Raw genomic sequence first — 144,179 nt, forward strand, 5'->3', positions numbered from 1 at the left:
GTATGACTTACAGAGTAGTGTATGTAAAGGAACAAAAATGTAGCTCACTGAAATTTTAGATTTTTAAAATTTCTGTATAGACGCATGTAATCACCACCTCAAGATATTGAGTTTTTTTTAAAAAAATAATTTATTTATGGCTGTGTTGGATCTTCGTTGTTGCATGCGGGCTTTCTCTAATTGTGGCGAGCGGGGGCTACTCTTTGTCGCAGTGCGTGGGCATCTCATTGCGGTGGCTTCTCTTGTTGTGGAGCACGGGCTCTAGGTGAGCGGGCTTCAGTAGTTGTGGCACTCAGGCTCAGTAGTTGTGGCTTGCGGGCTCTAGAGCACAGGCTCAGTAGCTGTGGCGCACAGGCTTAGTTGCTCTGCAGCATATGGGATCTTCCCGGACCAGGGCTTGAACCCGTGTCCCCTATATTGACAGGTGGATTCTTAACCACTATGCCACCAGGGAAGTCCCCTGCTCCTTTCTATTCAATCTCTGACTCCATAGGCAGCCACCAATCTATTTTCTGTCACCATAGATTGGTTTTGCTGATTCTTGAATTTCACATAAGTAGAATTATACGATGACTGGTGTCTGGCTTCTTTCACCCATCTTAAAGGGTTCTTTTGTGGATTATTTTTCTTTATTGTGGTTAAAAATATCTCCTACCAAGAAATCTACCATCTTAACCCTTTTAAAATGTACAATTCAGTAGTGTCAAATATATTTACATTGCTGGGCAACAGATAACAGAAAATTTTCATCTAGCAAAACTGAAACTATACCCACTAAACATTAACTATCCAGCCTTGTCCATGGCAACTGCCTTTCTACTTATTGTTTCTATGATTTTGACTACTTTAGATACTTAATATGAGTGGAGTCATGCAGTATTTTTCCTTTTGTGGCTGGGTAATTTTGCTTAGCATATTGTTCTCTAGCTTCAACCAAGTTGTAGCATGTGATGGGATTTCCTTCTTTTTATGGCTGAATAATATTCCATTGTATGGACATACCACATTTTATTTATCCATTTATCTGTTGATGGACATTTGGGTTGCTTATCTCTTGCTTATTGAGAATAATGCTGTGATGAACATGAACACGCAAATATCTCTTCAAGATCCCGCTTTGAATTCTTTTGGATATATACTGGAGGTGAGATCGTTGGATCATATAATAGTTCTCTTTTTAACATCTTTATTGAAGTATAATTGCTTTACAATGGTGTGTTAGTTTCTGCTTTATAGCAGTGAATCAGCTATACATATACATATATCCCCATATCTCCTCCCTCTTGTGTCTCCCTCTCATCCTCCCTATCCCACCCCTCTAGGTGGTCACAAAGCACCGAGCTGATCTCCCTGTTCTGTGCAGCTGCTTCCCACTAGCTATCTATTTTACATTTGGTAGTGTATATATGTCAATGCTACTCTTTCACTTTGTCCCAGCTTACCCTTCCCCCTCCCTGTGTCCTCAAGTCCATTCTCTACGTCTGTGTCTTTATTCCTGTCCTACCTCTATGTTCTTCAGAACCTTTTTTTTTTTTAGATTCCCTATATATGTGTTAGTATACGATATTTGTTTTTCTCTTTCTGACTTACTTCACTCTGTATGACAGACTCATGTTTAAATTTTTTGAGAAACTTCCATACTATTTTCCATTCCCACCCACAGTGACCAAGGGTTCCCATCTCTCCACATCCTTGTCAGCACTTGTTATTTTTTGTTCTTTTAATAGTCACCATCCTAATGGATGTGAGATGATATCTCATTGTGGTTTTAAAAATTTAATTGAGTTTTTAATTGAGATATAGTTGACATCTAACATTATATTAGTTTAAGGTGTACAACACAATTATTTGACATTTGTATATTGAGAACTTTTAAGATTCACTCTCAGCAACTTTCAAATATTCAGTAGAGTATTATTAACCATAGTCACCATGCTGTACATTACATCCCCATGACTTACTTATTTTATAACTGGAAGTTAGGGCATTTTGACCTCCTTCACCTATTTTGTCTCCTGCCCCCACAGGTTCTGGCAACCACCAATCTGTTCTCTGTATCTGTGAGCTTGTTTGTTTTAGATTACATATTGTGAGATCATACAATATTTGTCCTTCTCTGTCCAACTTATCTCACTCAGCATAATGTCCTTAAGATCCACCCATATTGTCACACATGGCAAGGTTTCATTCTTTCTTATGGCTGAAAGATATTCCAATGTACATATACACTGCATTTTCTTTATGCATTCATCTGTCAATGGACGCTTAAGACGTTTCCATATTTTGCCTATTGTAAATAATGCTGCAGTGAACATGGGGTGCATACATCTTTTTGAGTTAGTGTTGTCATTTTCTTCAGATAAATACCCTGAAGTGGAATTGCTGGATCATATGGCATATCTATTTTTAATTTTTTGAAGATCAATACTGATTTTCATAGAGGTTGCACCAATTTACATTCCCACCAACAGAACACAAAGATTCCCTTTTTTCCACATCCTCTTCAACATTTGTTACTTTTTGTCTTTTTTATAATAGCCATTCTAACAGGTGTGAGATGATATTTCATTGTGGATTTGACTTGAATTTCCCTGATGGCTAGTGATGTTGAGCACATTTTCATGTGCCTATTGGCTGTCTGTATGTCTTCTTTGGAAAAATGTTTATTCAGATCTTCTGCCCATTTTTAAATTGGGTTGTTTGTTTTTTTGATGTTGAGTTGTATGAATTCTTTATATATTTTGGATATTAACCCCTTATAAGATATATGATTTGCAAATATTTTCTCCCATTTAGTAGGTTGTCTTTTAATTTTGTTGATAGTTTCCTTTGCTGTGCAGAAGCTTTTTAGTTTGATATAGTCCCACTTGTTTATTTTTGCTTTTGTCGCCTTTGCTTTCTGGTGTCAGTTTCAAAAAAAAAAATCATCACCCAAACTGCTGTCAGGAAGCTTGTAGCCTGTTTTCTTCTAGGAGTTTTATGAGTTCAGGTCTTACATTAAAGTCTTTAATCCATTTTCAGTTAATTTTTGTGTATGGTGTATTATAGTGGTTAGTTTCATTCTTTTGCCTGTGACTGTCAGTTTTCCCAAAACCATTTATTGAAGAGACCATCCTTTTCTCATTGTATGTTCTTGGCCTCTTTGTTGTAAATTAATTGATCATATATTTGTGGTTTATTTCTGGGCTGTCTATTCTGTTTCATTGTTCTATGTGTATTTATGCCAATATGATGTTGTTTTGATTACTATAGCTTTGTTAATATAGTTTGAAATGAGGAGTGTGATGCTTCCAGCTTTGTTCTTCTTTCTCAAGATTGTTTAGGCTGTTCGAGGTTTTTGTGGTTCCATACAAATTTTAGGATTGCTTGTTCTATTTCTGTGAAAATTACCATTGGAATTTTGATGGGAATTGAATTGAATCTATAGATTGCTTTGGGTAGTGTGGACATCTCATAGTGGTTTTAATTTGCATTTCTGCTTAGTGATTTTAAGCATCTTTTCATATGCTTGTTGGCCATTTGTATTTCTTCATTTGGAGAATTGTTTATTCAAGTCTTTTGCCCATTTTTGATCAAGTTATTTTTGTTGTAGTTGTTGAGTTGTAGAATTTTCTAGATATTAACCCCTTAGCTGATATATGATTTGCAAATATTTTCTCCCTTTCTGTAGGTTGCCTTTTTACCTTGTTGATTGTTTTCTTTGATGCATAGAAATATTAAAGTTTGATGTAGTCCCATTTGTCAATTTTCACGTTTGCTGCCTTGGCTTTGGGGTCATATCCAAAAAATCATTGCCAAACTTAATGTCATGAAAATTTCCCCTATATTTTCCTCTAGAATTTTTACACTTTTAAGACTTAAATTTAGATCTTTAATCCATTTTTGGGGGTTAATTTTTGTATATGATTGTAAGGTAAGGGTTCAACTTCATTCTTTTGCATGTAGGTATCCAGTTTCCCCAACACCATTTACAAAATCTATTATTATTTCCCCACTGAGTGATCTTGGCATGCTTGTTGAAAATAATTTGGCTATATATGGAAAGGTTTATTTTTGGGGTCTCTATTCTATTCTACTGTTATATATCTACATCTACATCTATCTATATCTATATTTATGCCAGTACCACACTGTCTTGAATATTACTGCTTTGTTGTATGTTTTGATATCAGGAAGTGTGAGGTCTCCAATTTTATTATTCATTTTCAAGATTGTTTTGGCTACCAGGATCCTTTGAGATTCCATGTGAATTTTAGGATATTTTTCTATTTCTGCAAAAAAGGTCTTTGGAATGTTGATAGGAATTGCATTCAATCTGTAGATTGCCTTGGGTACTATGAATATTTCAACAATATTAAGTCTTTCAATCATGAGCATGGAATGTCTTTCCATTTATTTATATCTTGTTTGATTTCTTTTAGCAAAGTGTTATAGTTTTCACTGAATGGGTCTTTTACCTCCATGGTTAAGTTTATTCTTAAGCATTTTATTCTTTTTGATGCTATAGTAAATGGGATTATTTTCTTTATTTCCTTTTTGGATTGGTCATTGTTAGTTTATAGAGGCACAACTGATTATCATATGTTGATTTTGTATCCTGAGACTTTGCTGAACTCATTTATTAGCTATAAAGCTTGTGTGTGTGTAATCTTTTAAAATTAATTAATTAATTAATTAATTTTTGGCTGTGTTGGGTCTTCGTTTCTGTGCGAGGGCTTTCTCTAGTTGTGGCAAGCGGGGGCCACTCTTCATCACAGCTCACGGGCCTCTCACTATTGTGGCCTCTCTTGTTGCGGAGCACAGGCTCCAGACGCGCAGGGTCAGTAGTTGTGGCTCACGGGCCTAGTTGCTCCGCGGCATGTGGGATCTTCCCAGACCAGGGCTCAAACCCGTGTCCCCTCCATTGGCAGGCAGATTCTCAACCACTGCACCACGAGGGAGGCCCATATGTGTAATCTTTAGTGCTTTCTGCATATGATTGCATTTCATCTGAAAATAGAGATAATTTTACTTCTCTCCAACTTGGATGCCTTTTATTTCTTTTCTTGTCTAATTGATCTTCTAGTACTATGTTGAATAGTAGTGGCAAGAGTTGTTATCTTTGTTCCTGACCTTAGAGGAAAAGTTTTCAGTCTTTCACCATTGAGTATGATGTTAGCTGTCAGCTTTTCCTGTAAGGCTTTTATTATGTTGAGGTAATCTCCCTCTATTCCTAGTTTGTTGAGTGTGTTTATCATGAAAGGATGTTGAATTTTGTAAGACGCTTTTTCTGTCTCAATTAAGATAATCATGTGGTTTTTGTTCTTCATTTTGTTATTATGGTGTGTTACATTGATTGGTTTTTATATGTTGAACCATCCTTGCATTCCATTTATAAATCTCACTTGTTCATGGTATATAATCATTTTAATGTGCATTGAATTTGATTTGCTAGTATTTCTTGAAGATTTTTGCATGACCATCATCAGGGATACTGGTCTGTAGTTTTCTTTTCTTGAGTCTTTGTCTTTTTTAATATCAGAGTAATGCTGAAGTTTGAAGTATTTCTTCCTCTTCAATTTTTGGAAACCCTGGGGAGGATTGGTATTCATTCTTCTCTAAATTTTTTGTAGAATTCCCCAGTGATGCCATCTGGTTATGGGATTTTCTTTTTTGGAAGGTTTTTGATTACTGCTTCATTCTCCTTACTTATTATAGGGAAATTCAGATTTTTATTTCTTCATGATTCAGTCTTGTTATGCTGTATGTTTCTAGAAATTTATCTATTTCTTGTAGGTCATCCAATTCACTGACATATAATTGCTATATTAGTCTCTTTTTAATTTCCATGACATTTATTGTAGTGTTCCTTCTTTCATTTCTAATTATGGTTATTTAAGTATTTTATCTTTTTTCTTAGGTGGTCTAGTATTGGTATATTGATTTTGATGATCTTTAGAAAGATTAATTCTTGGTTTTATTGATTTTTTCCATTGTTTTCTATTGCATTTATCTCTGCTCTAATTTTTACTATTTCTTTCTTCTCCTAATTTTGGGTTGAGTTTGTTCTTCTTTTATAGTTCCTTAGGCATAAAGTTAGGTTGTTGATTTGAAATATTTCTTCTTTTTTAATGCAAATGTTTACAACTATAAACTTGCCTCTTAGTACTGATCCCATAAGATTTGGTATGTTGTGTTTTCATTTTCATTTGTCTCCAGATATTTTAAAATTCTTCTTTGATCCATTGCTTGCTTAAGAATGAATTATTTAATTTCCGCACATTTGTGGATTTTCCTGTTTTCTTCTGCTATTGATTTCTAGTTTATTACATTGTGATCAGAGAAGATATTTGTATGAATTAAATCTTCTTAAATTTGTTAAACTTGTTTTGTGGCCTAACTTGTGGTCTAACTTAGGGAAGGTTTCATGTGTGCTGGAGAAGATGGTGTATTCTACCATTGGGTGGAGTGCTCTGAATATGTCTGTTAGGTTCAATTGATCCTTTGTTCTTTTGTCTGATTATTCTATCCATAAATGAAAGTGGGGTTTTGAAGTCTCATATTATTACTATGTTTCTGTCTATTTCTCCCTTCAGTTCTTCAATGTTTACCTCATATATATGGGAGTTGAAATGTTAGATGCATATGGATATACAACTGTTATATCTTCTTGGTGAACTAATATCCTTTTAGCATCATATAATGTCCTTCTTTGTTGCTTGTGGCATTTTTTTGGTCATAAAGTCTATTTTGTCTGATATGAGTATGGCCATCCCTACTCTGTTTAGACTCCTATGTATGTGGAATATCTTTTCTCTTACTTTCTCTTTTAATCTGTGTAGATCTTTAGATCTAAAGTGAAGCTCTTGGGACTTCCCTCGTACTCCAGTTGTTGGGGCTCCACGCTCCCAATGCAGGGGGTCCGGATTGGATCCCTGGTCAGGGAGCTGGATCCCGCATGCTGCAACTAAAAGATCCTGCATGTTGCAACTAAAAGGATCCTGCATGCCTCAGCTAAAGATCCCACATGCTACAATGAAGGTCTTGTGCATGACAGTGAAGATCCTGCACACTGTAGCTCAGCCAAATTAAAAAAATAAAAAGTGAAGATCTTGTAGATGGAATATAGTTGGATCCTTTTTTTTTTAAACATATCTGGTCAATCTATGTCTTTTAATTAGGTGTTTAATCCATTTACATTTAGAGTTGTTACTGATATGTAGTTACTACTACTGCCATTAAAATTTCTTTCCTGTATGTCTCATAGCTTTATTGACCATCCATTCTTCCCTTGCTGCTTTATTTGTGTTTTGTTGATTTGTTTCATTATGTATTTTGATTTTCTTCTCATTTACCTTTGTGTGTATTATATATTTTTTATGGTTACCATTGTAACTATATAACATGTCTTGAAGTTGACCTATATTTTAAACCAATAACAACTTACCTTTAATTACGTATAAAAATGTTACTTCTTTACCTCTCTGTCCCCTGTTTTATGTTATTGATGGCACAAATTATCTCTTTTTGTATTGTGCATTTATTAATACAGATTTATGATTATTTTAATCCTCTTGTTTAAAAATTCCATGCCACTTTTACACACCTACATGGCAATACTACAGGATTCTGTATTTCTCTATACATTTACCTTTATCAGGGAGTTATATTGTTCTTCATTGTACTTTTGCTTCAACTTGAAGTACTTTTTTCAGCATTTTCTTGTAGAACAAGTCTACTGTTGATGAACAACATCAGCTTTTGTTTATCTTTGAAACTCTTAATTTATCCTTCTTTTTGAAGTATAATTTGGCTCAGTATAGTATTCTTTTTTAAAATTTTAATAACAAAGTTTATTTAATTCAATATATCCAAAATATTATCACCTCAACTTGTAATAAATATGATTATTAATAAGATATGTTACATTTTTTACTCCTATGATATCTTTGAAATCTGGTGTGTATTTTACACTTACATCTCAATTTATTTTATTTTATTTTTAAATTAATTTTTATTGGAGTATAGTTGATTTAAAATGTTGTGTTAGTTGCTGCTGTACAGCAAAGTGAATCTGCTATATGTATACATATATACCCTCTTTTTTTGGATTTCCTTCCCATTTAGGTCACCACAGAGCACTGAGTAGAGTTCCCTGTGTTATGCAGCAGGTTCTCATTAGTTATCTATTTCATACATAGTGTATATATGTCAATCCCATTCTCCCAATTCATCCCATCCCCCCCCCCTCTGGTATCCATACGTCTGTTCTCTACATCTGTATCTCTATTTCTGCTTTGCAAATAAGTTTATCCATATCATTTTTCTACATTCCACATATAAGCAATATTATGCAATATTTGCTTTTCTCTTTCTGACTTACTTCACTCTGTATGACAGTCTGTAGGTCTATCCATGTCTCTGCAAATTGCACAGTTTCATTCCAGTTTATGGCTGAGTAATATTCCACTGTATATATGTACCACATCTTCTTTATCCATTCTTCTGTTGATGGACATTTAAGTTGCTTCCATGTCCTGGCTATTGTAAATAGTGCTGCAGTGAACATTGGGGTGTATGTATCTTTTTGAATTATGGTTTTCTCTGGATATATGCCCAGGAGTGGGATTGTGGGGTCATATGGTATAGTATATAGTATAGTATATAGAATACATATAGTATAGTATTCTTGATTGAAAATTTTTTTCAGCTCTTTGAACATATCATTCTCCTCACTTCTAGCCTACAAAGTTTCTGCTGAGAAATTCACTGATAGTCTAACAGGAACACATTGCTTTTTCTCTTGCTGCTTTCTAGATTCTATATTTTTCTGTGATATTTGACAGTTTGATTATGGTGTGTCTCAGTGTGTGTCTCTTTGGATGTATCCTGACTAGAGTTCTCTGTGATTCTTGAATTTGTATGTCCATTTACTTCCTCAGATTTGGGAAGTTTTTGGCCATTATTTCTTGAAATAGGCTGTCTGCCCCATTCTCACATTCTTCTCCTTCTCAGACTCCCATACGTGTATGTTGTTCCACTTGATGTTGTCCCATAAGTTTTTTAGAATCTCTTCACTTTTAATTCTTTTTTCTTTTTGCTCCTCTGACTTGGTAATGTAGAAACTATTGTATTCAAGTTCACTGATTCTTTCTTCTGCCTGGCAAGTCAGCTGTTGATTGTCTAAGTGAAAGTTTCAATTCAGTTATTGTATTCTTCAGTTCCAGAATTTATTCTTTTCTTTTTCTGATTTTTTTATTGGAGTATAATTGCTTTAAAATTTTGTGCTCGTTTCTGCTGTACAATGAATTGAATCAGCTATATGTATACCTATATCATCTCCCTCTTGGACCTCTCTCCAACACCCCACCCCATCCCTCCATCTAGGTTGTCACAGAGCACTGAGCTGTGCTCCCTGTGCTATACAGCAGGTTCCCACTAGTTATCTATTTTACACATGGTAGTGTATTTGTGTCAAATCTAATCTCCCAATTCGTCCCACCTTCCCCTTCCCCACCATGTCCACATGTCCTTTCTCTATCTCTATGTTTCTATTCCTGCCCTGCAAATAGGTTCATCTGTACCATTATTCTAGATTGCACATATATACATTAATAAACGATATTTGTTTTTCTCTTTCTGGCTTACTTCACTCTGCATGACAGACTCTAGGTCCATCCACATCTCTACAAATGACCCAATTTCGTTCCTTTTTAAATGCAGCACATGGGCTTTATCTAGTCGTGGTGAGCAGGAGTTACTCTTTGTTGTGGTGTGCAGGCTTCTCATTGCGGTGACTTCTTTTGTTGCAGAGCATGGCCTCTAGGCACCCGGGCTTCAGTAGTTGTGGCACACGGGCCCAGTAGTTGCGGCTCATGGGCTCTAGAGTTCAGGCTCAGTAGTTGTGGTGCATGGGTTCAGTTGCTCCACAGCATGTGGGATCTTCCTGGACCAGGGCTTGAACCCGTGTCCCCTACATTGTCAGGCAGATTCTTAACCACTGCACCACCAGGGAAGCCCTCATTCCTTTTTACGGCTGAGTAATATTCCATTGTATATATGTACCACATCTTCTTTATCCATTTATCTATCATTGGACGTTTAGGTTGTTTCCATGTCCCGGCTATTGTAAACAGTGCTGCAATTAACATTGGGGTACATGTGTTCTTTTGAATTATGGTTTTCTCAGGGTATATACCCAGTAGTGGGATTGCTGGGTCATATGGTAGTTCTATTTTTAGCTTTCTAAGGAACCTCCATACTGTTCTCCATAGTGACTGTATCAATTTACATTGTCACCAACAGTGCAAAAGTGTTCCCTTTTCTCCACACCCTCTCCAGCATTTATTGTTTGTAGAATTTTTGATGATGGCCATTCTGACTGGTGTGAGGTGATACCTCATTGTGGTTTTGATTTGCATTTCTCTAATAATTAGTGATGTTGAGCATCTTTTCATGTGCCTCTTGGCCATCTGTATGTCTTCTTTGGTGAAATGCCTATTTAGGTCTTCCACCCATTTTTTAATAGGGCTTTTTTTTTGATATTGAGCTCCATGAGCTGTTTGTATATTTTGGAGATTAATCCTTTGTCTGTTGCCCCATTTGCAAATATTTTCTCCCATTCTGAGGCTTGTCTTCTTGTCTTATTTATGGTTTCCTTTGCTGTGCAAAGGCTTTGAAGTTTCATTAGGTCCCATTCATTTATTTTTGTCTTTATTTTCATTACTCCTGGAGGTGGATCAAAAAAGGTTTTGCTGTGATTTATGTCAAAGAGTGTTCTGCCTATGTTTTCCTCTAAGAATTTTATAGTGTCCAGACTTACATTTAGGCATTTAATACATTTGGAGTTTATTTTTTTGTGTATGGTATTAGGTAGTATTCTAATTTCATTCTTATTTGTTTATTTATTATTGGCTGCATTGGGTCTTTGTTGCTGTGCATGGGCTTCCTCTAGTTGTGGCAAGTGGGGGTTACTCTTCATTGCAGTGTGTGGGCTTCTCATTGTGGTGGCTTCTCTTGTTGTGGAGCATGGGCTCTAGATGTGCAGGCTTCAGTAGTTGTGGCACACAGGCTCAGTAGTTGTGGCACTTGGGCTTAGTTGATCCACAGCATGTGGGATCTTACTGGACCAGGGCTCGATCCCGTGTCCCCTGCATTGCATAGCGGGTTCTTAACCCCTGTGCCACCAGGGAAGCCCCTAATTTCATTCTTTTACATGTAGCTGTCCAGTTTTCCAAACACTACTTATTGAAGAGGCTGTCTTTTCTCCGTTGTATGTTCTTGCCTCCTTTTTCATAAGTTAGGTGACCATATGTGCATGGATTTATCTCTGGGCTTTCTAACCTGTTCCATTGATTTATATTTCTGTTTTTGTGCCAGTACCATACTGTCTTGATTACTGTAGCTTTGTAGTATAGTCTGAAGTCAGGGAGTCTGATTCCTCCAGCTCTGTTTTTCGTTCTCAAGATTGCTTTTTCTATTCAATGTCTTTTGTGTTTCTATACAAATTGTAAAATTTTTTGTTCTAATTCTGTGAAGAATGCCATTGGTAGTTTGATAGGGATTGCGTTGAATCTGTAGATTGCTTTGGGTAGTATAGTCATTTTCACAATATTGATTCTTCCAATCCAAGAACATGGTATATTTTTCCATCTGTTTATGTCATCTTTGATTTCTTTCATCAGTGTTTTATAGTTTTCTGAATACAAGTCTTTTGCCTCCTTAGGTAGGTTTATTCCTAGGTATTTTATTCTTTTTGTTGTGATGGTAAATGGGATTGTTGCCTTAATTTCTCTTTCTGATTTTTCATTGTCTGTGTTTAGGAATGCAAGAGATTTCTGTGCATTAATTTTGTATCCTGCAACCTTACCAGATTCATTGATTAGTTCTAGTAGTTTTCTGGTGGCATCTTTAGGATTTTCTATGTATAATATCATGTCATCTGCAAACAGTGATAGTTTTCCTTTTCTTTTCCAGTTTGGATTCCTTTTATTTTTTTCTCCTTCTCTGATTGTCATGGTTAGGACTTTCTAAACTATGTTGAATAAGAGTGGTGATAGGGGACATCCTTGTCTTGTTCTTGATTTTAATCCAAATGCTTTCAGTTTTTCACCATTGAGAGTGATGTTTGCTGTGGGTTTTTCATATATAGTCTTTATTATGTTGAGGTAAGTTCCCTCTATGCCCACTTTCTGGAGAGTTTTTATCATAAATGGGTGTTTTGGGTTTGTTTTTGTGGGCCTTTTTCTTCTGTTTCCCGCCTGGAGTAGTTCCTTTAGCACTTGTTGTAAAGTTTGTTTGGTGGTGCTGAATTCTCTTAGCTTTTGCTTGTCTGTAAAGTTTTTGATTTCTTTGTCGAATCTGAATGATATCCTTGCTGGGTAGAGTAATCTTGATTGTAGGTTTTTCTCTTTCATCACTTTAAGTATATCCTGCCACTCCCTTCTGGCCTGAAGAGTTTCTCTGAATAATCAGCTGATAACCTTATGGGGATTCCTTTTTATGTTATGTTTTGCTTTTCCCTTGCTGCTTTTAATATTTTTCTTTGAATTTAATTTTTGTTAGTTTGATTAATATGTGTCTTGGTGTGTTTCTCCTAGGGTTTATCCTGTATGGGACTCTCTGTGCTTCCTGGACTTGGGTGACTATTTCCTTCCCCATGTTAGGGAAGTTTCCCACTATAATCTCTTTGAATATTTTCTCAGACCTTTTCTTTTTCTCTTCTTCTTCTGGGACCCCTATAATTCGAATGTTGGTGTGTTTAGTGTTGTCTCAGAAGTGTCTGAGAATGTCTTCAATTCTTTTCATTCTTTTTTGTTTATTCTGCTCCTTAGCCGTTATTTCTACCATCCTGTCTTCCAGCTCACTTATTCATTCTTCTACTTTAGTTATTCTGTTATTGATTCCTTCTAGTGTATTTTTCACTTCAGTTATTGTGTTGTTCATGTCTGTTTGTTTGTTCTTTAGTTCTTCTAGATCTTTGTTAAACATTTCTTGTATTTTTTTGATCTGTGCCTCCATTCTATTTCTGGGATTCTGGATCATCTTTACAATCATTAGTCTGAATTCTTTTTCAGGTAGGTTGTCTATTTCTTCATTTATTTGGTCTTGTAGGTTTTTACCTGGCTCCTTCATCTATGACATATTTTTTTGTCATCTCATTTTTTTTTTGATAGGTGGGATTGTGTTCCTGTCTTACTGGTTGTTTGGCCTGGGGCTTCCAGCACTGGAGTTCATAGGCTGTTGGGTAGAGCTGGGTCTTGGTACCAGGATGAGGACCTCTGGGAGACCTCGTTCCGATGAATCTTCCCTGGAGTCTGAGGTTCTCTGTTAGTCCAGTGGTTCAGACTTGGAGCTCCCACTGCAGGAGCTCAGGCCCGACCCCCAGATCATGAACCAAGTTCCTGCAAGCTGCATGGGGTGGCAAAAAAAAAAAAAAAAAAAAAAAAGAGGAGAAGAACAATAACAAAGAGTGAAAAATAAAATAAGGTTAGAAAACTAACAGATACATTAGAAAAAATAAAAATATAAAAATATAGATGAAACAACAACTGGAAGGTAAAACAGAACAGCAATAGCAAAAAAGAGTTGGAATAATAAGAAAGGTGAAAAAAGCCTTGACAGTGGGGAGGCAGGGTTTAGGCAGGGGCAGAGTTTAGGTAGTTGGCGGGGCCTATGCTTAAGACACACGGGGCCAGAAAAGGCTCTGGGGTGGTGGGCGGTGGGGCTTAGGCTTAATGCAGCAGGAGGGGCCCAGGAGTGCCTGTGGCCTTGGAGGGCAGAGGACCAGGTTCAGGATCCCAGCAGGCTCCCTGGGCCCGAGTGGGCAGGGAAACACTAGGCACGTTCTGCCTGATCCTCTGATCTTGGAGGGTCCCTCCCTGTTGGCCTCTCCTCTTCTTCCGGTCCTCCCTCCTATGATCCTAGGACCCTGGTCACCGGAGGGCGCCTTGGAATGTGGAGGACCTGGCTGGGCACCCCAGCAGGCTTCCTGGGGCCTGATTGGGCAGCAGAAATGCTAGGCAAATTCCCCTGGATCCACCTAGCCTCCAAGGGTCCCTACAGGTGTAGGAACCCCTCCCATCTCCCAACCGCCCCTCAGAGGTGCTGGTCCTGTCCAGCCTCCACTTCTCTTCCCCCGTCACTCCCCCACCACGTCCTTCCTGGTCGCTCAGGGCTTCCTCCCATCTCCTTGGGTGTCGAGTTCCCCCACCAGTGTCCGGCAAACTCCGCATCCTCCCACGCTGCCATCTTGACTCCGCCTCTCTAGAATTTATTCTTTCCTTCTATATAGTTTCTATTTCTTTGTTTATAGTCTCACTTTGCTCATGCATAATTTTCCTGATTTCATTTAGTTGCCTATTTGTGCCCTCTTTTAATTCATTGAGCATCCTTATTATGATTATTTTGAATTCTTAGTTTGGTAATTCATAAATCTATGTTTCTTTAGGATTGGTGTCTGGAGATTTAATTTGTTTCCTTGAATAGGTTATGTTTCCCTCTTTCTTTTTATGTCTTGTTATCTTCTGGTGACACACTGGAATTTGAACTCAGCTACCTATCCCATCTTTGCAGTCTGCTGTCCTACATGAAGGCCCTTTTCCAATCACCCTTCAGAGCCATTCTAGGTACATCATTAAATTATACTTCTTTTTCTACCTCGTTTCCCATTCAACACAGATGAGCAGTTACCAGTGTATAGCACAGTGACACAGACTTCCTTTGTCTGGGATTTGGACATTGGAACTAATCTCTTTGTCTTCCTATCTGGATCTACCTTTCACCCCAGGTCCTCTGTAGCCAAGTCCTATGCTCCTCCTAAAGTTGGAAATCTCTCACTCTGCTTTTATACCCCAGATTGAGGTTGGGCTCAGTCTAGGTCTCCTATCAGTGAGGGAGCAAGTTCCCTACAGTGTGGTTTTATGTGATGCTGTTGATTTGTGGGGTGCTGCTTCCCAGGCATTGACTAGGCATTGTTCCACCATCCTGAGAAGCAACACTTCCCTCAGGCACCCTGAACTCCTAGATTGCAAATATGTCATTTTGTCCATTGTGGAGTTGGGTTTTCCAGACTAAATATTTTTAGGCCTGCTTTTGACATACCCATGTATATAATGGTTTTGTTTTTATTGAATGTTCAGAGGTCATCTTTTTAGCAGCAGAATCTAGGAAACACCTAAACTCTATGAGTGTGTGTATCTTTATGTGTATTTGTGTGTGTGTGTGTGAGAGAGACAGAGAGAGAGAGAGAGAGCGAGTGAGAGAGAGAGAGAGAGAGAGAGAGAGAGAGAGAGAGAGAGAGGAGAGAGAGGCTATATCTAAAATAGGATAGCAAATTTATTTTACTGTTGTCTTATGAGGATTAAATAAAATGACAAAGTGTCTGGCAATCATCAATACTGCATGCCAAGCTTTATCCAGGGTGCTGAATGAGACTCTATCACTGTGGCTGGATCATCTACACAGGATGTGCAGAACAGATGGTCCAAGACTAGTTCTATCATCAGTAGCCCAACACCTACTGAGACAGTATATAAAAGGAGGCTGCGTGAAGAACCATATGAGAGATTAGAGTAGGGATTTCTTTAGAGCATGGATTGTGGAAATGCTTAGGGGAAGGAAGAGGAGTTCACCCCACCTCAGGTTGACTGAGGGGTTTTAGGAGGACCCTTAAGCTGGACATGTGTCCCTGGAAGTTTCACTCTTTCACACCCAAACAAGTGTAGGTGAGGGGCTGGCTGGCTGCTTGAACTGCAGCTTGTAGTTCCCTGGGGGGATATCTCAGAGGGAATCACAACAGTGCTATTTGAAAAAATTATATTTGGACTTCTCCACCCACTACTGGCTGCCACTGTGTCACTGAAGGGGAAAAATGGAAAGGAAAATGGTTAGGAAGTTCTCTTCCCTGTTCCCTCTTTCTCAGTCTTGGGGGATCCAGAGACAGCAGAGAGAGGAAGAATGAATGGAAGAGAAGTTGGGAAATGGTGAAAAAGCCTACTCATCACTCAGCACCACACAGGTTTCCCACTTGGGGCTGGTCTATCTGTGGGAGTGGAAACTACTGAATGAGAGATTGCAATTTTTATAATCTGAATAATATGTAATGACTATTACCCATTGGGGGGATGATTTGTTAGATCTTATTTGAAAGGTTATTGTGAGGGAGAATGAAGTGGCTTTCTCCTTGAACCCTACTGAGTCCAGTATGTCCAATAAATTTGTTACAGTAACAGGAACAAAAAGGGAGTCTGTTTAAGAGGTTTGGGTAAAATTCACCTGGATAGAGGCGGGGAAAAGTCATTTGTGTAGACTCTCCCTGTCTACCTTTATCTTGATCTGCAATGTCAGAGACCTCTGGGTTTAGCTCCCCAACACTCCTGTTCTGTCCTGCATCCTACTCACAGGGCCATCCTGGGAGTAGGGTCCACAGTAGCGGCAACCAGGGGCAGTGATGTGGGTTGCCTGGATGTGGCCAGCCATGGTACCTGGAATCCCATGTTCTGATAACCAGAAGATTTACCCTGAGAAAGGAGCAAGGGCAGGACAGTGCCTGGGGCCAGAGACTAGACAGGAAAGGATTTCAGCCCTACCCCTCACAGGAGGTGAAGTAAAGGGCTGCTTCTTCCCAGCCTTCCCCCCCTGGAAACTAGGCGAAGGCACATGACAATATCCCACGTCAGAAAATTGCCTTTCTGGGCTTCCCTGGTGGCGCAGTAGTTGAGAGTCCGCCTGCCGATGCAGGGGACACGGGTTCGTGCCCCAGTCCGGGAAGATCCCACATGCCGTGGAGCGGCTGGGCCCGTGAGCCATGGCCGCTAAGCCTGCGCGTCCGGAGCCTGTGCTCCGCAACGGGAGAGGCCACAACAGTGAGAGGCCCGCGTACCGCAAAAAAAAAAAGAAAATTGCCTTTCTGCCACAAGAGAAATGACAGAAGTTGGTGAGCCCTAGATTTGAGTCTAGAACTATCTCATTGTCAAGCCTTCCTTACTGTCAAGTACTCATCGCTGTCTTCCCAAAAGAATGATTTTCCTAAACGTTGTGGTTTCCTAGAAACTTCTAGTCACAGATCATGGGATAAGCTGGAGGAGCTGGCAGGACCAGGGAACTTTCTCTGCAGTCCTAGACTGAGGATTCTCTCTTCTTTTCCTCCCATTCTGTCTCCTGCCTTCTTTTTACCCTTCTCTGCATTCCTTCTTTCACCTACTCAGCATGAAAGACTGTAGTGTAGTCATTCATTCATTCACTCCACAAGTATTGAGCACCCACTATGTACCAGGTTCTTGGTGCTTAGGAATTACCAGTGGACCAAACAGACAAAACTCGCTGCCTTCTTGGAGTTTACATTTTAGGGAGTAGGGGGAAAGGCAAGCCATACATAATAAATAATAAATAAAGCAGATAGGTAAATGATGGAGTGTGTTAGAAAGTGATAAGTCCTATGAAAAAAGCATAGAGAAAGGAAAAGGAGTTGAGGTGAGCCCATGGGAGTCCAGGTAAGGACTTTGTAGTTTTCTCTCAGTGAGGAGGGCAGCTATTGCAAGGTTTTGAGCAGAGGAGGGACAGGATCAGGCTTTTGTTTAAAAGTGTCCCCTGCTGGCTCTATTGAGAATGGATGAGGCAAGGACAGAAGCAGGGAGACCAGTGAGGCGCTAATTGCAACAATCTAGAAATGAGGGTTGTGGGTGAATCTAAGCAGTGGAGATGGAGAGACATGGCTGGATTCTGGATGTGTTTTAAGGTAGAATCAACAAAATTTCTGATAGGAAGTATGCGGGATGAGAGACAAGAGGAGTCAAGGATGCCTCCTAGATTTTTGGTCAAACACCTGGACGAAGGGGGTTCCCAATTACTGAAATGGGGAAGCCTATGGGTGTAGCAGCTTTTAGGGGGATGAGAAGGTCAGTTTTGAAATATTAAATTTGCTTTCTAAGTGGAGCTACTGAGTAGGTAGTTAGTTATAATATTTAAGACAGAGGTCCCAGACGGAAGAATAACTTTAGGAGTTCTTGGGTTATCAATGGTATTTAAGGTCACTGACCTAGACAAGAGGATCAAAGGAGAGTATATGGTCATTAAGAGTGAGGGAGTTTGAACTAGACTGCCTGGGTTCAAATCCCAGTCAGTCACTTACCATTTACGTGAACTAGGGCAAGTTACTGAAACTTTGTGTCCCTCAGCTGTGAAATGAAGATAGTTATTGGCCACACTGCATCTGCTCTTTGTGAAGACAAAGAATTCATACGTGTAAAGCATTCAAAACAAAATCTGGCACACAATAAGCTCCCAGTACATGTTAGCTGGTTATTGGTTTTATAACAGATATGAGTTTTTCCATTACAAAAGAATGTCACTATTTTTAAAAAATATTGGAAATAATTTCAATATTAAAGACAGCCTGCAAGTATAGTACAAAGAACTATTTTTTTCAGAAACATCTGTGAATAAATAGTTGACACTTTGCCTTATCATCCCTAAATATTTGCGTGTATTTCCTACAAATAAGGACATTCTCTTGCATTGTCACAATACCTTCCAAATCAGGAACACTGAAATATTACTATCATCTTATCTTCAGATCCCCTCCTAGTTTTGCCAATTGTCCCAAGATGTCTTTTGGGATCCAGTTTTGGCCAGACCTGCTTCTGCTGCTGTCACGGAGAGCATCTGAGGAGAACTTTGCTGACCACTGAGAAGATGATGAACTCAAGCTATTGGAGTGAGATGAGCAGCAGCAGCTGTGGGACTCAGCAGTCCCCAGAGGTGCTGCAGTGCCAGCCCCAGAATTACCACTCCTACCATCAGTCAAGCCAAGCCCAGCAGCCTCCAGAGAAAATGTTGTGTATGAGTGACTGAGGACTTACAGTGGGCCCATGAACAAGGTGGTTCAGGAGTTGGACCCCATCAGCTCATGGGAAGTGCTCTCCCCTCTCAAAACTACCTCCCCCTACAAAAGCTTGGTTTGGAGTGACCGTTCCCAGGAACTTCATTCTCCAACTCTGAAAATATCTACTTGTGCCCCAAGCACTCTATGTACAACCCCAAATACTGAACAGGAGCTCCATTCTCCAACAGTGAGAGTCACTACATATCCACAGACCATTTTTAGGTGATATAGAGTGCAAAATCCTGAACAGGAACCACTGTCTCCATTCCTAAGAAGAGGCCATTTCTTTCCAGGAGATAATGTTATTTATGAAAAAACCATAAGAAAAGTGGAAAAGCTAAATATGGATCAGGAATGCTATCCTCAGGTTCAGCCATCATCACATTGTCCAACAGCCCCAGATCATCCACTCTCCACACTGTCAACAATCACATTCTAGCCAGCAAATCCAAACCATCACAGGAAGTGATTCAATTTCTACAAACACTGGAATTGAACTGTGTCATGGTGGCTCAAACCAGGCACATGAGCAGGTGATAATTCAGGATGATGGCCGTGAAAAATTGACCCCCAAGTATTTTGGAGAGTTGCTTGCTGATCTAAGCTGTAAAAATACAGACCTTATTAGAACATATGCAGAGAACTGGAGGAAGCAAACAGGACTTTGAGTCTACAGATGAGTCAGAAGACATTGAATCAGTGATTCCAAAAGGACTGTAAGAACTTACAAAACAGCAAATTCGCTGTATGCTGCAGATGAGGGGTGTGTCTGATAAATCACTACGGCTAGTGCTGTCCACATTCAGCAACATACAGGAGGAGTGAGGACATCTTCACAATGACTTGACATCCCTGGAAAATGACAAGATAAGATTTGAGAAAGACTTGGCATTCAAAGAAACTCAAATAAAAGAGTATGAAGAACTCTTGGCATCAGTGAGAGCAAATAATCACCAGCAGCAGCAAGGACTTCAAGACTCAACCTCAAAATGCCAAGCAAAGTGCCAAGCTTTGGAAGAAAACAATCTCTCTCTTCAGCGTATGTTATCAGACATAGAATATAGACTAAAAGAACTGGAATACTGTAAGCATAATTTAGAGCAAGAGAAGAAAAATCTTAGAATGCAAGTTTCTGAGACTTGCACAGGCCCAATGCTGCAGGCTTAAATGGATGAGATTGGCAACCATAACATGGAGATGGTAAAAAACATAAGAACGGAGAAAGAAGGAGAGATCCGCAAACTAAGGACTCAATTAAATCAGTACCAAAAAGATGTTTCAAGAAGAGAAGGAAGTTTCAGTGACTTCTAATTCAAGATTCATGATCTGACAAGCTTGCAGGAAGACAAGGATTCCCTTATAAAGTGTCAGTCAGAGGAACTCTCGAAATTGAGACAAGAAATATATTCATCTCATAACCGACCCTTCAGTGGTGGAAGGACAACTATTAACACTAGAAAGTACAGAACACAATACCCAATCCTAGGCCTCCTGTATAATGACTATGAATATATACCACCAGGGAGTGACACACAGACTATTGTGATTGAGAAATGGAAGACAAATGTACTTGTCCATGAATGAATCTCCAACTCAAAGGAATTCTTTTTGTGTCTTCACTAGTACTTTAATTGTTATTTTTCCATAACTAAAGCCAATCAATATTTTGAATCATGCTACTACTTAGCAAGTCTAATGGAATTAATTAGCTATAAAAATGACTTGTTTATCCAGCCATTTACAAGGCCTGACTCCTTTCTTTCACATTCTTGTATTCAGTATAGCAACGCACCAATTATTGAAACTCAATTACAGACACTGTAGGACTTAATCCACTATTTTTCAATAGGGTGCTCCCTAGACACTGAATTAATTTGTTGGGGTAGAGATTTTACAAGTTATTCCGTTAGAAGGTTTTCTATGGTATTAGATGTGCAATTTAGCTACAAGAGTAAATACTGTTTGTTTGTTTGTTTTAACAACAACGAAAAGCAATATTATAGAATTTTAAAAACCCAGTTTATTTTTTTTATTTTTTATTTTATTTTTACATCTTTATTGGAGTATAATTGCTTTACAATGGTGTGTTAGTTTCTGCCTTACAACAAAGTGAATCAGTTATACATATACATATGTTCCCATATCTCTTCCCTCTTGCATCTCCCTCCCTCTCACCCTCCCTATCCCACCCCTCTAGGTGGTCACAAAGCACTGAGCTGATCTCCCTGTGCTATATGGCTGCTTCTTACTAACTATCTATTTTATGTTTGGTAGTGGATATATATGTCCATGCCACTTTCTCACATTGTCACAGCTTCCCCTTCCCCTTCCCCATATCCTCAAGTCCATTCTCTAATAGGTCTGTGTCTTTATTCCTGTCTTACCCCTAGGTTCTTCATGACATTTTTTTCTTAAATTCCTTATATATGTGTTAGCATACAATATTTGTCTTTCTCTTTCTGACTTACTTCACTCTGTATAACAGACTCTAGGTCCATCCACCTCATTACAAATAGCTCAATTTCGTTTCTTTTTATGGCTGAGTAATATTGCATTGTATATATGTGCCACATCTTCTTTATCCATTCATCCAATGATGGACACTTAGGTTGTTTCCATCTCCTGGCTATTGTAAATAGAGCTGCAATGAACATTTTGGTACATGACTCTTTTTGAATTATGGTTTTCTCTGGGTATATGCCCAGCAGTGGGATTGCTGGGTCATACGGTAGTTCTATTTGTAGTTTTTTAAGGAACCTCCATACTGTTCCCCATAGTAGCTGTACCAATTCACATTCCCACCAGCAGTGCAAGAGGGTTTCCTTTTCTCCACACCCTCTCCAGCATTTATTGTTTCTAGATTTTTTGATGATGGCCATCTGACTGGTGTGAGATGATATCTCATTGTAGTTTTGATTTGCATTTCTCTAATGATTAATGATGTTGAGCATTCTTTCATGTGTTTGCTGGTAGTCTGTATATCTTCTTTGTAGAAATGTCTATTTAGGTCTTCTGCCCATTTTTGGATTGGGTTGTTTGTTTTTTTGTTATTGAGCTGCATGAGCTGCTTGTAAATTTTGGAGATTAATCCTTTGTCAGTTGCTTCATCTGCAAATATTTTCTCCCATTCTGAGGGTTGTCTTTTGGTCTTGTTTATGTTTTCCTTTGCTGTGCAAAAGCTTTGAAGTTTGATTAGGTCCCATTTGTTTATTTTTGTTTTTATTTCCATTTCTCTAGGAGGTGGGTCAAAAAGGATCTTGCTGTGAATTATGTCATAGAGTGTTCTGCCTGTGTTTTCTTCTAAGAGTTTGATAGTTTCTGGCCTTACATTTAGGTCTTTAATCCATTTTGAGCTTATTTTTGTGTATGGTGCTAGGGAGTGATCTAATTTCATACTTTTACATGTACCTGTCCAGTTTTCCCAGCACCACTTACAAAATTAATGCACAGAAATCTCTGGCATTCCTATACACTAATGATGAAAAATCTGAAAGTGAAATCAAGAAAACATTTCCATTTACCACTGCAACAAAAAGAATAATATATCTAGGAATAAACCTACGTAAGGAGACAAAAGACCTGTATGCAGAAAATTATAAGACACTGATGAAAGAAATTAAAGATGATACAAATAGATGGAGAGATATGCCATGTTCTTGGATTGGAAGAATCAACATTGTGAAAATGACTCTACTACCCAAAGCAATCTACAGATTCAATGCAATCCCTATCAAACTATCAGTGGCATTCTTCACAGAACTAGAACAAAAACTTTCACAATTTGTATGGAAACACAAAAGACCCCGAATAGCCAAAGCAATCTTGAGAACGAAAAATGGAGCTGGAGGAATCAAGTTCCCTGACTTCAGACTTTACTGCAAAGCTACAGTAATCAAGACAGTATGGTACTGGCACAAAAACAGAAAGATAGATCAATGGAACAGGATAGAAAGCCCAGAGATAAACCCACACACATATGGTCACCTTGTCTTTGATAAAGGAGGTAGGAATGTACAGTGGAGAAAGGACAGTCTCTTCATTAAGTGGTGCTGGGAAAAATCCCAGTTTAGAGTGGGCTTCAAGATGGCTGAGGAGTAAGACGTGGAGATCACCTTCCTCCCCACAAATACATCAAAAATACATCTACATGTGGAACAACTCCTACAGAACACCTACTGAACATTGCAGAAGACCTCAGATTTCCCAAAAGGCAAGAAACTCCCCACATACCTGGGTAGGGCAAAAGAAAAAAGGAAAAACAGAGACAAAAGAATAGGGACGGAACCTGCACCTCTGGGAGGGAGCTGTGAAGAAGGAAAAGTTTCTACACACTAGGAAAACTGGAGGAGACGGGGGTGGGGTGGGGAGGGTGGGCGGAGCGGGATGGGGGGTGGCGCTTCGGAGCCACAGAGGAGAGCGCAGCAACAAGGGTGCAGAGGGCAAAGTGGAGAGATTCCTGCACAGAGGATCACTCTGACCAGCTCTCAGCAGCCCAAGAGGCTTGTCGGCTCACCTGCGGGGGCAGGTGGGGACTGGGAGATGAGGCTCGGACTTCGGAGGTCAAATGCCAGGGAGAGGACTGGGGTTGGCTGCACGAACACAGCCGGAAGGGGTCTAGAGCTCCACAGCTAGCCAGGATGGAGTCTGGGCAAAAGTTTGGAACAGCCTAAGAGCCAAGAGACCATTGCTTCAGGGTTGCTCGAGGAGAGGGGATTCAGAACACCGCCTAAACAAGCTCAAGAGACAGGGAAGAGCCATGGCTATGAGCGCGGACACCAGAGACGGGCATGAAATGCTAAGGCTGCTGCTGCAGCCACCAAGAAACCTGTGTGCAAGCCCAGGTCACTGTCCATACCCCCTCTCCTGGGAGCCTGTGCAGCCCGCCACTGCCAGCGTCCCGTGATCCAAGGACAATTTCCCCGGGAGAACACACAGCGTGCCTCAGGCTGTTGCAACGTCACGCCGGCCTCTGCCGGCTCGCCCTGCGTTCCGTAGCCCTCTCTCCCCGCAGCCTGAGTGAACCAGAACCCCCAATTAGCTGCTCCTTTAATCCCCTCCTGTCTGGGTGAAGATCAGACGCCAGAGGGCGACCTACATGCAAAGGCAGAGCCAAATCCAAAGCTGAACCCCAGGAGCTGTGCAAACAAAGAAGAGAAAGGGAAATTTCTCCCAGCAGCCTCAGGAGCAGCGGATTAAATCACCACAAGCAATTTGATGTACCCTCCATCTGTGGAATACCTGAATAGACAATGAATCATCCCAAAACTGAGGCGGTGGACTTTGGGAGCAACTGTAGACTTGAGGTTTTCTTTCTTCATCTAATTTGTTTTCAGTTTTATGTTTATATTACTTTAGTATCTAGAGCTTATTATCATTGGTAGATTTGTTTATTGATTTGGTTGCTTTCTCTTCCTTTATATATATATATATATATATATTTCCTTTTTCTCTTTTTGTGAGTGTGTATGCTTCTTTGTGTGATTTTGTCTGTATAGGTTTGCTTTTACCATTTCTCCTAGCATTGTCTGTTTTTTTTTTAAACATCTTTATTGGAATATAATTGCTTTACAATGGTGTGTTAATTTCTGCTTTATAACAAAGTGAATCAGTTATACATACACATATATCCCCATATCTCTTCCCTCTTGCATCTCCCTCCCTCCCATTTTCCCTACCTCACCCCTCTGGGTGGTCACAAAGCACGGAGCTGATCTCACTGTGCTATGCGGCTGCTTCCCACTATCTGTTTTACATTTGGTAGTGTATATATGTCCATGAAACTCTTTCACTTTGTCCCAGCTTACCCTTCTCCCTCCCCATATCCTCAAGTCCATTCTCTAGTAGGTCTGTGTCGTTATTCCCGTCTTGTCCCTAGGTTCTTCATGACCATTTTTTTTTTCTTAGACTCCATATGTATGTGTTAGCATACGGTATTTGTTTTTCCTTTTCTGACTTACTTCACTCTGTATGACAGACTCTAAGTCCATCCACCTCACTACAAATACCTCAATTTCGTTTCTTTTTATGGCTGAGTATTATTCCATTGTATATATGTGCCACATCTTCTTTATCCATTCATCTGTTGATTGACACTTAGGTTGCTTCCATGTCCTGGCTATTGTAAATAGAACTGCAATGAACATTGTAGTACATGACTCTTTTTGAATTATGGATTTCTTAGGGTATATGCCCAGTAGTGGGGGTGCTGGGTCATATGGTAGCTCTATTTTTAGTTTTTTAAGGAACCTCCATACTTCTCTCCATAGTGGCTGTATCAATTTACATTTCCAGGAACAGTGCAAGAGGGTTCCCTTTTCTCCACACCCTCTGCAGCATTTGTTGTTTGTAGATTTTTTGATGATGGCCATTCTGACTGGTGTGAGATGATATCTCATTGTAGTTTTGATTTCCATTTCTGTAATGATTAATGATGTTGAGCATTCTTTCATGTGTTTGTTGGCACTCTGTATATCTTCTTTGGAGAAATCTCTATTTAGGTCTTCTGCCCACTTTTGGATTGGGTTGTTTGTTGTTTTTTGAAATTGAGCAGCATGAGCTGCTTGTAAATTTTGGAGATTAATCCTTTGTCAGTTGCTTCATTTGCAAATATTTTCTCCCATTCTGAGGGTTGTCTTCTCGTCTTGTTTATGGTTTCTTTTGCTGTGCAAAAGCTTTTAAGTTTCATTAGGTCCCATTTCTTTATTTTTATTTCCATTTCTCTAGGAGGTAGGTCAAAAAGGATCTTGCTGTGATTTATGTCATGGAGTGTTCTGCCTATGTTTCCCTCTAAGAGTTTAATAGTGTCTGGCCTTACATTTAGGTCTTTAATCTATTTTGAGTTTATTTTTGTGTATGGTGTTAGGGAGTGTTCTAAGTTAATTCTTTTACATGTAGCTGTTCAGTTTTCCCAGCACCACTTACTGAAGGGGCTGTCTTTTCTCCATTGTATGTTCTTGCCTCCTTTATCATAAATTAGGTGACCATATGTGTGTGGGTTTATCTCTGGGCTTTCTATCCTGCTCTACTGATATATCTTTCTGTTTTTGTGCCAGTACCATACTGTCTTGATAACTGTAGCTTTGTAGTATAGTCTGAAGTCAGGGAGCCTGATTCCTCCATCTCTGTCTTTCTTTCTCAAGATTGCTTTGGCTATTTGGGGTCTTTTGTGTTTCCATACAAATTGTGAGATTTTTTTGTTCTAGTTCTGTGAAGAATGCCACTGATAGTTTGATAGGGATTGCATTGAATCTGTAGATTGCTTTGGGTAGTAGAGTCATTTTCACAATGTTGATTCTTCCAGTCCAAGAACATGGCATATCTCTCCATCTATTTGTATCATCTTTAATTTCTTTCATCAGTGTCTTATAATTTTCTGCATACAGGTCTTTTGTCTCTTTAGGTAGATTTATTCCTAGATATTTTATTCTTTTTGTTGCAATGGTAAATGGGAGTGTTTTCTTAATTTCACTTTCAGATTTTCATCATTAGTGTATAGGAATGCAAGAGATTTCTGTGCATTAATTTTGTATCCTGCTACTTTACCAAATTCATTGATTAGCTCTAGTAGTTTTCTGGTAACATCTTTAGGATTCTCTATGTATAGTATCATGTCATCTGCAAATAGTGACAGCTTTACTTCTTTTCCGATTTGGATTCCTTTTAATTCTTTTTCTTCTCCAATTGCTGTGGCTAAAACTTCCAAAACTCTGTTGAAAAATAGTGGTGAGAGTGGGCAACCTTGTCTTCCTCCGAATCTTAGTGGAATTGGTTTCAGTTTTTCACCACTGAGGAAAATGATGGCTGTGTGTTTGTCATATATGGCCTTTATTATGTTGAGGTAAATTCCTTCTATGTCTACTTTCTGGAGGGTTTTTATCATAAATGGGTGTTGAATTTTGTCAAAAGCTTTTTCTGCATCTATTGAGGTGATCATATGGTTTTTCTCCTTCAGTTTATTAACATGGTGTATCACATTGTTTGATTTGCATATATTGAAGAATCCTTGCATTCCTGGAATAAAGCCCACTTGATCATGGTGTATGATCCTTTTAATGTGCTGTTGCATTCTCTTTGCCAATATTTTGTTGAAGATTTTTGCATCTATGTTCATCAGTGATATTGGCCTGTTGTTTTCTTTCTTTGTGACATCTTTGGTTTTGGTATCAGGGTAAGGGTCTCCTCATAGAATGAGATTGGGAGTGTTCCTCCCTCTGCTTTATTTTGGAAGAGTTTGAGACGGATAGGTGTTAGCTCTTCTCTAAATGTTTGATAGAATTCACCGGTGAAGCCATCTGGTCCTGTGCTTTTGTTTGTTGGAAGATTTTTAATCACAGTTTCAATTTCAGTGCTTGTGGTTGGTCTGTTCATATTTTCTGTTTCTTCCTGGTTCAGTCTCAGAAGGTTGTGCATTTCTAAGTATTTGTCCTTTTCTTACAGGTTGTCCATTTTATTGGCATAGAGTTGCTTATAATAATCTCTCATGCTCCTTTGTATTTCTGCAGTGTCAGTTGTTACTTCTCCTTTTTCATTTCTAATTCTATTGATTTGGGTCTTCTCCTTTTTTTCTTGATCAGTCTGGCAAATGGTTTATCAATTTTGTTTATCTTCTCAAAGAACCAGCTTTTAATTTTATTGATCTTTGCTATAGTTTCCTTCACTGCTTTTTCATTTATTTCTGATCTGATCTTTATGATTTCTTTCCTTCTGCTAACTTTGGAGTTTTTTTGTCCTTTCTCTAATTGCTTTAGGTGTAAGGTTAGGTTGTTTATTTGAGATGTTTCTTAATGTAGGATTGTATTGCTATAAACTTCGCTCTTAGAACTGCTTTTGCTGCATCCCACATGTTTTGGGTCATCGTGTTTTCATTGTCATTTGTTTCTAGGTATTTTTTGATTTCCTCTTTGATTTCTTCAGTGATCTCTTGCTTATTTATTAACGTATTGTTTAACTTACATGTGTTTGTTTTTTTTACAGATTGTTTCCTGTAATTGATATCTAGTCTAAAAAGAAACTTGATACAACTTCAAGTTTCTTAAATTTACCAAGGCTTGCTTTGTGACCCAAGATATGATCTATCCTGGAGAATGTTCCATGAGCACTTGAGAAGAAATTGTATTTTGTTGTTTTGGGATGGAATGTCCTATAAATATCAATTAAGTCTATCTTGTTTAATGTATCATTTAAAGCTTGTGTTTCCTTATTTATTTACATTTTGGATGATCTGTCCATTGGTGAAAGTGGGGTGTTAAAGTCTCCTACTATGATTGTGTTACTGTCGATTTCCCATATTATGGCTCTTAGTATTTGCCTTATGTATTGAGTTGCTCCTATGTTGGGTGCATAAATATTTACAATTGTTATATCTTCTTCTTGGATTGATCCCTTGATCATCATGTAGTGTCCTTTGTATCTTGTAATAGTTTTTGTTTTAAAGTCTATTTTGTCTGATATGAGAATTGCTACTCCAGCTTTCTTTTGATTTCCATTTGCATGGAATATCATTTTCTATCCCCTCATGTTCTGTCTGTATGTGTCCCTAGGTCTGAAGTGGGTCTCTTGTAGACAGCATATATATACGACTTCTTTTTGTATCCATTCAGCCAGTCTATATCTTTGGTTGGAGCATTTATTCCATTTACATTTAAGGTAATTATCAATATGTATGTTCCTATTACCAGTTTCTTAGTTGTTTAGGGCTTGTTATTGTAGGTCTTTTCCTTCTCTTGTGTTTCCTGCCTAGAGAAGTTCCTTTAGCATTTGTTGTAAAGCTGGTTTGGTGGTCTGAATTCTCTTAGCTTCTGCTTGTCTGTAAAGGTTTTAATTTCTCCATCAAATCTGAATGAGATCCTTGCTGGGTAGAGTAATCTTGGTTGTAGTCTTTCCCCCTCCATCACTTTAAATGTGTCCTGCTACTCCCTTCTGGCTTGGAGAGTTTCTGCTGAAAGATCTGCTGTTAACCTTATGGGGATTCCCTTGTATGTTATTTGTTGTTTTTCCCTTGCTGCTTTTAATATTTTTTCTTTGTATTTAATATTTGATAGTTTGATTAATATGTGTCTTGACGTGTTTCTCCTTGGGTTTATCTGGTATGGGACTCTCTGTGCTTCCTGGACTTGATTAACTATCTCCTTTCCCACATTAGGGAAGTTTTCAACTACAAGCTCTTCAAACATTTTCTCAGTCCCTTTCTTTTTTTCTTCTTCTTCTGGGACCCCTATAATTCATATGTTGGTGCATTTAATGTTGTCCCAGAGGTCTCTGAGACTGTCCTTAATTCTTTCATTTCTTTTTCTTTATTCTGCTCTGCTGTAGTTTTTTCCACTATTTTATCTTCCAGCTCACTTATCCATTCTTCTGCCCCAGTTATTCTGCTATTTGTCCCTTCTAGGGAATTTGTAATTTCATTTATTGTGTTGTTCACCATTGTTTGTTTCCTTTTTAGTTCTTCTAGGTCCTTGTTAAACGTTTCTTGTATTTTCTCCATTCTATTTCCAAGATTTTGGAAATATCTTGGATCAAATATCAAATATCTTGGATAGCAAAGTAATGATCTTCACTATCATTACTCTGAATTCTTTATGAGTTAGACTGCCTATTTCCTCTTCATTTGTTAGGTCTTTTGGGTTTTTACCTTGCTCCTTCATCTGCTGTGTGTTTCTCTGTGTTTTCATTTTGCTTAACTTACTGTGTTTGGGGTCTTCTTTTCACAGGCTGCAAGTTCGTAGTTCCCATTGTTTTTGGTGTCTGCCCCCAGTGGCTAAGGTGGTTCAGTGGGTTTTGTAGGCTTCCTGGTGGAGGGGACTAGTGCCTGTGTTCTGGTGGATGAGGCTGGATCTTGTCTTTCTGGCGGGCAGGTCCACGTCTGGTGGTGTGTTTTGGGGTGCCTGTGGCCTTATTATGATTTTAGGCAGGCTCTGTGCTAATTGGTGGGGTTGTGTTCCTGTCTTGCTAGTTGTTTGGTGTAGGGTGTCCTGCACTGGAGCTTGCTGGTCATTGAGTGGAGCTGGGTGTTGGTGTTGAGATGGAGATCTCTGGGTGTTTTTCACTGTTTGATATTACGTGGAGCTGGGAGGTGTCTTGTGGAGCCATGTCCTGAAGTTGGCTCTCCCACCTCAGAGGCACAGCCCTGATGCCTGCCTGGAGCACCAAAAGCCTGCCATCCACATGGCTCAGAATAAAGGGGAGAAAAAGAAAGAATGAAAGAAAGAACGAAGAAGATAAAATAAAATAAAGTTATTAAAATAAAAAATAATTATTAAATTTTTTTTAAAGTAGTTAAAAAAAAAGAAAGAAGAGAGCAACCAAACCAAAAAACAAATCCACCAATGATAACAAGCACTAAAAACTATACTAGAAAACAGTAACAAAAAAAAAAACCAGACAGACAGAACCCTAGGACAAATGGTAAAAGCAAAGTTATACGGACAAAGTCACACACAGAAGCATACACATACACACTCACAAAAAAAGAAAAAGGGAAAAAAATATATATCATTGCTCCCAAAGTCCACCTCCTCAATTTGGGATGATTCATTGTCTATTCAGATATTCCAGAGATGCAGGGTACATCAAGTTGATTGTGGAGATTTAATCCACTGCTCCTGAGGCTGCTGGGAGAGATTTCCCTTGTTCTGCTTTGTTCGCACATCTCCTGGGGTTCAGCTTTGGATTTGGCCCGGCCTCTGCATGTAGGTCGCCTGAGGGCATCTGTTATTCGCGTAGACAAGACGGGGTTAAAGGAGCAGCTGATTGAGGGGCTCTGGCTCACTCAGGCTGTGAGGAGGGAGGGGATTGGAGTTTGGGCCAAGCCTGTGGCGGCAGAGGCCAGCGTGACATTACACCAGCCTGAGGTTCACTGTGTTTTCTCCCGGGGAAGTTGTCACTGAATCATGGGACCCTGGCAGTGGCAGGCTGCACAGCCTCCCAGGAGAGGGGGTGTGGATAGTGACCTGTGCTTGTACACAGGTTTCTTGGTGGCTGCAGCAGCAGCCTTAGCATTTCATGCCTGTCTCTGGTGTCTGCGCTGATAGCCGCAGCACGTGCCTGTCTCTGGAGCTTGTTTAGGCAGTGTTCTGAATTCCCTCTCCTCGTGCACCTTGAAGCAATGGTCTCTTGAGTCTTAGGCTGTTCCAAACTTTTGCCCAGACTCCCTCTGGCTAGCTGTGGCACACTAGCCCCCTTCTGGCTCTGTTTCTGCATCCAGCCCCAGTCCTCTCCCTGGGATCCACTGAAACTGGAGCAGCTCCTTGGCCCTGCCTGCCCTGGCGGGTGAGCAGACAAGTCTCTCGGGATGCTGAGTGCTGGTCGGCACCGATCCTCTTGGCGGAAATCTCTCTGCTTTGCCCCCCGCACCACTTTTGCTGCGCTCTCCTCTGTGGCTCTGAGGCTTCCCCCCTCAGCCACCTGCAGTCTCTGCCTGTGAAGGGGCTTCCTAGTGTGTGGAAACCTTTCCTCCTTCACAGCTCCCTCCCATTGGTGCAGGTTCCATCCCTATTCTTTTGTCTCTGTTTTTTCTTTTGCCCTACCCAGGTACGTGGGGAGTTTTTTGCCTTATGGGAGGTCTAAGGTCTTCTGCCAGCATTCAGTAGGTGTTCTGTAGGAGTTGTTCCACATGTAGATGTATTTCTGATGCATTTGTAGGGAGGAAGGTGATCTCCACGTCTTACTCTTCCACCATCTTGAAGCTCTGCTCTCCCCCATTTTTTTGTTTGTTTTTTTTTTTTTCAGTACGTGGGCCTCTCACTGTTGTGGCCTCTCCCATTGTGGAGCACAGGCTCCGGATGCGCAGGCTCAGTGGCCATGGCTCAGGAGCCCAGTTGCTCTGCGGCATGTGGGATCTTCCTGGACTGGGGCATGAACCCACATCCCCTGCATCGGCAGGCGAACTCTCAACCACTGCGCCACCAGGGAAGCCCCTCGTTTTTTTTAAAATATAGATTTTAGTGATTGTTATCATTGGTGGATTTGTTTATTGGCTTGGTTGTTCTCATCTTTTTTAAAAAATTACTTAAAAATTTTTAAAATAATATTAAAAATTTTTATTTTAATAACTTTATTTTAATTAATTAGTTAATTATTTAATCTATTTTAGTTTCTGCCTTTTCTTCTGAGCTGTGTGGCTGACAGTGTCTTGCTGCTCTGGCCAGGTGTCAGGCCTGAGCCCCTGAGGTTGGAGAGTGGAATTCAGAACATTGGTCCACCAAATACTTCTGGCCCCTTGTAATATCAATCGGTGAAAGCTCTCCCATAGATCTCCATCTCAACACTAAGACCCAGCTCCACTCAATGACCAGCAAACTCCAGTGTGGGACACCACATGCCAAACAACTAGCAAGGCAGGAACACAACCCCACCAATTAGCACAGAGGCTGCCTAAAATCATAAGCTGACAGACACCTCAAAACACACCACTGGACGTGGTCCTGCCCAATAGAAAGACAAGATCCAGGCTCACACATCAGAAAACAGGCACCAGTCCCCTCCACCAGGAAGCCTACACAACCCACTGAAACAAGCTTACCCACTGGGGGCAGACACCATGCACAATGGGAACTAACAAACCTGCAGCCTGCAAAAAGGAGACCCCAAACGCAGTCAGTTAAGCAAAATGAGAACACAGTGAAACACACAGCTGATGAAGGAGCAAGGTAAAAACCCAAAAGACCTAACAAATGAAGAGGAAATAGGCAGTCTACCTGAAAAAGAATTCAGAGTAATGATAGTAAAGATGATCCAAAATCTTGGAAATAGAATGGAGAAAATACAAGAAACATTTAACAAGGACCTAGAAGAACTAAAGAGCAAACAAACAATGATGAACAGCACAGTAAATGAAAGTAAAAATTCTCTAGAAGGAATCAATAGCAGAATTACTGAGGCAGAAGAATGGATAAGTACCTGGAAGATAAAATAGTGGAAATAATGACCACAGAGCAGAATAAAGAAAAGAGAAGGAAAATAATTGAGGACAGTCTCAGAGACTTCTGGGACAACATTAAATGCACCTGCATTCAAATTATAGGGGTCACAGAAGAAGAAGAGAAAAAGGAAGGGATAGAGAAAATAATTGAGGAGCTTATAGATGAAAACTTCCCTAATATGGGAAAGGAAACAGTCAATCAAGTCCAGGAAGTGCAGAGAGTCCCATACAGGATAAATCCAAGGAGAAACACGCCAAGTCAAACTATCAAAAATTAAATACAAAGAAAAAATATTAAAAGCAGAAAGGGAAAAGCAACAAATAACATATAAGGGAATCACCGTAAGGTTAACAGCTGATCTTTCAACAGACACTCTGCAAACCAGAAAGGTGTGGCAAGATATATTTAAAGTGATGAAAGGGAAAAACCTACAACCAACATTACTGTACACAGCAAGGATCTCATTCTGATTCGACGGAGAAATTAAAACTTTAACAGACAAGCATAAGCTAAGAGACTTCAGCACCACCTAACCAGCTTTACAACAAATGCTAAAGGAACTTCTCTAGGCAAGAAACACAAGAAAAGGGAGAGACCTCCAATAACAAACCCAAAGCAATTAAGAAAATGGTAATAGGAACATATATATCGATAACTACCTTAAGTGTAAATGGATTAACTGCTCCAACCAAAAGACGTAGACTGGCTGAATGGACATAAAAACAAGACGTGTATATATGCTGTCTGCAAGAGACCCACTTCAGACCTAGGGACACACACAGACTGAAAGTGAGGGGACGGAAAAAGATATTGCATGGAAATAAAGCTGGAGTAGCAATACTCATATCAGGCAAAATAGACTTTAAAATAAAGAATATTACAAGATAAAACAAAGGACACCACATAATGATCAAGGAATCAATCTAAGAATAAGATAAAACATTATAAATATTTATGCACCCAACATAGGAGCACCTCAATATGTAAGGCAAATGTTAACAGCCATAAAACGGGAAAGTGACAGTAACACAAAATAGTAGGGGATTTTAACACCCCACTTTCACCAGTGGACAGATCATCCAAAATGAAAATAAATAAGGAAACACAAGCTTTAAGTGATACATTAAACAAGATGGACTTAATTGATATTTATAGGACATTCCATCCAAAAACAACAGAATACACTTTCTTCTTAGGTGCTCATGGAACATTCTCCAGGATACACCATATCTTGCATCTCAAATCAAGCCTCAGTAAATTAAAAAAAATTGAAATCATATCAAGTATCTTTTCCAACCACAACGTTATGAGACTACATATCAATTACAGGAAAAAAATCTGTAAAAAATACAAACACATGGACACTAAACAGTACATTGCTAAATAACCAAGAAATCATTGAAGAAATCAAAGAGGAAATCAAAAAATACCTAGAAACAAATGACAATGAAAACACAATGACCCAAACCTGTGGGATGCAGCAAAAGCAGTTCTAAGAGGGAAGTTTATAGCAATACAATCTAACCTCAAGAAACAAGAAATATCTCAAATAAACAACCTAACCTTAAACATAAAGCAATTAGAGAAAGAAGAAAGAAAAAAAACCCCAAAGTTAGCAGAAGGAAGGAAATCATAAAGATCAGATCAGAAATAAATGAAAAAGAAATGAAAGAAATGATAGCAAAGATCAATAAAACTAAAAGCTGGTTCTTTGAGAAGATAAACAAAATTCATAAACCATTAGCCAGGTTTATCAAGAAAAAAAGGGAGAAGACTCAAATCAGTAGGATTAGAAATGGAAAAGGAGAAATAACGATTGACACTGCAGAACTACAAAGGATCATGAGAGATTACTACAAGCAACTCTATGCCAATAAAATAGACAACCTCGAAGAACTGGACAAATTCTTAGAAATCCACAAACTTCTGAGACTGAACCAGGAAGAAATAGAAAATATGAACAGACAAACCACAAGCACTGAAATTGAAACTGTGATTAAAAATCTTCCAACAAACAAAAACCCAGGACCAGATGGCTTCACAGGTGAATTCTATCAAACATTTAGAGAAGAGCTAACACCTATCCTTCTCAAACTCTTCCAAAATATAGCAGAGAGAGGACCACTCCCAAGCTCATTCTACGAGGCCAACATCACTCTGATACCAAAACCAGAAAAAGATGTCACAAAGAAAGAAAACTACAGACCAATATCACTGATGAACATAGATGCAAAGATCCTCAACAAAATACTAGCAAACAGAATCCAACAACACATTAAAAGGACCATACACTATGATCAAGTGGGGTTTATCCCAGGTATGCAAGGATTCTTCAATATATGCAAATCAATCAACGTGATACACCATATTAGCAAATTGAAGGAGAAAGACCATATGATCATCTCAACCAATGCAGAGAACGCTTTTGACATAATTCAACACCCATTTGTGATAAAAACCCTGCAGAAAGTAGGCATAGAGGAAACTTTCCTCAACATAATATAGGCCATATATGACAAACCCACAGCCAACATCGTCCTCAATGGTGAAAAACTAAAACCATTTCCACTAAGATCAGGAACAAGACAAGGTTGCCCACTCTCATCACTACTATTCAACATAGTTTTGGAAGTTTTAGCCACAGCAGTCAGAGAAGAAAAAGAAATAAAAGGAATCCAAATGAGAAAAGAAGAAATAAAGCTCTCACTGTTTGCAGATGACATGATACTATACATAGAGAATCCTGAAGATGCTACGAGAAAACTACTAGAGCTAATCAATGAATTTGATAAAGTAGCAGGATTCAAAATTAATGCACAGAAATCTCTTGCATTCCTATACACTAATGATGAAAAATCTGAAAAGGAAATTAAGAAAACACTCCCAATTACCATTGCAACAAAAAGAATAAACTATCTAGGAATAAACCTATCTAAGGAGAAAAAAGGCCTGTATGCAGAAAATTATAAGACACCGATGAAAGAAATTAAGTATGATACACATAAGTGGAGAGATATACCATGTTCTTGGATTGGAAGAATCAACATTGTGAAAATGACTCTACTACCCAAAGCAATCTACAGATTCAATGCAATCCCTATCAACCTACCACTGGCATTTTTCACAGAACTAGAACAAAAAATTTCACAATTTGTATGGAAACACAAAAGACCCCAAATAGCCAAAGCAATCTTGAGAAAGAAAAATGGAGCTGGAGGAATCAGGCTCCCTGACTTCAGACTATGCTACAAAGCTACAGTAATCAAGACAGTATGATACTGGAACAAAAACAGAAATATAGATCAATGGAATGGGATAGAAAGCCCAGAGATAAACCCATGCACATATGGTCACCTTATCTTTGATAACGGAGGCAGGAATGTACAGAGGAGAAAGGACAGCCTCTTCAATAAGTGGTGCTGGGAAAACTGGGCAGGTACATGTAAAAGTATGAGATTAGATCACTCCCTAACACCATACACAAAAATAAGCTCAAAATGGATTAATGACCTAAATGTAAGGCCAGAAACTATCAAACTCTTAGAGGAAAACATAGGCAGAACACTCTATGACATAAACCACAGCAAGATCCTTTTTGACCCACCTCCTAGAGAAATGGAAATAAAAACAAAAATAAACAAATGGGACCTAATGAAACTGCAAAGCTTTTGCACAGCAAAGGAAACCATAAACAGGACAAAAAGACAGCACCTCAGAATGGGAGATAATATTTGCAAATGAAGCAACTGACAAAGGATTAATCTCCAAAATTTACAAGCATCTCATGCAGCTCAATAACAAAAAAGCAAACAACCCAATCCAAAAATGGGCAGACGTAAATAGACATTTCTCCAAAGAAGATATACAGACTACCAACAAACACATGAAAGAATGCTCACCATCATTAATCATTAGAGAAATGCAAATCAAAACTACAATGAGATATCATCTCACACCAGTCAGAATGGCCATCATCAAAAAATCTAGAAACAATAAATGCTGGAGAGGGTGTGGAGAAAAGGGAACACTCTTGCACTGCTGGTGGGAATGTGAATTGGTACAGCCACTATGGAGAACAGTATGGAGGTTCCTTAAAAACTATAAATAGAACTACCATATGACCCAGCAATCCCACTACTGGGCATATACCCGGAGAAAACCATAATTCAAAAAGAGTCATGTACCAAAATGTTCATTGCAGCTCTATTTACAATAGTCAGGAGATGGAAACAACCTAAGTGTCCATCATTGGATGAATGGATAAAGAAGATGTGGTACATATATACAATGGACTACTAGTCAGCCATAAAAAAGAATAAAATAATGCCATTTGCATCATCATGGATGGGCCTAGAGGTTAACATACTAAGTGAAGTAAGTCAGACAGAGGAAGACAAATATCATAGGATATCACTCATATGTGGGATCTAATTTTAAAAACAATACAAATGAACTTATTTACAGAACAGAAACAGACTTACAGATATCAAAAACAAACTTATGGTTACTAAGGGGGAAACGTGGGAGGCAGGAGGGATAAATCAGGAGTTTGGGATTAACATACATGCACTACTATATGTAAGATAGAAAATCAACAGGGGCTTATTATATAACACAGGGAACTCTACTCAATATTCTATGATAACCTATATGAGAAAAGAATCTGAAAAAGAATGAATATATGTATATGTATAACTGAATCACTTTGCTGTACACCTGAAACTAACACAACATTGTAAATCAACTATATTCCAATAAAATTTTAAAAATAAAATAAAATACAAACCATAGCACTAATATAGACTGTTGAAAACACTGGAAAAAAACAAAGAAAAGTGGCTCACATGGCACGTGAGATTCACTCTCTGATGCATATGGATTTGCATCCTAGAGGGCTTGGTGGTGATCTTCAGGGGGGGAATAACTAAAGACAGAAACAGAAAGAAACATCCATTGAAATTACCCCAGCCTGCCTGCCCTCTATGTCTTCTTTTCCAAGGAACCAGCCACAAGATCTCTCATGCTCAAAAACGTTACCTTTTAAAAAAAATTAAAGAAATATTTTTTCTTTGATGCTCAATGTAAGGCAAATAGAGCTAAATGTTAAATTAATTAAATAGGTGTAGGAGTATTAGAGAACTGCTTCCTGTATCCATAATCTTTGGTATGTTGTGTTTTTGTTTTTACTTATCTCAAGGTACTATTTAACTTCCCCTGTGATTTCTTCTTTCATATATTGGTTATTTGAGAGTGTGTTGTTTAATTTCCACATATTTTTGATTTTCCTGTTCTTCAGCTATTGATTTGTAATTTCATTCAATTGTAATCGGAAAAGGTACTTTCTATAATTACAATCTTTCCAAACATCTTAAGACTTGTCTTGCTGCCTACCATGTGTTCTATCCTGGAGGATGTTCCATGTGCACTTGAGAGGGATGTATATTAGGCTCTTGTTCAGTGGAATGTTCTGTACATGTCGGTGACTTCCAATTGATCTGTAGTGTTATTAAAGTCCTCTCTGTCCTTATTAATATTCATTCTGGTTATTCATTTATTATGGAAAGTGGGGTATTAAAATCTCTTTCTCTTGTTTTATTTCTCTCTAATTCTCCCTTCCATTCAGGAAATATTTGCTTCTTATATTTAGAGTTCTGACATTTGATGTACAAATATTAGTTATATTTTCTTTTATCACTATATAATGTCCTCTTTGTCTATTGTATCAGTTTTTTACTTAAATTCTATTTTATCTACTATTAGTATAGCTACCCCTGCTACCTTTTGGTTACATTTTGCATGGACATGTTTTTCCTTTCTTTCACTTTCAGCCTTTGTATGCTCATAGATCTAAAGTGAATCTCTTATAGATAGCATGTACTTGGATCCTTGTTGTTTTTTCCCCATTTAGTCAATCTATGTCTATTTATTGAGGAGTTGAATCCATTTACATTTAAAATAATTACAAATGGGGAAGGACTTGCTATTGCTATTTTGTGAATTATTATCTGTATGTCTTGCATTTCTCCCCCCTTTCCTCTCTTAATACCTTCTTTTGACTTTCATTGGTTTTGTTTATTTCTGCTCCAATCTACTCTAATCTTTTCATTTTCTTCCTTCTGCTGGCTTTGTATTCTGAACAGAGGAACACACTCACCTCAGAGTATTTCACAATATTAATTCAGATGGTGGCAATGGGAAGGAAACACTGATTGTCCCCAGAGAATAAAAGAACAGCAGAGCTTGGAGTACAATTCTCAGAGCAGACCAGGTAAATGGCAAGTGGCAGGAGAGTTAATTAACCCCTCCTGGAGGGCTTTTCTGGAAGAAAAGATCTGGAAGTGGGTGACACTCACAACCCCTCCTTCTAGTCTCATGATTCCCCAGAGCTACTCCTGGCCATAGTAGGAGGACACACCCACTCATTGACTTCCTGTGGGTGGGACAAGGTCTCTGACTGAATTGTGGTGACCCCTCAGGTACTTGCCACCATGTTCCCATCACATTCCAGTTGGAAATAGGTGAGTGGAATTGTGCAGGCTAGAAGAGATTCTGCTTGCCTGAGGATTCCTTTGTTTTGGCTCAGTCTATATTGGGCATTTGGGGGCAAACTTCACCCAGGTTGAGATTTCATCCTGAATCCAGAAGCTAAGATATAGCTACAAGTATCTGTTTCTAATATTCAGGGTCAGAAAATAGGTCATAATAGACACAATGCATATTTCTGAGCCCAGGTTTGTCCTGAAATTTCAGAATGACTAGTCAGCCTTCCAGGTCCCAGTTTTCCAACTTTTTGGACCATGCAATGCACACACTTAGTTGCCTTTTTCCTACCCCCAATTTTTTTTACTTCAGAGTGTCCATGTCTTATGTTCAGTGTCTGGTGGTGTTGGCCATCACAGAAGGGCCCTAGCCTCTCAAACTGGCTTGATTGAATATTAGACATAGGACCCCAGAATGAATAACCAGAAGGGTCAACAGCAGGATGCCAGCTTACAGGGCTGTTTGTGAATGAAGGGGCCCAGGACCCAGTATGTGATAATGATGTAGTGCATATTGCAGAGTTTTTAAAAGTCTACTTTTAGCAGACAAGGGGATGGAGTTTATCAGATTATTTTCACCGTTCATGGACATATAGGTGCCTGGACCAGATATATGGACATGTCAGGATGCCCTTTCATTAACTTCACACAGTATAGGTGCCACCATCCCATGTGACACATCACTGATGCAGATGGAATCAATCTGTTTGGTTGGTCATTATGCTTTCCATTTAGAATACTTTGGGGAATTGTCTTCCACTGAAACCATAGATTACTTATCGTCTGGCCCAGTCCCATTGAACCACTAGACAGGCACTCTGAAGAAGACATTTTGCAGCCCCGGTTTACAGTACCTCCAGCTTTGACTGACACTGAACTCTCAGGTTGTTTTACCGGAACTCTTCACCTGAAGTTCCTGTAAGAAATGTCAAATCATTGTTCATGTTCCTTGCCTTGGCCCAAGATGTTCTGAGGTTCTGGTATAGATCAAGATGAGGTCTCATTACACATCCTTTCAGCCATGTGTACTGGCACCAAAGTATAAAAATTATAAATATGGTTGCCTTATGGGTGAGAAGGAGACTAATGCACAGAAAGGAGGATGACACCTTCCTTGGGCATCAGGATATGAGGATGGCCTGCAGAATAGCAGGCACTTAAATAAACATATTTACCATGAGGACAAATGCATTTCTATTAAATGAGAAATGTCAAATAGAATTTGTGTCAGATTTTTCTTTATGTTCTGGGATCAGAGACAAGGCCTCAAGCTAAGGACAAGGTGTTCATAACAAACATACTGTGTTCAGAGAGTGACCTGGAGAAAGAGCCATCTCCCATTTTCTGCAAGCTCTTTCATGATGCAAAAGCCCACTCATCCAAAATAAACGTTGAGACTTGCATTCTCCATGAAATTGATATTTTTCCTAATGGGTGAAAATTGGTTCTTAGAGTGTGAAAAAATCTTAACTATCACAATGTTTCATGTTAATGCTCAACCCTATCCAACAAAATCTTATTCCTCAGTATTTAATTGCTCTTGGTATGTGTTCTTGGGGATCACACAAGCAGCATTATCATTGAGTTCATGGAAGATACACAGAGTGTATGCAAGATGAATTCTACAAAACTATTGAGGACTTTCTCTTGATGGATTTCTCAAATATAATGCATTTGATTTTTATTGCTGAATAACTTATTACCAAAAACATAGTGGCTTAAAAAAAAACCAAGTCTATTGTTTCATAGTTTGTGTGAATCAGGAGTTCAGGCACAGCTTAACTTAGCTGTCATTCACAGAAAGAAGATGAGGTGGAGACACAGGGAAATGCCATCTACAATCCAAGGAATATCTGAGGTTAGCAGGGGCTGGGAGAGAGGCCTGGAAAAGACTCTCCCTGAAGTTCATAGTAGCTTTATTCATACTTGCAAAAACTTGAAAACAACCAAGATGACCTCCAGTAGGTGAACTGGTAAAGAAATTGGTAAATCCAGATAATCAAACATTATTCAGAACTAAAATTATATGCGCTCTCAAGCCCTGAAAAGCTGTGGAGGAATCTTAAATGCTTATTAATAACTGAAAGGAAAAATCTATATGCTGCATGATTCCAACTATGCGACATTCTGGGAAAGGGCTCCACCCCATGACTTAATTCATTCCCAAAGACCCACTTCCAAATACCATCACTTCAGGGGTTAGACTTGAACATATGAATTTCGGGGGGGGATACAAACATTCGGTCCATAACAGACTTCCTTAAGTTTTACATAAAGTCCTTGTCTGTGGCAAGGTCCCATGCAGAATACCACACATTTACGTGTGTCTCCTTAGGCTCCTCTCAGCTGTGACACCGTCTCTGACTGTCCTTGTTTTTGATGATTTCTACAGATTTGATGAATACTGCTCAGATTTATTGTAGGATGCCCCTCTGTTACATTTTGTCTGATGCTTTTCTCATAATTAATCTAGGGTTATGGGTTTTGGGGAAGGTCCCAGAGGAAACGTGCCATTTTCATCAAATCTACATGATTTATGCCTATTGATATTGATTTATTGTTGGTAAGCTCTTGATGACCTGGCTAACTTGTATTATTCAGGTTTCCCCACTGTAAAGTAACCCTTTTTCCTCCTTCCATTCATCCCCTTTGGAAGGGAGTCACCATGTGCAGCCCATACTTCAGGGGTAGTGAATTGGTTTTCCCCTTATTTAGAGTGAAGTGTCTTCATAATTTGAGAGTTTCCTGCAAAGAAGATTTTTTTTAATTCTCCATTTATTAATTTATTAAATTATTTATTTACATCTATATGGACTCATAGATATTTATTATATTTTGGTTTATAATCTGTCTTAGTCTATTTGGGTGCTATAACAAAATATCACAGACTGGATGGCTTACAACAGAAATTTATTGCTCACAGTTCTGGAAGCTCTAATTCCACTATCAGCTTGGCAGTTTGATTGGGTGAGGGCCCTCTTTTGGATTGCAGATTTCTCATTGTATCTTCACATGGAAGAAGGAACTAGGATGATCTTGGGGGTCTCTTTTAGAAGGGTACAAATCCCATTCATGACAGAGGAGCCCTTATGTACTAGTCATGTTCCAAATGCCCCAACTTCTAACATGGTCACATTGGGCATTAATATTCTAAAATGTGAATTTTGAGGGGACAAAAACATTCAGAATATGTATATATATATGTGTGTGTGTGTGTGTGTGTGTATATATATATACATATATATACATATCTATATGTGTGTGTGTGTATATATATATATATATATATATCTCCAATATTTCTTGCCCAAATTGTTCCAGCTTTGTCCATTGGGACCTCTTTCAGTTTGTTTCTGAGCCCCTTTGACAAACTCTAATCAATGTCAGTTTTTGCTTTTTGGTTTTGTTTTCTTTTGGTTTTTCACTTCCTTGGGTTCTGAAGAATATTGAATTTTTGATAGGATTTCTGAACACAAAGAAGAGAGATTAGCCTTTAATGAAAAAACTTTAGAACACAAGAGCCAGATGATTGAATTAGATAATTTTTATTTTGAAATCCAACATCTGGTAAAAACTAATTTATTCATTTATTAAATTAAACAATGGCCTAGTATGTGGCAGTCACTGTTCTGGCACCTGAGGATTCAGAGTCCCTTCTCATAGAACTGATGTCCTGTTTGAGGAAGAGACAACACATACATCAGTGTTCATTTTGCCTGGTGCATGAATTTCAGTTTAGTTAAATAACATCAATCCCCCAAAACAGGGTTCGGATTTCAGTCACCACAGGAACTTTACTGTGAACGATACATAACGTACAACTTTGCTGCTAAGTATACTTCATTCCACAAATCATTATGTACTAACAGATGCTCATCGTGATCAGTAACCAATCATATCAATTCTTTGAAAGTCTGTAGTGATTGGTCACTGTGACTCTCTTACACAGTTTAGGCACAGACAGCAAAATACGTAGTTGTATTTTCTCCTGTCTCCCAGTGATAAACCCACATGACATTTACAAAAGTGAATAATTATAAAAGGGAACTGGCAACAAAGATGAAAGTGCCATGGAGAGACAAAATATGATGATGCGAGAAGTTATATTCAAACAATATAAATGGATTACAGAAGAAATAGCTGACCAAGGTACCTTAATAGTGTTAAAGATTCTACATATGCAATCAGAAGAACTTAGTAAAGGCAAACTTACCACATAAATGAGGAAAGTTGTGGTGAGGAAAAGAGTGAAAATGTCCCAGAGGAAGTGACAACAGCAAATACTTTGAATTAAAGAAAGTTTGTAAAGATTTCACGACATTGAGAGTACAAGGCATAAAATGTCGGAAACGGATCCAAACTTTGCAAGGAGCATAATTCACCAAGTTGTAAAAAAGATGCTCTTATATTATAAATTATGCAAGAAGAAGAAGGCAAGCACCATTCAAACACTTTGGATAAGTTTTTATAAAGAAATAAATTGCTTTAATTCTCAGTGTTTCTAATTTGTTAAACTACATATTATTAGTAGCTGACAGTAAGAGAGTTCCTAATATTTTGAAATCAAATTTTAATGATCACAGAACAATCTTTATTTATCCCATTGATTACTGAGATCACTTTCCATGATTCAGTTTACACGGTAATTTTTATGGTCCTTCTCTACTATGCAAAGTGAGAACTGCCTATGCTTCATATGTCAGATGGTAATAAGTGTTCAGGAAACAAGTTAATCAGGTCAAGAGGTCATGGAATGCGAGGCTGAGAGAGGAACTGATACTTTATACAGGATGGTATATGGAAGATGGCTTTGATAAAGTGATATTTGAGCAGAGGTTGAAATGAAGGAAGAGAGTGAGCCAGGCAGACATGTTGGAGGAGGAAGCAGAGGAATGATAGGATTTGACTTACATTCCCAAGGAATCACTGAGGCTGAAACAGGAAAGCCAGTCAGAGACTATAGCAATGGTGCAGGAAGAGATGATGGTGGCTGGGACCAGGGATCAGTGGTGGGGGTGAGAATGTGCAGATTATGAATGCAATTAAGAAGTGTGCTGGAGGGGATTGGACTGGCTCATGAGAGCTGATATTTACATTTTCAGGAATTTTGCAAACTAGTTGTTAAACTGTTGCTAACTTGAAATTGACCACATTGGGAGTATTTATACCAAGAACTTTTCTATTTTTTTTTCCTTTTGGATAGTCAATTGTTAAAGAGTTCCATCTGATCACTGGACATAAACATTTTGAAGGCAGAATTGAATACGTGATATAAAAGAAAGAGAAATCAAGGATGACTCCAGGCTTCTGGACACAGTATATTTACCATGAGCAATAGGGTTGGGAAGGATGCAAGATTATAGAAAAACTACTCTTCCCATCATGGAGAGAGGAGGGAACACTATTTTCTGGGTTTGAGAAGTTGGATATTTAGACAATGAGGAAGGAGAATAATTTTTCTTAAAACTAAGATGGGGAGTCATTTGTACTAAAAAGGCACCTCAAAAGGTGGGGAGTCAGGTGAAGGCAGGAATCCAGAGGACAGAATAACTCCTCAGCACAGGGCATTATTGTGTAGTTCATGGCCGAGTCCAAGGTGATGGATGAGAGATAACCTGATCTGTGTTGATCTGACTTATTTCTCACGTTCCAGGGAAATGTCCTGAGTCAGCTCCCAGAGCTACTTCCCATGATCCTTGCTCAGGACCATGTATGAAGACCCAGCTCTGGTGGCTTCAGGGGCATGTGGGCAGGCAAGTCTCCACGGAGGAGAGGCATTTGGAGCAGAGTCATGGAATCTCCCAGTTGAGTCCTTCTCCTGGGCTGGGTCCCTCAGGAAGGGAAGGAGGCAGCAGACACTGAGGGTGACACCAGCAGGGAGGAAGGAAGGAGCTGTGAGAAACATGTCTTTATTTAATTATCTGCTCATCATTCAGGAAACGTTCCTTGCATGCCTCCTATGTGCCCAGGTGTTCTCCTCTCGGGATGCCTATCTTGAGAGGATGAGCAGCCCCTGGGATAGCACTCTGACCCCTCAGCCTCCTCCCCAGTTCTGATGCCCCATCCCCAGCCCTTCTGTTCTGTCACATGGAGGGTCAGAGCAGAAGCCGCTCTCAGAATAGCCAATCCAGAGTTCTCAACATAACCTGAAAATGTGGATTCTTTTTGCCCCAAGGAACCCCAGGACTCAAGTGTTTAGAAATGGTCTCTAAGGGAACCACCCACTTAGCTCCTCCTCATTCAGCATCTTCTGCCCACTTCCTCTACAGAACTGCTAAGAGACACCCTTTGAAAACCCCTGATCCAGCCCACCTCCTCCAGGACCCCACACACCTCCTGGGAGTTGGGCACCTCTTAGAGGGAAACAGGATACTCCTGAGGGTATTGAGGGAAGTGTGTCCCCTTCTCTTATCCCCACGTGGGCCTTGACCCTGTGTGACCTATGGGCTGGCTCCCCTACTGACCTTATGTCATCTAGGACAGACCTTGTCCTGCCCTCCCTCCTACCCCAACTTACAGTCAGGCCCAATGCTTCCTGTAGACAAAGATGACAGAGACACCGACCACCAACAGCACCTTGGGGCCTAGGAGGAGAACTACCAGGAGAGGAGAAGACAGCTCTGGGCCTGGAAATCATCAAGGGACAAGAGGAGTGATTAGAGGGATCACACAGGAGCCATTCCCAGGGGCCTCGACTTACTCCATCTGAGGCCACCTGGGCCCATCAGCACTCTGAGGCTTTGACCTGCATCCTGGGCTCAAGCTTGAGGCAGAAATCAGCATACAGGAGTCCCTCATTCTCCTACTCTCTTTTCTCAGGCTGCAAGGGTGTTATTACTTGAAGAGAAAATGTCAGAAGTGAAAATAACTGTGAGACAAGAGAAAATTCAGCAAATCCTCATAGTCTCTCACTAGGCTGCCATCCCATCTTCAACCAGCCACCAGGAAAATTATGGAGAAATAGACAAGGCAGCTAGAGTTATTTGGAAATACCACCACCAATATAAATTTGTCTAAACTTTGAAAATATTGGAAAAGTGTCCTAAGGAGCACAGATCATAGAAAGGGGTTTAAAAGTATGTGTGATTTAAAACGGTTGGAACAGAATCCCCAGAACCTGTGCATATGTTACCTTACATGTCAAAAGGGATTAGCAGTAGTGATTTGTTAAGGATCTTGAGATGGGCACATTTTCCTAGTGGAGGCCATGTAAGCACAAAGATTCTTATAAGTAAAAGATTGAGGCAGAACAGTTGGAGGAGATGTGATGTCAGAAGCAGAGGTCAGACTGATGTGAGGCCCTTTGCCAAGGACTGTGGACACCTCTGGGAGTTGGAAAAGGCAAGGAAATGGATTCTTCTCTAGAGCCCAGCTACCCATTGTAGACTTCTGACCTCTACAACTGTATGATAATGCATTTGTCTTGTATTAAATTATTAAATGTGGTAATTACTTACACTGACTATAGGAACCTAATTCAAGGAGAACAGATGTGAATAAATGGATATGCATGAGTTAAAGTGCATAACTTCTGGGTAGAAAAATTGGAAAGAAGGAAGACGTGCTGATGGCAATTGAGAGGTAAAGGGAAAAAGTAAAAAGCAGAGGGATGGGATTTAGGTTCCTGAAAGACAAAAGAGAACCAAAGAATTAGAGGACTCAGAACATTTCTCCCACTATCAAAACCAACCAACCGGGCTTCCCTGGTGGCGCAGTGGTTGAGAGTCCGCCTGCCAATGCAGGGGACACGGGTTCGTGACCAGGTCTGGGAGGATCCCACATGCCGCGGAGCAACTAGGCCCGTGAGCCATGGCTGCTGAGCCTGTGCGTCAAGCCTGTGCTCCGCAATGGGAGAGGCCACAACAGTGAGAGGCCTGCATACTGCAAAAAAAAAAAAAACCAAAGCAAAACAAAACAACCAATGAACCAACCAAAAACTCCGTTAACATCTTGACTTATGCTGTACTAGTGAAGAGAGGTCTATTAGGCTAGAAATATTGTAAAAAACCCCAATACCATAAAAACAAACAATAAGATGTGCATCCTCACACCAGACCCACTGGATGCAGCCTGCAGTGGTTGGAGCCCTCAGATGCCCGGGGTAGGCTTTGGATCCAGGGAGAAGGATCACATCAGCATCTTACACTTCTCTTCAGCCTGCCAACCTAGGTGCTCCAAAAGACATTTCCAGCTTTACTACACTAGCAAGCATCATGCGTCAGGCACCCTGCAGCACCCTGAAGTACCAGCCCTGGTTGAGCCTGAGCAGAAGATGGAAGATGATAAAGCATTTACAGGCCATACCAGACAAGATGGCATGGACTCTTCTCTCCTACTTTCCTCGTTCAGTACAACTTGAACCCTAGAAATAACACACGGGACAAGCATAGAAGGACTCTGAAGTGGAAGAGGAGGCAGACTGTCTAGGGACCTGAGGACTGGAGGAAGAACACAGCAGTCAGGAACCAAGCACAAGAGGAGACACAGGTGTGGCACTAGGAAAAAGAAAAAGTCTAAATCAATAATCTAAATTCCTGCCTCAAGAAATCAGAAATGAAGGAGCAAAATAAACCCAAAGCAAGCAGAAGGGAGGAAATAATAAAGAAGAAAAATCAGTGAAAGTGAAAACAGATAAACAATAGAGAAAATAACTGAAACAAAAAGTGGGCTCTGAGATAGCCTTATCCACCAGAAGGCAGACAGCAGAAGCAAGAAGAATTACAATCCTGCAGCCTGTGGAACAAAAACCACATTCACAGAAAGATAGACAAGATGAAAAGGCAGAGGGCTATGTAGCAGATGAAGGAACAAGAAAAACAACTAAATGAAGTGGAGATAGGCAACCTTCCAGAAAAAGAATTCAGAATAATGATAGTGAAGACGATCCAGGACATCGGCAAAAGAATGGAGGCAAAAATCGAGAAGATGCAAGAAATGTTTAACACAGACCTAGAAGAACTGAAGGACAAACAAACAGAGACGAACAATACAATACCTGAAATGAAAACTACACTAGAAGGAATCAATAGCAGAATAACTGAGGCAGAAGAACGGATAAGTGACCTGGAAGACAGAAATGGTGGAATTCACTGCTGTGGAACAGAATAAAGAAAAAAGAATGAAAAGAAATGAAGACAGCCTAAGAGACTTCTGGGACAACATTAAACGCAACAACATTTACATTATAGGAGTCCCGGAAGGAGAAGAGAGAGAGAAAGGACCAGAGAAAATATTTGAAGAGATTATAGTTGAAAACTTCCCTAATATGGGAAAGGAAACAGCCACCCAAATCCAGGAAGCACAGAGAGTCATATACAGCATAAACCCAAGGAGAAACATGCCGAGACACATAGTAATCAAACTGGTAAAAATTAAAGACAAAGAAAATTTATTGAAAACAGCAAGGGAAAAACGACAAATAATATACAAGGAAACTCCCATAAGGTTAACAGCTGATTTCTCAGCAGAAACTCTACAAGCCAGAAGGGAGTGGCATGATATACTTAAAGTGATGGAAGGGAGGAAACTACAACCAAGATTACTCTACCCAGCAAGGATCTCACTCAGATTTGATGGAGAAATCAAAAGCTTTACAGACAAGCAAAAGCTAAGAGAATTCAGCACCACGAAACCAGCTTTACAATAAATGCTAAAGGAACTTCTCTAAGGGGGAAACACAAGAGAAGAGAAGGACCTACAAAAACAAACCCAAAACAATTAAGAAAATCGTCATATGAATATATGTATCTATAATTACCTTAAAAGTGAATGGATTAAATGCTCCAACCAAAAGACACATGCTTGCTGAATGGGTACAAAACAAAACACATATATATGCTCTCTACAAGAGACCGACTTCAGACCTAGGGACACATACAGACTGAAAGTGAGGGCATGGAAAAAGATATTCCATGCAAATGGAAATCAAGGGGAAGCTGGAGTAGCAATACTCATATTAGATAAAATAGACTTTAAAATAAAGAATGTTACAAGAGACGAAGAAGGACACTACATAATGATCAAAGGAACAATCCAAGAAGAAGATATAACAATTATAAATATATATGCACCCAACATAGGAGCACCTCTGTACATAAGGCAACTGCTAACAGTTAAAAGAGGAGAGCGACAGTAACACAATAATAATGGGGGGACTTTAACAGCTCACTTACACCAATGGACCGATCATCCTAAATGAAAATAAATAAGGAAACAGAAGCTTTAAATGACACAATTTAAAGACCAGATAGATATAATTGATATTTATAGGACATTCCAACCAAAAACAGCAGATTATACTTTCTTCTCAAGTGTGTATGTGACATTCTCCAGGAGAGATCACATCTTGGGTCACAAATCAAGCCTCAGTAAATTTAAGAAAATTGAAATCATATCAAACTTCTTTTCTGACCACAGTGCTATGAGATTAGAAATGAATTACAGGGGAAAAAACGTAAAAAACACAAAAACATGGAGGCGAAACAATACCTCACTAAATAACCAAGAGATCACTGAAGAAATCAAAGAGGAAATCAAAAAATATCTAGAGAAAAATGACAATGAAAACACGGTGATCCAAAACCTGTGGGATGCAGCAAAAGCAGTTCTAAGAGCGAAGTTTATAGCTATACGAGCCTACCTCAAGAAACGACAAATCTCAAATAAGCAATCTAACCTTACACCTAAGGGAACTAGAGAAAGAAGAACAAACAAAGCCCAAAGTTATCAAAAGGAAAGAAATCATAAATATCAGAGCAGAAAATAAATGAAATAGAAACAAAGAAAACGATAGCAAAGATCAATAAAATTAAAAGCTGGTACTTGGAGAAGATAAACAAAATTGATAAACCATTAGCCAGACTCATCAAGAAAAAGAGGGAGAAGGCTCAAATCAATAAAATTAGAAATGAAAAAGTAGAAGTTACAACAGACACTGCAGAAATAAAAAGCATCCTAAGAGACTACTACAAGCAAGTCAATGCCAATAAAATGGACAACCTGGAAGTAAAGGACAAATTCTTAGAAAGGTATAACCTTCCAAGACTGAACCAGGATGAAATAGAAAATATGAACAGACCATCACAAGTAATGAAATTGGAACTGTGATTAAAAATCTTCCAACAAACAGAAGTCCAGGACCAGATAGCTTCACAGGTGAATAATATCAAACATTTAGAGAAGAGCTAACACCCATCCTTCTCAAACTCTTCCAAAAAATTGCAGTGGAAGGAACACTCCCAAACTCATTCTATGAGGCCGCCATCACCCTGATTCCAAAACCAGACAAAGATACTACAAAAAAGAAAATTACAAACCAATATCACTGATGAATATAGATGCAAAAATCCTCAACGAAATACTAGCAAACAGAATCCAACAACACATTAAAAGTATCATACACCATTGGGCTTCCCTGCTGGTGCAGTTGTTCAGAGTCTGCCTGCTGATGCAGGGAACATGGGTTCGTGCCCCGGTCCGGGAATATCCCACCTGCCATGGAGCGGCTGGGCCCATGAGCCATGACTGCTGAGCCTGCGTGTCTGGAGGCTGTGCTCTGCAATGGGAGGGGCCACAACAGTGAGAGGCCCGCGTACCACAAAAAAGAAAAAAAGTATCAAACACCATGATCAAGTGGGATTTATCCCCGGGATGCAAGGATTCTTCAATATATGCAAATCAGTCAATATGATACAATATATTAACAAACTTAAGAATAAAAACCATATGATCATCTCAAGAGATGCAGAGAAAGCTTTTGACAAAATTCAACACTGATTTATATAAAAACTCTCCAGAAAGTGGGCATAGAGGGAAGCTACCCCAACATAATAACAGCCATATATGACAAACGCACAGCAAACATCATTCTCAATGGTGAAAAACTGAAAGCATTTCCTCTAAGTTCAGGAACAACACAAGGATGTCCACTCTCACCACTATTATTCAACATAGTTTTGGAAGTCGTAGCCACAGCAATCAGAGAAGAAAAAGAAATAAAAGGAATATAAATTGGAAAAGAAGAAGTAAAACTGTCACTCTTTACAGATGACATGATACTATATGTAGAGAATCCTAAAGATGCTACCAGAAAACTACTAGAGCTAATCAATGAACTTGGTAAAGTTGCAGGATACAAAATTAATGCACAGAAATCTCTTGCATTCCTATACACTAATGATGAAAAATCTGAAAGAGAAATTAAGGAAACACTCCCATTTACCACTGCAACAAAAAGAATAAAATATCTAGGAATAAACCTACCTAAGGAGACAAAAGACCTGTATGCAGAAAACTATAAGACACTGATAAAAGAAATTAAAGATGATATCAACAGATGGAGAGGTATACCATGTTCTTGGATGGGAAGAATCAATATTGTGAAAATGAGTATAGTGCCCAAAGCAATCTACATATTCAATGGAAACCCTATCCAATGGCATCTTTTATGGAACTAGAACAAAAAATCTTAAATTTTGTATGGAGACAAAAAAGACCCCTAATAGCCAAAACAGTCTTGAGGGAAAAAACGGAGGTGGAGGAATCAGATTCCCTGACTTCAGACTATACTACAAAGCTACAGTAATCAAGACAATGTGGTACTGGCACCAAAACTGAAACATAGATCAATGGAACAAGATAGAAAGCCCAGAGGAAAACCCATACACCTATGGTCAACTAATCTATGACAAAGGAGGCAAGGATATACAATGGAGAAAAGACAGTCTCTTCAATAAGTGGTTCTGGGAAACCTGGACAGCTACATGTAAAAGAATGAAATTAGAACATTCCCTAACACCATACACAAAAATAAACTCAAAATGGATTAGAGACCTAAATGTAAGACCAGACACCATAAAACTCTTGGTGGAAAATATAGGAAGAACACTCTGACATAAATCACAGCAAGATCTTTTTTGATCCACCTCTTAGAGTAATGGAAATAAAAACAAAAAGAAACAAATGGGATCTAATGAAACTTAAAAGTTTTTGCACAGCAAAGGAAACCATAAACAAGATGAAAAGACAACCCTCAGAATGGGAGAAAACATTTGCCAACGAATCAATGGACAAAGGATTAATCTCCAAAATATATAAACAGCACATGCAGCTCAATATTAGAAAAACAAACAACCCAATCCAAAAACGGGCAGAAGACCTAAATAGACATTTCTCTAAAGAAGACATACAGATGGCCAAGAATCACATGAAAAGCTACTCAACATCACTAATTATTAGAGAAATGCAAATCAGAACTACAATGAGGTATCACCTCACACCAGTTAGAATGGGCTTCATCAGAAAATCTACAAACAACAAATGCTGGAGAGGGTGTGGAGGAAAGGGAACCCTCTTGCACTGTTGGTGGTAATGTAAATTGATACAGCCACTATGGAGATTCCTTAAAAAACTAAAAATAGAATTACCATACAATCCAGCAATCCCAGTACTGGGCATATACCCAGAGAAAACCATAATCAAAACAACACATGCACACCAATGTTCACTGCAGCATTATTTACAATACCCAGGTCACGGAAGCAACCTAAATGCTCATTGACAGACAAATGGATAAAGAAGATGTGGTACATATATACAATGGAATATTACTCAGCCATAAAAAGGAACAAAATTGGGTCATTTGTTGAGACGTGGATTGATCTAGAGACTGTCATACAGAGTGAAGTAAGTGAGAAAGAGAAAAACAAATATCGTATATTAACGCATATATGTGGGACCTAGGAAAATGGTACAGATGAACCGGTTTGCAGGGCAGAAATTGAGACACAGATGTAGAGAACAAACGTATGGACACCAAGGGGGGAAAGTGGAGGGGGTTTGGGGTGGTGGTGTGATGAACTGGGTGATTGGCATTGGCATGTATACACTGGTGTGTATAAAATTGATGACTAATAAGGAAAAAAAAGAGTGGGTTCTTTTAAAAGACCAATAACATTGAAAAGCTTCTAGTACAACTGCAAAGAAAAAATGAATGACACATTTTCAATATCAGGAATGAAACAGAGGACATCACTACAGACCCTTCAGACATCAAAAGGATAGTTAGGGAATGTTATGAAAAACTATACAGGCAGAAATTTGACAACTTAGAGACAATGGAACAAATACCTCAAAAAGCAGAACCTACCACAGCTCACACTATATTAAATGAATAATCTGAATAGTCTTAAATAATTCAAATTCTTTTCAAATAAAAAAATAGATTCTCAAGGCCCAGATGGAGTCATGGAAAATTTTTGCCAAGAACTTACAGATGAATTAAAATTTTGGTGCACAAAAACAACAATAAAATACATTTTGGAAAATTTGAATTTATACTCCATTTTAAATGATATTAGGGGATTAATGTTGATTATATATTAAGTGTGCACTGGTATTAGTTTTTGTAGAAAATCAAGGTCCTTAACCGTATGACCACACAATTGTGGACTCCACTGACACTGGTTGTGCACACAGGAGTAAGTTAAAGTGAACACAATTATGCAACTTTTCTATATCTCTTGTTTAAGGGAAGTTGTTTGTTCTCCCCTTCCTCTCTTTATTCTTCCAGCAGGCAGGGACATGGTCACTCAGTGACCTAGCATTGACCCCGAAGTTGAGGACAACACCACGGGCATGTTGGAAGGAAGGTGGGACTTTGAAAGGTCTTCTGGAGGAAAGACTCCTGGATGTGACTCGACCCTCTCTTGATGTTACATGACAGCCTATAAGACATATTTTATTCATAGAAAGGGGGACTGTCCTTGGGACGATGCCCAGCTGAGGGGGAACCTGTCTTTAATTAGCACATATCTGTTATAAAGCCTGGTGGTTCCTGTCCTCAGGGACTCAGATTCACCTTTATTAGTTTAGCCCAATCATCTGAACTAAAGGCAACAAATCTTCAACAGCATCCCCCGTCCCTCGTTTCTCCCTGAGTCTCCCTCTGGGTTGTTGAAGCAGGAACAGAGATCACAGCTGAACTGAGATCTGCATTTAGAAAATGTTCAGTGAGCGACTGTGATCATTACTAGTCCATTGTCACAAATCAGGGGACAAAGGAGCCCTGTGCAGTGACCACTCATGGTCACCTGGGTGCCAGGTTCAGACTCACACTTCATGTCCTCAGGGCTACCCTTCCAAAATTTCACAGAATATTAGGTGCAAGTGTCTACTGGGGTGATGTTACTGATATAGATGGAAAAGTCTAGGCTGGAGAGAGACTAAGCAGAGGTTAGAAAGGACAAGGAGGAGGGAAGTGGGTGGGTGGACAGGGAATGAGGAACATAATTACTGTTAGTTGAAGAGCATGAGAGGCAGGACTCCATGAACAGAATGATCTCCCTCCTTCCTACTTTCTTTCATGGAAATATATGTCAAGAGATCTATAAAGAATATGCCAAACTCTTACCAGTGGTCACTCTTGGGGGTGTGGGATTTAGGGGAGGGAACTTATTTTGAAATTCTATTTTACACCTATTGACTTCTAGATTGTTCTATAATAAGCATGAATTACTACCTTTAATATTAAATAAAAAAAGTAAAGAACTGGGTCAGTTGGAGTGGAGGCCTCACCAATACATTCATCTGCATCCTGGTTCTTCTGGGGAGCAGAGGACTCCACGATGTCGTTTTTGGTGACCGCCGGCTGTCCGTCATGCTCCACCTGGCAGGTGAGCAGCACAGCCTCCCTGTGGGCAGATGAGTTCACCACGAGCCAGCTCGTCCGGTTAAAGGTCCCGTCCTTGTTCTCTATGAGGGTCGAGGCCATGTCTATTCGGGACACATTTCCGTTCTCCAACCAGGTCAGCTGTAGGCGCTGGGGGTAGAACTTGTTCACCTGGCAGGTGATATTCACCTGGTTCCCCACCATGGGGTGTTGGGTAATCATCAAGGTAGGCGGAACTGAAACAGCATAGGCAGAAGCTCTGACCTTATGGAACCAACAGGTCACAGGAGAGGGGCTGGATAACAGCTTCCAGCACAGCAAGGGAGTCACCAGAGGACAGAGCCAGGCATGCAGCAGGCGCTCAGACACCGGGGGTGTCTTTGCATAGAAATGAAATCATAAGCACACTGCAGGGCGCACAGTAGGTGCTCAAGGACTGGGCTCCTAGTAGGTTAATGATGTGTGTCATCTACAAACACAGCCCGTGGCATGCAGTTGGAATATAATACCTGCAGCAAAATATACGAAATCGCCAAGCACATAGGGGCCTGGCTTATAGTAGGTGCTCAGTAGTTGGAGAAACTATTGATTAAGTAAAGGAAACTACTCAGCACAGTGCTTGGCACATGATGGGTGTCCACCTGGCAGCTGCCGTTAAAACGGTAGTTAGTGACCAGCTCATCTAGGAGCCTGGTGATGGGGCAGGACTGTCAGGAAGTAGATTCCAGGCAATTTGAGGCCTGGAGCAAAAAGCAGGGAGGAGGAAGGGGCTGGGGCCTTGAGAGCAGGTGCGGGCTTAGGCTGGCATGAGGGGCTTCTACCTCGGATGGTCTCAGACAAGTTGGCTGTCCCACGAAGAGGAGGGTCTCCCTGCAGGGTGATGTGGGTCACTTCGCAGATGACCTGGGAGCGAACATCCCCTGGGGCCAGCACCACCTTGGTTGTGCTCGAGATGCTGTAGGAAACTTTGTTTCCCTCTGGTTCCACGTCGGTCTGGGAGGCTGAGAGCTCATTGCCATTTTTGAACCATTTCAGGGAGATGTTTCTGGGGGTGAACCCGTGGGATTTGCAGGTGAAGCTCACTGTCTGCTCAGGTGTGACCCTCACTGTGGGGCCTGATACCACAGGAGGAGAGGGTTTGGCTACAAAAGGAACATTTATAAATGATGAACATGATTGTAATTATCATCACTAATGATAAAAATGTGACGCAGTTAAGAACCACCACACATATTATGTTTTAAATTCCTCAAATAGTTCTGGGAGGGCAGTGTCATCATCCTCATCTGACAGAGGAGACAGACACACAGGTTCCCAGAGGTGACTCTGAGTCGGGGGCAGGGCTGACATCGAATTCCAGGCCTGAGTTCAAAGTCCACCTTCTTACATCTGCCAGGTGATTTCCCACCAGTTTGGGCAAAGGAACCAAAGTACTGATTGGTCTCACTCTCCTATTAACTGTTCCTAGCTGGGCTCCCCCTGGAAAACTTAGGTAAGTTCGGAGAAGTGTTCACAGAAGTAAATGCAGGGGAAGCGGGGTCATAGCGGGACCACATGGAAGCTGAGCCAGGCTAACCGTCCAACGAGAGCTGTGGCCATGGCACCTCCCAGCTCCTCGTCTGTGAAAGGGGACAGCAGGCATTACCCTTCCCGGGCTTCAGTGAGGGTTAAATCAGGCAGTGGGAGCATTTTTGCTATGAGTAAAACACAAGATGATTCACAAAACCAACAAACACAGATATCTCTTTAACCTGGACTGTATTTATACCCAGAGCTGTCCCTTCAGGTGTTTATGAATTTACTGCATAGTTTTCATTCTTTCCACGAATATTTCAGTAGGACCAATGTATCAATCCCTGAATTTCAAAGGAAGGGAGCAAAGGGATGTTTTTCTGAGTCTGGGTTCTTCTCTTGGTTCAGTTTTGGGTTGAGAAGAAAGATCACTGAGTGCTGAGAAACCAGTGGTGGTTAATTTCTTAATTGTTATTAAATCTGTAGAGACACAGGCACAGGCCTATAATGCACCCAGAAACACACAAATGGGTAAATGAAACGTGAGGGTGCTTTCTCTCTTTAGAAGGTTCCTGTAGCGTGTTTCCCAATTGTTCATTGTTACTCAACACCTCCTGTAAAAGTCAGCAAACATTACAAATATTTGCATTTGTAAATACTTAACTTGCTTCTTAAAACTCATCAAACGTTTGAGGACATAGCAAGGAGTTACCTTAAAATGTCAAATTGTATAAACACCAGCATCCTGGACACCCCTAAAGGAACAAGATACAACACCCATGATTGTTATCATAAGATCTGGCCATTCTAGTTCTAAAACAAAAGCACAACAGAAACACCAAGAAGAGTCTCAAATCGTGCTCCATGTAGCTGTCATACAAAAATCCACAGGAAAAAACTAGTAGAAACACCAAATTATAAATCTGTTCCCATTTTTAAAAATAATTCCCTCAAGAAACAAGTTTGGGGAATTGGTTTTCAAACTACACAAGAGATCACAGGCATTTTCCTGCAGATCAGCTCTTTACAGAAGCTGTAAGCATTTTGAAAGGAGGAAGAACAGATTTTGTCAGTGTCACTGTGGCGTGTTGAGGCAGGAGGTCTCCAGGCTGAGCAGGGAGGATTTGCAGGCATTCCAGAGCCTGTTTACACACACACGTGTGTAAAGATGGGAAGGTTTCCCCAGTGATGAAGCTCGGGTCTGAACAGGGTGGTCTGAGTTGGGAGGACGCACCTCTCAGCCCAGGTGAGCTCTGTTGGAGGTGGGGTGTGTGCCTGCCAATCGACTCCGAATGACTTTCTTGGGCGTCCTAAAAGCTGTCACCATCACGGGCTATTCTGAAGCACTCACACCCAGGAGAGCTGTTCGTACAACCCAGGCACCACGGGTGACCCGCCTCTGTCCTGGAAAAACCACAGCTTTCCCTCTGACCTCAGAGAACACGTGACTCAGGGCTCCTCTGCCCTAGCAGGGCACCAGCATCCTCTGCAGGAGTGAGAAGACTCAGCTGCGCAGGCCCACGTCTGACCAATTAAATCAGAATTTTTAGGGTGGAACCAGGGTCTAGGGATCTTTTACCATCTCTCATTCTAATAAGTAGCCAAGGTCTAAAGGAGCCCAGCTCCACCCCAACCCCAGTTGTACTTAGTCCTGTAGAGAAAGTGACCCATCCGAGGTCCTCTGGCTCCAGCACATCAGAGCTCACGTTGGTGGAACACGTACCATATGCCAGGATCTGCTCTAAGCTCTAGACATGCGTCCCTCATTCAGTTCCTGCAGATGCTCTGTGAGGGCAGGGCTGTCACTGACGGATGAGGATATGAAGCCCCAGTGTGGGGAGGGACTCGTCAGAGGTCCCAGAGCTGGGACGGGGCAGAGCTGGGATGGAGGCCCAGGCAGGGGGGCTCGGCCCAGGCTCTCAACCACTGTGCACTGAGCTCAGTGATACCCAGTCCACCCCATCCAGGGCTTCCCAGATGCTCTCGAGTCATCACAGACCCCTGAAAGGCAGCGTGATTACCACCATTTTACAGACGGGGAAACTGAGGACTAGAGGGAACTGAGACTAGCTAAGATCACAGTCTGGGAGGCCAGCACCATCGCTCCCTGAGGGAGTCACCAGGTCGTTGTACCCTCAGGATGTAATGCAAAGGCTGTGTGATTATCCTCTTTCTACACGTGAGGAAATGGGGCCCAGTACAGGGAACTGGGTCACAGCCTTGAAAAAACACGACTGGGGGGCCCCTACTCTGTGCTGGTGATTTAGACAGAGCACCTCAAATCCTTCCAATTCTACTGAAAGGAGACCATGGTGATCACCATTTTACAGATGAGAAAACTGAGGCTGAGAGAAATGAAGGGACTGTCTCCTCACCCTCCCCACCCACTGTGTCCCAGAAGTGTTTCCTGTCACCTCCAAGCTTTCATGGCCATCAGCAGAGCAAGCACCCCACCTTCACAAGCCCCCACACTACCACCACCCTCCCCTTTTCCCTCTGAGATTCTTGACTTCAAGCAAGTACAGGGAGGAGTGGCTTCTGAGTGCCCAGGCCTGGGGACCCTGTAGCAACAAGGGAAGACATGGGCCCCTGACACCTGAGTCTAGAATATGAACTCTTGCTCACGCGGGGCCCCCAGCACCCTCTAGGGAGCACCTCCCCCTCCTCATCCTCGGCCTGCAGAGCCAGGAATGGGTGTGCATGGTGCTGCTGGGACCGCACTGGCCCCTCTCTGTGCTGTCCACACTGCACTTCCCGGAGCTGCTCCCCCATGAGGCCTAGTGAAGAAGCAAGATCGCAACAACAGAGAGAAAAACTCCTGGTGCTTTTAAGTGTGCTGAGCCCTGCATTTTAGGAACATTCAGCACATCATGAGACACTGTAGTATCTGTCTGATCTGTGGTAAAGCTAGACTTGCCTCCCATACAGGACTTTTTAAAATGCTTATTGCTAAAGAACAGAACAATACAAGGTTTTAAGAGGACAGGCCTGGAGTTTTCTCCACACTTGCCAGCACAGTGGGGTGTGCAGAGAGCAGGGTCGTGAGTCTAGGTACTTGGGCTCAATCTTGGCTCCCCTACCTGCTCACATATCAGGTCCTCTCTCCGAGCCCCAGTGTCCTCATATGTAAAAGGGACAACAGATGGCCCTACGCTCAGAGCACTGGTTATAAGGAGTAAATGCCATGAGGAAGATTCAGAATCTGACAGGCTGCTGCTCCCCTCCCCCTCCTTCCCTTCTCATCCAGGGAATCCCCTGGGCAGGCAGCCTGGGGACGAGGACGAGCAGCCTCCTGGGAGGCAGCAGATCTGAGTGGCAGTGGAACCACTTACTAGCTGTGATTGGCTGAGCAAGGAACCGACAATCTGGGAAGTGTAGTAATATCGGCAAAATCAGGATAAAGCCACCTTGCCTGCTAATGCCTGGAGCTCTGGGAAGATTCATTTGCTACCATGACTAGGAGGGAAAGTTGGCAATATAATCACACAAATTAAAATACACATACTCTCTGATCTAGCAATGCTACTTCCAGTGGGTATTTCCCCTTTGAGGAGAGTGACACATGGAAAGGTTATCCACTGCGGTGCTGTTTCGATAGCCCGAGGTTAGGAACACCTTAGTATCCGTCAACAGGAGACTGTAAAATGAAAACGATTGTCTCCATACCCTGAATGTTAAGTAGCTGTTGAAACAATGCGCAGCTCTAGGTGCTGGTATGGAATGAGGGATTTGGGATCATGTGGCTGAAAGTAGGGAGAAGTTTCCAGTCGCCTCAGGACTTAGGGCCTGAATGCGAGGAGCCTCCTGACCCTATGGGAAAGCAATGAAAACATCATGTTCAATGGTTAATTCAAGGAGCTTTTATTCTTTAACTTCCATGTACCAGGCTCTTCCATGAAACCAGTTCCAATGCTGGTACAGGAAAGAGCCTGGCCTGGAATCAGATTGGGTTCTGGAAGGATCCCCTCACTCACTGACCATGGGACTGTGGTCTGGGTTCCAGTCACCTCTTGGCCTCAGGCCACCATCTGTACATGGAGGGTTGGGCAGACAGTGTCAAAAGGTCTCTCCTGTGTCACAGTCCAGGATTCAGGAGTTAGGAAGAGGATCCAGGGTCTTTGTCAGAAAACTCTTAATGAGTGCCTTTGCTGCCTCAATGGGGCAGCCCCTAAGTCACCCACATGGGGAACCTCTTCCCGGGGGAGGGACATTCTGAGATGACCCAACTCTGCTGGGAGCCTTCAGTGACTCTGTGAGTCGGTCTCTGAATCACAGGAGGGTTTTCCCAACAGACCCCCAGGAAACACTCAACCTCTGGGCATCTCCTCTAGCCCTGGCCGTTAGAGTAAACACTGAACCTATGCCTCTAGGAATTTCTTCTCAGTGTGATGTTTCTGAAGAGGAAATAAAGAAACCCTGCCCTGGATGGACTTCTCTTTGGAAGGGGAGAGAACATAAGTTCCACGGGAGAAGAGCCTTGTCTGCTTTGTTCACTGCTGCTTCCACAACATCTGGAGCAGGGCCTGGCACACAGTAGGTGCTCGATAGGTGCTGAATAAAGAGAAGACTCAGCCACACTGAGGGGAGCACTCTCTGGAGGCAGGAGGTGATACCTGGGCTGTGACGGGGCAAGTCGCTCAGACCTTCAGTTCCCTCAGCCCTGGAACCAAAGGGCTAGACGGGATGGAAAAGGCAAGGGCTGTGGAGCCAGGCAGACTGGGGTTCCAGACTTTTCCCAACTTTCCCAGTTGTGGGGCCTTTAGCAAGTAGCATGACCTCTGCAGGCCTCAGTCTCCCTGATCTGTAAAAGGGAGTGAAATCAGATCTTGATATAAACACCCACTGCTGCACTTGATTCTTCTTTTTTTTCTTTTTTCTCAAAGGATGGAGGGCATTCTTGTTGACTTGTTGTCACAGACCAGGGGGACAAAAGAGACCCAGGCCATACTCACCACTCACAGTGAGATGAGTGCCTGGTCCAGACTTAACCTCCACGTCAGGGCTTGCTTTCTTGAACTTCACACAGTAGTACATACCGGTGTCTGCTGGCGTGATGTTACTGATGTGGATGGAAAAGTCCATGTTGTTTCTCCTTGTAATATCTGCAACAGTTGTTACTCGAGGGAAGGGGGCTCCTTTGAGACTGTAGATTAACTCCCGGCCTGGCCCTGTGCCCCTGAACCACTTGACGGGCCCCACGGGGAGCAGGGAGGTCACGTCGCAGCGCAGAGTGGCCGTCTCTCCTGCTGCAACTGAAACTGACCCGCCAGGCTGAATCACCTGCAGCTCGTCCTCACCTGCCACTCCTGGAGGGAAACACAATCCAGTTATTTATTCATCCTTAGGTGATCCAGTAGGTTTTCTCAGTTATTTATCAACAACAGTTTTCATTAACTTAGTGCACCATGAGCCAGCCTTGAACTCAGCCCATTGCGTGTATATTGCATGCAACTTGCACAATGAACCTATAACGTGAGACCCTAATACAAGAGAGGAATTGAGGCACAGAGAGGTTAAATGATGTGGCAGAGAATGAGTTTGAGTACTTGAGCCCTCATTGGAAGTGTCACACTTCACCAAATATTTCTGGCTGTTCACTTTGTGGCCTCCTGGAGTGCTGCACTTCTGGCCTTTGCATTAGGTGGGATCACATGTCTTCTTTAGACCACTGAGTTGTGAGGAGAAGTGATGGATATATTTCGTAGGTTATTCATTTAACTGCAAGAGGCTTTATGGACCAACTTCCATCTTCCCCAGAGATCCACATTCTCATGATGAGGTTGGCTCCAACAACCTGGATACTTGAGTGGCAGTGATGTGCAGAGCTCCCAACACAATGAACATTTAGTTTAAGAAGAAAGTAAAATATTGTTTCAAGTCCCTAGCATTTTTTCCCAATGACATAGTCATGTTTTATTAGTTACCTAAGGCTGCTGTAATAAATTATCAAAAATTTAGTGGCTTGAAGTGACAGTTTTATTATAATTCTGGATGTCAAAGGACCAGAAATGGTATTACTGGACTAAAATCAAGGAGTTAGTTGGGCTACATTTCTTCTGGATGCTCTGATCATTGTCTCTCCAAATTTTTGAGACTGTCTACACTCCTTTTCTCATGGTTTCCATCTTCTTATGACTCTAATGTTGCTTCCATTGTCACTTGTACTTCTCTAACTTTGGCTTTCCTGCCTCATTCTTATAAGATTATATTGGGCCCACAATGATAATCTAGGATATTCTCCCCATAGCAAGGGTCTTAACTTAATCACTTTTACAAAATCTCTTTTTCCAAGTAAAGTAAAATATTCACAGGTGAGTATAGGGCATAGATCTCTTTGGGGGGGCTACTTTTTTCTTTTTACTTGATTTATAACTTTTTTATACTGAAGTATTGTTGATTTACAGTGTTTTGGTAATTTCTGCTGTACAAAAATTGGCTCATTTATACATACATATATTCTTGTATATACATATATACATTCTTTTTTTAATATATTCTTTTCCATTATGGCTTATCATAGCATACTGAATATAGTTCTCTGTGCTATACAGTAGGACCTTGTTGTTTATCCATTCCATATATAATAGATTACATTACCCCTACCCTCTCCTCCTTGGCAACCACAAGTTTGTTCTCTATGTCCGTGAGTCTGTTTCTGTTTTGTAGATAGGTTCCGTGGTCTCATCTTTTTTGCGGGGGGAGGTCCATGTGGCATAGCTTGCGGGATCCTAATTCCCCAACCAGGGATCGAACCCAGGCCCCCTGAAGTGGAAACGTGGAGTCCTAACTACTGGACCACCAGAGAATTCCCTGTGTCATCTTTTAGATTCCACATATAAATATCATATGGTGTTTCTCTTTTCTCTTTCTGACTTACTTCACTTAGTATGATAATCTCTAGTTGTGTCCATGTTGCTGCAAATGACATTATTTCATTATTTTTTATGGCTGAATAGTATCCCATTGTATATATGTACCACATCTTCTTTATCCATTCATCTGTCGATGGACTTTTAGGTTGTTCCCATGTCTTAGTTATTGTGAATAGTGCTGCTATATGAACATAGGGGTGCATGTATCTTTTTGGATAAAAGTTTGTTTGGATATATGCCCATGAGTGGGATCACTGGATCATATGGTAATTCTATTTTTATTTTTCTGAGGAACCTCCATATTGTTTTCCAAGGTGGCTGTACCAAATTACATTCCTGCCAACAGTATAGGAGAGTTCCCTTTTCTCCACATCCTCTCCAGCATTTGTTATTTGTAGAGCTTTTAAGGGTGACCATTCTGACTGATGTGAGGTGGTACCTAATTTTAGTTTTGATTTGCATTTCTCTAATAATTAGTAAGCATCTTTTCATGTGCCTATTGGCCATTTGTATTTATTCTTTGGAGAAATGTTGTTGAGTTGTATGAGCTGTTTGTATATTTTGGAAAGCAAGCCCTTGTTGGTCAAATCCTTTGTGAATATTTTCTGCCATTCAGTAGGTTGTTTTTTTGTTTTGTTTATGGTTTCTTTCGCTCTGCAAAAGCTTGTAAGTTTGATTAGGTCCCATTGTTTGTTTTTATTTCTATTGCCTTGGGAGACGGACCTAAGAAAACTTTTGTATAATTTATGTCAAAAAATGTTTTGCCTATGATCTCTTCTAGGAGTTTTATGGTGTCATGACTTATGTTTAAGTCTTTAAGTCATTTTGAGTTTATTTGTTTGTATTGTGAAAGGGTATGTTCTAATTTCATCGATTTACATGCAGCTGTCCAACTTTCCCAACACCACTTGCTGAAGAAACTGTCTTTTTCCCATTATATATTCTTGTTTCTTTTGTCAAAGATTAATTGACTGTAAGTGTGTGGGTTTATTTATGTGCTCTCTATTCTGTTCCATTGATCCATATGTCTGTTTTTGTGCCAATACCATGTTGTTTTGAGTACTGTAGCTTTGTAGTATTGTCTGAAGTTTGGGAGGGTTATGCTTCATGCTTTGTTCTTTTTATTCAGGATTGCTTTGGCAATTCTGAGTCTTTTGTGGTTCCATATAAATTTTAGGAGTATTTGTTCTAGTTCTGGGGAAAATTTTATGGGTAATTTGATAGGGATTGAGTTAAATCTGTAGATTGCTTTGGGTAGTATGGCCATTTTAACAATATTAATTCTTCCAATCCAAAAGCATGGGATATCTTTCCTTTTCTTTGAATAATCTTCAGTTTCCTTTATTAATGTTTTATAGTTCTCAGTGTATAAGTCTTTCACCTCCTTAGTCAGGATTATTCCTAAGTATTTTATTTTGGGGAGTGTGAGTTTTAAAGGTATTGTTTTTTTTACATTCCCTTCCTGATATTACATTGTGAGTGTAAAGAAATGCAACCAATTTCTCTATATTAATCTTGTATCCTGCTACCTTGTGGCATTTGTTGATCAGTTCTAGTAGTTTTTGTGTGGAGTCTTTAGGATTTTCTATATATAGTATCATGTCATCTTCATATAATGACAATTTTACCTCTTTCCTTCCAATTTAGATACATTTTATTTCTTTTTCTTGTCTGATTTCTGTAGCTGGGACTTCCAATACTATGTTGAATAGAAGAGGTGAGAGTGGGCATCCTTGTCTTTTTCCATTTTTTAGTGGAAAGTCTTTCAGATTTTCACCATTGAGTATTATTTTAGCTGTGTGTTTGTCATAAATAGTTTTGTTCCCTGTATACCCACTTTAGCAAGAGTTTTTATCATGAATTGATGTTGAATTTTGTGAAACGTTTTTTCTGCATCTATTGAGATGATCATGTGGTATTGTTTGTGGGGTGTATCATATTGATTTATTTCTGTATGTCAAAACATTCTTGTGAACTTGGGATGAATCCAACTTGTCCATGGTGTATGATATTGTTTATGTGTTGTTGGATTTGGTTTGCTAATGTTTTGTTGAGAATTTTTGCATCTGTATTCATCAAAGATATTGGCTTGTAATTTTCTTTTTTGGTCGTGTCTTTGTGTGGTTGTGATATCAGGGTAATGGTGGCTTCATAGAATGTCTTTGGGAGTGTTCCCTCCTCTTCAACTTTTTGGAGGAGTTTGAGAAGGATCAGTATAAATTCTTCTATTTGTTTTATGTATGTTTGGTATAGTTCACTTGTGAAGCCATCTGGTCCTGGACTTTTATTTGTAGGACGTTTTTTATTACAGATTCTACTTCACCTCTCATGATCAGTCTGTTCAAGTTATCTATTTCTTCTTGATTCATTATTGGTGGGCTGTATGTTTCTAGAAACTTGTCCATGTCTTCTATGTTGTCGAATCTGTTGGCATATAATTATTCATAGTATTCCCTTATGTTTTTTTGTATTTCTGCAGTATCAAATGTAATGTCTCCTTTTTCATTTCTTATTTTGTTTATCCAGGATCTCTCTCTTTTCTTCTTGGTGAGCCTGGCCAAAGGTTTGTCAATCTTGTTACCCTTTCAAAGAACCAATTCTTGGTTTTATTGATTTTTTTCTACTGTTTTTTAATCTCTATTTTATTTCCTCTCTGATATTTATTATTTCCTCCCTTCTGCTGGCTTTACATTTTGTTTGTTCTTTTTTTCTAATTCTTTTAAGTGGTAAGCTATGTTGTTTATTTGAGAATTTTCTTGTTTCTTTGATGAAGGCTATGAACTGTATTGCTATGAACTTCCCTCTAAGGACTGCATTTGTTGCATCCCATAGATTTTGTATTGTTGTGTTTTCATTGTCATTTGTCTCAAGGTATTTTTAAAATTTCCTCTTTTATTTCATCCTCGACCCATTGGTTTTTTAGTAGCATTTTATTTGGTCTCCATGTAATCTTTTTCCTCATTTCTTTTTCTGCGGTTGATTTTAGTTGAATGCTGTTGTGTTCAGAAAAGATGTTTGAGATAATTTCTATACTCTTAAATTCATTGAGGTCTGTCCCAATATGTGATCATTCCTAAAGAATGTTTCATGTGCACTTGAAAAGAATGTGTAGTCTGGTTTTTTTTTTAATGTAAAGTCTTGAAAATATCAATGAAGTCCAACTGTTCTATTGTATCATTTAGGACATTCTGTCTAGAAGATCTGTCCATTGATGTGAGTGGGGTGTTAAAATCTAATTATTGTATTCCTGTCAATTTCTCCCTTTATTTCTGTTAGTATTTGTTTTATGTATTTGGCTGCTCCTATATTATGTGCATATATGTTGACTAGTGTAAAATCCTCTTTTTGTGTTGAGCCTTTTATCATTATATAGTGTCCTTCTTTATCTTTAGGGCCTTTGTTTTAAAGTCTATTTTGTTTGATGTGAGTATTGTGACCCCCACTTTCTTCCCATTTCTTTTTGCATGAAATATCTTTTTCCATCCCCTTACTTTCAATCTATGTGTGTCTTTTGCCCTAAACTGGGTCTCCTGTAGGCAGCATATTGTAGGCTCTTGTTTTTTTAATCCAATCTGCCACTCTGTATCTTTTGATTGTAGCTTTCATTCCATTGATATTTAACGTAATTTTTTTTTTTTTTTTTGCGGTATGCGGGCCTCTCACTGTTGTGGTCTCTCCTGTTGTGGAGCACAGGCTTTGGATGCGCAGGCTCAGTGGCCATGGCTCACGGGCCCAGCCACTCTGCGGCATGTGGGATCTTCCCGGACCAGGGCACGAACCCATGTCCCCTGCCTTGGCAGGTGGACTCTCAACCACTGTGCCACCAGGGAAACCCCAATGTCATTATTGATAGCTATGTATTTATTGCCATTTTGAGCCTGTTTTCCCATTGATTTTGTATTTCTTCTTTGTCCCTTTCATTTTCTTTTTGCGGTTTAATGATTTTCTTTTGTATTATACTTATTTCTCTTCTTTCTGGTTTTTGTGAGTCTATTGTATGTTTTTGATTTGTGGTTACCTGTTTTTCAAGTATATTAACCCCATCTATATCTACTTGCCTTAGACTGGTAGTCATAGAGGCTCAAACACATTCTATGAAATGAAAACAAATGTACATTTTCTTACTCTCTTCCCCCACATTTTATCAGTATGATTCCTATGTCCTCTTTTACATCTTTATGTTCATCCTTTTGCTGTTCATTGTGGTTATCATCACTTTCACAGAATTTTTTTGATTTTTCAAATCTGCATACTAGCTTATTTAAGTGATTTGCTTCTAACGGTGATTTTGTCTTTCCTATATATTCTTACTTCTTTTCTAGAGAAGACCTTTCAATATTTCCTTTAGAATAGGTTTAGTATTGCTATTTTCTTTTAGCTTTGCTTGTCTGAGAAATTCTTTATCTCTCCTTCGATTCTAAATGATAATCTTGCTGTGTAGAGTATTCTAGGTTGCAGATTTTTCCTTTTCAGGGCTTTGAATATATCTTGCCACTTCCTTCTGGCTTGCAAAGTGTCTGTAGAGAAATCTGCTGATAGCCTTATAGGGGTTCCCTTGTAATTAACTCTTTGTTTTTCTCTTGCTGCCTTTAGAATCCCCTCTTTATCAACTTTTGCCATTTTTTATTAGAATACATCTTAGTGTAGGTCTCTTTGGGCTTACCTTGTTTGGGACCCTCTGTGCTTCCTGTACCTGGATATCTGTTTCCTTCTTTAGGTGTGGGAAGTCTTCAGCGATAATTTCTTCAAATACATTTTTGATCCCCTTTTCTCTTTCTTTCCTTTCTGGAATCCCTATTATGTGTAGAGTGGCAAGCTTTATATTATCCCATAGGTCTCTTATATTCCTTTCATTTTTTTTTTTTCATTTGGTTTTCTGTCTGCTGTCCTGATTGGGTGATTTCCATTATTCTATCTTCCAGACCACTTATTTGTTCTCCTGCATTATTCATTCTGCTATTCATTGCCTTTAGTTCACTTTTCATCTCAGCAAATGAGTTTTCTATTTTTTCTTGGTTCCTCTTCATAGTTTCTAGTTCCTTTTTACAGTGTTCTGCATTTCTATTGATACCCTTTCTTAATTCCTTCAGTATTTTCATTATCTCCTTTTTGAAATCTGTGTCTATTAGACTAAAGAGCTCTGTTTCATTGTTTATTCTTTCAGGGGAATTCTCTTGGTCTTTTAACTGGGATTGGCTCCTCTTCATCTTCATTTTACTTATATTTTTCTTATTCTGTGAGTTTAGGAGAAAAAATTATCTACTGTGGTCTTGGAAGACTATTTATATGTGGGAGTGTCCCTGTGTAGCTTGTATGGGTTTAACATTTTTGATGTGAGGGCTGATTTTAGTATGGATGCCTGCCAACTCTTTCCTCAGTGTGTGTTGGCCATTATCCCTTTGGTAGGGGGTAGGCAGATGCAGTGGTTGGTGCCTGGTCCTGGGGTTCTTGGCAGCAGTGTTGGCTCACATGTGCCTTGGAGCATGTGATGGGAGTGGAGGCAGCTCTCAACCACTCCTGTAGCCCCAGGGGGCAGCAGTGGCACATTGTAACTGCTCCTTGTGACTGCTCCTGAAGCAAAGGGTTGGTGGTGGTGACTGACAATAGCTCCTGGAGCTTGTGTAGGCAGTGTCCTGCCACTTGAAAGCATGCCTGGGGAAAAAGGCTGCAATGGCATGTCCTGCTCCTCCCCTCACACATCCCCCAAACAATGGTGCCTGGCCTCTAAGGTGGCCCATGCTTCCTCTGCATACACCCTCAGGTGGGGTTGCACCAGGCTCCAGGCCCTTCAGTCTGTTTCCACACAGACCACCCCAATCCTTTCCCAGGGTCTGATCTCTGAATCCCAAGCTTCAGCACCCAGCCACCCACTGCATGGGCAGATGAACATCTCAGGATGGGGAGTGCAGGGCCGTGGCACTGACCATCTGTGCCAGTCTCTCTCCATTCTAGCTGCTGCAAACCAGTTGTTACACTCTCTTCTGAGGCTCTGAAGCTCCCCACCTGTCCTAGCTGATCTCCCCACTGGTGAGGTGACTTGCCAGGGTGCAGAACCTTTCCTCTTTCACAGCTCCCTCCAAGGGGTACAGGTCCCATCCAGATTCCTGTCTCATTTTCATTATTTTTTCTTTTGTCCCACCCGGTTATGTGGAGAATTTCTTGCCCTTTCAGAAGTCTAAGTTCTTCTGCCAGTGTTCATTAGATACTCTGTGAGAATTATTCCACGTGTAGATATATTTTTGATATATTTGTGGGAGGAGTTGAGCTTCACATCATCCTAGTCCACCATCTTGATTACTCCTCCTATACTGAGGGGGTATTTTCTGTCTACCACACACATCTGTCCTGACAGTTACAGAAATCAGTTGCCATAAGAAAACTCTAGGACTTCCAGGAAGATGGCAGAAGAGTAAGACACGGAGATCACCTTCCTCCCCACATATACACCAGAAATACATCTACAGGTGGAACAACACCTACAGAACACCTAGTGAACGCTGGCAGAAGACCTCAGACCTCCCAAAAGGCAAGAAACCCCCCACGTACCTGGGTAGGGAAAAAGAAAAAAGAATAAACAAAGACAAAAGGATAGGGACGGGACCTGCACCAGTGGGAGGGAGCTGTGAAGGAGGAAAGGTTTCCACACACTAGGAAGCCCCTTCGCGGGCAGAGATTGCGGGTGGCGGAGGAGGAAAGCTTCGGAGCCACGGAGGAGAGCACAGCAACAGGGGTGCGGAGGGCAAAGCGGAGAGATTCCCGCACAGAGGATCGGTGCCGACCGGCACTCCCCAGCCCGAGAGACTTGTCTGCTCACTCACCGGGGCGGGCGGGGCTGGGAGCTGAGGCTCGGGCTTTGGTCGGAGCACAGGGAGAGGACTGGTGTTGGCGGCATGAACACAGCCTGCAGGGGGTTAGTGCGCCACGGCTGGCCGGGAGGGAGTGCAGGGAAAAGTCTGGGCCTGCCGAAGAGGCAAGAGAGTTTTTCTTCCCTCTTTGTTTCCTGGTGCGCGAGGAGAGGGGATTAAGAACGCTGCTTAAAGGACCTCCAGAACCGGGCGCGAGCCACGGCTAAAAGCGCAGACCCCAGAGACGAGCATGAGATGCTAAGGCTGTTGCTGCCGCCACCAAGAAGGCTGTGTGCGAGCACAGGTCACTATCCACACTCTTCTTCCAGGTAACCTGTGCAGCCCACCACTGCCAGGGTCCCGGGATCCAGGGACAACTTCCCCAGGAGAACGCACGGCGTGCCTCAGTCTGGTGCAACGTCACTCTGGCCTCTGCCACCGCAGGTTCGCCCTGCACTCCGTGCCCCTCCCTCCCCCAGGCTTGAGTGAGCCAGAGCCCCCGAATCAGCGGCTCCTTTAACTCCGTCCTCTTTGAGCGAAGAACAGACGCCCTTCAGCGACCTACACGCAGAGGCGGGGCCAAATCCAAAGCTGATCCTTTGGGAGCTGTGAGAACTAAGAAGAGAAAGGGAAATCTCTCCCAGCAGCCTCAGAAGCAGCGGATTAAAGCTCAACAATCAACTTGATGTACCCTGCATCTCTGGAATACATGAATAGACAACGAATCATCCCAAATTGAGGAGGTGGACTTTGAGAGCAAGATTTATGATTTTTTCCCGTTTTCCTCTCTTTGTGAATGTGTATGTGTATGCTTCTGTGTGAGATTTTGACTGTATAGCTTTGCTTCCACCATTTGTCCCAGGGTTCTATCCATCTGTTTCTTTGTTTTTTTCTCTTAATAATTATTTTTTATTTTAATAACTTTATTATATTTTATCTTACTTTATTTTATTTTACTTTATCTTCTTTCTATTTTTCCTTCCTTCCCTCCTTCCTTCCTTCCTCCCTCCCTCCCTCCCTCCTTTCTTTCTTTCTACTTCTACTAATTATTTCTTTCTACTTGTTCTCCATTTTCTTCTGAGCTGTGTGGATGAAAGGCTCTTGGTTCTCCAGCCAGGAGTTAGTGCTGTGCCTCTGATGTGTGAGAGCCAACTTCAGGACACTGGTCCACAAGAGACCTCCAAGCTCCACAAAATATCAAATGGCAAAAATCTCCCAGAGATCGCCATCTCAACACCAGCACCCAGCTACACTTAATGACCAGCAAGCTACAGTGCTGGACATCCTATGCCAAACAACTAGCAAGACAGGAACACAACACAACCCATTAGGAGAGCGGCTGCCCAAAATCATAATAAGTCCACAGACACCTCGAAACACACCAACAGACATGGACCTGCCCACCAGAAAGACAAGATCCAGCCTCATCCACCAGAACACAGGCACTAGTTCCCTCCACCAGGAAGCCTACACAACCCACTGAACCAACCTTAGCCACTGGGGACAGAAACCAAAAACAACGGGAACTACGAACCTGCAGCCGGCAAAAAGGAGACCCCAAACCCAGTAAGATAAGCAAAATGAGAAGACAGAGAAACACACAGCAGATGAAGGAGCAAGATAAAAACCCATCAGACCAAACAAATGAAAAGGAAATAGGCAGTCTACCTGAAAAAGAATTCAGAATAATGATAGTAAAGATGATCCAAAATCTTGGAAATAGAATTGACAAAATGCAAGAAACATTTAACAAGGACCTAGAAGAACTAAAGATGAAACAAACAATGATGAACAACACAATAAATGAAATGAAAAATACTCTAGATGGGATCAATAGCAGAATAACTGAGGCAGAAGAACGGATAAGTGACCTGGAAGATAAAATAGTGGAAATAACTACTGCAGAGCAGAATAAAGAAAAAAGAATGAAAAGAACTAGGACAGTCTCAGAGACCTCTGGGACAACATTAAATGCACCAACTTTCGAATTATAGGGGTTCCAGAAGAAGAAGAGAAAAAGAAAGGGACTGAGAAAATATTTGAAGAGATGATAGTTGAAAACTTCCCTAATATGGGAAAGGAAATAGTTAATCAAGTCCAGGAAGCACAGAGAGTCCCATACAGGATAAATCCAAGGAGAAATACACCAAGACACATATTAATCAAACTGTCAAAAATTAAATACAAAGAAAACATATAAAAAGCAGGAAGGGAAAAACAACAAATAACATAAAAGGGAATCCCCATAAGGTTAACAGCTGATCTTTCAGCAGAAACTCTGCAAGCCAGAAGGGAGTGGCAGGACATATTTAAAGTGATGAAGGAGAAAAACCTGCAACCAAGATTACTCTACCCAGCAAGGATCTCATTCAGATTTGCTGGAGAAATTAAAACCTTTACAGACAAGCAAAAACTGAGAAAGTTCAGCACCACCAAACCAGCTCTACAACAACTGCTAAAGGAACTTCTCTAGGCAAGAAACACAAGAGAAGGAAAAGATCTACAATAACGAACCCAAAACAATTAAGAAAATGGGAATAGGAATATACATATTGATAATTACCTTAAATGTAAATGGAATAAATGCTCCCACCAAAAGACACAGATTGGCTGAATGAATACAAAAACAAGACCCATATATTTGCTGTCTACAAGAGACCCACTTCAGACCTAGAGACACATACAGACTGAAAGTAAGGGGATGGAAAAAGATATTTCATGCAAATGGAAACCAGAAGAAAGCTGGAGTAGCAATTCTCATATCAGACAAAATAAACTTTAAAATAAAGACTATTAGAAGAGACAAAGAAGGACACTACATAATTATCAAGGGATTGATCCAAGAAGAAGATATAACAATTGTAAATATTTATGCACCCAACATAGGAGCACCTCAATACATAAGGCAAATACTAACAGCCATAAAAGGGGAAATTTACAGTAACACATTCATAGTAGGGGACTTTAACACCCCACTTTCACCAATGGACAGATCATCCAAAATGAAAATAAATAAGGAAACACAAGCTTTAAATGATACATTAAACAAGAAGGAATTAGTTGATATTTATAGGACATTCCATCCAAAAACAACAGAATACACATTTTTCTCTAGTGCTCATCAAACATTCTCCAGGATAGATCATATCTTGTGTCACAAATCAATCCTTGGTAAATTTAAGAAAATTGAAATTGTATCAAGTATCATTTCCGATCGCAATGCTATGAGACTAGATATCAATTACAGGAAAAGATTTGTAAAAAATACAAACACATGGAGGCTAAACAATACACTACTTAATAACGAAGTGATAACTGAAGAAATCAAAGAGGAAATTAAAAAATACCTAGAAACAAATGACAATGGAGACAAGACGACCCAAAATCTATGGGATGCAGCAAAAGCAGTTCTAAGAGGGAAGTTTATAGCAATACAGTCCTACCTTAAGAAACAGGAAACACCTCGAATAAACAACCTAACCTTGCACCTAAAGCAATAAGAGAAAGAAGAACAAAAAAACCCCAAAGTTAGCAGAAGGAAAGAAATCATAAAGATCAGATCAGAAATAAATGAAAAAGAAATGAAGGAAACGATAACAAAGATCAATAAAACTAAAAGCTGGTTCTTTGAGAAGATAAACAAAATAGATAAACCACTAGCCAGACTCATCAAGAAAAGAAGGGAGAAGACCCAAATCAATAGAATTAGAAATGAAAAAGGAGAAGTAACAACTGACACTGCAGAAATACAAAGGATCATGAGAGATTACTACAAGCAACTCTATGCCAATAAAATGGAAAATCTGGAGGAAATGGACAAATTCTTAGAAATGCACAACATGCCAAGACTGAATCAGGAAGAAATAGAAAATATGAACAGACCAATCACAAGCACTAAAATTGAAACTGTGATTAAAAATCTTCCAACAAACAAAAGCCCAGGACCAGATGGCTTCACAGGCGAATTCTATCAAACATTTAGAGAAGAGCTAACACCTATCCTTCTCAAACTCTTCAAAAATATAGCAGAGGGAGGAACACTCCCAAATTCCTTCTACGAGGCCACCATCACCTAGATACCAAAACCAGACAAGGATGTCACAAAGAAAGAAAACGACAGGCCAATATCACTGATGAACATAGATGCAAAAATCCTCAACAAAATACTAGCAAACAGAAGCCAACAGCACATTAAAAGGATCATACACCATGATCAAGTGGGGTTTACTCCAGGAATGCAGGGATTCTTCAATATACGCAAATCTATCAATGTGATAAACCATATTAACAAATTGAAGGAGAAAAACCATATGATCATCTCAATAGATGCAGAGAAAGCTTTTGACAAAATTCAACATCCATTTATGATTAAAAAAAAACCCTGCAGAAAGTAGGCATAGAGGGAACTTTCCTCAACATAATAAAGGCCATATATGACAAGCCCACAGCAAACATCATCCTCAATGGTGAAAAACTGAAAGCATTTCCACTCTGATCAGGAACAAGACAAGGTTGCCCACTCTCACCACTCTTATTCAACATAGTTTTGGAAGTTTTGGCCACAGCAATCAGAGAAGAAAAGGAAATAAAAGGAATCCAAAACGGAAAAGAAGAAGTAAAGCTGTCACTGTTTGCAGATAACATGATACTATACATACAGAATCCTAAAGATGCTACCAGAAAACTACTAAAGCTAATCAATGAATTTGGTAAAGTAGCAGGATACAAAATTAATGCACAGAAATCTCTGGCATTCCTATATACTTATGATGAAAAATCTGAAAGTGAAATCAAGAAAACACTCCCATTTACCATTGCAACAAAAAGAATTAAGTATCTAGGAATAAACCTACCTAAGGAGACAAAAGACCTGTATGCAGAAAATTATAAGACACTGATGAAAGAAATTAAAGATGATACAAATAGATGGAGAGATATGCCATGTTCTTGGATTGGAAGAATCAACATTGTGAAAATGACTCTACTACCCAAAGCAATCTACAGATTCAATGCAATCCCTATCAAACTACAACTGGCATTTTTCACAGAACTAGAACAAAAAATTTCACAATTTGTATGGAAACACAAAAGACCCTGAATAGCCAAAGCAATCTTGAGAAAGAAAAACGGAGCTGGAGGAATCATGCTCGCTGGCTTCAGACTATACTGCAAAGCTACAGTAATCAAGACAGTACGGTACTGGCAGAGAAACAGAAAAATAGATCAATGGAACAGGATAGAAAGCCCAGAGATAAACCCATGCACATATGGTCACCTTATCTTTGATAAAGGAGAAAGGACAGTACAGTGGAGAAAGGACAGCCTCTTCAATAAGTGGTGTTGGGAAAACTGGACAGGTACATGTAAAAGTATGAAATTAGATCACTCCCTAACAACTTACACAAAAATAAGCTCAAAATGGATGAAAGACCTAAATGTAAGGCCAGAAACTATCAAACTCTTAGAGGAAAACATAGGCAGGACACTCTATAACATAAATCACAGCAAGGTCCTTTTTGACCCACCTCCTAGAGAAATGGATATAAAAACAAAAATAAACACATGGGACCTAATGAAACGGAAAGGCTTTTGCACAGCAAAGGAAACCATAAACAAGACCAGAAGACAACCCTCAGAATGGGAGAAAATATTTGCAAATGAAGCAACTGACAAAGGATTAATCTCCAAAATTTATAAGTAGCTCATGCAGCTTAATAACAAAAAAACAACCCAATCCAAAAATGGGCAGAAGACCTAAATAGACATTTTTCCAAAGAAGATATACAGACTGCCAACAAACACATGAAAGAATGCTCAACATCATTAATCATTAGAGAAATGCAAATCAAAACTACAATGAGATATCATCTCACACCAGTCAGAATGGCCATCATCAAAAAAATCTAGAAACAATAAATGCTGGAGAGGGTGTGGAGAAAAGGGAACACTCTTGCACTGCTGGTGGGAATGTGAATTGGTAAAGCCACTATGGAGAACAGTATGGAGGTTCCTTAAAAAACTACAAATAGAACTACCATATGACCCAGCAATCCCACTACTGGGCATATACCCTGAGAAAACCAAAATTCAAAAAGAGTCCTGTACCAAAATGTTCATTGCAGCTCTATTTACAATAGCCCGGAGATGAAAACAACCTAAGTGTCCATCATTGGATGAATGGATAAAGAAGATGTGGCACATATATACAATGGAATATTACTCAGCCATAAAAAGTAACGAAATTGAGCTATTTGTAATGAGGTGGATAGACCTAGAGTCTGTCATACAGACTGAAGTAAGTCAGAAAGAGAGAGACAAATACCGTATGCTAACACATATATATGGAATTTAAGAAAAAAAATGTCATGAGGAACCTAGGGGTAAAACAGGAATAAAGACACAGACCTACTAGATAATGGACTTGAGGATATGGGGAGGGGGAAGGGTAAGCTGTGACAAAGTGAGAGAGAGGCATGGACATATATACACTACCAATCTTAAGGTAGATAGCTAGTGGGAAGCAGCCGCATAGCACAGGGAGATCAGTTCGGTGCTTTGTGACCACCTGGAGGGGTGCGATAGGGAGGGTGGGAGAGAGGGAGACGCAAGAGGGAAGAGATATGTGAACACATGTATATATATAACTGATTCATTTTGTTGTAAAGCAGAAACTAGCACACCATTGTAAAGCAATTATACTCCAATAAAGATGTTAAAAAAAAAAAAGAAAACTCTATGTATGTGTCATTGTCACAGAGGATGAATGACAAGGCAACTTAGTGGAATATGAAGAAGGGCTATTCAAGCAGTGCACTGGTCAAATAGTTTTTAAAATTAAACTAGATCAATGATAGAAGAGGAAATAAAATATTCACAAATACATAGAAATCAAACAACCTTCTCTTAAAAAATCAGTAGCTCAGGCCTTCCCTGGTGGCACAGTGGTTGAAAGTCCGCCTGCCGATGCAGGGGAAACGGGTTCGTGCCCCAGTCTGGAAAGATCCCACATGCTGCGGAGCGGCTGGGCCCATGAGCCATGGCTGCTGAGCCTGCACGTCCAGAGCCTGTGCTCCGCAACGGGAGAGGCCACAACAGTGAGAGGCCCGCGCATCGCAAAAAAAAAAAAAAATCAGTAGGTCAATGAAAAGTCAAAAGGGAAATTAGATGCCTAGAGAAAATTGAAAACATAACACCAAAACGTGTGAGATGCACAGAAAGCAACCCTAAAGGGAAATTTATGGCTGAAAATGCAGACATTTAAGAAAAGATCACAAAACAGTAACTTTACTATACACCATAAGAAACTAGAGAAAGAAGATTAAAGTAAACCCAAAACCCAAAGCTAGAAAGGAAAGGAAATAGTTAAGATTAGCGAAGAGAAAAATAAAATGTGAATTTAAAATAAAACAGAGAAAATCTACAAAACCAGGAGTGGTTCTTCACAAAGATTAATACAATTGACAAAATTTTAGCTAGATTGACTAAGAAAAAAAAGAACAGGGAGAAAGAGAGAGAGAAGGCCCAATTAACTAAAATCAGAAATAAAAGAACATACTAATAATTTTACAGAGATAAAAAAGATTATAAAAGAGTACTATGAATTATTAAACACCAAAAAATTGGATAACCTAGTTAAAATGGACCAATTTCTAGAAATACACTACATCAAGGCTGAATTATGAAGAAATATAAAATCAGAGTAGTCCTATAACTAGCAATGAGATTCAATCAATAATCAAAAACCTCCCAAGAAAGAAAGCCCAGGACCACTTGGCTTCACTGCTGAATTCTCCCAAACTTTTGAAGAAAACTAACATTATTCTTCCTCAAACACTTCCAAAAAAGTGAAGAGGAAGGAAGACTTCTTAATTTTTTCAGAGCCTATTAAAAGTCATTCTCCGCATTATTCTGACACCAAAGGTGTCACCAGACAAAGGCATAAGAAGAAAATACAGACCAATATCTTTTATGACTGTTGATGCAACAATCATCAAAAAAATTTTATCAAACCCAATTCAATAGCATATTAAAAGAATTATGCGCCATGACCAACTGGAATCTATTGTGAAAATGGTTCAACATATGAAAATCCAACAATTCATTTTACCACTTTAATAGAATAAAGAGGAAAAAAAGATCATCTCATCTGACGCAGAACAAGCATTTAATAAAAGTCAACATTTTCCATGATAAAAACAATCAATAAACTAGGAATAGATGGAAAATTGCCCAATAAATGAAGTCATATGTGAAAAACACACAGCTAACAGCCCAGTTGATGGTGAAATTCTGTAAGCTTTTCCCCTAAGATCAGGAATAGAACAAAGATGCCCACTTTTGCCACTTCTAGTCAACACAATAATGGAAGTTCCAACAAAAGCAATTAGGCAGGAAAAATATATAAAAGTCATTCAAATTGAAAGAAAAAAGTAAAACTCTCTTGTTTGTACATGACATGATTTTTTATGTAGCAGTTCTAAAGATTCCAACATTTAAAAGCATTAGAGTTAATAAATAAATCCAGCAAATTTTTGAGATAAAAAGTCAACATACAAAAATCAGTTGCTTTTCTACACACTAGTGAGAAACAATCCAAAAAGGAAGTTAAGCTAGCAATTTCATTTGTAATAGCTACCAAAAGTGTAAAATACTTAGGAGTAAATTTCACCATGGAAATGAAAGACTTGTGCATGAAAAAGCACAAAACATTGCTGAAAGAAATTAAAGAAGACATTAATAAATGAACAAAATATCCTGTTATTATGGATTGGGAGACTTAATATTGTTAAAATGTCAATATTACCTGAAGAAACTACAACATTCTATACAATCCCTATTAAAATCTCAAAGACTTTTTTTCGCAGAACTAGAATACCCCATTCTAAATTTCATATGAAATCTCAAGGAACCTCAATTCAGCAAACAATCTTGAAAAAAAAGCACATAATTTTTGGAGTCACATTTCCAGATTTAAAAACTTAATACAAAGCTACAATAATCAAAATAGTGTGGTACACACATTAAGAAACATATATAGACCAATGGCAATGAATAGAGAACCTAGAAGTAAACCCTCACATATATAGTCAAGTGATTTTTAACAAGGGTGTCAAGATCATTCAATGGACAAAGAACAGTGTTTTCAGTACATGAATCTGAGGAAACTTGATATTCACATGCAAAAGAATGAAGCTGATCGCTACCTTACACCATATACAAAAATGGTGTATAATCAAAGACCTAAATGTAAGAGCTAAAACTATAAAATTCTGAGAAAAACTCACAGGTGAAATATGACATTGAATTTGGCAATACTTTCTTGGATATGACATCGAAGGCAACAAAAAAATATTTTAGAAATTTTAATCTTGACTTCATCAAGATTAAAACTTTCCTACATCAGAGGATACTATCAAGAGGGTGAAAAGACAATTTACAGAATGAGAGAAAACCTTTGCAAAGCATATATCTCATAAGGGATATGTATCAAGAATACTTAAAAAAATCCTACTATTCAGCAACAAAATAACAAACAACTCAATTTAAAAATGAACAAAAGAATTGAATAGATGTTTCTCTAAAGAAGATATACAGATGATCAATAAGCATGTGAAACAATATTCAACATCACTAATAATTGGGAAAATGCAAATTAAAACCACAGTGAGATACCCCTACATATCCTGTAGGATGGCTGTTACCAAAAACAAAACAAAACAAAACAATTGAAAATAAGGGTTGGTAAAATGTTGAGAAATTGAAACTCTTGTGCATTGCTGATAGGAGTGCAAAAATGGTGGAATCTCCGTGGAAACACTAATGTTTTCTAAAACGTTTTTTTAACTCTTTGTTATTTTCTTAAGTTAAACGTAGAATTTACTATATGATCCAATAAATCCACTCTTAAGTGTATACCCTAAATAATTAAAAGCAGAAGTTCAAGCATACAATTGTCCATCAATGCTCATAGCATCATTATTCTCAATACCAAAAGGTAGTATAAACAACCCAAAATTTCACCAACTGATGAATGTATAAAGAAAATGTGGTGTGTGTGTGTGTGTGTGTGTGTGTGTGTGTGTGTGTGTGTGTGTGTATAAACGGAATAAACTCAGCTGTAAGAAAGAATGAAAATTTTCTATTTGCAGCAATATGGATGGACTTGGAAGGCATTGTGCTAAGTGATGTAAGTCAGACAAAGACAAATACTGTATGATATCACTTATATGTGGAATCTAAAGAATACAACAAACTAGTTAATATAACAAGAAAGAAACAGACTCACAGACATAGAGAAAAAACTAGCAGGGAGAGGGAAGGTGGGAGGGGCCATATAGGGGTAGGTGATTAAGAGTTACAAATTATTATATATAAAATGAGCTACAAGGATATACTGTACAACACCAGAAATGTAGTCAATATTTTATAATAACTATAAATGGAGTATAACCTTTAAAAATTGTGAATCACTATATTGTACACCTGTAACTTATGTAATATTTTACAGCACCTATATTTCAATAAAAAGGGGTCATATAAACAACCCAAAATTCCATTAATGGATGAAAGGATAAACAAAATGTGATATATATGTATATATTTGTATATATACACATATACACATAAATATATATGAAATATGTATGAAATATATTCAATATATTTCAGCCCTAAAAAACAATGATATTCTGACACCTTCCACAGCATATATGAACATTAAAAATATGCTCAGTGAAATAAGCTAGATTCAAAAGGAAAATAGATGATTCCACTTATATGAAGTCCATAGAATAGGCAAATTCACAGAGAAAAAGTAGAATACGGGTTACCAGTGGCTGCAGGGGAGGAGAAATGGGGAGTTATAGCTTAATGGATACAGAGTTTCTGCTACAGATGTTGAAAGAGTTCTGGAAATGTATACTGGTGATGGTTTCACAACATTGTGAAGGAACATAGTGCCACTTTGTAACCTTCAAAATAGTTAAAATGGTAAATTTCATGTTATGTATATTTTAATGCAATAAAAGATGTGAACCAAAATAAGATGATTACCCCATGCAGAGCCTTTGAATTGGACTAAATAGCTCAAAATAAAATAAAATGTGTGGTTCTAAACGCTGATACATTTGAGAAACCTACAAGTGAATGGGGAGATGGAACCATGGAGGCAAGCAAGGAAACAGTAAACTCCAAAATCGTGTTTTGTAAAGAACTGTGGGTGGTTGACTATGTTTGGACAATGAGTTATGAGTTGAAGGGACATGAGTCACCACTGGGCCAATCATTTAACTACAGTTGCAAGTTTTCCAGGTTGATTTCACAGCCTCACTGACTACCAAGTTTCTGGAGATACAGAGAAATGTAAACACATTTCATCTTCTCTGAAATGTCCTACTAAACAGGCATGGGTCTAACTGCAGAGATATAAACCAGAGGAGCAGGCTGTTGTGGTGCCACAAGCAAATCCTGTGTTCTTTTCTATTTCTTCCCTACTCCTTAGGGAGAAAATTTGTGGTTCACCTTTGCAGAGTGTGAGCTGGTAAACCCACCCACTAAGCACTGTTTCTAACCAATCATCCCACCTAAGGAGGGCACATGCTATTACAGGGCAGGTCCTGTGATGTGTCAAGAATATCAAGTGGTTTGGGTTTTTAAGTCTGGAGAAGAAGAGTGAGGTCAGGGAAGCTGAACTGCTAAGACAAAAATGGGAAGAAATATGAAAGAATGTTGGAGGGAGAAATGAAAGGAGAGGAGGAGAAAAGAGAGATCAGAGAGTTGAGAGGAGCCAGGGGATAGCAAAAACTCTACAATCTGTGTATCAATAATTCTCCTATTACCTCTCTGGTCTAGGCCTTTCCCCTGAACTCTGCACTTGTATGTCCAACTATCCACTCGTCATCTTCTTTGGATAGAAATAAACATCCCACAGTTAACACATCTAAAACTGAACTGAACTTCCCCTACACCCTCTATATCTCACCTGAATACCCTTTCTTCTTCCAGATGCTCAGGTCTCAAAACCTTGGAGCTTTTCTCTCCCACCACAAATCCTACACATCAAGAAATCCTGTTGCGTCCTCTTCGGCGTGCATCCAGAATCTGAACTCCTTCTCTCGTCTCTACTAGGTACTCTCCAGGTGCAACCCACTTTTACGTTTTTTTGAATGAATGTCATGACCTCAAATGCTCTAGTTGCCTCTGTCTGTGTCCTCTGCAGTCTATTCTCAAAGAAATGCTAGAATAAATTAAAACTCATGTTAGATCATGTCACTTCTCCCTTCAAAACTTTGCAATAGCAACGATTTCACTCAGAGCAAAAGCCCAAATCCTTAAACACAGGAGGATGATTCTACTTTCAGGACCTTTGCACATGCTGTTTCCTGTCAGGAAGTCTCCTCCCCCAGAAAACCACATGGCTCACTCCAGAACCTTCTTTCAATCTTGGCTCACATTTCCCCTTCTAAGTGATGCCCCCCGCCCCAACAAGACTACCAGGTTTAAAATACATCCCACGCTACAGATTCTCCAAATTCTGTCATCCGGCTATTCTTTTTTTTTTTTTTAACACTTATCACTTTCTAATATACTACATTATTTACTTAATTATAAGTCTATTGTTTATTGTCAGTTCTTCCACTAAGATAAATACCCATGCAGGCAACTACTTTGACTTTTATTCACCAAGGCACCCCACGTTCCTACAAGAGTTCCTGGCATATAGTAGTATGCAAAAAATATATGTATGTTGTGGGAATTGCCCATTGTGACATCTCCCTGAGGCATTTAATTCTAAGTGGGTAATCTCTGTGAAAATTATGTCAGAAACTGAGTTTCCCATGTAGATGAGTTGGTGAAAAATAAAAAGGAACTTGCATGTATGCAGGAAGCGGAAGAGCCCAGAAAAAGGCAAACCACAAACCCTCTTCCCCACACTCCACCCTTCTACACACCCATTGGTAGAAACTGAAGAAATCTCATGGGATGGAAGCAGAGCCACAGTATCAAGAAGAGCAATTGTTAAAATCAAGAGCTCTAGTATTAGATTGCTTGAGTTCAAATCATACCTCTGCCATGTACCACTGAGTGACCTTGAATTTCTCCTTGCTCAGTTTTCTTATCTGTAAGGTAGGGGTGACAAGAGGATCGAGCTTGGATATAATGATTACATGAGTTAACAGCTGTGGGGATTTCCAGCAGTGTCTGGCATACAATGAGTGTTCAAGAAAATGAATAGTTATTACTCATTAGATTTCTTGAAGCACGGAGGCTTCAACTAGCATTCAATGATATAGCTATAGATAGTTATAGATATGGATATAAATATAATTACAGATACAGATATGGATATGAATATATAGGTCATATAGGCAAGAGTCTCTGTGTCTTTGATATCCCCTTTTCTTCCTCACCCCTATCCAGCATGGAAGAGTGGACTCCAAGATAGTTATGCACAAAATTCTACTCATTTACCAGGAGAGAAGTTTTCTTGTCTTGGGTGTGGGTAAGGGGTAGATTTATAGAGAAGTAGAAAAGGAGGGATGTTGCTGAAATACAGCAAAGACTAAACATCTGATCATGTCATCTCATGTACACTGAAAAATGATTTAAGGGAAAAATAAGGAAGTCTTTTTGAAATCCAATGTGTCTGGGAACAATTCCTCACACCCACTTATACACATATATACACACACGCACACATTAATACATGCATCCACAAACATGTATTAAAGTGTAACCTAGTATGCTAGTGTACTGGTTGTTTTGAGGATCAAATGAAATTAACACACATGTTAAAAGCTTAGAGAAAAAAATTTAACACATAGAAAAACCATCCAACACATCATTGACAAAAATTTGGGAGTACACATTGCAAGATTTTAACTCTGCTCTTCTCTGAGTGGCATGATGGGTGATGATAAATCTATTGTTTCCTTCTCAGAATTTTCTGATTTTTCTTCCATTAGCCTTCTCTGAGAAGCTGAGCCGCACAACATGGTTAAAAGAATCAACTCTGGAGCTGTATGGCCTGGACAAGAATCCTGTGCTCCACTGCCTTAGATAGGTGATGTCAGGCAAGTTACTGCCCCTGCCTCAGTTTCCCCATCTGCAAATCAGGGATAATACTCATAGCTACCACACTAGGATGCTGTGATTAACAAGGATTAAACAAGTTACACACAAAGCTGTCATTGTTGGTGTTTGAAGCATCATCTGTTTCAATGCCTCTGGTAAACAGCTGCAGGCAATGGATCCACAGAGAAAATGCTCAGATCCCTGATTTCATGCTCTTGAATAATGCCCAGTCCTTGGACTTCTGTGGACTTCTGCCCAGGTGGCACACCCATGTTTACATTTAAGACCTAAAAGTGCAGGGGCAGGGGGAGGTCCAGGGGTCAGGGAAAGGGGATTCTACCCCAAGGAATGCTTACCTGTGAGTCCCAGCAGTAGAGTCAGCAGCAGGCAAGGAGGAGGATGGTTGGACAAAGAGACAGGGATGGGCATCGTGGAAGCCTGCTCTGTCCAAATGTGTGTCCTGGGGAGAACCTGCACTTCTGTGCTCTGTGGAAAGGAAGGAAGCCCCACCTCCCAATGATGTAAGAGGAAGTGCCTATGATGGGGTGAAATGGCTGTGAGATCTTAATCCACTTCTAGGTTATAGACAGTTCCTGCTTCAGATGGTGAAATGGAAATCAGGCAGAGAAATCAGATGGAAAGTGAGGAGTTACTCATGTTTTCAGACGGATTGGACAAGTCTAACAGAAATAAACTTGCTGCCTACTTGGGGTCTCTGTTCTCTCCACTGGGCCCCTCACTCCATTCATGGTGAACCCCTATTTGGAAGCCCCAGGCAAACTCACAGATCCCAAGAAGGATCTGTTGTTGTGGGCTGTGTTCCAAAGTCCCAAGCCCAAGAGGCTAGGATGTGGCTGGCTTGTGGCCTCATTCTGGAACCTACCTCAACAAAGACCAACTCAACTGAAACAAAGAAGAGGGTTCTCCAGGGCCTCTCAAATATGGGGTGGAACTAGATCTGCTCCTGAAATGACTTTCTATTCCAACCCTTTATTGATATAACTGGTAAAACTTAGCCCAAAAGCACAGTGCAATGAGGACCTCAGAATTTGTATCACCTGCATCTAAAAAAGGGATCGTTTCCTACTTCTTTCAGGAGAGGAAGTGGGTTATAGGACCCAGAAATTACACTCCCAGGCATTTATCTAAGAGAAATGAAAACTATGTCCACACAAAACTGGTGCAGATATAGCAAATTTCTTTGTAAAGCAAAAAACTGGAAAAAAATTAAAATGTCTCACAACAAGTGAATAGTTTAACAAACTGTGGTGCATCCATAGCAGGAAATACTACTCAGCAATACAAAGGAATAAGCTATATATGTGTGTAACAACTGAAAGTCTCTTGAAGGTATTATGTTGAGTAAACAAAGACAATCTCATAATATCAATTCCACTGATATAACAGTCTCAAAATTATATATAGGGAGAAAACAGAATGGCATTTGCCAGAGGTTTGGTTTGCTGGGGATGTGTCACTTTAAAGGGCTAGCACATGGGAGACTTTGTGGTCATGGAAAGTTCTGCATCCTGACCATGGTGGTGGTTACACAAACATACACACAAGAGGATCAATGTGAAACAAAACTGAGAATGTTACAAACTCAGCTATTATTAAGAATTTCATAGACACAATAACATAGACACTGTCTATTAAGTTATCCAAAACTGTGCTTATTTTAGGATGATAAGGATATAAAATGTGTGTATGTGTCATGAGGTCAGGAGTAACAAAACATTACATACCCATCTTCCATAGTGAGATATCAATAAATAATACCTAAGAGTGAGAAAACAAGAAGTGCTATAGAAGCATGCTGTATGACATTTGACATTAAAACCTAAAATAATCAGTTAAAAGATTTGAAAGTGGTTTCTTCTCAGAGGTGGAAAATGGCAGAAGGTTAGAGAGACTCAAGTTTTCATATGTAGAACTTGTAGAACTATTTGTCTTATAAATCATTTGGATATGAATCTTTGATAAAGATGAAACTAATTTGGATGATTGGATTAAAGATAACAGAGTTACACACACACAAATGCCCTTACAATTAGCAATGCTGAGAGTTTTGTAAGCTTGCTGGATCAAATATTGGTGATCTACCTCAATTACAACCAGTAGTCAAAACTAGTGAAAGCAGTAATAATAATTTTTAAAGATTACATAAACTAGAAATTATTAAAGATAGCTGTAACTAAAGATGCATAAGACAATTAGGGGGAAAAATTGTAAAACTATGAATTTAAAATTACTTTAAAAATGGAATAAATGGAATTACATCATATCCATGAATGAGAAAACTCAATATTGGAAAAGATTTCAATTTTCCCAAATTAATATATAAATTCAATATAATCAAATAATAATTCTAAAATGGTTTTTCATGAAACTTGAAAGAGTGATTCGAAAATGCATTTGGAGACTGAAACTAAGGGGATGAGAAAGAGAAATCATACAAATGGAAATGCCAAGAAAACAGGGGTATCAATGCTCATATCAGACAAAATAGACTTTAAGGAAACGCTATAACAAAAGACAAAGGAGGGATTGGTTCAAGATGGCAGAGCAGAAGGACGTGTGCTCACTCCCTCTTGCAAGAGAACCAGAATCACAACTAACTGCTGAACAATCATTGACAGGAAGACACTGGAACTCAACAAAAAATATACCCCACATCCAAAGACAAAGGACAAGCAGCAATGAGATGGTAGGAGGGACGCAATCACAATAAAATGACATCCCATAACCGCTGGGTGGGTGACCCAGAAACCGGAGAAAAATTATACTACAGAAGTCCACCCACTGGAGTGAAGGTTCTGATCCCCACATCAGGCTTCCCCACCTGGGGGTCCAGCAATGGGAGAAGGAACTCCTAGAGAATCAGACTTTGAAGGCTAGTGGGATTTAATTGTAGGACTTAAACAGAACTGGGAGAAACAGAGACTCCACTCTTGGAGAGCACACACACAAACTAGTGTGCAAATCAGCACCCAGGGGGAAGGAGCAGGGACCCCATAGGAGACCGAACCAGACATACTTGCTAATGTTGGAGGGTCTTCTACAGAGGTGGGGTGTGGCTGTGGCTCACTGCAGGGACAAGGACACTGGCAGCAGAAGTTCCGGGAAGTACTCCTTGGCATTAGACTTCCTGGAATCCGCCATTAGCTACACCAAAGAGGCTGTAGCCTCCGGTGCTAGGGCACCTCAGGCCAAACAACCATCAGGGAGGGAACTCAGCCCCACCCACCAGCAGAGAAGTGGATTAAAGTTTTACTGATCTCTGCCCACCTGAGCAACACACAGCTCTAACCCACCTCCAGTCCCTCCCATCAGGAAGCTTACACAAGCCTCTTAGATAGCCTCATCCACCAGAGGACAGACAGCAGAAGCAAGAAAAACCACAAGCTTGCAGCCTGTGGAATGAAAACCACATTCACAGAAAGATAAACAAAATGAAAAGGCAGAGGACTATGTACCATATGAAGGAACAAGATAAAACCCGAGAAAAACAACTAAATGAAGTGCAGATAGGCAACCTTCCAGAAAAGGAATTCAGAATAATGATAGTGAGGATGATCCAGGACCTCGGAAAAAGAATGAGGCAAAGATTGAGAAGATGCAAGAAACGTTTAACAAAGACCTAGAAAAATTAAAGAACAAACACCTAGAAGAATTAAAGAACAAAGAAACAGAGATGAACAATAAAATAATTGAAATGAAAAATACACTAGAAGGAATCAATAGCAGAATAACTGAGGCAGAAGAATGGATAAGTGACCTGGAAGACAGAATGGTGGAATTCACTGCCATGGAACAGAATAAAGAAAAAAGAATAAAAAGAAATGAAGACAGTCTAAGAGGCCTATGGAACAACATTAAACACACCAATATTTGCATTATAGGGATCACAGATGGAAAAAAGAGAGAAAGGACCTGAGAAAATATTTGAAGAGATTATAGTCGAAAACTTCCCTAACATGGGAAAGGAAATAGCCACCCAAGTCCAGGAAGTGCAGAGAGTCCCAGGCAGGATAATCCCAAGGAGAAACACTCCAAGACACATAGTAATTACACTGACAAAAATTAAAGACAAAGAAAAATTATTAAAAGCAACAAGGGAAAAACAACAAGTAACATACAAGGGAACTCCCATAAGGTTAACAGCTGATTTCTCAGCAGAAACTCTACAAGCCAGAAGGGAGTGGCATGATATACTTCAAGTGATGAAAGGGAAGAACCGACAACCAAGATTACTGTAGCCGGCAAGGATCACATTCAGATTCGATAGAGAAATCAAAAGCTTTACAGACAAGCAAAAGCTAAGAGAGTTAATCACAACCAAACCAGCTCTACAACAAATACTAAAGGAACTTCTCTACATGGGAAACAGAAGAAACGGACCTACAAAAACAAATCCAAAACAATTAAGAAAATGGTAATAGGAACATACATATTGATAATTATCTTAAATGTGAATGAATTAAATGTTCCAAACAAAAGACACAGGCTCACTGAATGGAAACAAGATTCAGGGCTTCCCTGGTGGCACAGTGGTTGAGAGTCTGCCTGCCAATGCAGGGGACACGGGTTTGAGGCCTGGTCTTGGACGATCCCACATGCCGCAGAGCAACTAGGCCCATGAGCCACAATTACTGAGCCTGCGCGTCTGGAGCCTGTGCTCCACAACAAGAGAGGCCATGATAGTGAGAGGCCTGCACACCACAATGAAGAGTGGCCTCCACTTGCCACAACTAGAGAAGCCCTTGCACAGAAACGAAGACCCCACACAGCCATAAATAAATAAATAAAAATTAAAAAAAAAACCCAAAACAATAAACAAGATCCATATATATGCTGTCCACAAGAGACCCACTTAGGACCTTAGGACCCATATAAACTGAAAGTGAGAGGATGGAAAAAGATATTCCATGCAAATTGAAATCAAGGGGAAGCTGAGGCAAAGTGAGAGTAGCACTGACATATATACACTACCGAAGGTAAAATAGTTAGCTAGTGGGAATCAGCAGCATAGCACAGGGAGATCAGCTCGGTGTTTTGCAATGACCTAGAGAGGTGGGATAGGGAGAGTGGGAGGGAGACTCAAGAGGGAGGAGATATGGGGAAATATGTATGCATATGGCGGATTCACTTTGTTGTACAACAGAAACTAACACAGTAATGTGAAGCAATTATACTCCAATAAAGATTTATTTTTAAGAACAGAAAAAGAAAAGAAAGCTGGATAGCAATACTCATATCAGATAAAATAGACTTTAAAATAAAGAATGTTACAAGAGACAAGGAAGAACACTACATAATGATCAAGGGATCTATCCAAGAAGAAGATATAACAATTATAAATATATATGCACACAACATAGGAGCACCTCAATACATTAGGCAACTGCTAACAGCTCTAAAATAGGAAATTGACAGTAACACAATAATAGTGGGGGACTATAACACTTCACTTACACCAAAGGACAGATCATCCAGACAGAACATTAATGAGGAAACACAAGCTTTAAATGACACAATAGACCAGATAGATTGAATTGACATTTATAGGACATTCCATCCAAAAACAGCAGATTGCACTTTCTTCTCAAGTGCACACAGAGCATTCTCCAGGAGAGATCACATCTTGGCTCACAAATCAAGCCTCAGTAAATTTAAGAAAATTGAAATCATATCAACCATCTTTTCTGACCACAACGCTATGAGATTAGAAATAAATTACGTGGGTTCGTGCCCCGGTCCAGGAAGATCCCACATGCCGCAGAGCAGCTAGGCCCGTGAGCCATGGCCACTGAGCCTGCACGTCCGGAGCCTGTGCTCCGCAACGGGAGAGGCCACAACAGTGAGAGGCCCACGTACCGCAAAAAAAAACCAAAAAACAAAAAACAAAAAAACCCCACGATGATTCAAAACCGATGGGATGCAGCAAAAGCAGTTCTAAGAGGCAAGTTTATAGCACTACAATCTTACTGCAAGAAACAAGAAAAATCTCAAATAAACAATCTAACCTTACACCTAAAGGAACTAGAGAAAGAAGAACAAACAAAACCCAAAGGTAGCAGAAGGAAAGAAATCATAAAGATCAGAGCAGAAATAAATGAAATACAAACAAAGAAAGCAATAGCAAAGATCAATAAAACTAAACGCTGGTTCCTTGAGAAGATGAACAAATTGATAACTTTAGCCAGACTCATCAAGAAAAAGAGAGGACTCAAATCAATAAAACTAGAAATGGAAAGGGAGAAGGTACAACAGACACTGCAGAAATACAAAGCATTGGGGCTTCCCTGGTGGTGCAGTGGTTGAGAATCTGCCTGCCAATGCAGGGGACATGGGTTCAAGTCCTGGTCTGTGAAGATCCCACATGCTGCAGAGCAACTAGGCCCGTGAGCCACAACTACTGAGCCTGCACGTCTGGAGCTTCTGCTCCACAACAAGAGAGGCTGTGACAGTGAGAGGACCGCACACCGCGATGAAGAGGGACCCCCACTCACCACAACTAGAGAAAGCCCTCACACAGAAATGAAGACCCAACACAGCCAAATAAATAAATAAATAGCGTTCCCTTTAAAAAATAAAAAAGAAAAGAAATACAAAACATCATAAGAGACTACTACAAACAACTCTATGCCAATGAAATAGACAACCTGGAAGAAACGGACAAATTCTTAGAAAGATATAACCTTCCAGACTGAACCAGGAAGTAATAGAAAACATGAACAGACCATTCACAAGTAATGAAATTGAAACTGTGATTTAAAATCTTCCAACAAATAAAAATCCAGGACCAGATGACTTCACAGGTGAATTCCATCAAACATTTAGAGAAGAGCTAACATCCATCTTCTCAAACTCTTCCAAAAAATTGCAGAGAAGGGAACACTCCCAAGCTCATTCTTTGAGGCCACCATCACCCTGATACCAAAACCTGACAAAGATGCTACAAAAAAAGAAAATTACATATCAATATCAATGATGAATATAGATGCAAACATCATCAACAAAACACTAGCAAACAGAATCCAACGACACATAAAAGTATCCTATACCATGATGAAGTGGGATTTATCCCAGGGATCCAAGGATTCTTCAATATGTGCAAATCAATCAATGTGATACACCATATTAGCAAACTGAAGAATAAGAACAATATAATCATCTCAATAGATGCAGAAAAAGCTTTTTACAAAATTCAACACCAATTTATGATAAAAAACTGTCCAGAAAGTGGGCATAGAGAGAACCTACCTCAACATAATAAAGGCCATATATGACAAACCCACAGCAAACATCATTCTCAATGGTGAAACACTGAAAGCATTTCCTCTCAGATCAGGAACAAGACAAGGATATCCACTCTTACAACTATTATTCAACATCATTTTGGAAGTCCTAGTCACAGCAATCATAGAAGAAAAAGAAATAAAAGGAATACAAATTGGAAAAGAAGAAGTAAAACTGTCACTGTTTGCAGATGACATGATACTATACATAGATAATCCTAAAGATGCCACCAGAGGGCTTCCCAGGAGGCACAGTGGTTAAGATTCCACCTGCCAATGCAGGGGACACAGGTTCGTGCCCTGGTTCAGGAAGATCCCACATGCCGTGGAGCAACTAAGCCTGGGCACCACAACTACTAAGCCTGCTCTCTACACCCCACAAGCCACAACTACTGAAGCCCACATGCTTAGAGCCCATGCTCTGCAACAATAGAAGCCACCGCAATGAGAAGCCTGCGTACTGCAATGAAGAGTAACTCCTGCTCACCACAACTAAAGAAAGCCAGGGTGCAGCAGCAAAGACTGAACTCAGCCAAAAATAAATAAATAAATAAATAAATTTAAAAAAAAGATATCACCAGAAAACTACTAGAACTAATCAATGAATTTGGTAAAGTGCAGGATACAAAATTAATGTACAGAAATCTCTTGCATTCCTATACACTAACAATGAAAGATCAGAAAGAGAAGTTAAGGAAACAATCCCATTCACCATTGCAACAAAAGAATAAAATACCTAGGAATAAACCTACCTAAGGAGGTAAAAGACCTGTACTCAGAAAACTATAAGACACTGATGAAAGAAATCAAAGGTGGCACAAACAGATGGAGAGATATACCATGTTTGTGGATTGGAAGAAGCAATATTGTGAAAATGGCTATACTACCCAAAGCAATCTACAGATTCAATGCAATCCCTATCAAAATACCCATGACATTTTTCATACAGGTAGAACAAATAATCCTAAAATTTATATGGAACCACAAAAGATCCTGAATTCCCAAAGCAATTTTGAGAAAAAAGAACAAAGCTAGAAGTATCATGCTTTCTTACTTCAGACTATACTACAAAGCTATAGTAATCAAAACATTATGGTATTGGCACAAAACAGCCACATAGCTCAATGGAACAGAACAGAAAGCCTAGAGATAAACCCACACACTTACGGTCAGTTAATCTATGACAAAGAATGCAAGCATATACAATGGAGAAAAGACAGTCTCTTCAATAAGTGGTGCTGGGAAAACTGGATAGCAACATGTAAAAGAATGAAATTAGAACATTCCTTCACACCATACACAAAAATAAATTGTAACTGATTAAAGAACTAAATGTAACACCCAAAACCATGAAACTCCTAGGCAGAACACTCTTTGACATAAATTGTAGCAATATTTTTTGGATCTGACTCCTAAAGCAAAAGAAAGAAAAGGAAAAACAAACAAATGGGACCTAATTAAAATTAAAAGCTTTTTCACAGCAAAGGAAATCATTGACAAAACAAAAAGACAACCTACTGAATGGAAGAAAATATTTTGCAAATAATATGACCAATAAGGGGTTAATTTCCAAAATATATAAACAGATCATACAACTCAATACCAAACAACAACCTGATTAAAAAATGGACAGAAGACCTGAATAGACGTTTTTCCAAAGAAGACATACAGATGGCCAACAGGAACATGAAAAGATGCTTAACATTGCTAATCACCAGAAAATGCAAATTAAAACCACAATGAGACATCATCTTACACCTGTCAAAATGGCTATCATCAAAAATTCTACAAATAACAAATATTGGTGAGGATGTGTAAAAAAGGGAACCATAGTACACTGTTGGTGGTATTGTAAATTGATGCAGCCACTGTGTTAAACAGTATGGAGGTTCCTCAGAAAACTGAAAATAGAACTACCATATACCCAGGAATTCCACTCTATTCAAAGAAAACATAAACACTAATTTGGAAAGATACATGAACCCCAATGTTCATAGCAGCATTATTTATAATAGCTGAGGTATGGAAGCAACCTACGTGTCTATCATCAGATGAATGGATAATAAAGATGTGGTATATATATATAATATATATTATATATATTATATACATATATAAAATGGAATGTTACTCAGTCATTTTTAAAAATGAAATTCTGCCATTTGCAACAACGTGGTTGGACCTGCAGGGTATTATGCTTAGTGAACTAAGTCAGACAGAGAAGGACAAATACTGTGTTATCACCTATACATGGAATGTAAAAAATAAAAAAATGAATGAATATAACAAAACAGAAAGAGACTCATAGATATAAAGAACAAACTGGTAGTTACCAGTGGGGAGAGGGAAGGGGATTAAGATCTAAAAATTACTATGTAAAAAAAAAAAAGCAACAAGGATATATTGTATAGCACAAGAAAATACAGCCATTATTTTGTAATAACTTTAAATGGAGTACAATCTATAAAAATCTTGAATCACTATGTTGTACACATAAAACTAACATAATCTTGTAAATCAACGATACTTCAATTTCTGAAAAGCAGAAAATAAAGTAAAATAAAACACATGGGGGCCAAAAATAGCCATGACAGCTTTGAACAACCAGAAAAGGTGGGAAGATTTACCCAACTGAGGTACTAAAATTTATTATAAAGCTATTCTAACTAAGACAGGGTAGTTTGGTCAGAGAGATAGACAAAGAGCTCAATGGAATGAAAACTGCATTAAAAGAACTAGGAATTTATGGAAACTTGATGTACGGCAAAGGGGCAGTGTGGATCAAAATAATAATAATATCTCAATAAGATCCCCACCTGTAATACACACACACACACACACACACACACACACACACACACACGAAAAATAAAGTGAGATCAAAGGCATTAATGGAAAGAGCAAAACTTGATTGAGAAGTGAAAACCACTAGGATTGACACATATCCTTTATTGATACTATGTATAAAATAGACAAGTGATGGGAACATACTGTATAGCACAAGGAACTCTACCTAACACACTGTGGAACCTAAATGGGAGGCAAGTCCAAAAGGGAGTGGATATCTGTATGTGTATGGCTGATTCATTTTCTTGTGCAGTGGAGGCTAACACAACATTGTAAAGCAACCATACTCCAATAAAAATTATTTTAGAAAAAGAATTGGAAACCTTTTTTAAAAAATATATAACAAAATCTCCAAATGATACCAATAGTCTGCTTTGTGGACCACACCAAAGGAAGAGGGACTCTCCCATATGTGCCAAGGAAGAAAAGATAAAAATATTTGTGCAAAATTGTACTAGCAAAACATTAAAGATTTAATATCCATCACAAAAAAATCAATACATTGTAGCATACTCTTATAATAGATGCTATAGAGCAGTGGAAATTAAGAAAATGAAGCTACATATGCTAACATAAGTAAATCCCACAAACTGTGTTAAGTATAAAAATAAAACTTCAAGGATGCTGTATACAGTATAATAGCATTTATATAAGTTAAAACATGCAAGTAATATTATATATTGCTTAAGGATTTATACATATGTTGTAGAAGTATGAAATCATGATTGAGATTATAAATACCAAATCCAGGACAGTAATTTTAAAAGGAACAACAGATCATAATAAAATGTGAACAGTTTGCAAAGATAGCATGGTAGATAGGTCCATGGATATTTTTATATTATTCTCTATAAATTTCAGAATAGAAAAATGCTTATTCAACTTAGTGGTTTTAAATATATATGTGTTAAAATGAAATCACACTTGTGAAAGCTCTGGATGTAAGTAAGAAGTGCTCTGAAAATTAAAGGTTGTTCACGATCAGGGGCACAATGGAAACCTCTTTTCTGGATCTACTTGTTTCTCTTTTGGGTGGAGGAAGTTTGAAGCTCAAAGCATCAGGGTCAGACATTACGGATATCCATGACCTACGTCCATCCTTGACTCAGCTCCAAAGCTCAGACAGAAGAAACATAGGAGGGTGTGTGGAAGGGAGCATGTGCATGGTGGAGGTGGGGACAGCAGAGTGAAGGGGGGCGGTCTTGGGTCACCTCTGGTCCTTACAGATTCTCTCCACTTGAGCCCCTTGCACAGGGCAGGAAGCAGTGTATCGAAGAGTATGCAACAGCTATTGGGGAAAACATTCATTCATTAATTCCACAAATGTTTTTTGAGTACATACTATGTGGCAGGCACTCAGCACGGCCTGGGTTCATGGCACTGATCAGAAATGAAGTCCTTACTCACTACACCCAACACCACTTTCTAAGTTGTGAACTCTCTCCCATACCCACATTCACCTGTGTTACTAGTCAGCACATCCAAGTACCCCAGATAGGTTCCATTAGTTGATTTTAATAATACTTTCCTTATTCATTCCTAGGATATACCATGTGATAACTGAATATACAACAGTTTATGGAAGGGCTCTTTGGAGTCTGGGTCTCCAATCTTGGACCTTTATCGCAACTCCATACCTTGGATCCTCATCTCTAGGGTCCCAACGAACATAACTGTAAAAACTTCAAATTCCAGGGTACTAAATAATGTATGAGAGTTGAAAGCCTCTGAGAATTCCAAGACACATTGGGAGGAAATAAGATTGTTCAGAACTCTTCCTTGAGGCTGGATTGCTGTGTGACTTTTGGGCTCGCCCTGGATTCCTCTTGCCAGTTCAGGAAGGCCCTGATCTCCCTCTCTAAGGATTAAGACTGCCATCAACTCACCTGTTATAGGCTCCAGCACCTGTGGAAGTAGGTGACTATGAAACTGATTACCAGCAGAACCGTGAAGCCCAGGACGAAAGCCACAAAGATAAGGGCAGGCATCTCTGGACCTAGGTGACAATAGGCAGAGAAGATAGCAAATGGGACTCTGTGAGTTAATATCTCACTCCACTTGGAGACAGAGGTCACCCAGTTTCTCACAGGTGTAGAGGTGAGCTTACCTGGGCTCCCAGTACATTTGTATGTGCCCGGGGCACATACAATGGGTCTGTATATGCAGCGAACAGTATGAGGCTGGCCTGGATGTGAGACTGTGCCTCATGCTGCACCTTACAGGTGAGCACACGCTCAGACACCTGCACCGAGGCATTCACCAAATGCAAGCTTTCCAAGGTGTACATCCCATCACTATTCTGCTTTGACCTGGGTTGCTCAGCTCCTTTGAACGTACGGAAGTTCTTCAACCAGGTGAGATGCATACTCTGTGGATAGAATCACTGCACAAGGCAGGTAACAGCCACCAAGTCCAAGGAGGGTGAAGACTTGGAAACGGTCATGCAAGGGGAAACTGACACCGCCCAGAGAAAGCAGACAATTACTGTAGGAAGTTCACTGTGGGAACCTGGGGGCTCCTTGAGCATGGGGTCGTCTGCCCAGGGCCTGCCACTTAGAAGGAGTTAGATATTGGTTAACAGATGCATGCATAAGTAATCTCATGGTTGAAAGACAGTGGGAATGCATGAGTGAATGCATGCTTGGACGGAAGCATGGAATGATGAAGCTGTCCTAATCCTTCCTTTCTTTTCCACTGTGCCCATTAAATAGGGAAAGGTGAACCTGAATTCTATTTAAGGACTTATACGTCAGTTGATTTACTCTATAACTTTATGAAGATTCCTAGCTTCTAATCTTCATGACTCCACAATACTAATATTTGACAGAGGAAGAAACTTAGGTTTGGAGAAGTTAAATATTTACTCAAGGTCACAAGTGGCAAAGCAGGAGTTATGCCAGACACAGGGTTTAACCATTTGCTATTCTGACACCCACCCAAATTATAAGGCTATAAGCATTTATGATTGCAGGCTGCTGGAATTATTACCTAAAAACTTCTGGAATTTTTTTCAACCAGGTTTTTCAGCTATGAAGTAGAATATATGTATACTGAAGAAAATTTGGGAGATTTCTAAACTACTAAAAGCCATTAAGGGTTTCAGTAGAATTCATAGGAACACACAGCATGGTGCAGTTTTCACACTAAACCAAGGGATGGGAGAACAAGATTCTGGTCCCTGCACTGAAACCACAAGCAAATGCAAGACCCTGTGCAGGTCACCTTCCCTCTGTTTCCAAGACCCTTATTATGAAATTGTCTAAGGTCAGATCAGCTTTCAGGGGTCCAGTTAAGACAGACTTCAGCTCTTGGTCTAGGGTAGAGAGAGAAACTCCTTTTATGTAGTGCAATTTGAAAAAAACTAAGCATATGTTTGTTCTCCAAATATTGTTTCTTTATACTCAACCCACCTCGACCTGTATGGTTATATCAATGATACTGCTAATGTGTGGACAACCAAGCAAGACACCATCCCTAGAAGGTCACTATCTGTTCTCAGTCTTTCCCCGTCAGCACACAGGCAGAGATTCCTACCAAGGAAAGAGCAGAACCCTGAGAACAGATTGTGAAGGTCTGGTAACTAGGTGGTGCCTGTGGAGAACAGGCCAGGGCAAGGTACCACCAAGCAAGTGCCATGGTCTCCAGAGGGTGACAAGGACCAATAAAAGGATGGAGTGTCTCAGCGAGACCACTCCAGTCACCAGTGAGCTCTCTGGGCTGTAAGGGGTCCAGGACAGTGTCGGGAGGACAGAGACCCAGGCACAGCTGATGATAACTGCTCCCACGCACTGAGAGCAATGTTTGAGTCACTGCACATGTGTTAACTTATTTATTCTTCACAACCAAATGATATAAACACATACAGCTATTTGGTATTAGAAAAGACAACAAAAAGCCAATAGAAGGACCCTACAAAATCATGTCCCAGTTTCAGTGAAATTGTCAAAGAGGAATTGATTCAAATTTGAACTTGAAAAACACTTCAATTATTAAAATAATTTTATTTAAGTTATATTTTAATTAAGCATAGAATATAATGACAACTATGCACCAACTCTTGGAAGGAACAAGTGTTGGAAGTGTAAAGAAGTTGGCATTACTTTTTTCTTAAAAACTTATACCAAGTACCATCAAACCCTTCATTTAAAATTCACACACAATCATTAAAAGGTAATTTTGAGGGAGGAGCTTCAAGATGGAAGAAGAGTAGGACGTGGAGATCACCTTCCTCCCCACAAATACATCTACATGTGGAACAACCCCTACAGAACACCTACTGAACGCTGGCAGAAGACCTCAGACCTCCCCAAAGGCAAGTAACTCCCCCACGTACCTGGGTAGGGCAAAAGAAAAAAGAAAAAACAGAGAGAAAAGAATAGGGAGGGGACCTGCACCAGTGGGAGGGAGCCGTGAAGGGGGAAAGGTTTCTACACACTAGAAGCCCCTTCGCGGGCGGAGACTGCGGGTGGCGGAGGCGGGGGATGCTTCGGAGCCACGGAGGAGAGCACAGCAACAGGGGTGCGGAGGGCAAAGCGGAGAGATTCCCGCACAGAGGATCGGTGCCGACCGGCACTCACCAGCCCGAGAGATTTGTCTGCTTACCCGCCAGGGCGAGTGTGGACTGGGAGCTGAGGCTCGGGCTCCGGAGGTCAGATCCCAGGGAGAGGACTGGGGTTGGCTGCGTGAACACAGCCTGAAGGGGGCTAGTGCGCCACAGCTAGACGGGAGTGTGTCCAGGAAAAGGTCTGGAGCTGTCAAAGAGGCAAGAGACTTTCTTGCCTCTTTGTTTCACAGTGCACGAGGAGAGGGGATTAAGAGCGCCACCTAAACGAGCTCCAGAGACCGGCGCGAGCCGCAGCAATCAGCGCGGCCCCCACAGACAGGCGTGAGACGCTAAGGCTGCTGCTACAGTCACCAAGAAGCCTGTGTGCGAGCACAGGTCACTATCCACACTTTCCCTCCCGGGAGCCTGTGCAGCTCGCCACTGCCAGGGTCCAGGGATCCAGGGACAACTTCCCCGGGAGAACACACGGCACGCCTCAGGCTGTTGCAACATCATGAAGGCTCGCCCCGCATTCCATTCACCTCCCTCCCCCCACCCCGCCCCCAGCCGGCCTGAGTGAGCCAGAGCCCACTAATCAGCTGCTCCTTTAACCCCATCCTGTCTGAGCGAAGAACAGATGCCCTCAGGCGACATACATGCAGAGGCGGGGCCGAACCCAAAGCTGAACCCCCGGAGCTGTGCGAACAAAGAATAGAAAGGGAAATCTCTCCCAGCAGCCTCAGGAGCAGCGGATTAAATCTCCACAATCAACTTGAAGTACTCTGCATCTGTGGAACACCTGAATAGACAACGAATCATCCCAAATTGAGGAGGTTGACTTTGGGAGCAATGATTATATATATTTTTTTCCTTTTTCTCTTTTTTCTGAGCGAGTGGATGACAGGCTCTTTGTGCTCCGGCCGGGCGTCAGACCTGTGCCTCTGAGGTGGGTGAGCTGAGTTTAGGACATTGGTCCACCAGAGACCTCCCAGCTCCACATAATATCACACAGCAGTAATCTCCCAGAGAGCTCCATCTCACCGCCAAGACCCAGCTCCACCTAATGACCAGAAAGTTACAGTGCTGGACACCCTATGTCAAACAACTAGCAAGAAAGGAACACAACCCCACCCAAGAGCAGAGAGGCTGCCTAAAATCATAATAAGTTCACAGAAACCCCAAAAGACAGCACCGGACGTGGTCCTGCCCACCAGAAAGACAAGATCCAGCCTCAGCCTCCAGAACACAAGTGCCAGTCCCCTCCACCAGGAAGCCTACACAACCCACTGAACCAACCTAAGCCACTGGGGACAGACACCAAAAAACAGGGGAACTATGAACCTGCAGCCTGCGAAAAAGAGACCCCAAACACAGTAAGTTAAGCAAAATGAGAAGACAGAGAAACACACAGAAGATGAAGGAGCAAAGTAAAAACCCACCAGACCAAACAAATGAAGAGGAAATAGGCAGTCTACCTGAAAAAGAATTCAGAATAATGATAGTAAAGATGATCCAAAATCTTGGAAATAGAATGGAGAAAATATAAGAAATGTTTAACAAGGACCTAGAAGAACTAAAGAGCAAACAAACAATGATGAAAAATACAATAAATGAAATTAAAAATTCTCTAGAAGAAATCAATAGCAGAATAACTGAGGCAGGAGAATGGATAAATGACCTGGAAGATAAAATAGTGGAAATAACTACTGCAGAGCAGAAAAAAGAAAAGAGTGAAAAGAATTGAGGACAGTCTCAGAGACCTCTGGGACAATATTAAACACACCAACATTCGAATTATAGGGGTCCCAGAAGAAGAAGAGAAAAAGAAAGCGACTGAGAAAATATTTGAAGAGATGATAGTTGAAAACTTCTTTAATATGGGAAAGGAAATAGTTAATCAAGTCCAGGAAGCACAGAGAGTCCCATACAAGATAAATCCAAGGAGAAACACGCCAAGACACATAATAAGCAAACTATCAAAAATTAAATACAAAGAAAAAATATTAAAAGGGAAAAACAACAAATAATATACAAAGGAATCCCCATAAGGTTAACAGCTGAGCTTTCAGCAGAAACTCTGCAAGCCAGAAGAGAGTGGTGGGACATATTTAAAGTGATGAAAGGGAAAAACCTACAACCAAGATTACTCTACCCAGCAAGGATTCCATGCAGATTCGATACACAAATTAAAATCTTTACAGACAAGCAAAAGCTAAGAGAATTCAGCACCACCAAACCAGCTTTACAACAAATGCTAAAGGAACTTCTCTAGGCAGGAAACACAAGAGAAGGAAAAGACCTACAATAACAAGCCCAAAACAATTAAGAAAATGGTAATAGGAACATACATATGGATAATTACCTTAAATGTAAATGGATTAAATGCTCCAACCAAAAGACATAGACTGGCTGAATGGATACACAAACAGGACCCATACATATGCTGTCTACAAGAGACCCACTTCAGACCTAGGGACACACACAGACTGAAAGTGAGGGGATGGAAAAAGATATTCTATGCAAATGGAAATCAAAAGAAAGCTGGAGTAGCAATTCTCATATCAGACAAAATAGACTTTAAAATAAAGACTATTACAAGAGACAAAGAGGACAGTATATAATGATAATGGGATCAGTCCAAGAAGAAGACATAACAATTGTAAATATCTATGCACCCAATATAGGAGCACCTCAATACATAAGGCAACTACTAACAGCCATAAAAGGGGAAATCGACAGTAACACAACATAGTAGGGGACTTTAACACCCCACCTTCACCAATGGACAGATCATCCAAAATGAAAATAAATAAGGGAACACAAGCTTTAAATGATACATTAAACAAGATGGACTTAATTGATATTTATAGGACATTCCATCCAAAACCAACAGAATACACTTTTACCTCAAGTGCTCATGGACCATTCTCCAGGATAGATCATATCTTGGGTCACAAATCAAGCCTTGGTAAATTTAAGAAAACTGAAATCATATCAACTATCTTTTCTGACCACAACGCTATGAGACTAGATATCACTTACAGGAAACAATCTGTAAAAAATACAAACACATGGAGGATAAACAATACACTACTTAATGACCAAGAGATCACTGAAGAAATCAAACAGGAAATCAAAAAATACCTAGAAACAAATGACAATGAAAATATGATGACCCAAAACCTATGGGATGCAGCAAAAGCAGTTCTAAGAGGGAAGTTTATAGCAATACAATCCTACCTTAAGAAACAAGAAACATCTCAAACAATGTAACCAACACCTAAAGCAATTAGAGGAAGAAGAACAAAGAAAACCCAAAGTTAGCAGAAGGAAAGAAATCATAAAGGTCACATCAGAAATAAATGAAAAAGAAATGAAAGAAACAATAGCAAAGATCAATAAAACTAAAAGCTGGTTCTTTGAGAAGATAAAAATTTGATAAACCATTAGCCAGACTCATGAAGAAAAAAGGGAGAAGACTCAAATCAGTAGAATGAGAAATGAAAAAAGAGAAGTAATAACTGACACTGCAGAAATACAAAGGATCATGAGAGATTACTACAAGCAACTCTATGCCAATATAATGGACAACCTGGAAGAAATGGACAAATTCTTACAAAAGCACAACCTTCCAAGACTGAACCAGGAAGAAATAGAAAATATAAGCAGACGGATCACAAGCACTGAAATTGAGGCTGTGATTAAAAATCTTCGACAGGGCTTCCCTGGTGGTGCAGTGGTTGAGAGTCCGCCTGCCAATGCAGGGGACACGGGTTTGTGCCCCAGTCTGGGATGATCCCACATGCCGTGGAGTGGCTAGGCCTGTGAGCCATGGACACTGAGCCTGCGCGTCCAGAGCCAGTGCTCTGCAACGGGAGAGACCACAACAGTGAGAGGCCCGCGTACCACAAAAAAAAAAAAAAAAAAATGATCATCTCAACAGACGAAGAGAAAGCTTCTGAAAAAAATCAACACCGATTTATGATAAAAACTCTCCAGAAAGTAGGCATAGAGGTAACTTACCTCAACATAATAAAGGCCATATATGATGAACCCACAGCCAATATCTTCCTCAATGGTGAAAAATTGAAACCATTTCCACTAAGATCAGGAACAAGACAAGGATGCCCACTCTCACCACTATTTTTCAACATTGTTTTGGAAGTTTTAGCTATAGCAATCAGAGAAGAAAAAGGAAATAAAAGGAATCCAAATTGGAAAAGAAGAAGTAAAGCTGTCACTGTTTGCAGATGACATGATACTATACATAGAGAATCCTAAAGATGCTACCAGAAAAACTATTTACTAGAGCTAATCAATGAATCTGGTAAAGTTGCAGGATACAAAAATAATGCAGAGAAATCTCTTGCATTCCTATACACTAATGATGAAAAATATGAAAGCGAAATTAAGGAAACACTCCCACTTACCATTGCAACAAAAAGAGCAAAATACCTAGGAATAAACCTACCTAAGGAGACAAAAGACCTGTATGCACAAAACTATAAGACACTGATGAAAGAAATTAAAGATGATACAAATAGATGGAGAGATATAACATGTTCTTGGGTTGGAAGAATCAACATTGTTAAAATGACTATACTATCCAAAACAATCTACAGATTCAATGCAATCCCTATCAAAGTACCAATGGCATTTTTCACAGAACAAGAACAAAAAATTTCACAATTTTTATGGAAACACAAAAGACCCTGAATAGCCAAAGCAATCTTGAGAAAGAAAAACGTAGCTGGTGGAATCAGGCTCCCTGACTTTGGACTATACTACAAAGCTACAGTAATCAAGACAGTATGGTATTGCCACAAAAACAGAAATATAGATCAATGGAACAGGATAGAAAGCCCAGAGATAAACCCACGCACATATGCTCACCTTATCTTTGATAGAGGAAACAAGAATATACAATGGAGAAAAGACAGCCTCTTCAATAATTGGTGCTGTGAAAATTGGACATGTAAAAGAATGAAATTAGAACACCCCCTAACACCATACACAAAAATAAACTCAAAATGGATTAAAGACCTAAATGTAAGGCCAGACACTATCAAACTCTTAGAGGAAAATTTAGGCAGAACACTCCATGACATAAATCACAGCAATATCCTTTTGGACCCACCTCCTAGAAAAATGGAAAAAAACCAAAAATAAACAAATGGGACCTAGTGAAACTGCAAAGCTTTTGCACAGCAAAGGAAACCATAAACAAGACCAAAAGACAACCCTCAGAGTGAGAGAAACTATTTGCAAATGAAGCAACTGACAAAGGATTAATCTCCAAAATTTACAAGCAGCTCATGCAGCTCAATATCAAAAAAACAAATAAACCAATCCAAAAATGGGCAGAAGACCTAAATAGACATTTCTCCAAAGAAGTAATATAGATTGCCAACAAACACATGAAAGAATGCTCAACATCATTAATCATTAGAGAAATGCAAATCAAAACTACAATGAGATATCATCTCACACCAGTCAGAATAGCCGTCATCAAAAAACCTACAAGCAGGGGCTATCCTGGTGGCACAGTGGTTAAGAATCCGCCTGCCAATGCAGGGGACACAGGTTCAATCCCTGCTCCTGGAAGATCCCACATGCCACGGAGCAACTAAGCCCATGCGCCACAACTACTGAGCCTGCGCTCTAAAGCCCGCGAGCCATAATTACTGAGTCCGCACACCTAGAGCCTGTGCTCCACAACAAGAGAAGCCACCTCAATGAGAAGCCCACGCACCACAAGGAAGAGTAGCCCCTGCTCGCCGCAACTAGAGAAAGCCTGTGCTCAGCAAGAAGACCCAACACAGCCAAAAAATAAATAAAACATAAATAAATTTATAAAAAAAATCTACAAGCAATAAATGCTGGAGGTGGTGTGGAGAAAAGGGAACCCTCTTGCACTGTTAGTGGGAATGTAAATTGATATGGCCACTATGGAGAACAGTATGGAGGTTCCTTAAAAAACCAAAAATAGAACTACCATACGACACAGGAATCCCACTACTGGGCATATACCCTGAGAAATCCATAATTCAAAAAGAGTCATGTACCACAATGTTCATTGCAGCTCTATTTACAATAGCCAGGACACGGAAGCAACCTAAGTGTCCATCGACAGGTGAATGGATAAAGACAATGTGGCGTATATATACAATGGACTATTAGTCAGTCATAAAAAGAAATGAAATTGAGCTATTTGTAGTGAGGTGCATCGATCTAGAGTCTGTCATACAGAGTGAAGTAAGTCAGAAAGAGAAAAACAAATACAGTATGCTAACACATATATATGGAATCTAAAAATAAAGAAAAAAAACGGTCATGAAGAACCTAGGGGCAGGACAGGAATAAAGATGCAGACCTACTAGAGAATGGACTTGAGGACATGGGGAGGGGGAAGGGTAAGCTGGGACAAAGTGAGAGAGTGGCATGGACATATATACACTACCAAATGGAAAACTGATAGCTAGTGGGAAGCAGCTAGCCTAGCACAGGGAGATCAGGTAGGTGATTTGTGACCACCTAGAGGGGTGGGATAGGGAGGGCGTGAGGGTGGGAGATGCAAGAGGGAAGAGATATGGGGATATATGTATATTTATAGCTGATTCATTTTGTTATAAAGCAGAAACTAACACACCATTGTAAAGCAATTATACTCCAATAAAGATGTTAAAAATAAATAAATTTAAAAAATAAAAAAATAAAATTTAATTTAAAAGGTAATTTTGAAAAATTATTTGAAATTAGTTAACTGTTCTATCAATTTTAAGGGACCTCTTCTCATCAAAATTTTATCTTTTGAAGTGCCCGCAGGATCATTATGATCATAGATTTTTTTCTTTCTTGTTTCATCTTTAAATGTGGGAAGATTCACTTGGGATCCCAGCAGTTCTAAAATATCATTTACATCAATTACTTGAAATACACTTTGCCAAGTTTCTGATTTCACTTAGCAATGGATGTGGATTCTAATTGTACAATGTGGTCTGAGGTTTGCCACATTTCAATCAAGGAAAGACCCACCCCCTAGAGCAGAGGGTTTCTGGGCGCCACACCACCTCCTGCAGCCACCTGATCTCAGGGCAGCAGTGCTGGGTGGTGCCACCTTCTATCTCAGATTCCTGAAGCTCTTCCGCAATCCTCTGCCTCAGGAGTTCTCCACAATCGTGAAATGCCATGCAGCCCATGCAGGCACATCCCAGCCTCCCCCCTCCATGGACAATCCTGAGGAAGAGTCTACAGAGTTCCTCAGAGGGTCCCCAGTGGCACTGAGCCTCAGTCACCCACAGGGGCACCCAGTTCAATAATACCCATTCTGGGGTGTCCCTTATTCCCTGTCTCACTAGCTCCATCTCTTATCCCAGCCTCACTGAATCATCTCACAACCACCTGCACCCAAGACCTAGTTTCAGGCTGTGCCTCCAGGGAAACACAAAGAAAGACACCCAGAAAGTTATTTCCATGATGGGAAACCCAACCTGAGATGCAGGAAGTGTTGAGCCGGGAGGGTTTAATGAGGGAGCTAATTTATAAATAATTAATTTGTTTGTTAATATTTTTATTATCTATGACTTTTGCTTCTCCAAACAATTGTCCTAACTCCAGGGAATTATATAAAAATATGCCCTGAATGATCATTTTCCTATTTTACACTCAAAGATACTGAGACTCAGAGAACTTAAACAACAAGCAGGAGGTCCCACAGCTGGTGAATAGCAGTCAGAGCCTGAATTCATGTCAAAAGGTCTCTCACTCACCAGCTTCCCAGCCTCGGGCAGACTTCACTTTCTACAACCTCAGTTTCCTTCTATAAACCAAGAATGCGATAAGCAGTACAGGGCAGTTGTACACATTAAATAAGCCAATCCGTACAAATGTGTATATTGACAGTGTGCTGTGCTCATCTGAGTCATTAGTATCAATATTTTATCCATGTAAAATGATGTGTTTCCCTCCACAATAATAGCAAAAACATGAGGAAAATATTTTGTAAACTTTAAAGTCCTTTAATATTTAAGGAATTAATTTTACTGCTGTGCAGCCTTGGACAACTCACTTGCCTTCTCTGGGCTTTAGAGTTGTAAACAATGAGATGATCACTGATATTCCTTCTAGGTACACTATGAAGGGATTTCATATAATGTGATTTGCAGACCAGTCAAGTATTGATCTAGGCCAAGAAAATCAAAATCAATTAAAAAAAACTGATGGAAAATTAGGCCCTTACCCAGATATGAGTAACGATAAAAAAATCATCATTGCATCTAAAATTTAGACATTCACAAAGGGCTTTAAATCCTCTTCATATAAAAAAATTATAATAATAAAATTAAATTCCCAGAAGATATTTTTTCTCCATTTTACAGCTGAAGAAACTGAGTTCTGAGAAGTGATGTGAATATTAATAATAAAGACAAATAACAATTGTCACTTCTCTGTGGTTAATGAGCAAGAGATGTGTTAATTACTTTACCAGTATCATTTCACTGAATTCTTGCCACAACAAAGTGAGGGATATCCCATTTATCAGTCGAGGAAACTAAGGTTCAGAAACTTCAAGCCCAACTCTGCACTAACCCATCTGGACAAAGAGAATGTCCTTATCACGGAGGTACTGGTCTAGCTGGATGGTTTTCTGGGAAACCAGTGTGGACCTGTGCTTGACTTGGCAGACGACAAGGGAGTACACGTTGTCAGCCTGCAGAGAGATGAACACACTTCTGGTCACATTGTAGGTGTCTCCACTAAGGTAGACGCTGGTCTGGGGCTTTAATCGCTGGTGGGTGTTTTTTGTTTTTTTTTTTTGCAGTACGCGGGCCTCTCACTGTTGTGGCCTCTCCCGTTGCAGAGCACAGGCTCCGGATACGCAGGTTCAGCGGCCGTGGCTCACGGGCCTAGCCGCCCCGCAGCATGTGGGATCTTCCCGGACCGGGGCACGAACCCGCGTTCCCTGCATCGGCAGGCGGACTCTCAACCACTGCGCCACCAGGGAAGCCCTGGTGGGTGTTTTTAATGCAGGTCACAGTAACCTGACGTGTGCAGAATCCAGAGGACATGAAGGTCAGTTGGATGCTTCTGCCCAGCTCAGATCACTGAAGGGGGCCTTGCAGGGCATAAGAGTGTCTGCTCCTGCCTGTAGGAGAGACCCCACCTGTGAGGATGCAGAGGAGCCCGAACTCAGTGAGAACAAATCCTCAGCATCACCGTGGAGAAGCCCCATCGCCTCCCCTTCCATAGGCTTTAAAGTTTACATTCTGACAGTTCAGTTATGAAGCTGATATCAGAGGCCAGACAAGAAGCTACAGGGACCACAACAGTTTGTAAGGAGTCTGACTCCCAACCACACCTCACAGCCAACACCCACATCCCACAACCCTGCTTACAGACTCTGAGACCTATCCCACCAAGTTCTCACTGCAGCCCTAAGAGGAGGGAGCTACTCCTATCCCCATTTCACAGACGAAGACACTAAGGCCCAGACCCTAAGTACCTTGTCCAAGATCCACAGCTGGTCAGTAGAGCCAGGGTTCTTAGCCAGGAAGTAAGGACCCAGGGTCTGTGCTCAGTGACCAGGCTCAGCTCTGTCCTCAGTCCCTGGACAGGAAAGGGTGTCTCACTGCTCCCAGAACAACACAGAGACAGGGTAGGACCACAGGCTTTGGGGGTCACACTCAGCCCAAGTTTGCATTCCCAGCCCCTCTACTGCATAAACCTGGAAAACTCAACTCTCTAAGCCTCAGTTTTCTCATCTGTAAAATGGGGCTGATTCTTAATTCTCAGAGTTAATTAATAAATTACATACAGTAACTAGTAAAGAATATAAGACACATGGTGATCACTCTATAAATTATAACTATCGTCATCCAATACTCACAACCACCACCTAAAGAATTGTTATTAATCATATTTCTAATGTTAGAGGGGGAAAGGCTGAGAGGGTTAGTACCTCACCCAAGTCCCTCACAGCAAACAGAACTCACATTCCAACCCCAGACCAAGTCAAGGGCTCTTTCTGTTACATCACAGCTGCCTCTATTTCTCCATAGCTTCCTCATAATAATCAGTGAACTTCAATCATTTCCTACTTTCAACCCAGCATGGTCTAGGCATCATGAAGACTGCCATCACTCATTACAGAGCACCCACTGTGCGTTCCAATGTCTGGATGCCAAGCAGGGGTCAAGGGAAGGAGTCCCAGCTGGTCCCCACCTGGTGGGCATAACAGTCCTCATTGCTCAGAGGAGGTAACTGAGCTCAGAAACAGCAGTGCTTTGCCTGAGGTCCCAGATGGCCCGTGACACCTCTGCCAGGTGACACTGATCCATTTGACTCCAAAGTCTGGCCACGACCGAACTTAAGAGCCAGTATCTGCTTCAGGTCTGTGAGGGTCTCAGCACGGAGGAGACGCATAAATGGACAAAACCCCCTGTAGGGACTTGCAAGAGGCCCCATAGTTTCAGAGCCAATGGTGAGAACTGAATGATGTGGGCAGACATGACAATTCAGGAAGAAATAAATATGAATACAGAGCATTTAAGAGGGGGATTTGCAAAAGACTTGAGATAACGCTAAGATTTGTATTCTTAGACAGGATGGAGGAAAAAATACAGAAAACACATTTAATTGTGAACAGACAGCCCTGTCTTCTAATCCAAGCTCTGCTATTTGAGACCCCTGAGACCTGGTCCCTCTGCTGCCTATCCTGGCTGTCAAACATCAAACAACATATGTGAGGATGCCTGTCACACAGTAAGTGCTCTACAGGTATCAGCAAACATGACCAGCACAGAGGTGGGAGTGTGTAAGGGGTGAGAGCTGAAGAAAGGCTTTAGGGGTCAGGCTGAGAAGGTGTTGCTGCAAGGACACGTTAACAATGAACAGAAGGGGGTCTGACGTCAGAAAAAGAAGTTTCCCCGCTGCCGATCACAAGGCACATCAAACAGCCACACAGGGGAGTGGTAGTATCAAAGTGATGCTCTCACGGGGCTAACCTTGCAGCAGTGGGACAGATACATGCATGCAGGCGAAGGAGAAAAGTAAGACAGAGAGAAAAAACTCAGCATGAGTCAATAAAGAAATAGTGTAACTTGCTTCGGATCAGAAAGGACCAGTCTGTAATTTTTCACACAGATCTATATATCCTGCTGGGTGGATGTTTTTCTTATTTCTTCTAGACACGAAAAAAAAAAGGCACTGAGAAGTTGAAAGGTAGTGGGTTCATTGCCCCTGAGAATTCTTAGAGCAGGCAGAAAAGGCCAGTTCTTTCAGGGAGAAATAGAATGCAGGCTCAATGCTCCTGTTGTGAAGATGTGTGGTTTTGCAGCCCAGCATCCTGTCTACCCTTTTGCTGGTGGTGGCTTGGGCTGTAATACATGCTGCAGGCCCAGAAGCTCACGCTGCCTGTAGGGAGTTGTCCTATCCCACTTCCTGTGGTTCTGGAGAGCTCAGTCCATACTCTAGCTCACCCTTGGCTGGTCCAGGTCTGGCCAATTCTAATACTCCTATCTCTCCACCTCTCCTCCTCTCCCCAATTCATCCCTTCTGGCCCAGTCATTCACTCTCCCAAGCTGATTCCAGCTGGACCAAGGAAAGATCCGTCCTCAAGGGCTGAACTGCTGGTGGGCAGCTCTCCCTAGTGGAGAATGTTATCTAGGACACAAAAGGTAGATAGGAGGAGATAAGAATCTGATTTGGATAGGGTGGGGGTGAGAAAGAGAAGAAGCAGAAGGAAAATGAGGGACAGAGGAGGGGAGAAGAGAGAAAAAAGAGACTGAGAAAGAAGTGAGAGAGAGCAAACTCAGTAGCAGAGAGAACGAGAATCCTGCACCTGCACCCTCCCTGCTTCCCAGGCAATCTTGTCTAGAATTCTGGCCTCTCTTTAAAATTGAACTCCAGAAACTCTCAGCTGAACCAGTCTTGATTAGAGCTTTCCTGGAAGGGATTTTGGTGCCCATCTCTAATCTTTGCCTTTTCCTGCAGTCAAGAGAACTTTCCACCTGAAGAGTTCATGGCATTGGGGAAGTCCTACTCCTTCTTGAGGAGGATAGAGGGGAGGCGGGAATGGAACTTGGGGATGAAGGCTTGAGTTTTATCACAACCCCAGGGCATCCTCCCTTCCTTCACCTTCATCCCTTGCTGCCCTGAGTCCCTGACCTACTGCTGTCTGCACCCCAGGCAGATGGCAGGTGTTTCCAGCCTGGCTGCCCAGAAGGGCTGGGCAAGAAGCTGCACCCACCTTTTCCCACCCTGGGCCCACAGGGTGTTGTTGGCTTGGACTGGGGGCTGTTCATCCTGGACCACCCAGCAGTCAAACTTGCTGCTGTCCAGCATGGTCTCTGCCTGCCAGGTATGCTCCAGAGTGTAGGTCTCGTCTGGGCTTCTGATAACCTGAGGGGACTTCATGGTCTGTGTCGTGCATGGGTACTCCATCCAGGTGAGGTGCAGCTGGGATGGATAGAAGTGGCTCACATGGCACAGGAGATTCACCCTCTAATGCACATGGATTTGCATTCCAGAGGGCTTCGTGGTGATCTTCGGGGTGGGGACCACTGGACAGAGAAACAGAAAGGAACATCTGTTGAAATTACCCCTATCTGCCTGCCCTCTATGTCTTTCTCTCCCAGGAACCAACCCTAGAGCTTTCATTCTTAAATCAGTTACCTTTTTTGAAAAAGAAATAAATTTTTATTGTATGCTCAATGTAGGCAAAGAGAGCTAAGTGTTAGCATTCATTAAATATGGGTAGGGGTACATGGTGTCTGCTATGCTATTTCCTGTGCATTTGAAATATTTCATATCATGAAATATTATTTTAAGAATTATAAACTATAATTTCCATGAGAACAAGGACTTATTTTTATTCATTTCTATATCCCTAGCACCAAGAACAGTGCCTGACACACAGTAGATATTGTGGATGAATGGATGAATTAATTCATTTGTGTTGAATAGCCCCTTTAAATACATATTTAAAATTAAAAATAGTAATGATATTAATAAAACAAAGATGTTTGGAATGGACGCTTAGTCCAGATAATAATAATAAAATCAAATATACACAAACAACTTACTGAGTGTCAGGCAGTGTTCCACGTGCTTTATAAGAAATAGCTCATTTAATACTCACATGAAACCTACAAGGTAGGTGATAATTTTATTCTCATTCTAAGGGGAAATGGAGGCACAAAGAGGTTAACTTACCGAAGATCACATTGATTGTGAAGTGGTACAGTCGGGACTAAACCCACATGGGGGCCTCTGGAACCTGCATCTTTAACAACTCTACAGCGGGATCAGCCACGGCAAGGCGGAATTCCAATTTCCCACTGGAAGTCCAAGGGGGCTTCGGGCAAAAGACTCCGAAAGTCAATCCAGGAAAGCGATGCCCCCACCCAGCCTTCCGCCTCCGCAGCTTGGAGCATTCAGAGAGCTTCGTGCTCTTCCGCAGAGCTCTGCCAGGACCCCGTGCGTGACTTCGCAGGTCATCTCCGACAAGACGTCTTGGCGGGACAGTGTCTCCACACCTTACTGGTGATGGAGTAATTGCCTTTGTCGCTGGTCACCAGGTGCTGAGCTGAGGCTGGATGCTCATCTCTGTCCTTCATCCAGGTAACATTGAAGTCTGAGGAGCCGAAGGAGTCAGCGGTGCAGTTGAGAGGCACCGGATTCCCAGGGGTTGTCCTGTGAGCCGGGCCCGCCAGAGAGATGAAGGGCTGCCCGTCTAGGAAAGAGATGGCTGTGACTGCGCGCTGAGAGCCCGCCGCGTCCCCCAGCAGCAGCCGGAAAGAGGCGCCGCGGTGTGTGCAGCCCTGGGGACTTACTATGTGCCCTGTCTGGCTGCAGCCTTGGGGAGCATATAAACAGATGCTAACAAGTAAACAAGCAAATACAGAACTACAACTGGGCCTCAGTGACCTCAGGGAAACTCAAAGAGTTTAGACATAGGAAATGCCTGGAGGACTTATTCTGGAAAGGTGGTATGAGAAGGATTCCTGGAGGAGGTGACATCTTGAGCTGAAACTGAGGAACAGATAGGAGCCAGACATGGGCCAGGGCAGGGGAATAACATTCTAGAAAGTGGGAACAGCAGGTGAGAAGCACCTCGGGCTGGCAGAGCTTGGTTGGCTTGAGAAACTGAGATGTCTGTAGGACCTCCGCATCATGGGCGGAGAGGTCCAGATGGGGAAGAGGCTGTGGGACATGGGGATGCTCTTAATTCCTTCCTGAGTGTGATGGGAAGCCATCAGAGATTCTAAACAGAGGAGCAAGCTGGTCTCACTGGCATGTTTTAGAAGATAATTGGGGCTGCTGTGTGGAGAATGGAAAGGAGGGTGGCAACCTGGGGGAAGGGAAGCCAATGAGGAGGCAGCACAGAGCTCCAGGTGTGAGGTGATGGTGCCTGGACCAGGGTGGTGAGAAATGGAGGGACCCATTTGAGGTACATTTGGAAGATACAGCCAGCAAGACTCGTGATGGACCAGAGGGGAGCCAAGGCACAGAATGAACTATGGATAAATGATTCCTAGGTTTTCCTCTTGAGCATTTGGGTAGATGGTGGTTCTAGGTTTTGAGATGGGGCTAAATGGACCAGGTTGGGTTGGGTGAGGTTTGGTGAGGAATCAAGATTTCCATTTTGGACATAAGTGAGAAGCCAAGAATTACTGCAGGCAGGCATGGCTGGCCCTCGTCCTCAGGGCCTTCCGGTTATCACCCCATTGGGCCTCCATCCTCTGCTTGTTCACTTCCAGTGACAGGGGGCTCGCTGCACTGGGGGCAGCTTCATCCACCCTCACAAGCTAGGGTGAGGCCAGAGTACTTCTTCTCCTAACCTAGGACCTATCTCCTAGAGTCATCCTGACAACTGCAGGACTAGACTCTTCCCTCCCCATCAGGACAGACTACAGAGGTCTGAGAGCAGGGGCCTCTCCAAGTCTTCACTACATTCGCTGAGCCCCTTCTCTGTGCCAGTGTGTGAAGTGGGTACTGAGGACGCAGAGATGTATCATACAGGACCCGTGCTGGGGGGAGGGGGTGGGGAAATAAACCAGCAGCAACAGCACAGGGTGACAGATGATGGAGCGCAGTTCAGGAGGCCGTGGGAGCCTGTCCCCTTAGCACACAGCTCTGCATCATGCTCTCCTCTGAGTAAATCCTAGTGGTAATCATCTCCCCTCCCGCACACCACACCCTGTGGATCATAAAACACTCTCAGAGTGTTTCCCTGGTGGCGCAGTGGTTGAGAGTCCGCCTGCCGATGCAGGGGACACAGGTTCATGCCCCGGTCTCGGAAGATCCCACATGCCGCGGAGCAGCTGGGCCTGTGAGCCATGGCCGCTGAGCCTGCGTGTCCAGAGCCTGTGTTCCGCAACGGGAGACGCCACAACAGTGAGAGGCCCGCATACCGCAAAAAAAAAAAAAAAAAAAAAACACTCTCAGGGGCATGTGCTCATTTTCATCTGCATACCAACTGTGGGAGGCTGGTATTATTGCCCCACTTTCCAGAAGAAGCAGAGACTCAGAGAGGTTTAGTGACTTGCACAAGGTCACACAGCCTGTGAGTGGCCAAGGAGGGATGTTAAGCATGTCCACCTGACTGTGGGTCCAGCACTCTTTTCACGATGCCAGAGGCTCCATCACTCAGGGGGCTTCTTGGTCCCTCTGTCTTTGCACCCCCACACCCTCTCTGAACTAGACCTGGTAGCCACCCAGACCAGAGCTGACATCAGAGATACTGGGTGGGGCGGTGCTCCTCTTTCATTCCCTGACCTCCCCCCAGCCCCTTACCTTCATGTCACATATTCCATCTCTTGACCCCCAAAGCTCCCATCATCCCCATTATCCACAAGGTCCACACTGAGGAAAAGGCATGAAACAAGCACCCTGGCAGGCAGGCAAACAGCGTAGCTACTCCTCCCCTGCAGCACGAGGTGGCTGGGTTTGGTAATCCCTGCCCTTTCTGAGGGTCTCTATGGGTAGCACTCCGACTCACCTGTGAGCCTTAGCAAAAAGGTGAGCAGGAGGGTGCCCAGCACCTGCCCAGGTGTGGCAGTCATGGCAGGAGGCTCCCAGCATCCCTGGAATATGCTCGCTTCAAGCCCTGGATGAGGCTCCACATGAGCCCAGGAACCACTGCCTGGTCTCCTGACAGCCTGGGGCGGACCTCGCAGGTCCTGGCCACCCACCCATCCCCAGACCTGGAGCAGTGGTTTGAGCTGCAGCGAGAGAAGTGGCCACTGTGACCCAGGTCTCCTTCCAAAACCCCAAACCCTCAGGGAGACCTGAGGTTTCCAGTTGGGAGGCGTCTGCAGCCTCTGGCCTGGGCTCTGACTGTCTCTGATGCACGCACAAAGGGCCTGCCAAACGATCCACACCTGGGACCTGATTCAGAGATGGGAGGAGGAACGGAAGAACTCTTCACTGCACCCCTTCCAGATTCCTCAGCAGGGACTGGGCGGAAGCACCGGGCTGTGGTGAGGGAAGGAGGGTATGATGTTGATATTACACTAGATGGAAGGTTGGCCTTTGGAAGCAGCCTAGCTTGAACTGGGCTTTCACACAATAACTTTTCCCTAAAAGTTTGATAAAGTTATTCATCCCTGGTCACCCATTCGTTCAACAATTACAGAGCAAGTGTCCAAAAGCAGTGGGCTCTGCCAGAGAGACAGAGATAGGCAGGCAGGAGAAATGTGACAGAGCCAATGTACATAAGTAAAACCAGGTCAGGGTGACACCCCTGCAAAGTTCAGACAGTGCAGTGAAGTAAGTGGTCACACCAGCCCCTGGACCTTGGTCAAACCCGGGCCTCAGTTTCCTTATCTGTAGCAAGAGTCGAATGATATCTACCTGTGACTGTTTGAGTCTAATTTAGATAAGGTCTAAAGTGCTAAGCACAAAATAGGAGCTAAATAAGAGTCTCCATCCTAAGAAATGCGACCCCTCCATCTCCATACCCTCCACATGCCTTTCTGCTCTTAGCTCAGCTCTGTCCCTGGAAACACTGTGTGAGCCAGGTAGGGAGTTTTAGATTTTCTAGTGCCACGTTGAAAAAGTAAAAAGTAACACGTGAAATAAATTTTAACAAATATATTTTATTTAACTCAACATCTGAAATTGTATCATTTCAACATGTAAGCAATATAAAACTACTGTGGTAGATCACAACTAGCTGCTGGATAATCATCGACAGGAAGACACTGGAACTCACCAAAAAAGATACCCCACATCCAAAGACAAAAGAGAAGCCACAATGAGGTGGTAGGAGGGGCACAACCTCAGTAAAATCAAATCCCATAACTGCTGGGTGGGTAACTCACAGACTGGAGAACACTTATACCACAGAAGTCTACCCACTGGAGTGAAGGTTCTGAGCCTCACGTCAGGCTTCCCAAACTGGGGGCCTGGCAACGGGAGGAGGAATTCCTAGAGAATCAGACTTTGAAGGCTAGTGGGATTTGATTGCAGGACTTTGGCAGGACTGGGGGAAACTCTTGGAGGGCACACACAAAGAAGTGTGTGCATCGGGACCCGGGGAAGGAGCAGTGACCCCAGGGGAGACTGAACCAGACCTACCTGCTAGTGTTGGAGAGTCGCCTGCAGAGGTCAGGGTGGCTGTGGCTCACCATGGGGACAAGGACACTGGCAGCAGAAGTTCTGGGAAGTACTCCTTGGCATGAGCCCTCCCAGAGTCTGCCATTAGCCCCACCAAAGAGCCCAGGTAGGCTCTAGTGTTGGGTTGCCTCAGGCCAAACAACCAACAAGGAGGGTACCCAGCCCCACCAACAGCACTCAAACGGATTAAAGTTTTACTGAGCTCTGCCCACCAGAGCAACAGTCAGCTACTCTACCCACCACCAGTCCCTGCCATCAGGAAACTTACACAAGCCTCTTAGATAGCCTCATCCACCAGAGGGCAGACAGCAGAAGCAAGAAGAGCTACAATCCTGCAGCCTGTGGAACAAAAACCACATTCACAGAAAGATAAACAAGATGAAAAGGCAGAGGGCTATGTACCAGATGAAGGAACAAGATAAAACCCCAGAGAAACAACTAAATGAAGTGTAGATAGGCAATCTTCCAGAAAAAGAATTCAGATTAATGATAGCAAAGATGATCCAGGACCTCGGAAAAAGAATGGAGACAAAGATTGAGAAGACGCAAGAAATGTTTAACAAAGACTTAGAAGAAATAATGGACAAAGAAACAGAGATGAACAATAAAATAACTGAAATGAAAACTACACTAGAAGGAATCAATAGCAGAATAGCTGGGGCAGAAGAACGGATAAGTGACCTGGAGGACAGAATGGGGGAATTCACTGCTGTGGAACAGAATAAAGAAAAAAGAATGAAAAGAAATGAAGACAGCCTAACAGACCTCTGGGTAACATTAAACGCAACAACATTTGCATTATAGGGGTCCCAGAAGGAGAAGAGAGAGAGAAAGGACCAGAGAAAATATTTGAAGAGATTATAATCGAAAACTTGCTTAACATGGGAAAGGAAATAGTCACCCAAGTCCAGGAAGCGCAGCGAGTCCCATACAGGATAAACCCAAGGAGAAAAACACTGAGACACATAGTAATCCAACTGGCAAAAATTAAAGACAAAGAAAAATTATTGAAAGCAGCAAGGGAAAAACGACAAATAACATACAAGGGAACTCCAATAAGGTTAACAGCTGATTTCTCAGCAGAAACTCTGCAAGACAGAAGGGAGTGGCAGGACATATTTAAAGTGATGAAAGGGAAGAACCTACAACCAAGATTACTCTACACGGCAAGGATCTCATTCAAATTCAATGGAGAAATCAAAAGCTTTACAGACAAGCAAAAGCTAAGAGAATTCAGCACCACCAAACCAGCTCTACAAAAAATGCTAAAGGAACTTCCTTAAGTGGGAAACACAAGAGAAGAAAAGGACCTACAAGAACAAACCCAAAACAATTCAGAAAATGGTAATAAGAGCATACATATCGATAATTACCTTAAACGTGAAAGGATTAAATGCTCCAACCGAAAGACACAGGCTTGCTGAATGGATACAAAACAAGACCCATTTATATGCTGTCTACAAGACACCCACTTCAGACCTAGGGACACATACAGACTGAAAGTGAGGGCATGGAAAAAGATATTCCATGCAAATGGAAATCAAAAGAAAGCTGGAGTAGCAATTCTCATATCAGACAAAATAGACTTTAAAATAAAAACTATTACAAGAGACAAAGAAGGACACTACATAATGATCAAGGGATCAATCCAAGAAGAAGACATAACAATTGTAAATATTTATGCACGCAATATAGGAGCACCTGAATACATAAGGCAAATGCTAACAGCCACAACAGGGGAAATTGACAGTAACACAATCATAGTAGGGGACTTTAACACCCAACTTTCACCAATGGACAGATCATCCAAAATGAAAATAAATAAGGAAACACAAGCTTTAAATGATACATTAAACAAGATGGACTTAATTGATATTTATAGGACATTCCAACCAAAAACAACAGAATACATTGTCTTCTCAAGTGCTCATGGAACATTCTCCAGGATAGATCAGATCTTGGGTCACAAATCAAGCCTTGGTAAATTTAAGAAAACTGAAATCATATCAAGTATCTTTTCTGATCACAACGCTATGAGACAATATATCAATTATAGGAAAAAATCTGTAAAAAATACAATCACATGGAGGCTAAACAACACACTACTTAATAACCAAGAGATCACTGAAGCATTAAAAGAGGAAATCAAAAAATACCTAGAAACAAATGACAATGAAAACACGATGATCCAAAAGCTATGGGATGCAGCAAAAGCAGTTCTAAGAGGGAAGTTTATAGCTATACAAACCTACCTCAAGAAACAAGAAAAATCTCAAATAAGCAATCTAACCTTACACCTAAAGGAACTAGAGAAAGAAGAACAAACAAAGCCCAAAGTGAGCAGGAGGAAAGAAATCATAAAGATCAGAGCAGAAATAAATGAAATAGAAACAAAGAAAATGATAGCAAAGATCAATAAAACTAAAAGCTGGTTCTTGCAGAAGATAAACAAAATTGATAAACCATTAGCCAGACTCATCAAGAAAAAGAGGGAGAGGACTCAAATCAATAAAATTAGAAATGAAAAAGGAGAAGTTACAACAGACACTGCAGAAATACAAAGCATCCTAAGAGACTACTACAAGCAACTGTATGCCGATGAAATGGAAAACCTGGAAGAAATGGACAAATTCTTAGAAAGGTATAACCTTCCAAGACTGAACCAGGATGAAATAGAAAATATGAACAGACCAATCACAAGTAATGAAATTGAAACTGTGATTAAAAATTTTCCAACAAACAGAAGTCCAGGACCAGATGCTTTCACAGGTGAATTCTCTCAAACATTTAGAGGAGAGCTAACACTCATCCTTCTCAAACTCTTCCAAAACAATTGCAGAGGAAGGAACTCTCCCAAACCCATTCTATGAGGCCACCATCACCCTGATACCAAAACCAGACAAAGATACTACAAAAAAAGAAAATTACAGACCAATATCACTGATGAATAGAGATGCAAAAATCCTCAACAAAATACTAGCAAACAGAATCCAACAACACATTAAAAGTATCATACACCACGATCAAGTGGGATTTATCCCAGGGATGCAAGGATTCTTCAATATATGCAAATCAATCAATGTGATATACTATATTAACAAATTGAACAATAAAAACCATATGATCATCTCAATAGATGCAGAAAAAGCTTTTGACAAAGTTCCACACCCATTTATCATAAAAACTCTCCAGAAAGTGGGCATAGAGGGAACCTACCTCAACATAATAAAGGCCATATACGACATACCCACAGCAAACATCATCCTCAATGGTGAAAACCTGAAAGCATTTCCTCTAAGTTCAGGAACAAGACAAGGATGTCCGCTCTCACCACTATTATTCAACATAGTTTTGGAAGTCCTTGATGCGGCAATCAGAGAAGAAAAAGAAATAAAAGGAATACAAACTGGAAAAGAAGAAGTAAAACTGTCACTGTTTGCAGATGACATGATACTATATATAGAGAATCCTAAACATGCCACCAGAAAACTACTAGAGCTAATCAATGAATTTGGTAAAGTTGCAGGATACAAAATTAATGCACAGAAATCTCTTGCATTCCTATACACTAATGATGAAAAATCTGAAAGAGAAATTAAGGAAACACTCCCATTTGCCACTGAAACAAAAAGAATAAAATACCTAGGAATAAACCTACCTAGGGAGACAAAAGACCTGTATGCAGAAAACTATAAGACACTGATAAAAGAAATTAAAGATAATACCAACAGATGGAGAGATATACCATGTTCTTGGATGGGAAGAATCAATATTGTGAAAATGACTATAGTACCCAAAGCAATCTACATATTCAATGGAAACCCTATCAAATTACCAATGGCATTTTTTACCGAACTAGAACAAAAAAAATCTTAAATTTTATATGGAGACACAAAAGACCCCAAATAGCCAAAGCAATCTTGAGGGAAAAAAACGGAGCTGGAGGAATCAGACTCCTTGACTTCAGACAATGCTACAAAGCTACAGTAATCAAGACAATATGGTACTGGCACAAAAACAGAAACATAGATCAATGGAACAGGATAGAAAGCCCAGAGGTAAACCCACGCACCTATGGTCAACTAATCTATGACAAAGGAGGTAAGGATATAAAATGGTGAAAAGACAGTCTCTTCAATAAGTGGTTCTGGGAAAACTGGACTCCTACATGTAAAAGAATGAAATTAGAACACTCCTTAACACCATATACAAAAATAAACTCAAAATTGATTAGAGACCTAAATGTAAGACCAGACACTATAAAACTCTTAGAGAAAAACATAGGAAGAACACTCTTTGACATAAATCACAGCAAGATCTTTTTTGATCCACCTCCTAGAGTAATGGAAATAAAAACAAAACTAGAGAAATGGGACCTAATGACACTTCAAAGTTTTTGCACCACAAAGGAAACCATAAAGAAGATGAAAAGACAACCCTCAGAATGGGAGAAAATATTTGCAAATGAATCAATGGACAAAGGATTAATCTCCAAAATATATAAACAGCTCATGCAGCTCAATATTAGAAAAACAAACAACCCAATCCAAAAATGGGCAGAAGACCTAAATAGACATTTCTCCAAAGTAGACATACAGATGGCCAAGAAGCACATGAAAAGCTGCTCAACATCACTAATTATCAGAGAAATGCAAATCAAAACTACCATGAGGTATCACCTCACACCAGTTAGAATGGGCATCATCAAAAAATCTACAAACAGGGGCTTCCCTGGTGGCGCAGTGGTTGAGAGTCCGCCTGCAGATGCAGGGGACATGGGTTCGTGCCCTCGTCCGGGAAGATCCCACATGCTGCAGAGCGGCTGGGCCCAGCCGCTGAGCTTGCGCATCCGGAGCCTGTGCTCCGCAACGGGAGAGGCCCACGTACTGCAAAAAAAAAAAAAAAAAAAATCTACAATAGCCAGGTCATGGAAGCAACCTAAATGCCCATCGACAGACGAATGGATAAAGAAGATGTGGTACATATATACAATGGAATGTTACTCAGCCATAAAAAGGAACAAAATTGGGTCATTTGTTGAGACGTGGATGGATCTAGAGACTGTCATACAAAGTGAAGTAAGTCAGAAAGAGAAAAACAAATATCGTATATTAACACATATAAGTGGAACCTAGAAAAATGGTACAGATGAACCAGTTTGCAGGGCAGGAATTTAGACACGGATGTAGAGAACAAACATATGGACACCAAGGGGTGACAGCTGTGGGGGTTGGGGGGGTGGTGTGATGAATTGGGCAATTGGGATTGACATGTATACACTGATGTGTATAAAATTGATGACTAATAAGAATCTGCTGTATAAAAAAATAAATAAAATAAAATTTAAATAAATAAAGATAAAAATACTGTTGTATTATTACCTTATTTTTTCCTTTGGTCTTCACAGTTACAGTGAAATATAGTCCTACCCAAACAATAAAGTTGTGATTAACAGAAAACATATATATTACACTGCTTCAGTTTTTTAAATTTTTAAGTAATTAACACTAAGTACAATTAAAACTTCAGTTTCTCCGGACTGGCTGGGCTCAACTGCCACATTGCACAGCATGGTCTTGGGTGAAATGTTCCTTCCTCAGGAAAGCCTTCCTACAGTGAAGTTCAGATACTTCTCTTGCATAGCATTTATCACAGCTGTAATTTAATTTTTAATTAGCAACCAGTTGCATAATATCCCTCATTAGGCAGTAAGCTCTGCGAGGGCAGGGGCTATGTTCTTGTTCACTACTGTAAGTGCTGAGAGCATAGTAGGTGCTCAATGAATGTTTGTTGATTAGATGGATAGATGGATGGATGCTTGGATAAATAAACAAAGAGGAAATGTGTGCCATGGGGATAAGGAAAAGGAGGAAGCACTACCAAAGAGAAAGCAGAGACGGCTTCCTGGAGGAAGTGATTTTGCCTTCAAGGGCCCCTGCATCTGCCCTTCAGCTTCAGTCACACCATCTGCATGGAAGGAGGAGACTGGTGACACCAGGGCTGGGCTGCAGGGGCTGGGTAGCCATGGACTGCCTGCCTTGAGAGAAGTGGGGAGATTGGAGTCCTCTCGGGGGTGGTCCAAGGAGGCCAAGGTACCCACAGGGCTCACTCAGGCTGGACCATATGACCACTGGGGGAGGCTCAGTTTCCTCTGAGTGGAGCCAAGTCATCTTCTTCCTGATTCCAGTGCCACAGGACACGGATGTCCCCCAGGCTGCAAGCTCCACCTCTTAGGGGTCCCGGGCCCCCAGGAGCCCTCATCATGAGTGTGAGCTCCAGCGCAGCCCTGGCCTAATGGGCTGAGGGACCAGAGAGGAGCAGAGAGGCCCTAGCTCTTCAGAAAGGGGCATGCATGGTCCCTAAAATTCAACCTCTTGCTGCAAGGACCCATGATCTTTCACCATCACCACCTGTTAGAGGGGCTCAGACTCAGCTTAGACAACCACTCACGTCACGCTGCCTCCTCCAAACAAAGCTCCGTCTCTCCCCAAGACAGTCACCCGACTCCTTGAGGGCAGGGACCCCTTCTTGTCCACTGGCTCCATGTCGGAATCCTCAGTACCCAGCACAGCACGTGACACAGAATGGCCTCTGAACACACGTTTGCTGAATGAATTCGTTTCATTAGCAGTTTGTTCATTCCTACAACTCTTAGTAGAGTACCAACTCTGTGCCAAGTGCCCTTCAAGGCACCGAGCAACTGAGCAGGACAGGTCTCCACCCTCAAGGAAGCTACGTTCTAGACAGGAGGCTGAAAACAAAGGAGCAGATGTGCAGTGTGATTCAGGAGAGTTAACACTATGAAGGAAAGTAAAGAAGGTGGGAGAGACAGTGAGGGCGTGTGTTTGGGACAGTGCATAGGAAGACCAGACCTCAGGGGAAGGGGTGTGTGAGCTGAGACCTGGACAAAGGGAGGAGAGGCTGGGGCTGTGGGGGACCTTGGGGAAGAGGACCCACCCTGAGGGGCAGGTATGAGCTGGGGCTTCTGATCAACAGCAAGGTCACTTGCAGAGGGAGAAGCAGACAATCATGAGAGAAACCACAGGGCCTGACATTGTAGGTCATGGTAAAGAGGTGAGATTGCAATCCGTATGCAACACATCAGTGCGCAGAGGTGTGCGGGGATCCAATTTGTAAGTTAAAAACTCCCACTCTGGTGGCTGTGATGAGGATGGTAGGAGAGGGTCAGGGAAGAGGCAGAGGAGGAGAAGAAGCAAGAGGCCATTGCAGTTGTGGACAGTTGGACACGGGAGTCTAGAGGAGTCTAGAGCCTGGGCAAGAAAGAGGGACAGTGGGGAAAGGGGTTGGAAACTTGCAAGTTGTAAGCATGTAAATAACCACAGACACTGCATAGGATGAGACCAACTTCAGAAAGGATGGAGAGGACAGAGGGGGAGGGTCCCAGGGCTGAGGTTGTGATCTGGCTCTGCCACCAGTTTTCATGTGATCTTTGGGTTCCCAGGTTCTACAGTTGGAGGGGTTTGGCCCAGTGATCTCTAAGGACCTTGTTCCTTGAATATCCACGGGCCTGGTTTCACTTCCTGCACTCTGGAGTCCCAGCCCAAGCCCAGGCCTCGTCCACCTTGTCTGCTGAGCCTGCCTCCCAGGCAAAGTGCCAGGGTTGATCATCGTGGGTGTACGAGCCCTGCAGTTGCACAGGGCCTGTACACACAGGGCTCACACTTGATTTACTGCTTTTCTGTCACCGCCTTGAAACACTTAATACTTTTGGAACACGGGACCCTGCATTCTCAGTTTGCACAGGGCCTGCTAAATATGTGGCCTGTGCTGCCACATGCCCTTGGCCTCCAGCGGTGAGGGGACGCAAACTTGTCCCAGAGGTAGCAGGCATGAGGCAGGGGGTAGGAGGCCCCTCAGGTTGCTGTGTGCCAAGACCAACTGAGGACCCTGGCTGGACCCCTCTGTGGCATCCGGGTCCCTGACATCACTAGCACCGCTCTCCCACCACCCCTCCAGATTCTTTGACATCCCACAAATCCCAACAACTTCTCTGTTCCAGGAACTGAAGACTTCAGCCACATGGGTGGATTGGCTCTAGTGACCCCCAGCCCCATGAAAACAAACAAATACAATAATGGGAAGTGACGGGTGAAGATCAAGGCCTTAACCCCCAAAAGTGGCTTTGATAATGGACTTTTAGGCTCCATGCACTTCTGTGGGCGCGTATGTGTGGGAGCAGGGGAAGGAAGTGAAACCCAGTGACGTGAGGCGACTGCTTGATAGCGTGCAGCTAGAGAGCAGCAGGTGGAAGGGAACCAAAGAGGAAGTGATGGGGGACTCGTTTCACTTAAGAGAAAGGAGGACCTTCTAACAATAACGTTGCTCAACAATGAAGCCTCTTACCTTCAGAGGCAGGAACTTCCCTTCCCACGTCAGGGATGAAGATTCTGGCTGAGCAGCTGGATTGGAGAAGAGGTTTTCAAACCATAGACCACAAAGCATTCATGGGTCATGAAATCAATGTAGTGGACATAATCCAACATTTTTTAAAAATGAAAAAGAGAGGAGGTGGGGAGGGGAGGGGATGGGAAGGGAGAAAAAATAAATATCTGGGTTTATCCTACATAGTTAGGGAAAGTACTCTTTCTTGAAACTTTCAGTGTGTGTGTGTGTGTGTGTGTGTGTGCACGCACACACACATGCGTGCATATTGGATGGCAGTAGAAAGTGTATTATTAACTGTGGTTGCTCGTCAAAATGATTAAAAGCCTCAGGAAGCTGATCTCTAAGATCCTTGCTACTTTGTAGTTATGTGAGGCAAGGTTTTTAGATTTTATGGATGAAATTATGAGACTAAGATTCTAAGATTCATTTATTTCTTTTTCATCCATTTACTTCACATTTATTTAATACTCTTCTAAGCCATGCTGGGTGCTAGGGGAAAAAAAAAAAAGATCAGAATCAGCTTCTGCCCTCAAGTCAAGTGATGGAGACAGACATTTAAACAGATACTTATAATACAGAATGGTACGTGCTTCAGCAAGCCCTCAGCTAAGATTGGTGCATATTTCACCCAGTCCTATGAGGGAGGTGCTTTTCTCAGCACCGTTTTGCAGATGAGAAAAAAATCAAGGTCAGATGGTTCCATGAAAAGTTAGAGTCCCCCAGCAGGCCCATAATTTGAACCCAAGACCCCCTGCATGCAGAGCTGCATTTTTAACCACTGGACTGTGGTGTGAAGGGCAGAGGTGGGGGTGTGAAGGCTCAAGGAAGAAGGGACTGGCTGGGGCAGCTGGGGTGGCATGAGGGAGAGGTCAGGGCAAGTGTCACAGCAGAAGGAACCCTTAAGTTATGTCTTGAAGGAAGAACAGGAGTTTGATGGCTTACCAAGACGCCAAAGGCATTCATTTTCTCAAGAGACAGGCCGGAAGCCATGCTGAGAACAGGAAAGAGTGTGGGATTTAGAGCAGGCAAATCTAGTTTGAACTTTCATTGCAGCTCTTACTAGCTGTGTGACCCTGGGCAAGTCACTTAACCTCTCTGGCCTCCATTTCTTCTAAATGGAGGTTATCATAAGATTAGAGATCATGTACGTGATGCATCTAGCATTAGCACAGTAGGAGCTTTGTGTTGATTACAACCCGCTGATGAGGGTTCCCTGAGTTTGAATCCCAGCTCTGCACTTACCATCTGGGTAACCCTGGGCAAGTTTCTAACCTCTCTGTACTTCAGTTTCCTCATCTTTAAAATAGGAAGAATATGGACCACATAAGCTTATGAAAATAAAATAACTCAATACATGTGAAGTACTTAGAAGAGTGTCAGGCACAAATCAGGTACGTGATAGAAACTGGCTACTGTTAATACTTCCATGTGTTACACTCTGTGCTAAGGGCTTTATTGTTTTATTCATTAATTAGATTAACAAATGATTGGTGAGGGGTTGCCATGTTTCAGGTAATGTTCAAAGTGCATCAGGGAATCTCAATTAGTTTACCACATGGCTGGACCCTGAGTATGATACCGAGTTTGTTTTCTGGGGGGAGTGGGAGTGAGAACAGGATCTGGATGGGAGGTAAGATGTGGGTGAGAAATGGGGCTGGACAGCTGGAATGGGCCAGGTAATGAAAAGTGTTTTATGTCGTGTCATCCTGTAAGCAGTGAAGAGCCCATGGAGATTTTCAATCTGGGGAATTTTAATCTTAGAATTTATGCTTCCCCAGTTGCAAAACTCTGAGTCTATGCCAAAGTCTTTATGATTCCAAGATTATAGTCCTATGACTTTTGTGACCCTTAATATTTCTTACTTTCTGTGGGAGATTGATATAAAAAAGGGCCACAATAGGGACTTCTGGTTTCAACACCAACTTGTAAAGAGCTTGAAAGTCATTACTCCTGTCCTTACAACAAGAAAGAGTTAGACAAGCTGAAAATCAATGACTTTTCTTGAATCCGTCACAGACCTGAGCTTGCAGGGCAAACGCCACCCAAAAATCTGGTGAGTCAAGTGCACGCAAAGAGATAACAGCACCAAAAACTGGCCTACCTGTAGCAACGCCGTAAGTCAGTGGAACACTTAAGGACTAATTCTGATGAATCACTGAGGGCTGAGTGTGGGCTAACATAAGAGTGAGAAAGAAACTCCCGGGGACCCCTGTCATGGGGGGTGGGGAAGACCTCGTATTTTTGCAGAGTTTTCCTCCAGGAACCTCACCAGGTTCTAATGGAGAGGATCAGTTCCCCATGTAGCTCTGGCAGGAGGCAAAGAGCAGCCATGGATAGCCCTTCTGGACCTTCTCCCTAACCTCCAGTGGAGAGCATTGTGCCAAAGGGCAAGTCTGATACTTTCTCTCAGCTAAGGCAGAAGGAGCTCTGCACCACTCCAGCCCTCTCCAGCCTTCCTGTTTCACCTAAGGGGGAAAGTATGTGTGTCTCTCTCTCTGTGTGTGTGTGTGTGTGTGTGTGTGTGTGTGTGTGTGTGTGTGTGTAATGTATAAATATATTGGGCTGGCCAAAAAGTTCATTCAGGTTTTCGCAAGATGTTATAAAAACCCGAACGAAGGGCTTCCCTGGTGGCGCAGTGGTTGAGAGTCCGCCTGCCAATGCAGGGGACACGGGTTCGTGCTCTGGTCCGGGAGGATCCCACATGCCGCGGAGCGGCTGGGCCTGTGAGCCATGGCCACTGAACCTGCGCATCCGGAGCCTGTGCTCCGCAACGGGAGAGGCCACAACAGTGAGAGGCCCGCGTACCATATACAACAGAAGAAATAGGCTGGGATGTTGCACCTGGGGTGAGGAAGGGACCAGAAGCTGAGATGGCAGGAGCTCTACCTCTAGAAGAGGCACAGCAACACTTTTAAAGGCCCCATCCCTGAGACGAGATGTAAGCCCACAAGAAGGCTGAGATTTAATTGGAAGATTAAAGAATGCCCTCTCTCTGCCCTGCTCTACCACCACCACACCAGTAAGACTCCAGTGTAAATAAGCACAGTGGATTACAGCTGATAAAGCTGCAAGACACGGACACTGAGGTGCTGTACAAAGGGGAGCTCCAGAGCCAAAAGGGAGGCGGAAACAAGGACACAAAGGAATGTGAAGCCCCAGGTGCCTAGAGCTACAAGAAGCATTAAATGTGGCCCGAGTCCCAGCAAGATTAACGTCAATCCTCACACTAAAGGTCTGTTTCCCTCAGTATTTATTATCCTAGACAACACGTACAACTTTCAACAAAAATTTACAAGGCAGGATTGCTATAACAAATTACCACAAGCTTGGTAGCTTAAAACAATAGAAATTTGTTCTCCTACTGTTCTGGAGGCCAGAGATTCAAAATCAGCATCACTGGGCTGAAATCAAAATGTCATAGGGCTGAGCTCCCTTCTTTGCCTTTTCCAGGTTCCAGCAGCTGCCAGCATTCCTTGGCTTGTGGTTGAATGACTAATCACTTTCTGCATGGTCATATCACCTTCTTCTCTTCTCTTCTCTTCTCTCTATGCCAAATTTCCCTCTGCCTCTCTCATAAGGATGCGTGCGGTTGCACTCAAAGTCCACCTGGATAATCCGGAATAATCTTCCCATCTCAAGATCCATTATTTAGCCTACCACATATGCCAAAAGGCAAGAAAAAATATAGATTGAAGAGACAAAACAATCATCAGAAGCAACTCATCTATAACACATGTTGAAATTATCAGCGAATTTAAAATAACTATAACTAAAATGCTAAAGATTCTAATGGAAAGACATTTTCCAAGATACCATATATCAGGCCACAAAACAAGTCTTAATACATTTTAAAAGATTGAACTTATATGGAGAAAAGATGGCCTTTTAACAACTAGTGCTGGAGCAACTAGAGGTCCATATGCAAAAAAGAAAGATTCCCAACATAGATCTTATATCTTGCATGAAAAGTAACTAAAATGAACTCAAAATATATCATAGACGCAAATGTAAAGCACAAAACAACAAAACTCTGGAAGAAAACATAGAAGAAAATCTGTGCTTTACTTGGGTTTGGTGAAAAGTTTTTAGATACAATACCAAAAATACAATCCACAAAAGAAAAGAGTTGATAAGTTGGACTTTATTAAAATTTTGTTCTGTAAAAGACAATGTGAAGAGGATGAAAAGACAGGCCACAGATTGAGAGTAAATACTGGCTAATCCCATATCTGATAAAAAAAATCACACTCACAATATGCAAAGAACTTCTAGAACTCAACAATAAGAAAACAAAAAACCCAATTAAAAATGGGCAAAAGATATGAACAGACACCTCACCAAGGAAGATATACAAGTGGCAAATAAGCATAGGTAAAGATTCTCAACATCATTTGTGATTAAGGAAATGCCAATTAAAATAAAATGCAAATTGAAACAACAATTACATACCTATTAAAATGGACAAATTCCAAGAAAAGCTGGCAATACCATGTGCTGATGAACATGCAGAGGAACAGGGACTCATTCATTGCTGGTGGGAATGAAAAATGGTACAATTACTTTGGAAGACAGTTTGGCAGTTTCTTGTAAATCTAATCATAGATTTACCATATGACGCAGCAGTTGCACTCCTAGACATTTACCCAACTGATGAGAAATGTTATGTCCACACAAAAGCCTGCATACAAATATTTATAGCAGATTTATATTCCTAATAAAGCTGGAAGCAACTAAGATGTCCTTTAATAAGTGGATGGATAAACAGTGGTACACCCATACTATGGAACACTCCTCAGCAATCGAAAGGAACAAGCTGTGAGAGAACAGACTTGTGGTTGCCAAGGGGAAAGAGGGGTGGAGGAGAGATGGACTGGGAGTCTGGGGTTAGTAGATGCAAACTATTATGTATAGAATGGATAAACAACAAGGTCCTACTGTACGGCACAGGGAACTATATTCAATATCCTGTGGCAAAGCATAATGGAAAAGAATATATAAAATATATATATGTATAAATGAATCACTTTGCTATACAGCAGAAATTAACACAACATTGTAAATCAACTCTACTTTAATTTAAAAAAAAGGAACAAGCTGTTAATCCACACAGAAGTATGGATGAATCTTAAATGCATGTTGCTAAGTGAAAGAAGTCAGACTCAGAACATTACTTAATGTTTGATTCCATTTATATGATTAAGAAAAGGGCAAAACTATAGAGATGAAAAACAGATCAGTGGCTTCCAGGGGATTGGAGAGAGGCAGATGGTTGACCAGGTGAAGCACAGCAGATATTTTAGAGCTGTGAAACCATTCTTCATGGCACTGCAGTGGTAGGTACATGACCATCCATTCGTCAAAACTCATAGAACTTTACAGCACAAAGAGCGAATCTTAATGTATTCAAATTTTATAAGAGAATCTAACTACATTACAAATGTGTGACATAATCTCACTGAAGGGTATGGGGAATAGGTGTGCTGACCTAAATAACTCTAGAAATAACTGAAAACAGTAAGACTAAAGACCAAAAGAACTGCCCATAGCAGTTCTCTAGTTTGTAGAATTACATCTCACAGGAGTACGGGCTGACAATTCTGAAACTTCCATACATGTGCACTAGAATTGAACAGTGAAGTAAATGGATGGCAGATGGTGGGAGGCAGGTTTCTTACTGTTGAGGTGGTGGGGGGTGGTTATAGATAAGCAAGGAGAGGAGAATAGAATGAACTGCATGAACGAATTTGTGTTGGAGACATTAGCGTGAGCTCATGTTTAACTTAATATCAGTGCTAATGGGTAGATGTAGAAATAATTATAGTTACGTGTACATACAGGTTCCCACCATCTGCCTGCATTTCCTGGCTCTGCCCACTGAGAGTGGACCCCGGTAGCTAAAAGCACACTCAGCATCCAGATCTTGGTTTCTAATATCATTCTTAAATAAAAGGAACTAGGTTCCTTGGAGAAAACACACTGGTATAATAAATGATGGAATAAGCAAATAGCAGAAGAATTCCAAATAACTTATATAGATTCTGCCCCCTCAAGGAGGTAGAGAATACTCTCCATTTCTTAAGTGTGGGCTGTGCATAGTGACTTCCTTTTACAGAGAACAACATAGAAATAGGGAAAAAGAGTAATGTTCCAGTGGAGAAACCCGGCAAACACTACCTCAGCCAGGTGACTAAGGTTACCATCATTAATGATTAGTAACATTGATGGCATGTCCTCTTGATACAATGTGCTTAGGATGACGCTTTACCGCTGAGGTCTTCTTCCTCAAACCCCGTAACTCCAGCCTAATCGTGGGAAAAAAGCCCAACACCCAAATTGAGGAACATTCTACAGAAAACCTGACCAGCACTTCTCAAAACCATAAAAGTCATCAAAAGCAAAGAAAGTCTGAGAAACTGTTACAGCCAAGAAGAGTCTAAGAAGACATAATGATTACGTGTAACATGGCATTCTGGATGGGATCCTGGAACAGAAAAAGACATTAAGAAAAACTAATGAGATCTGAATAAAGTATGGAGTTGAGCTAATGATAATATATTAATATTGGTATCAATATTAGCTGTGACAAATGTACCACAGTAATACAAGATGTTAACAATAGGGGAAGCTGTGTGCAGGGGTATATAAGAACTCTCTGTACTACCTTTACAACTTTTCTGTAAATCTAACCATTATAAAATAAAAACACTATTGAAACATATTTTTTTTTTTCTTTTTTTTTTTTTTTTGCGGTACGCAGGCCTCTCACTGTTGTGGCCTCTCCCGTTGCGGAGCACAGGCTCCGGACGTGCAGGCTCAGCGGCCATGGCTCATGGGCCCAGCCGCTCCACGGCATGTGGGATCCTCCCGGACCAGGGCATGAACCTGTGTCCCCTGCATCGGCAGGTGGACTCTCAACCACTGTGCCACCAGGGAAGCCCCCTGAAACATAATTTTTAACGACCACAATAGTTTATGTCCCTGGGTCATACCTTTTACAATGTGACTTTGCTGCTTCTCCCTTGGAGAGGTGGTTTCCATTTCCCCACCTCTTGAGTATAGCCTGTGATTTGCTTGGACCAACAGAATGTAATGGAATGCGATGCCAGTCACTGAGTTTCCAGAGGCCTTACATGTTTCTGAATGATGAGAGACATGGCCCAGGCACCTTTCTTACCCCAGCTGATAACCAGCCAACTGCCAGAACTGTAACTGAGCCCATTCTTCCTAGACTAGCCACCCCCCCAGCAAGACCCGCCCTCCGATGCAGGCACAAGAGGCAACACAAAATGAGCCCTGCCTGACCCAGCCACCAGCGATCCATATGAGCAATAACAAAAGCTTTTTGTTTAAAGCCTTTTGTTTGTTATACAGCAATAGCTAAGTGATTCACTCGTACGCACAACAGTGTCTATACAAGATTGTGATTGTAACATGTGATTACAAAAGATTAGGAGCAATTTAAAGGCTTGTCAATAAAAGACTGATCAAATAATTATGAGATCAGACAATGGAATATTATGCAGCTGTTCAAAAGAATGAGGCAGATCTACATGAATCAATATGGAACAAATTCCATGATACATTTTTTTAAACTATTTTTCTTTAGTGGTTTGAGAGATGGCAATTTTATGTATTTATTTATTTATTTTTGGCTGTGTTGGGCCTTTGTTGCTACACGTGGGCTTTCTCTAGTTGTGGCAAGCGGGGGCTACTCTTTTTTGTGGTGCTCAGGCTTCTCATTGCAGTTGCTTCTCTTGTTGCGGAGCACAGCCTCTAGGCGCCCGGGCTTCCGTAGTTGTGGCATGTGGGCTCAGTAGTTGTGGACTTCCATGATACATTTTTAAGTGAAGCAGCAAGATGCCAAAGAGTATACAGAGGAAGCTACCTATCCTGTAAAATATTTGTATTTGCAGACTTTCTGCTGGAGGATCCACAAGACACATGACAACGGCTGCCTCTAGGAAGAGGAACTGGATGGCAAGGGAACAAGAGTGGAAAGGAGACTTCCTTTTCAGTCTACAGTCTTTTTTATCTTTTGAATCATGTAAATGTGTAATTTATTCAAAAATAAATAAAAGCAGAATGGAAAAACTCCGGTGCCTTTCAAATTCAGTCTTTTATTCTCTATTCCCAAGGTTCCTGAGAGATCCAGCAGGACCACAAATACCGGTGGGGGAACCAGGCTGCATTTTCTCCCTCCCTCTTCCAGACAGCCTCCACCACGTACTAAGTGAAGCTTGTTTCTCTGGTTCCCTTGTTGGTCCGCTTCACTGGGCCTGTACAACCCTGCCCGCCACTAGAGGGCAGCGTGAGGCTTCCTTCCTGGCAGGGAACTGTGGAGGGATTATGGGCTGCTCTGAATAGCAGGCTGTCTCCAAGCGAAAGATCCAGGGCTTTCCGTACTTAATTAAATAATTATAACAATAGTAATAATAGTAATAATAATAATAGGTTTCGACTTGGTAGAAAAACATCCCAGAACCCCACTCCAGTCACTGATCAGCCAGCCATTACTCTTCCAGTTCACATGGAAGCCTGTGTATCTTATGGGGGTTGGGGGTTGGGGGTTGGGGGTTGGGGAGAGAGCACGAGGGAAGAGGAGCGCACCTCTACCCGGCTCTATAAAACCATTTGGGGATCTCGACCTTTAGGCCGCTTAAGACTGACCCTCAGGAGGTCTGGAGGGTTTGCCATTGACCCCCTGTAAACTGGAAGTGATGACTGTAAGAGTGAATTAAGCACTTAATCTGTGAGAATGACTGAACTAAGCACCCTATAGACTATTTCATCCCCATTTTACAGATGAGGACGCTGTGGCCTCAAAAGACAGAGTAACTTGCTCCTGGCAATGCAGCTGGTAAGCGCCAGAGTAGGATTTGAATCCAGGTTTCCCAGGCTCCTGAACCCCTGCTCTTACCTCTTATCTTGCCTCCGAGGGCAGCTGGGTGGGATTTCAAAAGAGATGGCTGAGAAACAGCGTCGGAAAGGGACATCGGAGCCCGTATTCACTGAGCCCCTCCTACGTGCCAGGTGCGCATCCTTGGAGGAGGCTGTGTTGCCGTGGAGTTAGGCTTTATAACGCTTGCGCACTGTCAGACAGAGAAGCCGGCGTGGGCTGAGACCCGGACGGAGGCCTGGGGCCGCTCCTGCCCGGCTCGGCCGCTGCGGGACTCCGGCGCCTCCTCAGAGTACAGATGAGTCGGCAGGAGAGTGTCCCGAGGCTCGGGGAGGGGTGTCTGCAGGGCGCGGGAGCGCAAGGGGCACCCCCAAACAGGCCCTCTCAGCAAACAGAGTTCCTGTTCTCATGCAAATGCCTTTGTTCTTGCTCCGGCGTCGACAGGACGGGACCGCAGCTGACGCGGGCTGCAGGCCCCTTTCCCGCGATCGCTCTGTAGGGCCTTAAAGACCAACGCGCTGGGAACCAAAACGCCGGCACCGCCGAACCCCATGCTGCTCTCGCGCTCGGAGCATATCAGTGCCCGCCTGCGAAAGGGGCAGCCGAGAGCTCCGGGCAGCGCGGCGGGCTGGCCCCTTAGGGCTCTCGCTCCCGGCCTTCCATCCCTGCCTCGGCTTCCCCATCTGTACCGGAGATGTACAGAAGGGCTCGGCACAGTTGCCCACTCCTTGCTGGGATCCGTTTATCTAAGCACAAGAAGTTGTTTGCCTTTCATAGAGAGAAGGGAGGCAATACACAAAGAAATAAACAGACAAGATAATTTCAAATAACAAGTGTTAATAAAATGGCAAACACAAATAAACAGCCAGTGCCAGTCTTCTGTTCTAAATGCTATAAATATGTGCGTTTGCTCATCCAGTCTCACAAAAGACCTATGAGACAGATTAATTATCACCCCCTTTCACGGATGGGAAAATGGAGGTTGAATTAACTATTCAAGGAAAATTAGGGGTTGAATAATATATTCATGGCAAAACAGGCTGAACAATTTACTCAAGTGTCCAGTAGATGGTGGAGACCAGCTTTAGACTCAGTCCGGCTCCAAGGGTGACCTCTTAATCACTCCATCTGCCACTTCTGGTGGTGTAAAGATGTAAAATGGAGACATTAAAAAGAGAGCGCTGAGCTAGAGGAGAGCTATTCCCGAACATCTCTACGTCATGGGGCTACTAAGTTGATGCCTGAATGAGAGGATCCAGCTGTGCAAAGAGCTGGGTACTCCAGGCAGAGGGAAGAGTGAGGGAAAAGGCCGAGAGGTGGGAGGAGTGGACTCCTTACATTTCGTAAACACAAGGAAGGTCAAGGGAGCTGCAGCTCAGTGAACAAGGGCAAGGGTGGTGGGCGAGGAGACTGCAGGTGGCCAGAGGCCGGGTGGAAGAGGCTTTGCAGGTCTTGGCAAGGAGCTGGGATTTTATTCCAGGTGTGATGGGAAGTCATGTTGCTATTATGGCTGCTGACGTTTTGTGTGAATAATGGGCTGGACTAGCCAGTGGAGGCCCTTCCTGTTCTACCAGGCTTGGGCTGGAGGAGGAAGTTGATAACTCAGGTCTTAAACCCATCTGATACCCATCTGATCACATCTGATCTCCTGGTATCTAGGAGATTCATGTTGACATTCACCAAGTCCCCAGCCCTTGGTCTCCAACACAAACTTGGAGATGTCAGATCAGCTAAACCCTCATCTTACAGGCAGGGGTGAGAAAGAGGACCACACTGAAGGAAAGCGGCAGGGACGGTGTCTGTTTCAGACACTGATGTACGTCCACCACCACAGGCCTCAGATCCAGGCAAGGGGGACCCTGCCCTCCTCCCTGGTTCTCATGCTTTAAAGGGCCTCTCTCTGGCCCTCCACCAGCTGCATATGTACTCACAGGGCCAAGGGGACATGCCCACCCAAGACTTCATTCCCTTTCTAGGCACACTCTGGGGCCCCAGGATCCCTGAGCTCCCTGCCCAAGGGTCCCAGCTGCTTCCAGGGCCTGTGCAGGCCTCTCCTTAGTTTGTTCTCTGGAGGCAAAACACTAGGCCCAGGATGTAGCCAAAGAGCAGTGTGGAGCACGAGGTGAAGGGACAGGCAGCCTGGGATACATGTGAGTCACACAGTGTGGCATGGAGCCAGGGGTGAGAAGGGAGAAGGCATCTGGGGAGCTGGAGGCTAGGGTGCAGCTCTGCCCACCGCCACTCTACATCTCAGTGCAGATGTCTGAGGAGTCTGAGTTTTCCAAATTGAACCTGGCCTTCCATGTTGTTATGAAGTTATATTCATCAAGAAGGATAGAACATTTTTAAAACAATGTATTAGCTTGATATATAACATTTAAATATTTAGATTTGGGAGGTGAATTGGCCCCAGGCCCCACCAACATTAGGAGTGGGTCTGGCCTAGAACATAGGAGAAATTCAGTATTTAACAAATGGATGGATTAATCTCATTTAATCCTCACACAGACTCTACAAGGGAAGTAGCATCGTCTGTGTTTTATTGATGAGGAAACTAGGCTTGGAGAGATTTAGTGACTACCCCAATTCATCACATTAGAAAGGAGCAGAGCTGAGCCTCAACCCTAGTGTCTGATTCCAAAATCCTTTGTAATTGGTTCATGATGAGTTCACACCCATCATGAACAGGTTAGATATATTATAACAGCTTGAGCATGTCACTCATTGGTCTTGTTGGATACAAGCACTGTTTATATTACATGAAAAAGGACCCCTCCTCCTGATTATTGCTTTATCCTCTCGGGCACTTGGGAAGTAATAGGACAGGAGCTAGTGTCTAATTTAACAATTGGGAAACTGAGGCCTTGAGCAATAACCCAAGGTATCACAAGGCTTTAACAAATAGGGTTTACTTTGCTTGTGTAACAAGAAATCTGGAGGTAGCCAGACCAGGGCTGGTATAATTGGTGCACCATCCTCAGCAAATAGCTTCTACCTCATGGTCTTTTCTCGTTATCTCTGGCTATATAACAAACAACCCCCAAACAATAACAATTTTATTGTTTCCTAGAGTTTTGTGGGTCAGAAATTTGGGCAGGGCTCAGCTAGGTGATCCTTCTGATCTGTAGGCATCAACTAGTCACTTGTCATATTCAGCTGATGGTTTTACTGGGATGCCTGACGCTTTAGTGAGGATGACTACAGTGCTAAGCCCAGCTGGGTCCCTCTCCCTTTCTATGTAGTCTCAGGGGCTCTCCAGGTGTTCTCTCCAGCAGAGTGGTTTGACCTTTTCCATGGTAGCTCATGGATCCAAGAGGCCATGGCAGAAGCTGCCAGTCCTCTTAAGGACAAGGCCCAGAATGGCAGAACATCATTTCCATTCTACTCTGTTTATCTAAGAAGTCACAGGCCAGCCCAGATTTAAGTGAAGTGAATTTACTCTTTCAAGTAGACTCTTCCTTTTGAAGGAAAGAGGGTCAAAGAATTAGCAACCATCTTTAATTTACCACATGGTCCAAAAGGGCTGCTTGAGATCCAGTCATCACATGTCAAATTCCAGCCAGCAAGTAGAAAGAGAGGAGTGATGTGTATACCCTCCCTTTTAAGACATTTTCTAGAAATCACATAAACCATTTCTCATTGGCAAGAGAAATTCATGGCCATACCTAAAATATGAAAGGGAAGCTAGGAACTGTCATCTTCATTCTAGACTGCCACATGCCCAGCTAAAATTAAGGATTCTATTGCCTAAAGAAGACAGGGAGAGTGAATATTGAGGCAAGAGTAGAAATCTGTTCCATTGTTGGATTTTTTTACTACCAACAGCCAAATACATTCCTAATGGACATGTTTCATTTTCAGTCTTGTTCCTCCTAATACAACTGCCACACTGTCACCAAAATAACCCTTCTTTCTAAATTATTCTTTTATGTTATTCTTTTATGTTTCTAAAAGGTAAATCTTTTCATCATTCCCATGCCAACAGCAAGCGTCTGAAGATTTTTGTGTGGGGGCCATGGGATTTCAATGCCTAAAATAACAGTAACATCATTCGTCACACACCAGGCACTGCACCAGGCACTCTATGAACATCTTACTCAGTCCTCACAGTAACCAAATACGAGAGGATTGTACATGAGGAAACAGAAATCCAGAGAGGTAAAGTGACTTGCCCCAGGTCACACAGTGAGTAGGTGCAAGACAGGGATTCAAATCCTTGACGTCAGATTTCAGGGATGTGCTGAGGAACCCACAAATGTGAAGCCCAGGGACTGTTTACTGGTAACCACCCTGGAGGACGGGCGAGGCCCTGCTTGGTGTGTGATTGTTAGAAGAGCCAAGAGCCTGCAGATACTCCTTCCTCACTGTAATCCTTCAGTCAGGGAGCCTGCATGAAACCCCAGGGTCAGTCAGGCATACTGAGCCTCATGGAATTAAACTGACACCTGGAATTCATCTCTTTCCATTTCCTTTCCACCCTGAAGGAAGCCCAGGTCATGAGTAAGAAACTTGCAGAACTGGGTAATTGTTCAGCAGGGATCAGGGTATGGACCCAGTGACCCCCTGGCCTCTCCGGGCCCAATTAAATGAGGCACCTTCCAGCTCTGAGGTTCTCTGTTCTGACCCGAAGTTCTTCCTGCTTTTAATTTACCCTGTTCAAGAACCTACAGCGGCTCCTGATCCCTTTGGATTCAGTTTTGCCCTGCAAGGGGGATGGAGGAAGGGAAAAGGACAGACAGACCTGGGTTCAAATTCTGATTCCATCTTTTTGATGAGTCTCGGTTTCTGCATCTGTCAAATGGGAGGAATATAATCCCTAATCTGCTCATTTATCCACTTGTTGAGGACCACATAGGACAAGGGATAGCAACGGCCTTTGCAGACCAGAGCCAGTGAGGGATGCAGTCCCCACTTCAGCAGATTGCATCCTTGGAGGGCAGGGACAGCTGCAGGGCGGGGAGCGGTTCAGAGAGCTCGCTACACCTCCTGGAGAGGGGGTAAAGAGCTCCTGCCCACAGCCCTGCAGAAGTGGCCAAGGGTGGGCATTTATACCTAGGTGTCCTTTCAGGGGGCACAGTGAATCAGAGCAATGGTTCTGGAGCCAGATAAACCTGTGTTTGAATCCCGGCTCTATGCTTAATAGCTGAGGGACCCTAGAACAAGTCAGGTAACTTCCCTGTGCCTCCATTTTCACACCTATATGATGGGACTGAAGAGACAACCTATCTCATTGGGATTTTGTGAAGAACTGGATGAGAACGTGCATTTAAAGCATCTAACTTAGTGCAGATAAACTGTCCCCTGATAGCAGTGGCAACAGTGATGAACACTTTTGAGCTCTACTTAAATACTGTACTGTGCGTTTCATTGATCATCTTACATAGGCCTCACCACAACCCGAAGATGCAGTTAACATTATTATTCTCCACTTACAGAGATGGAGGTACAGTTAGCTCGAATAACCCACCCAAGGTCACAGTAAGTGGTGGAGGCTGAGTTTGAACCCGAGCACAGGGGGCTTCTCTGCCCCCGAGTCCACCTTAATTCATGTTCCATTACCGTTCAGACTTTATCTTCTGTACCCGCTAGTGCCCCCATAACCGCCACAACAGCTTATTGGAGCAGGAGATGTCACCCGACCCAAATGCTTCCGCAATATAGGCCAGTCAGCTGCCAGCGGTATTGCCTGGTGCAGAAGCTCCATCCAGCGGGGCTGAGCACAGTTAACTAAACCGATCAGCGCCAGTCAGGGATGTGTGTTTGAATCTGGATCCCAGAGTTGGGAAAATGCATAAAAACTGAAAGACCCCACAAGGTCAGTGATTGCAAAGACAGCGGGAAGGCACAGAGGAAGTGAAGACCAGCAGACTACTGCTGCTGAGAGGACCGTGCGCCGACTCAGTCCCCGGAGCACTGAGCGCTGAATGATTTTTCAGTGGCTAAGCTGCATTCTGTGAGGCGTGGCCAAACTCTTGCCTTCCACTCCCTGCAAGTAGCTTTACAGCAATCACCAGGGCTCCATATAACCTGAGAGTTTCTGCTCTTCCAAAATGAGGCTAGTTCAGGTTTTGCCTTTAACCTTAGGGTAAATACCCAGGGAAGGCAGTGTTAGGACACCGCTCCATAGACCCCCAGGCCTGGTGTTGGCCAGTGGAGGCCAGGAGAAATAGCCTGGCCCCGTGCCTGTTACACCAGAACCCCAGGTCAGTCCTTGGTTCACTTCTTCATCTATGACCATGCCCTTAGTGATCTCACCCACCGTCAGGGTTGACTCTAGGCCAGGCCTCTCCCCTGTACTCTAGCCTCATATGTCCAGCAGATGAATCAACATCTGCATTTTGTGTTGTCCAGGCATCTCAAGTCTAACCTGTCCAAAACAGAACTCCCAACCATTCCTCCAAAACCCAGCCCTCCTGCAGGATTTCCATTTCAGGGAATGCCAACCCCATAATTCTAGTTGCTGAGATTCAACACCTTGGCACCATCCCTGACCACTCTCCTCATCTCACACTCCTGCATTCCTTCAGTCAACCAATCCCATTGCTTCTACCTTCTAAAGTTACCCATAACCTGCCCACTTCTGCCCCAGGCCACCGCCACCACCCCGGTCTGAGCTGGCAGCCTCTGTCACTTGGGGTGACTGCAATAGCCTTCTCCTGCTCTGTGCTCACTTTCTACAGTTGTTCTGCACTCAGCAGCCAGAGAGGTCCCACTAAAATGTGAGCCAGATCTTTCAGTCCTCTCACTCAAAACCCACCCATTGCTCCCCTCCTCATGCAGCAGAAAAGCAAAAGTCTTTACAAAAGCCTTCAAGGTCTTACATGTCTGGCCTCATCAGTTTTCCCTATAGATCTGCCTCCCTGCCAGCCCTGTCCCACACTCTCCCTCTGCTCCAGCCATGCAACGGGCTTGCTGTTCCTGAAAGAAGCACTCCCAACGCCCCAACCCGCAACCCCATACCCAGGGCCTTTGTATTTGAAGTTCCCTCAGCTTAGAATGCAGTTCCTCAGCCCACATGGCTCCCTCCATCATCTTGTTTGGGTCACCTCAGCAGAGAGGCCTTCCCTGGGTACCTTAACAATTGCCACCCACCCAGGCTGTTCCCTGCTTTATTTTTCTCTACAGCACTGAGTGCGATCTGACACGCTGTGTATTTTACTTCCTGTGGTCCATCTCCTGCACTAGAATGTAAGCTGCCTGTGGGGAAGCATCTTCATCCATCGTGTTTACCACTGTGTCCTTATCATCAAGAACACAACGTCCAGCATGTAGTAAGTGCTCAGTGAATCACTGTCCTATGAACAAAGAAGCACACAGCAGAGGGCTTCCTGGAGACAGCCCAGCCCAGTTTCCACTCCCCTAGCTGCACCCTCTGGTTGTTCCCAGGCTAGTCCCCTCACTTCCTTGATCCTTTTAGGGGTAGGGCCCACAGCCCCGTCCCAAAACATCAGAACCAAAGAACTAGTCAAGGAGGAATTATTTCAAATAGGTGGGAATTTCTTCTTAAGTCTAACTTTTTTTTCCTTAATACAAAAGTCCTTGTGTCCCAGCTGTTGGTTCCCCTGTCAAAGCTTGTCCTACCCTGAGATCCTGGTGCTGGCGCTCTGCGTTCCCACCAGGGATCCACTGTCACAGAACCACCGGTGAGCAGTGCTGGCTTTCCAGGAGGTTCCCGGGGAAGCTGGGGTGCCTCACCTCCCACGCACACCTCAACTCCCCCCACAGGGAGGGACATCATGTTGATAACTTATGAGACTGTAACTGGTAAGCAGGTCATGGTACTAGTCTCTCCATTTTGCTGTACTTGAAATTTTTCTTAAAAAAAAACCAAAACAAAACCAAGAGTGTTTTCTCTGACCTTCCTTCTTCGCCACACATCCTTGGAGGACTTCTTATTTCCCCCGCCCTCCCCACCATCACTCATCACGCAACTTCTCTCTTCCCCTCCCCTCTGGTTTGAAAGCAGTTTAGCTCCATTTACTAGTTGCCTGTTGGCGTACTGGAGTCATCGGGGAAAACTCAAAAATCTGTGAAGCCCAGTTGTTCCCCCAAGTCCCCCAGATTTGGAACCTAATGGTCTTTTGAGGGGTTGCTGGACCCTGAGTGTTGGTAGATGCTCCCCAGGTGATTCTGGCACTTTCCAGAGTTGAGCAACCATCTTGTCAACCCAGAGCCCTCCCTGGTTCTGTGCTGCCTCCAGAGGCCTCCTGTTAACGGGGGCCGCCTCCTTGGAAGGCAGTTGAGCAACAGCTTTTGTTACCTGTGCCCCCACTGCCACCCCTGCGGGGTCCCACCACACCTGCCTACGTGACTCGAGGAGTTGTTTCTTCCAAACTCAGACCATGTGCTTCACGCACCTTCAGGGTATCTGCCTGGATGACATTCTCTCCATTACCTTATGCCACATGGGTTCACATCATCGTCACCATTTGGAAAGCACAGAGAAGCACCTAGGAGCCAACCACAGCCCACTTCAGTCCCAGGAATTAGTGAATAGAAAGGATCCATTGTCACTGAGCCACTTTAAAGGAAGAGCTGAAAAACACATTCAAAGGCCGTTGAGATAATGAGTATGCTAATGTGATTTCCACTGGGTGCCTGTGCTACCTCCAAATATGCCGTCAGACCTTCCTCACGGATTCAAAGCTTCCATTGAAGTCAATGGAGAATTTGGGTTAAACTAACATGAAAGTTCTCACTTAAATGGACAAAACTGGGGAGTTGTGAATTAAGGGCGAGCTTCACATTGGCCCTGACACTGCCAAACTTGAGGGGAAAGACGGGCCCTGGTAAGTTGCATCTGGCCAGGCAGCTGGTGCCTCTGGTTGGACAAATGAAAATCCCAGCTCTCCACCCACTGGGTGGGTGACCTTGGGCAAGGCAAATTGTTTCTCTGATTGACTCTCAATTTTCCCATCTGTAAAACGGCATGGATGAAACCTACCTTGCAGAGGTAGGATTGCTTCCAGGATTAAAGAAGATGTGTGAGTGTGAGAGGAGTCAGTTGTGAACAAAACAGATGAACTCTGTTGCAGTGGGGCTGCCGTTCTAGTGGGGGAGACAGACACCAAACCCAGGAACAGATAATAACAAGTAAGTGGTGATAAGTGCTATGGAGAAAGAGAGGAAGAGAAACTTTTAAGGAAAGGGGCAGAGCTTTAGAATCAGACAGACCCGAATTCAAATCCGAGCTTGCCCCTTGCCGGCTGTGTAACTCTTGGGAAAGTGATTTTCTCTCCCCGACGCTGGTCTCATACGTTCAGTGAGATCTGTTGATCATTCTTCCACGCTTTGAACAAATCTTTACAGAGTTCTGCCTTGTGTCACGCATTCTTTTGAGTGCTGGAGGGGCCACAATGAATAAAACAGAAAAGAATCCTTGCTCTCAGAAGCTTAAACTCTAGAGGAGAGAAACAGACACTGAACAGCATATACATATCGGGTGATGAAGGAGAATAAAGCAAGGTAAGGGAGTAGAGAATGATGGAGAAGGTGCTATTTTATGTGGGGGTGGGGGGGCGGGGATCAGGGGATGCCTCTGTGAGGAGGTGATACTGAAAGACATGGGGGAATGAGCCATGTGGGCAGCTGGGGGAAGAGCATTCCCAGACAGGGGAGAAAGCAAGGGCAAAGGGCCTGAGGCAGGAACCTTGCATGGGGGACAGGATTAGAGAACCAGAGACAAGGTCTGTGAAGCCCCTCGCACAGCACCTGGCTCTGAGTAGGAGTTCAATAGATAGCAGTTATTATCTGTACCTTTTTCTGGGGCATAGGTCACTTTCCACTACCATAAAAGTTCTTGGGGGCTCTGTGGATTGGCGCCTTTTTCATTTGCTTTCTTCTCTTGTTTTCTGAGTGACAACCAGCAAGTCAAACTCCCAGCCCACCTGCCAGCCCACCTCTCTGTCTCCAGTCCAAGGCCAACAGGAATGTCTGACAGCGGCAGTGGCAGTGGCACTGGGGGCGGGGGGGTGCAGAGTGAATGATGGCCATTAGATAATAATGGCGGCATTTGAATTTCTTTCCTCTCTGCAGCCTCACAAATTAGACGCCCTAGAAATACTGTGCCCATCGCTAAGATGCACCTCCATCTGGGGTGGAAGGCAACATCTGCTAAACAGCTGCATCTTCGTTAAGAGCTGGTACTTAATGAAATTACTCGGCTCTGCTAGGGGCAGGCAGAGCTGAGCAGCCATAAGCACACCTTCCACCTCTCCCAGAGTGTCCCTCCACACACCTGTTGATCCCACCAGCCTGGACATCTACGCATTTCCAGTA

General features: G+C 41.6%; 1 protein-coding gene and 1 pseudogene across 1 annotated transcript; one reads left to right on the top strand and one right to left on the bottom strand.

Annotated features, from left to right (window-relative positions):
* The first annotated feature begins 18,672 nt into the window (after positions 1 to 18,672).
* Positions 18,673 to 20,442, top strand: LOC132505050 (protein POF1B-like; annotated as a pseudogene).
* A 25,397-nt stretch (positions 20,443 to 45,839) lies between these two features.
* On the bottom strand, positions 45,840 to 84,718 carry LOC132505053 (signal-regulatory protein beta-1-like). The gene is made up of 5 exons (XM_060122922.1): positions 84,646 to 84,718; positions 61,452 to 61,805; positions 55,809 to 56,129; positions 54,894 to 55,223; positions 45,840 to 45,946 (listed from the first exon to the last, which is right to left on the bottom strand). Exons 1-5 carry the CDS (start codon positions 84,716 to 84,718, stop codon positions 45,840 to 45,842), a joined length of 1,185 nt encoding a protein of 394 aa, XP_059978905.1.
* Positions 84,719 to 144,179: the final 59,461 nt, after the last annotated feature.

The sequence above is a fragment of the Lagenorhynchus albirostris genome, chromosome 15 (assembly GCF_949774975.1).
Source record: "Lagenorhynchus albirostris chromosome 15, mLagAlb1.1, whole genome shotgun sequence".
NCBI classification, from domain to species: Eukaryota; Metazoa; Chordata; class Mammalia; order Artiodactyla; family Delphinidae; genus Lagenorhynchus; species Lagenorhynchus albirostris.

Coding starts and splice junctions, on each gene's coding strand:
- LOC132505053 (XM_060122922.1), bottom strand. CDS start 84,718: ATGCCCATCCCTGTCTCTTTGTCCAACCATCCTCCTCCTTGCCTGCTG. Junction 56,130..61,451: donor CACTCATCTCACTGTGAGTG/GTGAGTATGGCC, acceptor TTCCTTTTGTAG/CCAAACCCTCTCCTCCTGTG. Junction 45,947..54,893: donor GGATGCAGATGAATGTATTG/GTGAGGCCTCCA, acceptor GATGATTTCCAG/GCCCAGAGCTGTCTTCTCCT.